Genomic DNA, 114,326 nt, shown 5'->3' on the forward strand with positions numbered 1-114,326 from the left:
CCTTTTATTTGTAATATGCAAGGATTTCTAAATGTATGTGGAGGGATTTTTATAGAAGCAAATTCATTCACAGCTCCAAGGAAGACAGAAACAGTGTGGAACAAAACATAAAAAACAGCTTATTTTGTGCCCACAAGTGGAAGAGACCACTAAATTTACAATTCTCAAGATGGTTCAAGTCCATGTCAGTACAACATAATTTGAACATTATATATATATATATATATATATATATATATATATATATCTATATATATATATATATATATAGATATAAATATAAAAATGAAATTTGGTCAAGATTTTATTTATTTATTACATTTTGTGGAAGGCAGCTGAATAAGGCTAGGAAGGTTTTGCAAAGTGTAATGCAATGTTTTTCAGTTTCTCTAACAGAAGAAAAAGAAAATTAACTTAACTTGTGATTATTGCTGCTTTTCAAGTAGCAAAAATAATAGTCATTCAAGAAGCAAAAGAAACCCTCAACTGTTCAGTTCTGTTTTTGTCATTATGTTTTTGTAAAATTAAGAATTTTAAGCATTCAATCTAAGAAAACAAAAACAAAAATAAAAAAAAGAGATAAGATCACTGGATCCTTCAGGTCAAAAAGGCTGAAACTGGAGTCACCATGACCCGAGATCCCCCCCTCCAGTCATGTGTGTCCTTTCAGGCCAATGGGACTGGTGGTGCTTTGCCCACAGAGTCAGACCCTTTCTCCTTGCAGTGGCGGTGCAGCTTCTTCAAAGTCTTCTACAAGGTATGTCTAGACACTGCAGTAGCACAGTGCTGGCGAAAGAGGTCAGTCCCCGAGCACCACGTGTTGTTTAGGAGTAGAAGGTGAGGACGCTCTGGTGGTTGCCACGCACAAGTTGGATGGGTGGCAGGTCTTTAGAAAGGGTTTCCAGCCAGGCCATGTAGAGAGCACTAGACACAGCCCCCTTTCGAGCCAGGGGCATGCTCCTAGAAACCAGACAGGGAACACAGAAATCTCTCAGTATCCTAGGAATATGTGCTGCCTTATAGATGCTTGATAGAATATCATAAGAACACGCTTTACTATAGCTACAGTAGCTGGCTAGAAATACACCATTCAGACTGATCAGCATCAGTGAGTAAAATCACGTCAGAATCAAACCTTGGGTCATGTTTTTTTAGTGCACGTTTTCCAGGGCCTTGTCTGTTGTGAGAGAGTTACATGTTTGGTGGATTCATGTCCAGGCTCTAGGTCAGTTAGTGTATTCGGAGCTGTACCTTGCCGTGCTCTACCTGTTTGGAAAGGCACCTGAATTAAGCTTGTGTTCATGAAAGAAGGCTAAATGCCACTGGATAATCTCTTAACCACGACACCAGCCTTTGCTTGAGTTTGGGAGCCATGTTTACTGGTATTAACATAGGGATTTTCAACTAGGCTAGTCAAGTTATTAAATAAATACCTTTTTTTTGTGGATACAATTTGAATCATTAAATCAAAGCCCCAGCTCAAATGACATTACATTGCAACATATTCCTCTTGGAGTTACATCTTCAAAACTAATGTTATGGAACACACAAAGCACAAAGTAATCTGCTTTACCAACAAACAATCACTGCTAGCTAATACCACTGACTGATATAAATGCATTGCTACTTACATGACAATGAGGTTCGCTGTGCTTGAATGCTCCTTCAACAATTCATTCAGTCGGATTTGGCGATAGGTCTGAAATAAAATAAAATGTACTCAAATATTAACATGAAAAAGGTGCAGAGATGAGTTCAGTCTTAGCATGGCAAAAACACAAAAACGACTATGCACAAAAGCAGCATTTTGTGAGCTACTAAGTGCTCCTGCTTCCAGTTCAACAAGGGATGAGCTGCCTAAAAAGGCCATGATATAAAGTGCGAACACTTAAAATCTCAGATGATGTGCATCAACAAGTTCATTAGCTGATGAGAATGAAATAGTGGCAGCAGCACAGGAGTTTGACTTCAAATCACTAAGAGCTGTGGCAGGCATTTAAAAATGGCCCATCTCTGTTCTATAGAGCTATTGGACATCAAAGCCTTTTTTGTTTGTAAGTTTTTATGTTTTTTTAATATTTCATTGGCCTGTTAACCGAAACAGCATCTTTCATTCTCTATGTACTCCTCTCATACTCGCATCATTTATCTTACAAACTAAAAAAGAAAAAACACACAAAAATGAAATGCAAGTCCACCTCATTTGTTTGGTAAAGTGTGTTTTGTTTTTTCACAAACATGGTGCAAATCACACCCTGGAGTACAAAGCCTCTTGTGTTATAAAATGTTACTTATAAAATGCTCTGACCTTGGTCTTGTAAATCTCCAGCTCATTATCAGTGATCTTCCAGGGTTCTTCGGCTTTCATTTTCTCAGCAGCATCTTGTTCCATGTCGTCGTCATTGAGCTTGAAGGGCTCTATCATTTCCTCGAACACCGCGATGCTGCACATAACACATGGATTTGTAAAGATTAACAGCAGCATTTCAACTCAGAAACATTGACTCATCAGTAATCCTCATGGCCTTCTGAAAATAGTTTTTGAATCTAGTGGGTGGAGCCAAAATGACAACACAATAGGCAAAAGTACCCATTCACGTGCGGTGAAAGTGCACTAGGGACAGTGGCTGCATTCCACGAAAAATATCATCACCTAGCCTATAGGAGCCATATCAGCCCCAACCTGAACAACATATACACTGTTTATAGGGGAGGGCCAATGTCTCTACATCGCCTTATTTTGATATAGTATATCTACTAATAGCATAACAATTATTATTATTATTATTATTATTATTATTATTATTATTATTATTATTATTATTATTATTATTATTATACTACTGCAAAACATACTTTTCTTTCTTTGGCTTTGTGTTGATGTCTCCAAGGACAGTGATGTCCGAGAAGTCCATCCTGAATTTGCTGAGTAAAGTAGCCATTCTGAAACACAGTAAAACATTAAAGCATAAAACAGACAAGATATTTAACATGTGCCTCTAAGAGAAAAAAACAAAAACACAGGCAGATGCTGGTGACACAGTAATTGGAACCTGACTACTGTGTGGAAGAGAAAAAAAAAAAAAAAAAAAAAACACACAAAACCAAACAAATAAACCAAACAATATTTCAATTCCCAATGTTACATCTTTATGTACGGAGATTAGAAGACTGCACACTCGGTGAGCTTGGTTTGGTTTGTGAAGGCTTTTAATATTAGACAATGATTTTTACTAGATTATATTTAGCACGTTCATTTTTAAACTAAGCAAATCACTTTAAATAAAATGAATTTTATGGTAAATAGTGAATACAACAGCTTGAAAATTACAAATGTTTTACCTTTTTTTTTTTTTTTTTTTTAAAGATTGTTTTGTTGGTTATTAAGTAGAATAGCTTCTCGGGTTGTCCTAACAGCTGGTACAGTAATATTTCTGATGCACACATGTCCAACCCACAAAGATAAAATGCCTGCTGTTGGGAGCATACTAATTACAAGAATCATAGGACAACACCAGCTGTGTAATAAAATGCAAAACATCACAGGACTATTTCAAGCCACACATCTATATGTGGGAAGTAGGCCTATAGTAATACTCACCACTGACATTAGCTATGTAGGTAGCATGATAGCCAGTGGTTTCTTGATTAAAATGTCAACTGATTTTTTATTTTTATTTAAAGTGAATATGGTTTAAAAAATAAAACAAATTTCCCTTCACTAAAGTTTTTTGAAAAAATATTAAAAAAAAATAAAAATAAAAAATGTACTAGTTGATTCCCGCATTCATTGTATTTTCTATGGAACCAACGCTTAGCAACTGAAATCGCAATATAAAATACATGCAGTTTAAAGTAATAGAGCCATTACCACTTTATTTTTATGCAGCAGAGGAGACATTTAAGTTTAGGAGAAGTCACTTCTGCTTGTTTTGTCAAAAACAGAAGCGCACACCTGACAATATCTAGACAAAGATGTCTTATTGCTGAATTTTCTACCCAACTACTTAATCTCAAGGTTGGGTGTGGAACCAGTGCTCCCCAAGGAAAAGCGAAATCTACTCACGTTCTTCTGTCATGGTCTATCCTATTGATTTTCCCACCAATAAACACTCTGATCTTGCAGTCCTTCCACTTCTTCTTGTTGGTGAGCAGATAGGGGATCAGCAGTGTCAAGCCTACAGTGCTCAGGGAAACAGCATCACATTATCTGACATGCAAATTGTATGTCTGGGATTTCTTACAATTTTTGTGCGAGGAAAGTACTTAAGGAGCTTATACAAAGAGTTCCTGACACACATACACAGGTAAGTGCCGCAAAAAAGGTATTATGCAATTCAATAAGTATTTTCTTACCGCCATCATCAAAGAGCCACCAGACATCTATAGTTCCTTTGCCCTGTTTCTTTTGGAACTGTTTGCTAGCCGCCAGCAGTTTCTGGTCAGCCAAGTTTAATGGGGTAGAAGGACTTTTTGCTCCTAAAAGAAAAAAGTGTTTCATTAAGTAAAGCCTACATGGTCCAGAACTAGAAGAAATGCAAATAAAGAAGTAAATAAAGAAATACACACACACACATTTCACTTTCAATTTATGATTCACTAGACCCAGTCTCAAATACCAGGTGAATGGACACCCAACAGCTGCAGAATAAATAAATAAAATATTCTAAAAGGTATGTGTTAAACAAAATGCAATTTTGAAATATATTTAATATTCTTATTTAACAAGTGATGTGAACAAATATGCTATTCCAAAAGAAAGAAATGCCAGTCTGCTGTGTATTTTTAAATAAACAAAACATCAATAAATACATATATAATAATATTAAAAGACAGGTGTTATTCAAAATAATCCCAGAATTCAAAACCAAGAAATCCACAATTGTAAGCTGGCAGAGAAACAGTGCAAGACAGCGAGAGAGAAAACCCAGTCTAGTTAGAAAGAGTATTGAAATGTACACAGCAATGTTTAGACAAACAAAGGTGAATTATGCAAGAAGAGTGGTGCAGCTCAACACAGACATAAAAAGTCACCAAAGAAACGATGAATGGTAAAACTAAAAGGTGAGATGCCTGCCTTTTTTCAACAGTGGCTGCGTTGGAGCCTTGCGATCCTCTTCTTCATCTGGACAATGTTTAAAAGAACAAATACAATATGTGTTAATGTTGGGTGCTTTATTAAATGGGAGACACAGTGGCTTGTAAACACTGATGGTTAACAATGGAGAGTAAATTTGTCTTTCGTTTTAAGCTATTTAATGTTTTTGGACAAAGAAATCATACAAAATTGATGTGCCAACTTTGAGTGCCTACAAAATCTAGTCATTTTCGATGGTATACTAGTAGTACCTTATAGGAAACTTGGTTGTCCACAAGTGAAAAACATACAACTTGTAATGTTGCATTTTGAATAAATGTTGTAAGCAATTGTATAAGAAAAAAAAAAAAGAAAAGAAGTTTCCTTTAGTCAACGTGTAATCTTAATTTGAATGACATGTCGGGTCATGAGAAATTTCTATCCAACAGATACTCCCCCCACAAAATCACAACAGTCGTGGTCACAGAAAATAATTCCCAATCAAATTAAAATATGCTAGATATAAACCTTGCAAAATGTTTAACTGACTTACTGAAGAGTATCACATGTAAAAGCCCTTGTGAGAGGCTCCAATAGTGTGGGAATGTGTCCCTTGTACTTATTTCAGTCATATTTACAACAGAGACTGACTCAAGGCTGCAAATGTTTAACAAGAGACAGCTGTAGTACAAAACAAAACACCAGGCGATATGAAGAGTTATGAAGGGTTAAGGTCATACAGGAAATAAGGCTTTTTTCCTTCATTATTTTGTTTCTTATCCCTTGTGAATAACTTGTGCATGTTGTGTAATTGAACCTCCACTCTGGAACATACCCATTCCAACAGACCTGAATGACTACTGGTACAGTCTTGTATATTGCTGCTGCATTTTGTAACGTGTGTAGGGGGATGCTGTGTTAATTTAGTTTGACAGTTAGTTTATTAACATTAAGTTAACCCCAAGTAAAACGGCCATTATGCATCAGTCCATCATAGTGATAACCTGAAAATCACCCACCAGCTAATTTCATAGTACATAGCAATTTAAGCTTTTTGACTGCGTCGTTTTACTTTAATTTTATTAACATTTGTTTGTCTGTTACTTTATTATTGTAGTTTATTATTATACACTTGCCTATTTTGCTTTTAGTTATTCAGTTCATTTCATGTGTTGATGCACGTGCATCATGACAAGTAATACATATGTATTTATTTATTTATTGATTCATATTGTGTCTGGTGGCTAACTCTGTCTTACAGAACACTTCGGAGGGGTGTTCTCTTAGCTGGAGAGTAGTTCTCATTTAATACACAATATTAAGCTGGTCAGGTGCAGCACTTGGCTTGGTTATCCTCTTTGTGGTCAGGTGCAGCACTTGGCTTGGTTATCCTCTTTGTGTTCGATCACCTATGGTGCTTACCATCCAAGGCTCAGATACCTGGCTTTCTAAATGGACATCATCATTTAGAAATGGCTCCCAGTTGCAAAAACCTGCCACCATGGTACACAAATAACTACTGCATAACTACCTGAGGAAACCTTCCTTTGGATAATTCCCTCCTTTCTTCTAGCTTTATATGCTAAACATATAGTACCGGTAATTAAATTAATAAACTCAGATCTGAGAATCTGTTAAAATATGAACATTATCACCAAACAACATTTTATCACCTGCATGCTCCCGTAAATTTATATACAAAGGTAAAACACCATTGGTTGGTTTCAGACCCTGCTTAATACTAACTGTGGACTACCTTGCAACATTAGGTATTCCAAGAATAGTGTTAAATCAGGGTATGTGAAACAAACCAATAGTGTGTTTGAGTAAATCCTGAAGACAAAAATCACAGTTTACTGAAGGAAATCGATAGCCATTACCGATGTGTTTTGTTCACAAAACACAGCTTCACCTTTAAGAAGGTGCACACATGGGTGACTCTTGACGCTTGACTTGGCACTTAAACATGTTACCTTAAGGGAACCGTGGTTACATGAGTATCCATTCGTTCTTGGTCACATATGGAACTGATAGCATTTACTAGTGGGTACCCTATACCAAAGAAAAAGCAAGCCCATAGATAACTTGACAGGAATTACCTTCACAACTGGGACCCAGTGCCAGCCTCCAAAACAGCCAGTTCCAAGCCAGGTTTGAGAGGGTCTGCCACAATAAGTCTATAAAATCTTGTAAAAGTATGAATGTGAAGACCAGACAACTGCCTTCCAGATCTCACTCACTGGAGCACCTTGAAATAGGGTAGAAGCAGTGGAGGCACTCTTGGTGGAATGACCAGTGACCCTTGAAGGCTGCAATATACTAGAAGTACTCTAATAGTATCCTCAATCCACTTTGAGCGCCTTAGACAAGGCTAATCTTTCCTTTTGTCCTCTTCAAGTAAAAGCACAGAGTTCTCACTGGACAGAGATTATGCAGCATAGCACTGTGACAGCAATACAATGAGTTCTGGTTGTAAATCTACCTCTCAACCTGTGAGGGTGCTAAATAGCGAAAGGAAAAGTATCTGTATGGGCTGGCCTGACAGTTCGTTTCCAAGGTCAGGAAGTCGGTCAGCCTGGATGGAAGCGAGACTCTGTTGCAGGAACGTACTGACCCAGAAGGTAAACGAGGTAGCAGCTGCAAGCTATAGACACAGCTGTAATAGTTTACCAAGGGATCATGCGGCGTAGCATAAAAGGGGCCAGAGAAACGCTAATCTTTTCCTTCGCTTGGGTTGTATAAGTAAACTTGGAAGGACTGAGAGCTGCAGTAGAAACTGACGAGGAATATTCGTGAGTGTGTGTTTGTTTTGAGTGTTAGTAATTGTCTTGTTTATTGTATCACTAGACGGCTAAAACACGTTCCGGAGCTGTCGCTTTTGGGAAGCCGGAACTGCACTGCACGAACTGTCACCAAATAACCTGTTATCACCCACCATGAGCACTACTACACGCACCCGGGACTGGTGACCGTGTTTCAGTATTGTGGGGCGGATAACGTTTATTGTTTGGGACTGTAAACCCGTTTGTTTGGCTCTGCACATTACACACTGTTGTGCATTTCCAGAGCGTTTTTCTTTTGTTGGTCACCGGACCAGGATTATAATTAAAATCCTTGTTTCCTACTGGATTACAGTTGTTTGTGATTTCTTCTGTACTGCATCACCTCTACACCTGTTCGCAATCACCGGCCAAATTGCCACAAACACCTTCATCAGACTGATGAGGGTTTTTTTTTTTTTTTTTTTTTTTTTTTTTTTTAAAGCCTCTAAAGACGACACATGCTTAGGGACAAAGCTGGGTTAGTTCTCAAAGGCCCTGCACCAAGACTCCCCTATAAAAAGAGACACTGCAGTGATGCTGACGATTCCTGTAAATCCCCTACTCTCCTGGTTGATGTCAAGGCAAGAAGAAGAGCAGACTTTACAGAAAGATACTGTAGCAAGATTATAACCACAGCCTAAAAAGGAGGCTTAGTAAGGCTATCTAACACCAGTGGGGAAGAGGGTCCTTCCTTAGGGGACACAACCTCATGGCACTCTGGAGAAACCTGATGCGCTCCCACATCAAACCCATCTACCTGAAAAGGCTGACAGGGCAGTCAGGTAAACTTCAGTAGTAACAGGGGACTTACCCTGCTCAAAAAGAACCCGGAAAAACACCAAGATTAGGGGCATATGACAAAACCCATTTGTATGGCTATCAGTTTGAAATTTGACAGGGAACGGAACGTGTAAAAAAAAAAAAAAAAAAAAAAAGAAAAAAAAGATTATTTGAGATTCTAAAACGGTCAAAAGAGGAAAATATTGACACAGTTTGACTACTGGTAATGTAATTGTTTCTTTATTTTGATCATACGCTTCTTTGGGATTTCCTGAAATTAGATCCACTCCTACATTTCACTCAATATACTCCTCACCAATGATGCAATCAGCTAACATCTGCTCCATGTCCCCTGGTTTTATTTTTGCCAAGCTATGCTGGAATAATTTAGGATGTAACTTCAAAATTTACACAAAATAACTGAAAATGTTCAGTGGAACCAAGGTTTATTCTGCTTTGATTAAAATCACCTGCCTGTACTGTATATTGGCTATTTTTAGGTTATTGCTTCCAGAACAAAAATAGTCAATTCACATCCATTACCAAAAAAGAGACTCGCTAAGATTAAAAGCAAAACAAAATTAAACGGCTTGCCGTTTTTAAGGTTTACTGTTTAATTGGGTTTACAAACTTTCTATACTCCCTCACATGAAATAATAAATGCGAAATATACAGACATACATTACTTACTATCCATGAAGGATATACAGTGTACATTGTATGCAAACTGGAACACAATGTTCTACATTATAAGATATATATATATATAAGTTATAATGATGACACCAAACAAAAACCTGAAATGCTCAGTCATGCTGTTGTACTAAAAGATGGTAATTAAATTTACAAAAAATGTAAATGGATGCTTGACATAGGTTGAACCAATGCAAATCTTTAAATTGCCTGAAAGGAACATGGTGCCAAGAAGATTGGATTTCTTTGTATCCTAGAAGGAACAAAACTGAACTGACCCTAAAAAAAGCTTTAAAATGTAAAGCTTGTAAAGAGCACTTTATACACATAATCTGTACTAAACCTAGAAGAAAAAGTGCTGGTTACCAGGGTTTTTAAAGAGGGTCCAGTGTTTCTGACTGAATGCTTACTATCCCTTAAGTTAGCAACTGTAATAATTTGTCTAAAATAGTGTAAAACCAGTGCCTCGTCAAACCACGACAACCTCTACACTGTGGTGCAGGGAAATATACTGTGCACATGATAAAACATCTAAAATACAGGACTTCTATGCAATTCTCTCAGGTTACACAAATGCCCCATGCACATGACTATTGGATTTGATTTCAGCTCTGCTGACAGGAAGGAAACCTTATTTCAAATTCTTAAACGCAGTTAAACTGAACAACACTTGTGTTCTCACATATATTTGTAGTCTAAGGTTTACATATTCCAATGGAAATTTATAATTTCTAGAAATTTCTCACAACTACAGGAATAATCTTTTGTAGCAAAAGTTTTGCTTCTGTGTTACAAGAAATAGATGTCTACAATTACATATTTCAGCAATTTATTTTTGCAAAACTCAAAAAATGCTAATTCAAAAGTATTCATACCCTGACAAGGAAAATTAAATTCATATCCAGCTGAGGCCCCTTTAGCGATAATAACCTCTTTTAAACGATTAGGATATTTGTCAATAAGCTTTTGGCATGATTCGTCAGTGATTTTCGACCATTCTTCAAAGCAAAATTGTTTCCAGTTCATTCAAATTCCGAGGACTTCTCTTGTGCACAGCCTTCTTCAACTCATACCAGAAGAGACTCAAATCGGATTTTTAGATTGGGACTTTGACTAGGCTGTTAGAACCTTGATTTTATTCTTCTTTAACCATTCTGAAGTAGATTTTGATGTGTGCTTTGGATCGTTGTTGTTCTGGAACATTCAATAGCGCTTTAAAACAAGTTTTGGCGATGATTAGCCAATATATCTTTTGGTATGCTACGGAATCCATTTTACCATGTATTGGAACTAAATTTCCTGTGACAGAAAAAACAGCCACATAGAAGGATATTCTCACCTCAATGCTTGACAGTAGGTATAGTGTTCTTTTCTTTGTAAACCTCACCAGACTTTCTCCTAATGTAACTATTAGCATGACCAAATAACTAAATTTTTGTTTCATCACTCCACAAAAACTTTGAAATGGAAACCCCAGTCTCACTTGCAGCCAATTCACTGTGAATATCTTTGGCAGTCACTCTGGGATTGTTCTGTATTACTATATTGAAATTTGAAGCACCTTGTAGACAATATTACAATAGCATCAAATGGTAAAATCCTTTTGAATTGGCATGTTAGCAAAATAAATAATTGTAGACATCTATTTCTTGTAACTTTGCTACAAAAATATTTTTCCAAAAATTACTTACAAGAAATTTCAAGAAATTATAAAATTTCCATTTTATGTAAACTTCTGACTACAACTGTACACAAAACATAAAAAAAAAGTGTTTATGGATTTTTCGTTAAACCAGTTCCGTTTGTGTTGACAGGCGCGATGCTCAGAGGCTTGTATCAAGAGGAGCTTTACCTTTCTGAATAGCAGGGCTGTTGTGCTCGCTGGTTGCTTTGGAAGATGGTTTTGAGGAATCAGCATCAGACTCTTTGCCTTGATCAAACTGCACCACAACTTCCTTTGGAGTAGCCGATTTCTCCTGAGAGGCTAGAAGTTCTTCTGCAAAACACAGGGCAAAGAAGACTGATCAACTGCTTGATTCTGTGGGGCTTCAAATTACAACTGAAAACTTTTACAGGTTTTAGCACATGGCTGAGAAAGATGGAGCCAAAAGCAGAAGCCCTTTCTGTTATGTGTTTGTTCATTACTTTAATTGCAGTTTATAGGATAGTTTTACAACTACTGTTCGTTTTAATGGCTTCCTAGTGAGCCAGAACAGTAACTTCATCACTAAAGATGTTGAACTCAAGCCGATGCTACCTGATGTTTTATGTACTGTACAAACAATGTTGTGTTCTAGTGGCAGCCTTCATAAAAGCACTGGAGGAATGTAATCACACTAAATGTTGTGATTACCCCAAAAGCTTATTTTTAAAGCAAGTTGTTTTTTTGTTTATCCTATGTATCACGTCAATATTATACAGAGAAATATAAACTTTCCCACAGGCAAGCCAGGAGGAGATATCAGCTAAGGGCACTAGGTTTACCATCTGTAGAGACCAAAATCAGCAGAGGATAACAATAGTGTCAAACAAATATGAATCATACACAGAGTTCAAGAGAGACTTCAATATTCAAAACTTCATATCTATAAAATAATCCAAAATACAGATTTTACTGATCGTTAAAGTGACAGATGGTGTACACATAAGCTTTATTCCCCTTACAGGCGCTGAAGTCTTGTGATTCACCCAGCTGAGGCCAGGCTAAGGGAAATTAATCCAGCTCTGGGACTGTACAGCAGCTGAGAAAACCGAGTGGCGGAACAACTTCCCCCATCATTCAAATCAGCCGGAAAGCATTTCACTTTGATCCACAAGGACCACGGCAATATTACATGCATAAACAAACAAACAGAGAAATTCAACTAATCTAAAAGTGTTTACAGACTCAATAGTGGGCAAGCAATGGGTGCAGTGATGCCTGCAGCATGACCCCTGTCCTTCAAAACAAACCAGGGAACAAGACTGCAACAGTTTAGTTTATATTTATAGTGGCATGACAATTATTTTGATAATCAAGTTGCAACTCTAATTTTAGTTTAAAGTGAAAAAACCCTACCACTTCAAAAAAGAGATCCAGAAGTGTAGGGAACACCCAGTATCGAATAAACCAGTTCTACCCTAGTTCTAAATCCGTGGTCAAGCAGAATCTCCATTTGAACTGTTTGACCTCAGATGATACCCTGATTAATTACTATAATGACTCATTCAACAGAAAAAAAGAGAAACTTACCTTGTCCTTGAATATGGGAAATATCAAGTCCTTCTTTCAGTCTAATGACAACCACTCCATACTGAAAGTCAAATGCATCACTGAAACACAAATAAATGAGCATGATTATCTCAGGAACTGCTCTGACAAGAACCTTTGGGAAGAACAAAAGCATCATAAACACAAAGCTCCATTAGGTACTAATGCTACATGTGCAGGACTAAAGAGTTATGGGAACTACAGTACAGTGTACAACAGTAATGTAGTCCAACATATGGTTACCAAACAAAAGAAAATTACCTTTCAACCAGTAATTAAGCACACAGTAAATAATCACAAAAGGAACAGATGCTCATGTTGGGCAGTCAGTTCTCCAAATGTCTATTTCTATAGTAATCTAAAACCCCAAAAGTAATGACTAAAGCTAAGGTTTACAATTTTAGAAAAGCAAACTATGAAGGTATGAAACAGAGACTAACAGAAGTAGATGGGAGTAAAATAGAGAAAACATCCACAAAAAAAAAGGATGGCTGTTCTTCAAAAATGTAGTATTAGAGGCACAAAACAATTACATCCCTAAAGTAGACAAATCTAAATGTAAAATTGCCAAAATGTTTAATAGATCAATTAAAAAAAAAATATTCAGCGCAAAAAAGGCACTTTACAGAGCGTTAAAAAGGGACCAAAGAAAGTACACAGAAAGAGTACACGGAACTGCAAACACAAGTCAAAAAAGAAGTTAGAAAGGCCAAGAGAGAAATAGAAATGAACATTGCTAAGGGGGCTAAAACCAATTCCAAAATGTTTTTCCAATATTACAACAGCAAGAGAACATTCAAAGAGGAGGTTAAATGTCTAAGAGATACAAATGGCAAAATCATAGATGAAGAAAAAAATAGCAAATATATTAAATGATTACATTTCACAAGTTTTTACAAAGGAAGATACGGACAACATGCCCCACATGTCATCCAGTTCCTATCCAGTTTTAAATAACTTTAGCATAACCAAGGTAGAAGTGTTAAAGGGACTAGGAGCTCTTAAAATAAACAAATCCCCTGGGCTGGATGAGATCCTCCCAATAGTACTCAAAGAAATGAAAGAAGTTATTTACAAACCGCTAACCAAGATCATGCAACAGTCTCTTGACACTGGGGTTGCATTGACAGACTGAGAAAATTGCAAACGTAATACCAATCCACAAAAAGGGAAACAAAACTGAACCAGGTAACTACAGACCAATAAGCCTGACTTCTATTATATGCAAACCTATGGAAACTATAATAAGATCCAAAATGGAAAATTACATATATGGTAACAGGGTCCTGGGAGACAGTCAACATGGTTTTAGGAAAGGGAGATCGTGTCTAACTAACCTGCTTGATTTTTTTGAGGATGCAACATCGATAATGGATAATTGCAAAGCATATGACATGGTTTATTTAGATTTCCAGAAAGCTTTTGACAAAGTGCCGCTTAAAAGATTAATTCTCAAACTGAACGCAGTAGGGATTCAAGGAAACACATGTACATGGATTAGGGAGTGTTTAACATGTAGAAAACAGAAAGTACTGATTAGAGGAGAAACCTCAGAATGGAGTGTGGTAACCAGTGGAGTACCACAGGGATCAGTATTAGGTCCTCTGCTATTCCTAATCTACATTAATGATTTAGATTCTGGTATAGTAAGCAAACTTGTTAAATTCGCAGACGACACATAAATAGGAGGAGTGGCAAACACTGTTGCAGCAGCAAAGGTCATTCAAAATGATCTAGACAAGATTAAAAACTGGGCAGACACATGGCAAATAACATTTAATAGAGAAAAGTGTAAAGGTACTGCATGCAGGAAATAAAAATATGCATTGTAAATATCATATGGGAGATACTGAAATTGGAGAAGGAATCTACGAAAAAGACTTAGGAGTTTTTGTTGACTCAGAAATGTCTTCATCTAGACAATGTGGGGAAGCTATAAAAAAAGGCCAACAAGATGCTCGGATACATTGTGAAAAGTGTTGAATTTAAATCAAGGGAAGTAATGTTAAAACTGTACAATGCATTAGTAAGACCTCATCTTGAATATTATGTTCAGTTCTGGTCACCTCTCTATAAAAAAGATATTGCTGCTCTAGAAAGAGTGCAAAGAAGAGCGACCAGAATTATTTAAAGGTTTAAAAGGCATGTGATATGCAGACAGGCTAAAAGAATCGAATCTGTTCAGTCTTGAACAAAGAAGACTATGCAGAGACCTAATTCAAGCATTCAAAATTCTAAAAGGTATTGACAATGTCAACCCAAGAGACTTTTTCAGCCTGAAAAAAGAAACAAGAACCAGGGGTCACAAATGGAGATTAGACAAAGGGGCATTAGACAAAGGGAACAGAAAATAGGAGGCACTTTTTTTCACAGAGAATAGTGAGGGTCTGGAATCAACTCCCCAGTAATGTTGTTGAAGCTGACACCCTGGGATCCTTCAAGAAGCTGCTTGATGAGATTCTGGGATCAATAAGCTACTAACAACCAAACAAGCAAGATGGGCCGAATGACCTCCTCTAGTTTGTAAACTTTCTTATGTTCTTAATTACGTACACTGCCTGCATTGATTGTATGCAAATACATCTTTGGATCTGCTCCTCAGCGAGCTGCCACAGTCTTTATGCATCAGTCGACAAACTATTGCAAGAGATTAGGGACCAGATCTACTTACTGCATCATATTAATATATGTCTCCACATCCTTCATATCTCCATCTCTCCAGTTACTCTTGAAGCCAACAACCAGCGTGTTGGGTCTCAGTCGCCCTAGCCCAGCAGCCTGCAGGAAAGGGGAGAATTGCTCGAGTCAGGATCGGAGTGTTTGGAAGAATGACTTGGTCAAGTGAAATGAAAATAGGTCATAAAATGAATAAAAAAATAAAATGTCTTTTACCAAAATATTAGATCACTATTTAAAAAAAAAAAAAAAAGGACATTACACTGTGTGACGTCTTTTTCTGAAACGGCTTTACTGGAAATGCAGGAACCTTTTGCCACGATTTGCTTCCATGTTAAATTAATAAATACTAAAACAAATACACAGCAATACAAATCTGCAGCTGAACGTTAACCGCAAGTACTTTTATAATTTAGTGATGTCAGATGTCCTACATTATGGCTTTGAGATGCAGCCTTCTGCTTGCAAATAAATGAAAAAATTGTATGTAAAGAAAAAAACAAAAAACAGAACACCAAGTAAAAATTGGGGTGTGTAAATTATATACAAACTCTACCAGTATTTACTTACTGGTCTGCTGGAAATCTGCAGTTTTAACTAGTTGTTATCTCTCTAGACCTCTAAACAGGTTTGCAATGTCCAAAAAAATGAAAAATGATCATATATGTTAATGTAAAGCACACACTAATGCAGAATGGAAAAGCATATGTTAAGGATTATGAGTTGTATTGTTTGATATTATTATTCTTAAATGGATGTAGTGGCATTTCAAGGTTCCAATTACTATTAGAGTAATAATGGCACACAGGACACCTGTAGCAAGAACTGGCATCCCTCCCGGAGGTCCTCTGCATACACTGGAGTATAGAATGCCTTGGTTTTGTTCCTAAGTAACCAGCGTTGATATCGAGCCTGATCGTTTGCCAGTTCTTTAAAGGCTTGCCTGCGAGGGCCCTAGAAAAAGGCAGCAGCTTATTAGTTACCTCTGTACAATTATACACACACTGAATATTAATAAAAAAAGGTCCATAATCTAGGTTAATGATTTAAAAAAAGAAAAAAAAGAAATACAGGCTACAATAGAGCATTGATTCTCTAGCACAAGGGCCTGATAGTTTCTTAAAACAACATGTAGTTTTACGTAAAATTCTCATCACCTTTGTGAAATGTGGTTTGAATTGCAGTAGTGCACTTTAACTGCTGTTGGCAGAACAAACTCTTTAAAACTCTTTTAAAAGAGAACACTGAGGCCAAGAAGCAATTACATCATGGAAGTTTAGCAATTTTCTTTATGAAGCTCAAAATTACAAATTCTTACCTTGAGCTGCTTTTTTTAAGCTGTGAGCAGAACTGGTTCCCCAGTGGTTATCAAATAATAATATCCAAATTAAAAACGCAAGCAAAGTTGAAATGTTTTCTTCTGCCTACAATACATTTGTGGAGAACCAGCTTGTGTGAAGATTCCTCAAGGGGAAAGGTTGGATTGAATGTGCTGTGCTGCTGTGAAGGCCATTAAAGAACAGACAGCAATTGCCTAAAATTAGCTTCAGAGCCACTGTCCCGGAGAGTTAGTGTAGAAACTTACCATGCGAACATGTCCGCAGACCATGAGGCCAACATTTTTCGTAAAGGCATCGACCAGATTGAGCAGCGCTGGACGGGAATTTGGAGGACCAATCATTACCAGGCACTGTGGTCTATAGAGAAGAGAAACACCACAGCACAAACAAACTGAGCTGGCAATATTAAACAAAGAATGTAACACCCTGAACAATCCCACAGTACCTTGCCTATACTCTTAATAGTTCCGATTTGTAGTGTTCAGGATGTTTCAGTCAGTCATGCAAGAAGCCTATTGAGTGTCTGCTGTTACAGACTAAGATTCCGAGATGGGGTGGAGACCACTGAACAGCCCTACATGTCTTCAGGAGAGGTCCCACATTCTTCGACCAACTATCAGACAATATTTTAGCAGACAATTAATGTCTTTCTGCAGACATCTTGGTTCATCATGGGACTAACTTCCACAAATATTTACTGTTGCCTCACTCAAATCCAATCAAAAATCTGTTGGATAAACTCGGAAGGCCCAAATGCTGTAGACAGTTTTAATCCCTGAAGTTAGGCGTCAATCATGGAATAGGCCCTGATTAAACAACTCCTGGGTTCTGAACCATTACAGTTATTAAAAAAAAAAAAAAAAAAATCAAATCAAAGCAAAAATGTATGAATGCTCAGGATTACTGCCCTAGTGAAGCACATAAGTAACGGATTTAATTATAAATACGTTTTAAGTAAACTACTAATCTTTAAAACAAGCTTATTGCCATGGGAACTTTTGGAGGTGTAGGAAGGGGGTCACACAGGCTGACTGACAGATATATATTTTTTCATTTTCTCTTCATATTAAAAAAAAAAAAAAAAAGTACCTTGTTAAATTAATAGAACAGTAATAATCTAAAAGTCACAGGCACAGTTTCTAAATCAAAAAGGTTGATGCTGCCAGACTGCATGAGGCATGACTGCAATTATTCATCCAGGTAATCACTAACTTTTTATAAAATAACTGCTTGGCTTATCAGACTAATTCTGTTTTGTGTCCAATATTCGACACTCAACATTCAAAAACTGTTATGTTGACCACATTTTTAGGAGAAACTACTAGGGTATGGAAAGTTCCCATAAGATTAATGCACCCACATTACCTGAAATTTTTGATATGATCCTCTACACCAGTAAGGCGAATGGAGTGCTGCAGTGCTTGGAGGTAGGTCAAAGCTTGAGTTGAAGAACCCCAGTTCACATCTGTAAAACAGAATTTAAATTAGCTCTGCAGGCTGCAGTAACAAGTTGGTGGTAACAGATGTGCATATGGATGGTATCAACACATCTGTTGACATTTCCACTTGCATAAACTTGTAAACAAGAGAAATTACATGGTCATCAAGATACACCACATCCGTCCACCATGTGATGACCAGCCAGAGCTTCTATTAAGAGTCATTTTACATGAGGTTTGAAACTGATCTCGAAGGTTCTGCAACAATTAGCTGAAACGGTGAGTTTTATTCGGCTGTAGTCTTAGCTATTTTGTAGTCTTATCTATTTGAAAATGGAGTTCAATGCTGCCTACTGTACTACAGCTTCCTTTAAAGTGTGACGCTACTATGCCATTTCAACTGGCATATTATGAAAACACCAAAGACATAGCTTGATTTAACAATAAAAATCAGGGTACAACTCCTCAAAAGACTTCCAATGATCAGAAATTGTCATGGATTGAGTGATTTTCATTAGACTTTTCATTTGAAGAGACTTTTCTATGACCGCATAAAGATTTAACAGAAAGCATTTTGTTATCAACTAAAAAAGGGGAGGGAGCAGGGAGGACCTACATCTGCTTTTATTTTTCTTACACAATAATTTGTAATTATTGCAGGTGGTGATAGATATTTTAACCCTGGCGGTGTAATAATGGAGACTTCAAAACTACAATTTCAAAGTCAGCATATTCAAGTAAGAGTATGGTCAGATGGCCATGTTATCCTGCGGGTCTGCAGTGGAGTCATTCAGATCAGTGCTGTCCTCCGGCACTCTAGGTCTGGTGGTTTCACTATAGACCCGCGGTGTGAAATGATGAATTGGCAGGAACATGTTTCGGAGGACACGTGTTTCAGCCTCCGTTTCCCAAGTCGCCGGGGGGTTGTGGCAGAGAACCGGGATAAAAATAATAAATTTGACATTTCAAATTGGGGAGAAGACCTTGGTAATAAATAAATAAATAAATAAATAAATAGTAAGATAGCCATGTTACAACTACAGTACAAGTCTGAAAAAATGTTAAAAGGCAATTGCCTCAGGTTTAGTATGCCACTGCCACTTTAATGCAGCCAATCTGGCATTCAACTGGGGCATTGTGTAAGAGGAATGGCATCTCAAATCTAATGGCTTGTAAACATGAAAATGCATCAGTATTGATGTGTCTGTGAAATAGTCTATGTTCATACATTACTATTTCTCTTGTAGGATACCCATGATGGGACTTGAATACTATCAAGTAAAGAATATGAAGGCACTATCTCATGGAATTCATAAATCCAAAAAAGTTACATGACCACAATACTGGAACCACAATAGGTAAACTGAAGGTAGATTTTGATCTCAAAACGGTTTAGATACAAGCAGTAGAAATAGCGGCAAAGGCGGTAACAAAAGCACATACAGTAATCTCATGGGGATACTTTAGATATATAATATATATATATATATATATATATATATATATATATATATATATATATATATATATATATATATATATATATATATATATATATATATATATATATATTTATTTATTTATTTTATTTTTCCAATTTAATGTGTATTAAACACGCATTTGTTTTTATTACTTCTTGACGTTTACTTTTTTAAACTTTTATTTTTGTATTAATGCACCAGGCTTTTATCAGCATCTAGTTTTCTTGTGCGCTGCATCGATTGCTTCTTGACTTCCCCTGGTGACAGAGGGGCAGTGTGTGCAAGAAAAAATAAATAAAAAAAAAAAAACACTCCAGTTTGGAGGGATGGCCTGATCTAGGTACTCTACATACCTATATATTTACATATTGGCAAATAAAAACGTTTTTGGTATATTAATGCTGACAGTGTATGCATTACCGGGACCTGAAAACTTATCAATTCAGCTCAGCCTGACAAATACGGTGTTGCCAAAAGAAACAGTCATCTATAATAATTTTCACGTGTGTGTGTGTGTGTGTGTGTGTGTGTGTGTGTGTGTGTGTGTGTGTGTGTGTATAAAAACTATAAAAGGGGCAACACTAAATCCAGAAACGGGACAAGGTTTTTTTTTATTGTGGGTTGTTTTTTGGATGATGATACTACGACCCAATAAACAGACCCAAACAAATAACTTTTGAAATAGAATTTAAAAGATTAAATTGTGCTAGCATTCCTGATATAAATCGGGAGTACGTTTCAAAAGACAAGGGGCATTATAACGAAATGCCCTGGCTCCGACAGAGTTCAAACAAATTAAAGGAAATGTCAAAAAATTAGCATTTTCTGATCTCAGGGAATGACCAGGGACATTTGGGGTCAGCAGATTTTGCAGATAAGGTCCAGGACAATGTAAGGCCTTATAGGTAATAAGAACTTTAAAATACTACTAAAAATAATACTACTTACTACTACTACTACTAATAATAATAATAATAATAATAATAATAATAATAATAATAATAATAATAATAATAATAATTAAAGCGCTCAACGCAGTTCTCTCAGAGCTTGAAAAACCTTGCAGAGTGACTGCATAATGTTTCGACAGAGCAAATTCAAATACGGGATATATTCTTAGATTCCAGAATCTGACACCTTGAACATGATAAATATACCAACAGGGCCTTGCATGAGCCATCAAGCACAGAAAGCACTGTGCTTCCCTCTATTCTGCTGATAATGGTGTGTATTTATGCATGTATGTATGACGAGTGATGCCTAATGGGATCAGGTACATTTGTTAAGCGTGCAGGGGTTGTGTTAAGGGAAAAATAAACCAAAATGCCAGAATCCAATTTAATTACACAGTGTTTATAATTCATGTACAGCACGCATGAAACTGAGACAGTTTGATGACAGTGTTGCCCATCACAAAGACTTTCTAATTTATTAAGCTGCTGTATGTGAAAACACTTGATCTAAACCTTTAGGGTTAGGTTTTCAAAGAGGGAACTAATCAGTTAAACAAAAATTAAAATGTGTTATATATATATAACAATTTAAAAATTTTAACATATTGGCATTCTGTTATAAATCCTTTTCCCTCTTTTCCCAATTTGATTGCAGATCTCGTAAGTAATGAGAATTTGATATATTTGATCCTCGGAAGACAGTAGATAAGCTTGCATTTTAGCTGCCTGTACAGTACATGATCTGTGTAAAAAATGGTCGTTTTTGTTTACTTTTATAGATCTTAAATTACAGTTTATTTTGAGAATGTAGTTTTGCACAAGTCATGACAGTTTTCCTCACAACCTCTTTACCATACTTTTCAGGAAATGCGTTACTTTGCAGTTCTAACTTAGGAAAAAAATAAATACATCGTCCGTACCAATGCAGATTACTCAATTCGTAGTCATTTAGAGGAGGGGATATTTAAATATCTGTGCCTGCTTACTAAGTAGGACCAGGACGATTCTGAATATCGTAAGGAGAGCTTCATTCATTGCCATGAAGAGAAAAATATTTAACAAGTGAAATTAATTCATGTGTTGACGCGCACATTCTGAATTACGCCGCGAATTACCTACTTGTCTGGTTACCTTTCCAACACACACACACTTATATAAAATGTAATTTCTACAAGTTTTACTACTTAGAATTTATATTTGTGTGTGTAACACCTACAAGTTAACACTAGAACCGCCCTTTACAATACATGTTTTTATTTTGAATATAACCTAAAATAATCCATTTTTTTTTAAATATAAATACAAGTCTGTTGTTATCTCTACTGGACCTGGCAGCCATTGATTGTTTTGTACAAGGCAGGAGAGATTTCATCCTGAAGCTAGCCACAGCACTTCAGCAGAAACCTGGATTCTGTGCTGTGAGTGAAACACCCGCGAGACAAATTATGTTACTTTCGCTTAGATTAAACTCCTTTTGTTTTTACAGTTTTGCAGGTGCATATACCTGTTTACACACTTGTTTCTTTTGAAATGTTTATTTTACTATAGTTTTTCAATTAGTGCTTTATGTGTGGCAAGTTAAAAAATAAACCCTTTATGTTTAATTGTTCATTTAAATACGGCGTTTCGGCTGTGCAGATGTTTGATATGATGGGCTTGAATAAAACTTTTGAGTTGTATCTATAGTTTGTCTTTCATTTTAATACCGATGGTGTTTAAAATGTACCGGAGGTCGTTCGTATCAGTGTTCTCGCCATCGCTATTGAGCGTAACATGCCGTTACTTTACCTAGAAAATGTGTTTTCAGTTTGCAGAACGGACAAAATGATAATAATCATCCTGTGATACACTGTTGATTATTCCTTTGTGAAAAATTGATTTGCTTAAAATACTTGTTTTGGCTCTCAATACTCTTCAATTGGTTGGTTGTGACAGCATCCTTTAGTTTGGTGCGTGTAATGTATGAGACACTGTGACCAGATTGAACTTCACTGAACTTTATTTGCACATTCCCCGTGCTGACAGATGAGATTCCTGAGTGCGCCCCTGATACACAGCTCTGTAACAATGTCAATTCAATTATCTATCTACCTATTTTGCTGTTTCCATAATGTAAAAAAAAAAAAAAAAAAAAAAAAAAAAAACAACCCTCTACATTAATTGCTCTCTCTGTGAGAGAAAAGTCAATTTAAATTTGCCATGATATTCTATGCACCTGGGAACCTGTGGCGGGGTGCCCCGCTCCTGTGCGTATTTTGTGTGTTATATTGCGTGTGGTGTGTTAATGTTGGTGTATATGTATTGGTGTGGGGGATATAATAGGACTATGTAGCACAAGTGATTTAAAATTATATAGCTGTATTTAGGCACAGGGATTGCACAATCACTTCACATGCAGATAAAGTGTGTAAAGGAATGTGAGCACGGTGAGTGCACAAATTAGTTCACGATTAGTGCTGGGATTCAAGTGAATTATTAATTTGTAACTGAATCCAAACAACTGTACATATAGTGAGTTTTCATGCACACAGGGTTGGGTGTTCGTGAGTGGAGAACGAAAGTGAGACAGCAGGTAAAATCTAAAATAGATACTTGTTCATTTTGTGTTTGTCCACAGTTTTGGCCCTTGTGCCCTTTTCTTCTGTGATTTGTTAAGTCTGTTTTTTTGTTTGTTTCACCGTCCGTTTATTCGTTAATAAATACTGAGCACTGCCATTGCGACTCTGCTTCACCCCATATTCACTCTGTGCGTTTCTGTTCCGAGTCTGATGTCACCACCTCAGCCATCCTTGAGACAGAACCAAATTACTATTGAAATGTAATAGTAAAAAGAGACCCCTATCTAGATCTCACACTTCTATACTCCATTTAATGAAATCAGGTTAATGGGCCAGTCTAGGATTTTACAATTGATGGCTTTTGAAATCAGGTCTTTCTAATGTGGTCCAAGTTGATTGAGATCTGTGAGAATAATCTCCTTTGCCTTTGAGTCAAGGTCCTTGAAGAATCTTTGGCCTACTAATGTGGAGTGAAATTTGGAGAGTATGTAAAGACAGGTAGACAGCCAGTTGTTTATATACCCATATTCTTATACTGGTAATTAAGCCCACTGATCATAACTAGTAGGATTTGCTTTCTTACCTGGTTTCTTATAGGTGACATAGATGTACAAGGCCAGGACAATGACATACGTAACCAAGGCTGCCCACCAGTTAATGACAAACATCACAGCACAGCACATGACAGCTCCAATAAGTGAGATCCACATGTTGTAGTATTTGAATCCAGGGCGCCAACCTATAGACAACACAAACACAATTTGAAGTCAAACAGCAGTTGTTATACATGGAACATTAAACACCAGTTTTAGCCATGAAGAAAAGTATAACCCCATAAAAAGCATTGTAGAGTTCAATCAATAATCTGACAACCCAATGCAAAATGTACAACAAAGCTCCCTTTGATAGTAAATGGTGGACATTTAGGGATACCATTATAGCAAGAATGGGGAAAAAATGGGCAATACATGCACCACCTCCATCTCTGTGTTACCCAATGTTGATAACAACTGCTGCTTAAATATTGGCAGCAGTTAGTTTAAATTCCATGAACCCCCACATTTATCACTTAAGAATAATACAGTACAGAATAAATATTTGAAGCCATAAAGTAATGTGCCCAGGTCCACAACGTATTGTTTGAAGTCAAGGTTTAGAAAGCAAAGATAATAAAAGGAAGGTCTTTGTCAAAATTAAATACCCCCCACCCACTCCTCTCCATTTTTTTTTGCAATAAAAAATTCCTGCAACAGAACTTTAGTGGTCTTTCCATTTTAACAATAGAATAGGGAGAGGTCACTTAGACAGGAATAGCCCCATTTCCACATTCAGAGATTTGTATTGTGTTATTTTTAATGCCAAAGTAAGTCACATTAAACGTATAGGCTAATTCTACGCTTAATCACAGCAAAGTGCATATTGCAATGAGATGGAGAACAGCACCTTATATTGATAATTTTAGGTAATTAAACCTATTGCAGACATCACAATCCACCAATATGTCCATGTGATGCATTGTCTTAATGTATTATTTGTTTCAAACAAAGAGAAAAAAAAATAAACATAACCAACTAAAATGCATGCAAAATGCAATTTTTTGCCAATTAATACTTAACTGAGCCCATATACTCAGACGATATTTCCAGTGAAGCTTTGTCTGTGTATCATGTTCATCTTAAAATGAGTAAATTCTGGACCTGTCCTCTTACAGACCCACCGGTTGACTAGCTGCTGTGATGAACTCATAAAGGCAGTTTCTTACCTGGCGACTTTGCCAGAGAAGCGTGGAACACAGAGAAGTTGATCAAGGCATAGGAGGCCAGGAAAAAATTGGAAATGATGGGAGCGATGGTGTTTAACTCGGCTAGAAAAACAAAACAAAAGTTACAATTCTGAACTTCATGCGAGGACGGCCTGTATACTGTACCTCAGATTATTGTGCTAAAGAATGCACTGTCTTCAGTATTTTTTATTTTTTTTTTTTCGCAATTGGATAAGCAGTTCTCCAGATATATACTCTGGAAAGTGACATATGTAGACTGAGGCCTCTAGTCATCAATATTTAAATCATCTGCAGATAGCGGTATACTAGCAGTATTATTCTGAGCAAGAAGAACGGCACACTCTGCCAAATCTGCAAACAAAAAAAAACCACACACACACATGATCTGCATAAGCAATGAAGATACTACCATAAAACTTCCAATTGCTTCATCTAAAAAATTATTGTTCTTCAAATTATAGCATTGGTCTTTTGTTTCGATTTTTTACACACTAGAAATAAAGCATCTGAAACAAGGTTCCTAAAACATTCTGTGATGGTGGTAGGGAGTTCTTCCAAGAATATGTTTTATTATTCTTATTTATTATTATTATTATTATTATTATTATTATTTTCTGGAAGGATGGTTACAGTTCGGAAAGGTTTTTTGACTGCAGCCGGTTAAAAGTCTGAAAAAAAAAAACCCAAAAAACCCAGCAACTTTGCAATGCAAGGATAGTGCGAGGAGTATGAACTAACCGATCAATATGAATCCCAGAGCAATTACAAAGGTGAGCATGTATCCACGCAGCGGTTCGTTGTTCTTGCCATATCCCTTTGCAAACACCCCAAGACTTGGGTAGATATTGTCCTTGCACAAAGCCTGGGTGAAAGAACAAAAATAAAAAATACAAAATATGCAAGCTTTTCAATATTTTCACTTTTGCGTTCACATGGCATAACTGTCGTATACAAACCTCTCCACAACGTGTACATCGAAGGCACAAGGTTGCTACTTGAAAGCAGTGATATCTACAGATTTATATTATGCTACAATTCTACTCAAACAATACTGTGCCCACTGAACGATAACTAAATGAACTTATGTTAACAGTGATAACTTTCTGGCAGGCTTTTTATTAAACAATGCCCAAATATAGACATTATTCTCTTTTACTTTTAGAAGATACCCATTGTTTTTACAGACGGTATGCTTGTTGGCTGTGTCTGACAGTCACATGACTGGAACTTTCTGTGCCAAGCAGGACTTACTCTTAAGCTCATTCACAATAACTGCTTTCAATCTAGCCTTTAATGGACACATACACGCAAAAGACAACGTTATGTTCTGCATCACTTGTCTGTTCCGGATATTCACAGGAAATAAAGTAAAGATTTTGGCACCCATATTTACAAAGTGGACAGTTCGTACCTGAAAGACTTTGGGTGCGCTCACTAGAGAAGCCAAAGCTGAAGAAAGAGTGGCTGAAAAGATGCCGGCAGAAATGAGAGGTCCAAATCCTGACACCAAGCTCATTACCTAAAAAAGAGCAAATACATTTCACCAAATTAGCACCAGACTAGCTGCTTCAAAACTGACCAAAAAAGTACTGTGTCTTGGCATGATCACTTGACCCTGTGTGTTTAAAGACACGTTTTCAAGAGCTCAAACTTGAGAATAGCAACCTCTTCCACCAATAAAAGTAAGACATGGAATAGGCCTGTCCATCTAATGTTAAAGAAGGAGCTAAAACCACAGGTGCAAGTTGGCTCTACACACTGAACACCAGCTGCATGACAACAACATTTCCTTTGGCTTCACCTTACATTTTTAAAAACTCAGCTTAGTAGACAGGACATGCACAAATAGATTCTGGTTTCACTCTGTCAGCTTTAGATGTGTCCTGGTTGGCTAGCATTCCCAAATAGCTAAAGTATTTATACCTTACAACTGTACCTTTGCATACTCATTTTAAGCAAAGTACATAAGCTGTGGGATATTGCTTAGAAATTATGTACAAATGTAACCAGACCCCTTAACCACTGAATTGCTTGCATAATATGTACACCATTTTGATGCAACGGTTTTAATGCAATTTTCTGTATTAGAACATTCAGTATAAAGCATACATTGAACAACAAAAACAAAAGAATAAAAAACAGATTCGCTCGTTTTCAATCCATTTTAAAAAGGAAAACACATTTGCATCTCATTTACATGGGTTTCTGAAATATGCAAGCAATTGCCTAACACAAATTAATTCATTTACATGTATATCAACACCACAAATCCTTCCACATTACAATAGGAACCGTCCAGTTGTCATTAGTGACACTTATACAACCTTGAAGTGCAGCTTCTATTCAGTGCAGTTCCATTAACTTTAAACATTACAATGTTATAATGCTATGCTAAATTGCTCTGCTTACACTTTTGCAAAGACCACACAACAACTTCTAAGACTGAATAGGAATAATTCACATTTCACTCTGCAGATGAGCGATTGTTTTAGTTCTCACATACAAGTTTCAGGAGCAGATTCATGTATTTGCATCAAACTTTTCTGAAACAGATTTGCTATGGGCAATATTGAATTGTATTAGTGTGCATGTCAGAGTTGTCAAGTTTGATTTAATAAACCTAGAGTAACTAAAAACATTCCAAGTCTTAAATGTAGCCACCAACTGTTTTAAGGACCCTATTATTGAAAAACTTCAAACTCATAACTAGCGCACTTACTTTGAACCCATAACCTTTTGATGAACCTCTACAAATCATTTAAACAAAAACAGAAAAAATTCAAGGAGCAATGAATCAAAATCGATTTCATCTCGCTTCTCTCCTTTTCAACAAAAGATGTTACACAAACAATGGGATTTTAAGATGTGCTAAACTGCTTCCCATATGCTTTCCTCTTCAGTAGCAGCACTGTTTGTGTTTAATTGCTCTAAGAAAAAAAATAAAAATAACCTTAGGAATTTAACACTGAAAAATGATAGATGAAACTCTGCAGGAAGCCTCAGCCCGAATGTCTTGTTTGACGGGAGAAACACCTTATTTGCAGTTTTCATTATCCAGTGTAAAATCTGCTGTTAGCAGAAGCAAAAGCTCAGAGACCAGAAGAAAGCTGCAGCTTGTATTAGTACCGTTTGAAATAATTTAAATAAATAAATAAATAAAATATACATAAATAAAAAATACTTTAGGGGTAGAAGACCAACAAGAGTTACTGCCCAGAGTGACTATGTGATACTATTTTCAAATGTAAGGGGGGGGGGGGGGGGGGCAATTAGCAATTCCTCAATAAAAGCAGCCGGTATAGCACCGATGCAAAGCAACACTGCAGAAGCCATGCGAGTCAAACTTAATAAAACTAATTGAAAAGCCTTGTCCAAAGTAAATACTTTGGACTACACTTACATACTGTAACTATGGCATATGGTATGACCCACAACCTTCTAATCTCGATGTGGCATTTGTCCCTAGTGAAATGAAACCTTTAGTAATAAAGTCCACACAATGAAGAGACTCCAGGGCATGAAATGTCTTTAGCATCAGTGACATTTTGGCCAGCATTTACAAGATCATTCAGTTCATTTAAATGTGTTTAAAATGACAGCTGACTGCAATTTACTATGAATGAACAGCAGCAGTTTACTGCAAGTAATCTTGGTATTGTGGAATACCTCACCAATCCTTCTGCAGTCTATTTTTAGCATTGTTTTTCTCACTCAGTCTTTATAAGAAAAGTCACTGCTGACACTTCACTTCTACCTCATTGAGAATGTGCATATTTGATCTGTTATCAAACTGTTAAAAACACTGCATGATGTTTAAGTTTGGTAGTAGTACAGTTTAATCAATTTAGAATACAATACAATCCTAGAGTTGAACTCCACAGCCACACAATAGGAGGCTTAAATAGGACCTACTTAGTACATACCAGTTATTTAGGTAGTTTGTCTTGGATCATCCAAGGCTATTTTAGAAATATCTGTGCAGCTATAAATAAATAAATAAATATAATAAAATAAAATCTTACATGGTGTGGTAACAGTTTCCATTTATAAACAGAAGAAAAGAGTTTATAGTCCACTGGCTAATTTCACAGACCCCGATTAGCACTTATCTTTGACTGCCTTACTTAATGTAACATTAGCTAAGATTAATGGCAACTAGTGTTCCTGAAGCCTGACATTAATGTGAACAAAATTCATTTGTAAAGAACACTTAGATATAGGGTATATTTGGACAAAGATAAATGTACACAGGAAATAAAATATTAACAAAAATATAGCAACAACTGTACAGTAGTGATGTTCAAATACTTCCTTCCTCAAGATAATTAGGTGTACTACCCACTAACTTCACAATCACTCATTCATGTGACAGATGTATACAGTAGGTATCTGACATATGTATAGGTATTTAATATACAATTCTTCATAGAGTTTGTTTAACCTAATCTTTTTAGGCTGATCTACACAATGTGTTGGTGTTTTACTGACGAGGCAGAGCACGGTGCAGTAGAGATGGCCTAGAACACGTTCTGCTGTAAAAGAAGAGCCTCACAAAACACGACAATGACGTCCACAAGAAACATATTTTGTGATTCAACTACATTGACTGCTCTACAATGGCAGCTCTTGTGTCTCCTTGTGTTTCTATTGGAGTGTTTTTTTTTCTGCTTGTTTGTTTTTATTTTTATAGAACATGCAGTCAAAATACCTGAAGTACAGACAAAAAAAGTCATATTCCTGAATTAGAGTCACAAAATAGTCAGGATATCCAATCTGTATGTTAGGCCTGAATCATCTTCAAAGCTTGCCATTAGGAGTGTCAGCATGTAAAACAGACATATGTTGCAAAGCAGGAAGGTCAACCCTTTTAAAATCTGACTGTGACGTGTCATTTAAAGACAGAAGTCACTATCTTCAGAACTGGTTATGAAAATGATAAAGTTAGATAAACTTTTTGTTTTTGTCTTGTGTTGTAATATAACAGCAGAATAGCCAACAGATGTCACAAAGAATCTCGCAGCATGAAGCGCATTTAACATAACTGTATTAAAACTGAGATGTTTATTTTACTTGAAGACCCCAGAGATGTACCCTACTTAGCTCAATCCAGACGGCTGTCATGCTGATGCGCTGGGAAGAACACACTGTGGTTGATCCCTGGAGCCAGCATCGCAGCGGTTGCGTGTGCTGATGCGCTGGGGAGGCAAAATAAGCTGATCCCTGGAGCCAGCATTACACTTCAGCCAACACCACCAGGCAAAAGGATATCAACATCATCAGATGGAAAACAACGCAAATGGATGGAGATGCAGATGGATCACATTAATTTACTGTAAAGCTACGTCTTAGTTGGTGCTTATCTTGGCGAGAGCCAAGTTCAAATCAGCATGAAGTTTTAACATCTACTGTCATGTAATGGAGATCTGGATACGTTCAGCGACTTGTGTGAATAGTGCAGCTGGCAACAAGGGAAAGACCTTGTGACAGCATGGAGAGACAGCTGACAGATGAAAAGAGACCCCAATGGGGCTGGCATGGGTTAGCTACCCTTGGTCGGCAGTATCCAGCTTGTTGTTTTCAAAGGTAAAACAGGATGCTGGAGACACTCTCCCAAGGCTTCTAAGAAATTAAAGAGAAAAATACATCTACAGTTTGCGAGAGCAGGGGTGGAAGATGACGCAATGCTGGACAACACGGTTAACGACTTAGGAACGGAAACGGATATGAGAATGGTTCAAGATCTGCAGTTAGCAAAGACATGGAACGCTAGGTTTCTGTATCCGACTGGAGCAAGAATGAAATGCTTGAGGGAGAGGGACAAGGGCCTTGCATTTATCAGTACTTCTTACTGAGTCAGTCAAATTAAATCCAGCGACAGGTAGCAAACCACAGTTCGCAGGATAGCAGTACCCCTGTCATAGACGCAAGGAGGACTTGCATAGATACAACTAGTGATGAACCTAATGATCCTTGCGAACCCAGTCAGATGAACCAGCATAACAGCGAAAAAAACCTCAACAGGCACAAGCCTGGAGATAAATGGGCCACAGTAAACATGGATCTCTGTTTTGCGTTGGAAAGGTTAAGTGGAACAGTTGAAAAGAAGCTGGATAAATTTGGAGGCATAATCTACGCATATGGAAGCAAGAGGTTGGAGTTAAAAAAAAGGAAGGAAGAAGTCCAAACTATTCCTGGAAAATCTAGATGGTATCAGGAGATTGAATTATTAGTTAGAGAAAGGAGGCAGCTGAAGAAGCAATGGAGAAGAGCAGAACAAAGTCAGAAGGAGGGACTCAATCTCTTACAAAGGGTCATAAAAGATAAGCTTGCAACATTGTGCAGAGCTGAGCGTTTACAGAAACACTACAAAAAGAAGAAGCGTGTGAGAACTAACTTATAAAAGATCCATTTAAATTTGTAAGAAATTTATTCATCAGTGAGAAAAATGGCACACTAAAATCATCTAAGTTTGAGCTGGAGAGATATTTGGAGGAAACACATACAAATTAAAGGCAGGAGACTAAATCAATTCCTTCAGACATCCCACCTATCAATCCACCAGAATACCAAAAATGGAGGACTGTGCACCTAAGTGGAAAGAAGCAAGGGTGTCATCATCTCCAGGGCCTGATGGAGTTCCGTGCAGAGTGTACAAGAGTGCGTCTGGAGTTCTATGAATCCTCTGGAAATTGATGAAAGTGGCATGGGAAAAACAGGTTGTACCAAGAGCATGGCGACAAGCAGGTGAAGTCTTTATACCAAAATAAAATGATTCTACAAGCATCAATCAGTTTTGGCCTATTTCCCTATTAAACGTAGAAGGCAAGATTTTCTGCAGCATCATTGCTCAGAGACTGTCAACTTACCTATTAAAAGAACTGCTTCATTGACACTTCAGTACAAAAAGCAGGCATTTCAGGTTTCCCAGGATGTCACGTGATCTGGCAACAAATTCAAAATCAGCCAAAAGGAGAGGAAGGAGCTCCATGTGACATTCCTAGATTTGCCTAATGCATATGGTTTAGTGCCACATGAACTTCTTTGTGCAGCATTTGATTGTTTTAGCGTACCGATGACAATAACACATTTAGTGAAAGCCTACTTTGGAGATTTGCAATTTTGTTTTTCAACTTCAGAATTCAGCACTACATGGCAGTGCCTAGAAGTTGGAATAATGGCAGGATGCACCATTTCTCCACTGGCTTTTACCATGACAATGGAAGTAATTATTAGGGTATCAAAATGGGTGATATGACAACCATTGCTACAAGAGTAGCCTGCACTAATCGGTTATTGGGCAAATTAACCAATAACACTGAATGGACACAAATGCAATTCAAGCCCACTAAATCAAGGAGCACCTCTGTAATTAAAAGGAAAAGTAAGAGATACAAGGTTCTACATTAATGGTGAGGTAATACCAACAGCGTCTGAAAAGCCAATGAAAAGTCTTGGGAGATGGTACAACAGGGATCTGGAAAGGACACAGTTCATGTGGGAGAAGTTAGACAAGCAGCGGAAAGGTTGAAGATCATAGATAGCACTTTACCGGGCAAACAAACTCTGGTGCTTTCAGTTTGGCCTACTGCCATGGCTACTGTGGCCACTGACTGTGTACGAGATTTCCTTGACAACAGCTGAGAAGCTGGAAATGGTTGGGAGTTCCACACTGCCTCAGCAGAGTGGGACTTTATGGCAAAGGAATACTGAAGCTACCAGTCTCTGCTTTAACCAAGACAAACTCCAACTGGAAATGACATTAGTAGTTCACGCGACAAATGCGTAAGGGAGGCAGCACCTGTGTTGAAAACACAACTGGAAGCTGCTAGAGACTGGAAAATACGGGCAGATGTTGGTCAATGGCTTATTTTTCCCCCTGAGATTGCCACCACTAACCTTCGACCAGACAGTGTCCTGTGGTCTGGATCAGCACGCTTTGTTCATCTGATAGAGTTAACAGTGCCATGGGAGGATGCTGTGAATGAGGCGTATGAGAGGAAGAAACTTCGGTATGCTCAACTAGCTGGTGAAGCGGAACAGAAAGGACGGCGAGTCAGGATTTACCTAGTGGAGGTGGGTTGTCAAGGACTTGTGGCACACTCTACAACCTGGTTTCTCAGAGATGTCGGGTTCAGTGGCCAAGAATTGTGTCGCACAGTGAAGAACTTATCTGAAGCAGCAGAAATCAGCAGCAACTAGCTGTGGTTGAGACGGAAAGATTCTGGCTGGGGATCTCAAGCACAACAGAAAGAAAGCAACACTGATGTACAGGTAAGTAAGCTGGGCTGAGCTGAGTGGGGGGTGGAGGGGGTGATGCTGGGAAGCCAGAATCACTGTCAAACCCTCCTGAGGTGTTGTGGGCTAGTCGACAAAACACAGAGGACAGAAGGTGCCCACTTGAAGACCAGAGATGTACCCTACTTAGCTCATTCCAGATGGATGTCATGCTGATGCGTTGGGGAGAACGCACTGTGGTTGATTCCCTGCAGGCAGCATCGCAGCCGTTGTCTGTGCTGATGAGGGAGGCAAGATAAGCTGATCCCTGGAGCCAGCATTAATTACACTTCAGCCATCAACACCAGGCAGGAGGACAGCTACATCATCAGATGGAAAGAAAAGCAAATGGATGGAGAAGCAGATGGATCACATTAGTTTACTGTAAAGCTACATCTTAGTTGGCGCTGATCTTGGCAGGAGCCGAGTTCAAATCAGCATGAAGTTTTAACATCTACTCTCATGTACGTTAATGTAAACCATGTTTCCAGTACCGAAAAAGGTTACACAAGTCTACATAGTATTTAAATATGTATCATGCACTTAAAACATTAATATGTGATTTTTTTTTTTTCCATCATTACCTGGGTCATGGCGGGTACCCGTGCCGACATCCATTTTATTGATTTGAGAGAGAGATATATATATATATATATATATATATATATATATATATATATATATATATATATATATATATATATATACACACACACACACACACACATACACACACACACACACTACCTGTAGAAAGTCCACACCCCCTTGAACTTTTTTCACATTTTGTTGTGTCAGTGCCTCAGAGTTTCATGAATTTAAATGAGGATTTTTTTCGACTTATCTACACACCATACTCCACACTGTTTAGGGGAAAAAAGTTTTTATTGAGAAAAAAATATATATATTAAAAATACAAAACTGAAAGATTATAATTGGATAAGTCTCCACCCCCCTGAGTTAAATCTTGGTGGAAGCACCGTTGGCAGCAATTCCAGCTGTGAGTCTGTTGGGACAGGGCTCTATCAACTTTGCAGACATAGATTTTGCAACATCTGACCACTCTTTACAAAACTGTTCAAGCTCTGTCAAGTTCCTTGGGGATCATTGATGGACAGCAATCTTCAAGTCATGCCACAAATTTTCTACTGGATTTAGGTCGGGGCTCTGACTGGGCCACTCAAGGACAGTTATCTTTTTGTTTCTTAGCCACTCCAGTGTAGCTCTGGCTGTGTGCTTTGGGTCGTTGTCATGCTGAAAGGTGAACTTCCGTCCCACTTTCAGCTTTCTTGCAGAGGGCAGCAGGTTTTCCTCAAGGACTTCTCTGTACTTTGCTCCATTCATTTTCCCTTCTATCCTGACAAGTGCCCCAGTCCCTCCTAATGAGAAACATCCCCATAACATGATGCTGCCACCACCATGCTTCACAAAGGGACAGTATTCTTTGGGTGATGTGCGGTGTTATGTTTGGTGCAAACCTAACATTTGAATTTAGGACAAAAAGTTCCATTTTAGTTTTGTCAGACCACAAAACTTTTTGCCACTTAACTGCAGAAACTCCTGTGTGTTTTTTTGCATACTTCAAACAGGATTCAGAGTGGGTTTTCTTGAGTAATGGCTTCCTTCATGCCACCCTACCATATAGGCTAGATTTGTGGAGTGGTTGCGATATTGTTGTCACATGCACACTTTGACCAGTCTTGGCCATAAAAGTCTGTAGCTCTTGCAAAGTTGCCATTGGCCTCTTGGTAGCCTCTCGGATCAGTCTCCTTCTTGCTCGGTCATCCAGTTTGGAGGGGCGGATTGATCTAGGCAGGGTCTTGGTGGTGCCATATACCTTCCACTTCTTAATAATTGTCTTGACCATGCTCCAAGGGATATTCAAGGCCTTTGATATTTTTCATACCCATCTCCTGACCTTTCAACATTTTTGTCCCGGAGTTCTTTTGAAAGTGCCTTGGTGCTCATGGTTGAGTCCAACCAAGCTAGTTCAGTATGAACTATGACTTTCTATAGGCACTGTGTGTGTGTGTATATGTATATATATATATTATATAGATATATATATATATATATATATATATATATATATATATATATATATATATATATATATATATATATATATATACACACACACACACACACACACACACACACCACAGCAAAAATATGTGGTTATAAGACTTCTTTTAAAACACATTCCTAAGGACACAAGATTACATATAAAATAAATAAATAAATAAAAGAATATACTGGCTAAATTGTTCTGCCAGTCATTCTCCATACTTATTGAGCTTTTAAAAGACAAGGATTTTTGTATGAGACTACTTGTCAACATCCATGAAAATCTGCAGTCCTGCCCTTGTGTCTTTTAAACATGGTATCAATGTCAGAAACGGGCACAGCAGCAGCATGAGCAGTTCATGAATGCTTCCTTTCATGGCGTGGACCTTACCTAATCTTGTGACTCAAAAACAAACACTCTTTATGTAAAAACCTCCTGCTAATTACCCTGCAATATGTGTCACCAAAGAACCGTACTTTCAAGCTCTATTCCCATTTTCTTTGGCTTTACATGTGCGCAAAGAAGAATGTCAGCTTTGACAAGTTACAAAGATGCCCACTGTTACTGTGCAAAGACAATTCAAAATCGCTTTTCATTGTTTTTTTTTTTTTTTGTTTTTTTTTCTGGACGTAACAAAATGTTTTATGTGGGATTCAAATTAGTTCCATTTCCGCATCAAATGACCTAATGAAAGAACAAACTGTTTCCACATCCACATTATTATTATTTATTATTGTTATTGTTATTTTATTATTATTTATTATTATTATTATTATTATTATCAAATGTTGTGATCTCTTTTTCATAAACATAAAAATAAAACACACACCACACAATACAAATAAATAGAAATAAATTGTTACTATGAAAACACTGGGCTGCATTCAAGAAAGCATCTATACGTTAGACAATCTTATACATTATTTACTGGAAATACAGTCCTGTTACGTGTTCACAGAACACCTGGACAAGCTGACAGACTGATGCACTTACCTGAGATTCTATAGTGCATTAAGAAAAAGCTGTAAATATTTAGGATGACATATTATAGGTGAGGAGAGATGAAAAAACACACATAATATCAGATGCTATTCTAATACTGAACCAATATCTCACCTATCTAGAATATGGATAGCTAAAGCAAATCAAAGCACCAGGATGATTCACCCACTTCAAAAGGAATCTAGTTTTTATTGTTTCATGGTGACATTGTACATTTATTAGCAAGCAATTGTGGAAATAACAGTTTAAAATACTGGCAATGGATTCAAGCAAAACATCATGACCCAGAGCAAAGGAGTTCAATTGAAATCATTTGGAATGCTCAATAACATGCATGCATTCTGTTTTACTGGCTGCATCATTAGCACCTGCCGTATCTACAGTCCACCAGTTAAATAAATCTCTTTTACTCCCCTTTTGACTGAACAGGAGGCTTGAACGTGACTGACAGCACAAAGGTGCAAATGCATGGTTCTCGTTCTCTATTTATGAATCCTTAATAATAATAATAATAATAATAATAATAATAATAATAATAATAATAATAATAATAAGGACTACACCTCATGCATTACTATTTTCTCAGTTGCCTCTCCTTAACTTAACCTTGAGCAAGTCAAGATGACATTGAGTGCACTTAGCTGAAAAGTTGTACCAGTAACTGGCACCAGCTATGAGGAAGCTCTGATATCCCAACCCCTGCCTACTGATAAGATTAGGAAAACTCAAGGACACATGTCTGTTTTCAATATAGCCGGAGAAGATGTGGACTAGTCACCTCTTTAGGTGTCTGGGTCTGGCAGTCATTTGTAAAAGTAAGTTAATACTGTGGTTAAACAGGGAATATAGTTCATATTTACATATCCCCACATTTCCTTTCAAGCTACCCGACTACAGTGTTATAATGAAGGAGCACTCTATTAGAATGCTGTACTTGCTGTTATCACCAAAAGTTTAGTGTTATATTTGACCACGAGTGAATAGAACAAGTTGAGATTAATGCTACCTGAAAGCAGCTTTATGTTTAGAAACTGCCTTTGTAAAACCTTCAAAACAATTCTGCCATAGAAACTGCTGTAGGGATGCTGTAGGTGGGAACATGGCTCTTTGAGATTTTGTCATGCATTGACTTAAAAAGGACTGGGGGGGGGGGACCTAAATGAAAACACTAGTGCACTGGAAATCAGATGCTTTGCAATAATCTGGTCTCATAAATGTAAGTAATACAAGCTAATTAGGCTACTGCTATAAACAGTGTTTGTACAATATTAATAAGAAGTTGTTTCACTGAATTTAACAGATCTCAGAAACACTCTTCTATGCACATGTGCCAAAGTGCACAGTCACTGGCTGTGCCCCTCTCCTGCAAGCCTAAACAGAGAAAACAAACAAGTTGTCAAGATGTATGAAATCTAAAGTTGAACACACTTCATTGAAGAAGGACTTGGTGTTGTAATTAGATGGATTAAACCATAAAAGGTTCAAAAGGTAATGCTCATCATAATCCCTACGATTATTCAGGACCTGTACATTGCAAGACCTAGAACCCCACCAAACTTTGTCTTCAACCCCATCCTACCTGGAAGTCGTTCTGGAGGCCGTATGCGCATTTTGTCATGTTTGTGCAGGAAGAGAAATCATAACCGGATTTACAAGCTGCTTGAGTGCAATTTGTAAGAGTTCCAACAATGGTATTATTAACATTCCCTGTGGCATCACGCACAATACAAGAACCTGGGAATCAAGCACAGATAATTGGAGATGTATCAGCTTTTAGCAGTACATGTAAAGCAGCAACAATGCAAAGTTGTGGAAGATTTAGAATTAATGGTGATCTTTTTGCAGCAACCAGTTCACTGAACTGGTAGCAGCCTAGATTTATAAAGGGGTGGAAGGAGACTTAAGGAAAATGTGGATTAATTTTCTAACGTCAGTGGAGACCACAGGGGTCCTGTGAATGGACTGTGGTGACCGAGATACGCTGACTCATAACTCCTCCTTCCTTGTTTTTGCAGGTTTTAACAGGATAAAGCATAATGAGTGAACTAAGCATGGCAAATCCCTTGCTAAGCACTCCTGACACCAACTTTAAGTGATAGGATCTAGGATCGATAGTAAAATCGCCATATTGTTGCAGGGGGCACAGCTTTAAGAGTACAGGCTCGGACCAGGAACAGAGGGCACAGCAAGCGATCACACTTAGTGTGATACAAGAAGTCTTTCTTTCCTAAAAGAAGCTGGAATGGTCATACTGGCAAGACTACAGTAGCAGTTTGTGAAACTAAATCTAATTAAAAAATGAAAATCTGTTAGATGCATTTTCTCTGTATACCACTCATGTCAAAGGTTCTTACGGGGCTCAATAGAAGAATAGAATGTCCAGGTGAAAAGAAATTCTATTTTCAATCTCTCAGTTACCTGTAGATATATTGTACAATGAAACAGCAACATACCTGTAGAAAAAGCAATTCCAAGGTAAACGATAGTAGTTATCAAGATGGCTAAGAGAGTTCCTCTTGGGATGGCTAACTGCGGATCCTGAAAAAATATTGAACACTACTTCAGAATACATGGTGTATAGTGTAATCAAACAGTTTTTGGGCAATTTTTTTTAATTAAAAAAAAAAAAAAAATCAGCTTAAAAATGGAGTAGTCCATATTACTGTAAAGCTTTAAAACATTTTGGCTACATGTCTGTCTATATGAATTTTGCTTACATATATACACACACACACACACACACACACACATATTATATATATATATATATATATATATATATATATATATATATATATATATATATATATATATATATATATATATATTATATATTTTTTTTTTTTAATGTGAAACTCAAAGTGCATAATACAGTACATGTAGCATATCTCAATCTACTCTGAAATATGTACAAAATCATGTTTATGGCGAAAGCTGTTTTTATAGGTAGGAGATGCTGTTTTAAGCATTTGTCATGGAACAAGGTAGAATTGTTTGGACAGTGTTAAAAGTCCTCCCGCAGAATTCCATGAAAATGAACATTACCTACCGCAAGATCCCCAGAGATGTTCGCACCAGCAAGAATCCCTGTTGCAGCTGGGAAGAAAATGGCAAAGACAGAGAAGAAAGTCTCTCCGTCTCGAAAATCAGGACCCATGTTCTCCATCATTATGTCACCTAAACACCAAAAAGGACACTGACTGAATTGTTAACCCTATCACCCACAGCATCCCTCATAATAGACTACTGATAGAATTAAAAGGAAAGTTTACACCATTTATTTTTCTAAAGTTGCTACAAAACTAAACTAATAAGTCAGTATATGTTATTATTTGTTTAATTTAGTAGACATCTTTATCCAAGGTGACTTAGAGACTAAGGTTTATGAACTATGCATCAGCTGCAGCGTCACTTACAACAACGTCTCACCCGAAAGACAGAGCACATGGAGGTTAAGTGACTTGCTCAGGTTCACACAATGAGTGAGCAGGGATTTGAATCAGGGACCTCCTTGTTACAAGCTCTGTTCTTTAATCACTGGACCACACAGCCTCCCAAACAACATCAACTCCCCATAAAAGCTTACAGGAGAACTGAAGGCCAGTGTCCCCTCCAATCCCACTGCCAAGCCAATTGACTCTTCTGCTTTGAAAGCCAGAATGCACAGGCGGCTAATTTATTATATTTTGGAGTATAACTTGGTGAAAAGCAGCATGTTTATGGTAGCTTTTATATTCAACATCTGTGGTGAAAGATGTACTGTATAGTGTAAAGTGGATATGTTTGCAAGTAGATCTTACATACCTTTGTATCCAAAGAATCCTTTGGCTTCCTTAGACTCCATGGGGATAAATGATCCAACAACATAATTAAAAATGGCTGCTATCAGGATAACCAGCAGAACAAGTTGGGCCTTAAAAAAAAAAAAAAGAAAAAGAAAACTGAGCTTAAAATCAACTATACAGAAGCAATCTCTTTAAAAAAATAAAAATAAAAAAAGATACAACTCACGTTTGATTTTGTACAATAATTCCATTTAAAAAATGAATAGTTGAATGCGTGTTGTTTTTTTTGGTTTGTTGTTACATTTCAAGAATGAGTAGCCCTTAAAACCCTAACCTGTTTTGTCACCCATTCTTGGCTAAACTCTACTGCACCTACCTTCAGCGAGGTTCCTTGCAAGTTTTGTAATACGTACAGTATTTCTGTTGCAATCAGGGTAGTGTTCATTTAAGTCAAAGCTGAACATTAACAGTTGGTTTCACAGACCCTACTTAGCACTAATCTTCAATTTCCTTACCTACAATGCAGTAACATTCATAACTGAATACAAAGAACAAGCTGGACTGTGATTTGTATGACTGTTACCTTAATTTGGTCCTCTACAGCATATTTTCAAATAAAAACCAACTGCAAATTTAGAAGTGTAAACATTTCAGCTAATTGACACTGACAGGCTAAACAGGATAAGTATGTAAAATATTGGCTAAAACACACATGCTAATGGTAATTGGACAGGGCTAATGTTAACCTATGACCTACCTAATAGGCTCTACCATTATACAGTATCACTCTAACCCCTAGTATACTCTATCTATCTGCCACATATCAAGGTACTGTTAGTTTTAAGGTTAGGAGCAGAGTACACTGGGATAGGACAGATTCTTACCTTAGACTCCCATTCCATTCCAGCTACAGAGATTCCAAGCAGCACAATGACAGTGATAGTGCCAACGATTCGGATGTCATTGGTTTGATCAATCATGAGTAAATCGCTTTCCTATGGAAGAAAATAGGTAGATAAAACAAAGGTTACATTTTCTGTTTCTTTTCACCCCTTACTTCACTACTGTCATATTAGCAGCCCCTATTTGATGACAAATTCATTTTACAAAAACATTATAAATTAGATGAAACAGAGACAGCACATTCGAAAAGTTCACTGACATCTTCTCTCCAAAATAAAGACTTTTATTCTTAATCCAAGACTAAGGCATTGGCTTTGTACAGTAAGATGTCAACCACTGCAACCTCAAACTATGAACTAAAAATCTCCAGAGTTCTTGCCAGACCAGGTAAAGTAAAGCTGGTAGGTGTTTTTACATCCCCTCACCCTCATTCCAGCACCCTATCACAGTTTTTCCACATGCTTAACTGTCTTACCTTCAGCATCTCCACAACAGTTTCTGCAAAGCCCACAACATACATGGCCACTGCTACTGCATTCGCAAAGGCAAATATGAGGCCGATTGACCCTCCAAACTCAGGTCCCAGACTTCTGGATATCAGGTAATACGCCCCTCCTGTGCAAGCGAAACAGTATGACAGTTTAACAGACAGCACACTCCAAATGTTTATTTACAATTGTTTTATCTGTGTCATGCAAGACTGATGAGAAGTTAAGCAGAAGCAAACCAGGTCTATTTCAAAGTTGAGGAGTCCAGACTTCGTGAAAACTGATGGTTTGATAACAGAAACAATATAAACCTGAACAAGCTTACCAATGATGTACTCCCTTCAAAAAAAATGTGTGCAAGACGGTTATTGGAATAACTCAAAAAGTAACATTTTTATGAACTTGATTATCACCGTGTGTCACTTGGATACTGGATTTATTTATTTATTTATTTTTGTTGCCTGAGGCAAGAAATACATCCACAGTGAATAGACTGCTTTACAAAAAAATAAATAAATAAAATCATCCAGGAACAGTATTTTAACATAAAAATGAATACAACTGTGGGAAAATATTTAAAAATATTGTAGCATACATTTTAAAACTGGTCAGCAAGGTAAGATTTATCTATTTTTATTTTAGGCAGCAGATTCACACAGGTTGTATAAAATATTCCTTTCGTTTTTTTTTTTTTTTATGTCTGTATGGCCAGACACGAAGAGATCTGTATGCTTTTTGTTTTTGGTTTACAGAACAAATACATAATCTACTTCTTTCAGCACAAACGTATTTGGTTGCGGGGGGTGCGGGGTGGAATCTGCAAATAGCTTAAATTCCTAAAAGTATTAGTTTTTTCTGGGATTAAAACGTGCACCACCAGATGATTTCTAGAATTATTTACATTTTCAACACATTTGATAAGGATACGTGGTTTCTTTTGAAGCATGCTGGATTTCCCTGCATAAAAGACTGATACGAAAGTGAGGTTCCACCTTAGGATCTGGTCAGCTGGGTACATACTTGTAGGTGTAAGAAAACTGATCAGTAGCTATTGGAAGTAGGAACAACAACAATAACATCACTACAGTCTAATAAACCAACTCAAGGAAACCTATCTATTATCACTAATCATAACCCAACTTTCCTTAGGTTTTAATCCCTAAATGTCTCTGACATTTACTGCCTAACTATCTTTGGGACATGCCATCAATCATGCACATAACAATTTTTCTGTTCTCTACAGGGGCTTTAAAATCCTGCTCATCTGTACACAGGTAGACAGAACATTTGAGTTAACATCAAGTAGGACAGAGGGTCTGGAACCAACTCCCCAGTAATGTTGTTGAAGTTGACACCCTGGGATCTTTCAAGAAGCTGCTTGATGAGATTCTGGGATAAATAAGCTACTAACAACCAAACGAGCAAGATGGGCAGAATGGCCTCCTCTCGTTTGTAAACTTTATTTTGTTATGTTCTTGAGCATTTATAAAAGATAGCTGCTCTTCGGCTTCAGGATCCTTTTTAAACAAAAACTGGGAGGAATTCCAAAAGTTAATTAAAATAGAATTCTGGGAAATAAATTAAATAAATATGAGCAGGAATTAATCAATTCAATAAAGGTGCTGATTTTTACAGCACATGATGAAATTCGAGTCCTGGGAGAGCTCATAATGGGCTGGCAGATCCAGACCTGTGCAAGGTTTCTATGACAAAATAACTTCAGGCATACCACAGCTGATCTTGTTCTAAAGGCTTCCTCTGTTTATATTAAATGTATGCTGACAGATGAAAGTACAGCCTATCCAGGTTTCATTTAGCCCAGCATGTCTCGTGATCATCTATAAAAAGAGTATTTCGACACTAATTACCAGTTCAAAAGTTCAGTTAAAGGAAAATGGTGAAAAACTGAAATCAACTATAAAAGCAATTGGTTCTCACACTCTGCATCGCCAACAGCATATTAGACAAATTAGGCTTACAAAAATATTTTATGTGATACATTGTCATTTGTGCAAGAGAAATACCAGAAGACAAAGTAGTAAAGCATGACAACATGTTCTGTCTTACATCTAGCACATCTTGCCTTTTTCACTATTTCACAACCCCAAAGTTGCCTGAAAAACTTTAGACCCAAGAGGGTTACGTGTGGTTAGGGGCAATTCAGAAACTCACATTTAACCACATTAGCCGAGTAAAAGTACAGTGAAACCACCATCAGGCACTCTTTGGCTTATGCAGGCTGAGGATACCTCTACATAAAATGCCATGAGCATAAGACATTTGCGATGTCTCTTATGTGACAATGACCAGCTTATTTTCTTCTGTTTATGAGGCTGAAATTGTATACCGCTCTGGGGGTGAAAGCAGTACCACTCAGGGCCTTCTCCATGGTTACTGGAGGCCTCCACCACCTAAAAGCTGCAGGTTATCAGTGTTAGACTGAATATATTCACATGCACTGACAATCACGGACAATAAGACAGCTTGAAAAATCACAAATATCTGGCAACAGGAGTCCTTTTGCACAGTTTAGAACCTCGCTTAAATATGACACTTGATTAAGCACCATCTCATCTTTTGTATTGACAGTTATACTCTACCCTGTGTAATCATGTACCGCCAAGTTCTTTCACAATGTTACTCAAATTAAATGTGGGACATTAAAATGACAGATGTCAGCTAGTTGTTGGGTTTTCTTTTTGATATTTCCAGGCCGTTAGCTATTTCTCATTAATAATCATTGTCTCCTCCCTCTAACTTAGTTTCAATCGTTGTGTCAAGAGATAGAGCTGGGGGCTCCCAAGTGGCATATCCAGTAAAGGCGCATCACAGGGAGTGCAGGATATGCAGGATATATTATACCCTGGGGATCACAAGTTCGAATCCAGGCTATGTCACAGCCGACCGTGACCGGGAGTTCCTAGGGGGCAGAGCACAATTGGCCTAGCATTGTCAGAGTAGGGAGGGCTTAGGTCAGCAGGGGAATCTATGCCTCACCATGCATCAGTGACCCCTGTGGCCAATAGGGCGCCTGTGGTTCTGCAGTGGAGCCACCAGATCTGTGTTGTCATCCGGCACGATAGGTCTGGTGGCATCATTGTGGATCCACAGTGTGAAAAAGGACGGATTGGCAGGAGCACGTTTCGGAGGACACGTGCTCCAGCCGCCATTCCCAGAGTCAGCAGGGAGAGACATTCTCATAAACTTATTAAAAACCAGACACTTAAACCATGGTTGTCCTAAATAAATGAAAAATGTTATTAGCATGTGTTTAAAACTGCTCCAAAGAATGGCAGAAATAAAAATAAAAAAAAACTCTAATAGAAAAATTGATTACAAAAAAAAGATTACCATGAATTACATTATTGTTGCTACTGTTGGTAATTACAAAATTAAAACAGCTCTACTTATTATTTACTAGCTGCATTTGTAATAGCCTATTTTTTCACTGATGTTTCTAAACCATATTCAATATATTTGAATTACTTTTTCCTTGGGCCTTCTGACCTCTGAATAATTTTGTTCACAGTGTTCCCGGGACTAAAGGACGAAGACAATGAATACATGCTTGTAGTCGATCTGGGACATAGCATGTGAACCGCAAACACCCAACACGGAGGGGTTGGGAAAGTACTGTATTGCAGGTGCCCCAGCTTTCATTGTTATGTGGATTTATAGTACTTTACTGTGTCAGATTTAAACCAGATTCACCCAGCAATGCACAGTACATGTTTCCAGTACTACTGGATGTGCTTAGGAAATAATTTGGATTTAATTGACTTAAATTTAATACATGCAGCCGGAGTTGTTCTGCAACTGTGAACAGCTATTTCATCTATAGGGATACCTTCCTGCTTAGGCTATTGTGTATCACCTCAATTCCCCTCATGAAAAGGACTGAAAAAATGCTATAAATAAATCTCATAACAAAACGTATTCAGTAGTTCAGCTGAAACGGCCACAGCTAGCAGGTGAAATTGAGGAAAAAATCATTTCAGATCATCCCAAAGTGTGCACCCTTATTCCTGCCATATTTTTATACTGCTAGATTTAGGAACACACTATATCTCATTCTTACGTGGAGTGTGAATTGTGACAATCAAATTACCAAATCTAAATAAAAGGTCCCTATCTTTGACCCTAATTGATTAACCAGTCAATCAAGTTTGAAACCACTGAAAACATCTACAAAAAAAAGTGACCTGGGCTAAAAATGACCCAACTGGAGAATGGACGTTTAAACACGATCCAGCTAAATCAGGATATCTCAATTTAAACTACCCAAGGGACTGGACCTCCAGCAGCACACCATATCCCCAAACAATACCTGAAGTTGGTGGAAGAAAAACCATCTTGTCCCCAATTGACACTTCAGCATTTGACTGGCTCCCCAGACACTGATAAGTAATGAGCGACTTACTCTATGTTACACTATACAACGCAACACATTATCAAGAGCTGTACTATTATTACTATTAGATGGAGTTTATCATTAAATAAGTCAGCTGGGTGAATCCATAGATCAACAGTACTAAGCAGGATACTATCAGTACTATGGATTTCATAGCAAATCTCTCCAGCCTTAATATATGTTGAAAAGACCTAGGCACTGCTGTGTACAGTTTGAAAAAAGACTCAGCAGAGCAGAAAGGGCACAGCGGTGCATACTTTATAGTTGCATTCAACTTGAATCACCTGAAACTTGCAAATGCTTCTGAAAGGCTGCACAACGGTACCCTGTGAATTCTCTACATCACTGCCTAGCCCTACACTTCCAGTCAGCACCTCCTGCATTTCGGAATCCAAGGTAGGGTTTCATTGTCAAACCCAGAAACAGCCATTGTTCTCCATGATTTTTCTCCAATATCGATATACTGTGGAAAGCCATTACGGAGATCAATATTATGTTCCACGATTAGAAAGCATTTTTGTCACACCATGAAAGGACAGAGTTACATTTCCATCAAATAAAAAAGGTATCGGGTTCAAAAACATTTCAACATTAATTATGAATAAATCCAAAAAAGGTCTAAGGTTTTCTTGAACCTTGTGCATGGTAGATCATTTAAAAATACTCATTAAAGAAAGGAAAGCTGCAAAGCAGAAACACTGGGCTTGGGTTTAATTCCAGACTGGTATAATAGGCTTTTGTTTGTTACTGAAATTTGAGTAGAGCACGTAGTATTTCCTTTGCCAAACTGGATAAACGGTATTCTGTGTTCTAATTTTGTAGTAAAGGTGACAGGCGGTTCAGTGGCAATCAGAGCCCATCCAGGTTCTCAATATCAGAAGACACATCCTGGATAATTTACAGTACCACAAAGTTAGAGATGTTATTTTCAAATGAGAGACACAATTGAAGTGCCTTCCTTTGGAAGACTAAAGCCCTTTTCACACTGCCATGCTCTACCCGGGTCAGAACCTACTTATCAGGACCCGGGGTCATACGGGCCGGCTATGTGATTTCACACTGCTTTTGATAAAGCAGTGTTGACCTGGGTGACAGACACAAGTGCACAATGCGTAGATCAATGCCCTGGAGGCAGCTTGTTACTGACGCTTCTATCCAAGCTTCTCTGCATTGAACCATCAACCTAAATGTTGATTAGAGCAAATGTACTTCACCCCTGCTGCAATCTGGCTCATGGTGAGTCTCAAGCAACAAAAAATATTGCTGAACAGAATGAACAAAAATGTTCCTTCCAGAAGTGAAACCTTCACACAGACTTGGCTGTTTGCTATTTCACTGGCCGTTATGCATTTTGTCTCGCTCAACCCGGGTCAAAGCGTGTTATACCATATCCTGAGGTAGGTAGCTGTGAACCAGGTTAACCTGGGTACAACCCAGGTAAGTGGTTTCACACTATGTGGGATTGAGACCCAGGTAGCCAGAACCCGTGTCCAGACCTGGGTAGGCGTGCCAGTGTGAAAGGGGCTGAAAACTGTGTAGAATTGGTGATACTGGAGCAAGAACAAAGAAACGTACATAAGGTCCAGTGCAACATAACATTAACATTGTGTTTATTTTGCCATTAGGGATATAAGAAATGTTAACCAAATACAAAGACTGACTATGTTTGTATTTGCCTCTCAAGGACATCTTATTTCAAATTCATTTTTCCAAAGTAACAATGAAACCCTTTGTTGGCATGGTCGATCTTTTAAAAGCAAATCCATTTGAGAAATGTTGTTTGAATAGTGGGAGTATGCCATCGACTAAAAAAATGTTTAATTTCTTTAATAGGTCATCACAACCTCATTGATAAGTCATGGCTAACTACCTAAATTCTACTTTCTCAGTTGGGCCATTGCATTTCATATTCTAAAAAGATTCTGTTGAATATTATACATGAACCATACCAAAACACAAAACAGAATTAATAAAATAATTGTGAGGAATAATAATAAATGACTGACAGAATTACCTCCTCGCACAAACCCATTGGTCGCTATGGCTGAAGTGGACATTCCAGTGATGGTTGTCACAACTGTTGCCATCAAGATAATAGCAAAGGAAAGAGCTGTTGGAGGAAGACACAGACAGACAGACAGAGGGAGCTACGGTTAAAGCAGGTTATTTCTGATTCTTGTGCTTTAATGCCTGTGAGGAAACAAAAACCTTACTGAGGATTCAGATTTAGGAGATTCAATGTGCTTATACAAGACCAGATTTACAAAGGTTGTAAATAGTTTAAACAAGTCAATCACTTGTTTGTTGTTTTTTCTTCAGACTATATCAACCCTATAAGGGAAATTTGAGAATTTACTCTCATGCTACTATTGCCCAGTTTCAAAACTGCGTTTGTATGTACTTTTACTCAAACTCAAAGGCAGTGGTCCCTTTCACAATACTTGTGGGTCATCCCAGTGACGAGGTGGGTTATTTGAAAATAAATATTACTGTATATAGAATCATATGGTATGCACTTTACTGGGGCATTACATGTATGTACAATACTTTTTTTTTTTTAATGGCATGTTCAGAAATTAGTTCAAACCAAGTAAGGAGGACTGAGTCTATGCTTTAACATTTCCTTGGTAAAAAGGTGCTTGAACGTCGACAGTATTTATACCAACAGTTAACAAGAACTTTAGAACTTTTACCTACCAATGCCGGCTTGCCCGACAATCCAGGTCATGCGAATAAAGAGCATGACGCCCCATATGTTCAACATGCATCGTACCTGGGGAAAAGGAAGGAAGGAAGAAAAATCAAGGTTTAGTTTAAAATAAACAAAGAAAAAGTGAGTAGTGTGCCATAAACCTTCTAGCTTTAGCAAATACATTCATGTCAATGCATTGCATTTATTCTAGCCACGGCATTTTTTGTAACAAAACAAAAAAAACAGAGTGTTGCTTATTTCTGTTCACAAGAGTTTCCCAAAAGCAGATGTTCCAACACTGAGGTTATTTCTAGAGCAATAGGATGGCAACCTTTACCATAGCCGGGTACACGCATACACCCATTCATGAGACCGCAACAACTAACCTTTGAAGCAGCATAATTAAAAAGAGGATAAGAATTTGCTGTTACTTAATTTATTTTAAAATAATTTATCCAGGATAAGCCTACATCAATTTATTTTACAGAGGCGCTTTGGAGACAGCAACACGTGCCAAAAACCTGTTATTAAAATCCACTGCCACAATAAACCCAGGAGGTCAGACATTGGACACGGGAACATCTAAAAATCGTCAATTATGATTGGCTGATTTGGGGTGGGGTAAAACATTAAAAGTCAGTTAAAGCCTTCATCCATGTAACCATAAGAGTGTTTAACTTTTAAAATCATGCATTTAATATATTCATGTTGGCATTCGTATTTAACACAGCAGTGATTATGCAGTATAAGTTCAAATTCGAGTAAATGCTTTTTTAAAAATCGGGTAGAATTATTTAAAGAAAAAAAATCGGGTGAAATAGGGTGGATTTATATATTATATTCGGGTAGAAATCAGGTTTTAATTTAGAAAGAAATAAACAAACAAACAATCGACTGTTACATCTAAATGCTCTTGGCTTAAACACACAGACTCATAAAACAAATAACTGAAGACAAGTGTGAAAAAAAAAGCTAAAACCTTAAAGCTATACTGCTGTAAAAAAATAAAATAATATATATATATATATATATATATATATATATATATATATATATATATATATATATATATACACACATACACACACACATACATACATATATATATATATATATATATATATATATATATATATATATATATATATATATATATATACACATACACAAACACACATACATAATATATATATATACACACACACACACACACACACACACACACACACACACACATACACAATCTCCAGACCCGCTTTCAGATGGTACTTTTTGAGTAACAGCTTCTTCCTTGCCACCCTCCCATACAGGCCAGTGTTATGCAGAGCTCTTGATATGGTTGACTTGTGCACCATTACTCCACTCCCAGCCACTGAACTCTGTAGCTCCTTCAAAGTCATTGTTGGCCTCTCTGTGGCTTCTCTCACAAGTCACCTTCTTGTTTGAGCACTGAGTTTTGAGGGACGGCCTTTTCTTGGCAGTGCCTGGGTGGTGTGATGCAGCTTCCACTTCCTGATTATTGATCCAACTGTGCTCACTGGGATATCCAAACACTTGGATATTATTTTGTACCCTTTCCCTAATCTATACATTTGTATTACTTTATCTCTAACTTCTGTAGAATGCTCTTTGGTCTTCATTTTCCTTCAGATTTTAAGCCTTACCAATGATCCTTCAACAGTGGGGTTTTTATCCAGAAAATGTGACAGCAACTTTAATGGAGCAACTTACCATTGGCCCCAGGTAGAGGCCAATGGTAAGGTAATTGTGTCCTCGTTTGGGCAATTTCTTTCATCGGCGTAAACTGGGAGCTTCCACAGCACAGGGGTTGAATACTTATGCAAGCAAGATATTTCAGTTTTTTATTTTTCTTAAAAATATTTCCCAACATAAAACCAATGTCACCTTACAATAATTGATTCTGAGTTTCAGTGTTTAAAAATAAAATATCAAACAGGACGAAATTTCAATGTACCATTTGTAATTCAGCAATATGAGAGAATTGGTCAGGGGTCTGAATACTTTTGCAAGCCACTGTGTGTGTGTGATATATATATATATATATATATATATATATATATATATATATATATATATATATATATATATATATATATATATATATATATAAAAACACTAAGAAGCCACATTTTTCTAATAGGTAAATCAGCTATGGTCATACGCACCAGTTCTGCTCTGTTGCATTTGAATCACAGACAACTACGCATGTGTTTATTCATGTACAGTATGTGCCTATTCAGGGAGTTTTCGGATTTAACCCGAATGCAGAAATCAAGTTAAAATCGGATAAAACCCCAAAATTAGACGCCCTAAGTATAATGCAAATGTATTTAACATAAAAACAATAAAAGGTTTTTGTAATCTGGCCAGTGCAGTTGCTTTAAAATAGGGCCTGTAGTCTTACACATACATGTACGTAAATGTTGCAGTGTTATTATTATTTTTTTATTTCTTGTACTTATTAAATGTATTTATTTATTTTGAGAGCTCTCTGTGGCGAGTTTTGCAATTGGTAATTGGACATGTTTACGTTTAAATATTAAGCACTATGGGTGTCATGTATCAAGATCAACCGACGTATCACTAAATTTGTGAGGGTAAAGTAGCGCTCTGCCACGGTACAAATTTTACCCTAACCCGAATGTATTAACTCGCCCAAAATTCATGAGGCACGATGTAAGCAGACACTCTTAAATGGGTAAATGTGCTGCCCATTTGGTGTAGTCATTTCTGCTTCTCCACATGAGCTTCCTCATATTGTTCGTCTGATGTAGCTCATTTGGAGGGGAGGCGCCATTTATCAGACTAGTCTGAAAATCTGTGCTACAGGAGGCCCATTTGGAGAGGGAGGCTCAGAACACTGGCACTGCCTGCGTACGAGCGGTGCCAGGTTCTACGTCAGCCCTGATTTCCTCCAACAAATCCAAAATAACGCCACTGCTTAGCAGGTATCAAGCAGTAATTTCATCCTCAGGGAGTTAAAGGGTAGTGTGGACCCTAAATACTCTCCCTCTGTTCCTGGGTTGTTCAGGAAGGTTAGGAGCCTGCACTAGTTGTCATAAAAACTAAGTTATGACTGTTGCCATACCTCTTTCCTATCAGCCACTTTGTGACATTCTTTTGCACCCAAACAAGACCAACACAGCTGTTCTGCCAATTCATAAATCGAATTAATACCACAGACTTACAAATAAGCCCCACTTATAATTTGCCCATGCATATAATTAAAGCTTGACATGCCTTAAAATGTATAGCTACTGAGCGGCAGAGCACATTGCACAGCGGAGCGCATTTTGGCGATGTAACAATGCCTTAACTTGCCAAAAGTGTCATGACACATATGGTGCAATTTTAAGGCCAGTATAAACTCGCCGCTAACACCTTAATGCCATCACAAACACTTGATACATGACCCCCTATATGTTTATTCTTCCAATTTTAAGTTTTGTTTAAACTACTGTAAATGGCCTATATTTTTACTTCAAGAGTGTATGATTTAGTTACATTTGGAAAGATGATCACACAGATAACAGCAGATTTCCATGAAGTCTTTAAATGTCACTAGAATCATCTGTTAGAAAGAGAAAAACGGCATGGCAATGCTCCCAATAGAATAAAGTATCCTATATTCATTTTTTATCTACACAATGGCTATTAGTTGGCCTTAACTAAAACATTTCAGAAGCTCCATAATTGCTCAAGGAGAGAGGATTTAAAAGCTCCAGATGCTACCGCTAGATTAAAAAAAAAAAAAATACTGCAAGCTGGCACCTCTGGAGTGAACTGTAGATGGTCAAGAATATTTCTACGCTGGCTACCATACTGTAGCTCTACTTTATAAAAAAAATTAAAATAAAAATACATTACAAATTAAGATTACTGATTTTGCTGCATGTTAATACTACACAGATGGCTTGGCAAAGTTTCATAGGCTGAAAATAAAACGGCCTCATTCTTCAAAACCCAATCAACCCACTGAGCCCAGCCTGACAGATCAAATTAAATTTGTATTAAAACTTAAGTTTAAAAACATACTCTCACATGATAATAAATGGGTTATGTTAGTATGGTCAGAAAGCAATGCTAGAGCAGTACCTGGAAGTACAGTGACAGGATTGATTGACCTGATTTGCAAAAAGCAGTAACCATTTGAAATGGGGGCTTAAGTACACTAACTTCAAATTACATTTGTTTTTACTGCCCTCAGCCTATTATGAAGTTTGCAATAATCATAAAATAAATCATAAATACAGTAATGGATTATTGTTATTTCTACTTTCTGTGGTCACCAGATAGATGGAACTGGCTATAAAAAGACCCCTTTTGCTGTTCTAAGCTGGATTACACACTGTATGTATATGTAGAATAGAATGTCCACATGTCTCAAATATGGCAAGCTACTGTAGTATAGAAGTCTACAAAATGAATGTGCAGTCTAGTGAAAGTCTTCTGCTAAAGCCTGAGAATCATTTAAACAGGCATGGCATGAACTTGGTTCAACAAAACAGTATATAGAGTATTCACAAGTTAATGGAGGTCAGTATGTATCAGTTACAGAAAGAAAGTATCAATAAAGTCCCTCTAAAAAGTACAGTACAAGGTGAATGCAATGATTGGAAACCTTTATCGATTTTTAGGGAAACTGTAACATGGCAGTAACTTGTGCCTTGCAGGCAGACAATGGCTGCTTATAGACCAGTAAGCAGGCATTATTAAGAGTTAATTTGTGTCTGCTTTTTTAGTAGCATATCAATTATTTTTCAACAAAGCATGTGCCATATTCCACCTAAATGATAATAAAACAAACTACTGGGTTATGTACTGTAATGAGTAGACTTAGCTACTGTTCTGCTCTTGAAAACTGGTTAATATAGGCCTCAAGAGACTTCTCTGGCATGTTAATTTTTATAAATACTCTCAGTTGAAATGGAGATTAAATTAACATTTTGGGGAAATGGAAAAAAGGAAGTTAGACATGACATGACATCTTGTTAACCACAATTGATTTTGCACTTGTGCAAAGCCTCATCGTTTCTGTCAGTATACTGTAGCGCTACAGCTATGACCAAAGGTTTTGCATCAACTAGAATTTTAGGATGGAGATATCTTTTTCTTTTTCTTTTTAATATATGAACATCGTTTAGTTGTTTTATTCAAAATCATGTAATCAAAAGTCTACCAGAAGCCATAATAGTAGTACAGTATTTCATGTTAGACTTTGAAATGCTAACTGTCGTCAGTTTATCGTAACGTATATGGTATGCAATTCGCTATGTTCAGGTAACATTATTCAGCAGGTTTCAATTGATTTTATGAAGCTAAATGCATTAATTCTATAGAGTTATGCAAAACTTTTCACCATAGCTGTAAATCCCTCGTGACACAGCTGTGGGTTCCAAAGATATCCCCTCACTGGTTGTGCTCTATATTCATCTGCATTACTCAGGACACTCCTAAACGGTAGTACAATGCCTCTTTATTTTACTTAGAACAAATGTGTGCCACTGGGTAAATATATATTAAAAAAAAAAAGTGCCAGTTCTTAAAAGATCAAACATTTGATTAAATATTGTGCCTGTGCATCTCAAACAAGAGTTGAATGTTTTCAAAACAAGAGTCTTTAAAATACGTGCGAAAAGCTGGAGTGCAGTAAACTCCACAATGTTTACTTACCAGTACACCTTTAATCCAGCCAAACTTCACAACACCTTTGCCCTCATTCGCTTCCTTGGCTGCTGCCTCTTGTGCAGGAGTGGTTTCTTCTCCATTTGCATAGCCATCCTCAAAGGGCTCCTATAAAAGAAACCGACAGGACACTCAGCAAGGATACCTGCCTTGTTGCATCAGTCTGCAAGCCCCAAGTTCTTCATCAAAATGGCCTGAGCATCATGGAAATAAAACTGGTCATCCATTTCCTATCCCCAACGTACCCCAGAGTCTTGCTGTACATTGCTGGAACACTCAACACCAGATCTGGATTGAACTGCATGACTGAATCAATGCAGTACAGTCAGAAGTGGGGATTCTGTTCAAAGGATTTTTGTTACTGTAGATCTGTGACGTGCTCTGGAGGCACATATTTTTAAACTCCCACCAGCTTTAAGGTAAAGGAACATGGCCACAAAACTCCTAGCGTGTCTAGAAGCTGCAATAAATTCTTGCAATAGAATATAATCTCCTGTAGTGAAGTTTAACCAGATTTACTGCACATCTCCTCTGTGCAATTAGAAAATACTGTAACACACTTGAAAATAGGATTCATGTCATAGCTTCATCAAGTCCCAATTATTATACGTATACACCATGTTTGATGACCTTCTGTTCTGCACAGCAATTTCCAGGTATAGGAAATGGTGAAGTACACACAGGGTCATCAAAATAGCCCATCTACAGTGTAAACCCTTCAACAGAACTGGAGAAAAAGAATTGTGTGGTGTTTTTTTTTGTTTGTTTTGTGTTTTTTAAATCAATTAAACGTACTGCTATGTGTATGTTTCATACCTGAAGTGCTACAGTATATGTCACAGTTTTTGTTTGAATACAAAGGGTTTATATTACAGTGCACACATTCTCAGTCAACATCTATTGTGTGGCAGCCGCGTGTCTTTTCATACTCTCCCTCGTCTTTTGGATCTCAATTATAAGATACAATGAAATCAATCAAAATGAAAATGCTCAACAGCAGTATAGCACTGAATAAATAACCCCACCAATTTTCTTGAATTGTTTCCTATTAAATAATTGTCACACATACTATATAAATATTCACTGCTATCCATCAGTGAATGAGCCAGTCATGGTCAAGCACAGCTTTGAAACAAAGCATAGACTACACTTTCCTCCCTGCTAAACCTTGCTACGGTAGATGCAGTACTGTACTAAATATTGTATAGTGTGGCTTAAAATGCTAAAGAGCTTCATGGTACAGAGTTCCAATGTTTATAATGCTAAAGAGCTTCATGGTACAGAGTTCCAATGTTTATAATCAAAAGGACAGTGGTGTATCACTCTCCTCAGCACAATTCAAATGCAGAGACATGCTGTATGCAAGCAAGGCTTATACTGACAGCCTTATGAGATCCCATCAGTGGAGCAGCTTGGAAGAAGATGTATTGATTCAGTGTCTCTAAACAAGCAGTTTCACATTTCTAATACATCTGGGGTGATGCCTCTTCATACTACTGTACAGGTAATGTATATCCCATCTGTTAGTAAGGGAACTAGAGGCATATTATGTTGTGTTTTGCTCTACTTTAAAAAGGAGCTGCACTGCCTTATTAAAAAACATAACACTGGGAGGGGGGGGGGTAGATTTAAATCTCATTCAGACTATTATAGGGTGATGCAGTTACTGTACATGTTTAACCAGCAACAATGAACTGCCTGTCTGCACTTTATTGTTTGGTATACTGTACTGCACAGAAGCTCGGCAGTCATCTGAAAAATATGACCCTTTATTACCTAGACCTAATTCAAACGAGTACCTCCTAAACACCAAATTAATTTTTGAATATTTGACGTTTGTCTTTAAATAATTTGTGGCCAGATATTACAATCTGGAACCTTTTCTAGGTCCTCTGCAGCGCTGGGTTTTGTCTGATACACGTTACAACCAATCCATCTCGGGTTATTTTACTTGTATCTGCATCTTGGTTGATGAGGTCAAACAGCTACCAGCACTTAACAGTTAGTGGCTTCTTCACTTTTTCATTCTGCAAATCTTTCAGAGATGGCTCCAGTTCAGATCACATCTCTACAAAGACGACAAATATTTCCTGTTAGTAATCTTGACTCCATAAGGAAGCCAAAACAATGACCCATGTGAACAGCCAACACATCAAATCAATCAAAAGAATCTTCTACAAAAGAAAAGGGCTCAACAAAACACTTCCGTGTTCTTCCAAAAAAAACCAAAAAATCCACATTCTGATGCTCATCTGCTTTGTTATAAAAAAAATTGTTGTGTTTTGTGTGTACTTATGGAATAGGCCCACAGTACACAACCTTCCAAATGATTACATTATAATTAGGGCTTCTAATTTGCAGGTTTTATTTTTTATCATATGATGTCCCTTTATTTTGAGCCGATTTGCTTTCTTAAATCAAACACTAATTACCAAAAGAAGTTGTTTCTTTTCTCAAATCTTGATGGAGTTAACAAATGACGTGCATTGATCTCACCCGATTTCAGCTTATTAATTTCCGCTGTGTTAGTTTCTAATAGTGCGTCGCTAATTTAAACAATCTGGTATTCAATTAAGGCTTAACAACTATTAATTAAGGTTTAAAAAGGGATGGAGAGAGATGGAAAATAAAAACCAAAAAACTAGAAGCCCTAATTATAATTCAATACAAACAATGTTTCAGAATCGTTCTGCTACAACCCTGCCAGTCCCTAGAATACTCGGATAAACCTGCAAGATAAAAAATAAAATAAACAGTAAAATACTGCAAATTAAAACCTTCTCTATGTACAGTACATTGTCAATAAACTGGAAAGAACAAAAACTGTATTCATTTTTTTTTTTTTTTTTTTTAAGATGTCCATAGTTAAGACTATGTCCTGTTCAAGGTCAAAAGACACATTAGACGTTGTGGTAAAGCTGAAGTCAGGTACAGCAATAGGCTTTAAAACAGACGTGCCATTGATTAGGATGGACACCCAGGCATGTGACATGGGCTGAGATTTCACATGCTGCCTTAAACCTCTGCCAACACCAACCTCCATACCCTCAAAAGGGCACCTGAATAATTCAACAAGATACCATCTCCGGGGTCTATCAACACCAGGGACACAGTCATTTAGCAGGGACAGGATTTATAAAACTCCCATTATTGTCAGCAGGTCTCTTGTCTGTTGACAATGGGCTGTGCTTGCAAAGGGTCAGCCTGGGCGGAGCGAATATGTTACTGAAGAGGTATTGTTAAAGCTATGAGCACAGTGCCGACACGTGGGCTGCAGCCTAAATAATGCACAGCAATCTTAACAATGGGACAGTTAAAACAACAACTGCTGTGGGAGGGAGTGACATTCCCTCTATGGCCAGCAGCAGGGAAAGACGATGCAGGGCTTTTTTGTATTTCAGATTTGTGATAGGGTATTGTGTTTTAGTGAAAGGCTTTTAAGATAAACAGCATACTGAACTGGGCACTAAAGGCCTGTTTGTCTATGACTTGTAACAGATACAGCATGGGTGCCACCGCGATGGACCTTCCTGGCTCAGCTATGGCAGTCATTTGAATTAAAATGATTATTGGAGATTCTTGAACAATGGAGATTCAGTAGAGTAGCTCTTACTGCAGATCCCATATTTGGTGAACTTTTACTTAACTGATGTCTATATTAACAACTCTAGTTGAATGAACAGTTCAGATCAGGCGAATCATAGTGCAGTCAGCACTCTTAATATGAGTGGGCGAGTTAAGCTGACATTATATTACTGACAGTACAGCGGGGATAAGAAACTCTTCCAGTCCATTCCATTGTTGACTCTTCCAGACCAGGCCCTTGTTTCATGGTTCTAACCACCCTGGTTCTAAAACTATACTGTATGACATTTCAGGGCCAGTACTGACTAAGTTGCTTCAGATAACAATTTGATTTCATTTAAAATTGCCACACACATTCATTAGCCTGGTTTTCTTAGCAATAGTAGTTACCTCCCATTAGCAATATTCCAATGTGAAAATGTGACGGCACCATCTAATTATTTGATAAGTGTTCATGACAATCAACACAGAGGCTATTTTGGTTACCCATCACTAACTTTTAAAGTTCACAACAAATACCTGCGGTGTGCAGGGTAAAGCCATGTCCAAGAATTTCTTTCCAAAACATTAACAATGAGGCCGACTAGAAATATAGCACTAGGCTGCAGGGGTCTCTGAAGCAGAAAGGGGACGTCGTTCCTGATCACATCGAATCTGAGTACTTTGGACAGACATGAAGGAAAAACCTAGACAGAAGATCAGCAGCATGACAGAAAAAAAGAATATTCAGATAAACATGTTCTGTACATATCAATGGGGCAGTTACAATATCTGTCCTCCAGATAGGACCAAGTACTGAGGAAAAATTAAACAAAAAATACATACCCCTTTAACAGTAAAACACAGTGAACAGATTTGTTTGGCCGCTTTCAGAAAGAATCACTATGGCAGTAATAGCACATATACATTGATATTTTTTGAATACTACCCACTGTGTTATCAGATTACTGGTTTGGGTGTGTGGGTACATTCTATGCAATGGCCTAATTTTAGGTATAGTATTTAGGTTGGGAAGGTCTGCGGTAAAGTACAGTTCCAGAGAAACTGATATACAGTAGCAATGTTCACTGCCTTCCCTACAGCACGTAAACTGAGAATACTAAACTGCAAAGTCCAGTAAAAATACTTAACCACAGGCGATTAGAAGCTGATAAAATAAATTCATTGAAAACTAATGCCAAGTTGGTCGAATCAACTCAGAATGATGCAGGCCCCACAGCTCTTCTTGCACAAAAGTGCTGAAAGCAAATCCTCTCTGCTGGAGTGCACTAACAGGATGTACACCTGACTTAGCTGCGTCAGGGCTTAAAAACAGAAATAAACCAGACTGAAAATGTACGCCTAGTTCACCACCAGCACGTGCGTGTGTCCGAGTTACACCTGGGCTTAACTCCTATGCCTAATAAATATTTAGTCTCAGGTGTAACTTGTTTAAATAACTGGAGTAACGTGTATAAAATAGAAATAAAAAGTATAAAGTATATATGTTTAGTTCATAGATTCCTGTATTAGTGAGCACTGAGGCGTGAAAGTGTGCTGAGGGATCGAAGGTTTCATTTTCACCGACGTGAGTTTACGGAACTAACTGATGAACTCTCAGCCGATTTACAATACGGGTCTGAGAGGAATAGCTCACATCCCTCAGCAATACAAACGCTTATTGCCCTGAGATTTTATGCTAACGGTGCATTTCAAAGTACAGTTGGAGACATGGTGAATGTACACGGAACGCCTGTCGCGCAATTGCCAAGTTTCGCTGGCACTACAGCAACTACTGCACAGGCATCTGTCGTATCCACATGAAAGAAATTGTCAATACAAAGCAGACATGTATGGCGAAATCAGGAATCCCTGGTACAAAAGGCTGTATCGATGGCACCCACTTCAGAATTCAAGCCCCTGTCCAGGATGAATATTTGTACATAAATCAGAAGGGTTATCACCCCCTAATGCCTAACTTATCTGTGATGCAGACATGACCATTTTTAACTGTGTATGGAGATGGCTGGGCTCAGCACACAATGCTCGCATCCTTAAAGAAAGCACAGTTTACCAGGACATTGAGTCAAGGAAATTAGATGGTATCCTTCTCAGGGAGTACCCTATAGTTCTGAGTTGCAAGGATAAAGAGACTCTGATTCACAAGTGAAGGCCCCCCGCCAGTTGCAGGGTATTTGCAACAGCTGCTGTCATTTTTAGCCCTCGCTAAAAGATCCTTCCATTTTTTTCTCACTTCCTCAACACTTCTATACTCATCACAGTATTCATTAACGAGTCGGCTATTTCTTTCCCCTTTTCAAATATAAACAAGTAGCCATTGCTGCTCTAGAAAGAGTGCAAAGAAGAGCGACCAGAATTATTCCAGGCTTAAAAGGCATGTCATATGCAGACAGGCTAAAAGAATTGAATCTGTTCAGTCTTGAACAAAGAAGACTACGTGGGGACCTAATTCAAGCATTCAAAATTCTAAAAGGTATTGACAGTGTCGACCCAAGGGACTTTTTCAGCCTGAAAAAAGAAACAAGGACCATGGGTCACAAATGGAGATTAGACAAAGGGGCATTCAGAACAGAAAATAGGAGACACTTTTTTACACAGAGAATTGTGAGGGTCTGGAATCAACTCCCCAGTAATGTTGTTGAAGCTGACACCCTGGGATCCTTCAAGAAGCTGCTTGATGAGATTCTGGGATCAATAAGCTACTAACAACCAAACGAGCAAGATGGGCCGAATGGCCTCCTCTCGTTTGTAAACTTTATGTTCTTATGTTCTTATGTCACCAGTAAATTATGCAAATTAGTATCATGGAAGGTTTGAACCTTCAAAGGTCAAAATGTACCCTTTGTTGCAGCCCTAGTGCTTAGCAACTAGGTTGAAATATGCAGTGATATTTTTCGAGGAAATTTATGAGACAGTAATTTAATAAAATAAAACTACACATACTGTAATAATGTATTCTTTATTTAAAACACAAACTAGCAGATTTATTAAATATACATATGGTATTCACATGAATGCGCACTACATACGCCAGACTCGCGCATTAACATAACGCATAGTTACGTCTGACCTAATTGTGTATTGGCGCACCAGACACTTTTTTTTTCTGTAAGTCGTATTAACACTTGACTGTGTATATGACGTTTTAAGAGTTGGACTTCCGTCCCGTTGTTGCATTCCCACGAACAGCTGCCCGCGAAGCCAGGCCATCTTGCCCGCTGCAGCTGTTAAATTACACATTTCTGGCGGGTCGTATCGTGGGAAAACAAAAATAAAAAAAGCTTTAAAACACGTTTTTTCAACAAAAGTGCCACAGTAGTCTGTTGACAGCGCTGCTCGCTTATGCCGTGCTTGTACTACGCGACATTTTTTTTTTTTTTTTTTCCTGAATGGCTTGTGCGATACGATCCACCAATTGAATATCTGCATTGGCTCTGCGGTAGCCCAATCATAAGTTAGCTGGGTGGGACATAAACTGTGTCCGTTTCAAGTGCAGGTACTAACTAAGTTTAACCAATAGAAGAGTCAAATATCTGCCAATCATTAACAAGCAGAGGCCGTTCACGGTTTCGCATGAAAATTGAAGGCGAGTGAGTAGCCAAATGGAAAGTGAAAGGTCTGACAGCTGTCCAATCATTCGTGAGCAGAGGCGGGGTGTTAATATGCCGGGTAGGCACTGAATTTCGCCGACTGTTACTGAGAAAATGAATACATTTCAGTATGTAGAATTTAATTTTCTATCTCTGTATTTTTTAATTTCACCAGACAATGGAAACGCCGTAGTCGGTATAGTTACGAATCAATTTTCTCTGAATAATTGTACTGCAGATGAGCGATCTTTAAAACAGAGTGGTGCTGACAAATTTGTCAAATTGAAACAAAGCGAGACGCTAGCTACACTTTTTTTTAGTTTATTCATTAAATGTGTAAACGTGCTATTTAAAAAAAAAAAATTGCATTGCGTATTTTATGTAAATTATTTAAAGAATAAATGTTTTTTTTTTTCCCCGCACAATTACTACCTGAGACTTGGGCCTTATCAGAGTGCCTTATCGCGAGATATATATATATATATATATATATATATAATAGATATATATATATATATATAATATATATAACATCGCGAGAAGTCAGCGTGCCCCGCAAACAGCCAAGTTCATCAATTTATGCCGGGCCAAAATTTACGTTGAGGACCGCTGATCTATACGGTACTTCAGTTTAAGATAATATTAATAATTTACTATAATATTTATTATTTTATTTATTTATTTTTTTTTTTTTTTTTTTAATGCTGCACGAAAAGTGAAATATTTACACAGATGTGTCATTCACTTCCAGCATTTTAAGCATGATGGAGACCCTGCAATACAAACAAAAACCTTTAAAATGAAAACAAGGGAGTAACCGAGTCAATTTGAGAATTACACCAAACAAATGGGCAAGGAACAGGAACCGTCAAATAGCAGAGCTCCGAAAACAGACAGCCCACGTAACAGACAGTGAGGCAGAGCAACTAGACTCATTAATACATGTCTTTACATGTCATTTGGGCCAGGGTGAGCAAATCAATCATTTCAAATATGACATGTTGACTTCTAAACTGCAGCTCAACTGAGCTTCAAAGACCCCATTCCAACAAACCCCGCCCCCGGGAAAGAAAGAACTAATGAAATGAAAGTGCCTTCGGTCATAACTTATAGTTTATTTCAGATTGCGGAAGGACACAACATTGTCAAAATTTAAACATCATACCAATCTAAATCTAATATGTGAAGCGGCTAAGCTAACTTGTAAAATAAATTTGATTTTGGGGCATGGTGCATTACTATATAGAGAGCGCAGGAGAGAGAGGAAGAGAGATCTAGTTATATATATTTTTTAGCAGTTGGCTGCGTTTACTTTAAACCTTTAACCTTGGGGGAAATCATCAGCTAAATAGGTTAAAACTCAGCTGTAACTAGACCCACTGTTATCTGCATTATTAAAATAGACCCTGGTATTGTTAAATTGGTTTCTGTGGTGTGGAGGGATTGCTCTTGTAGATATTCTTCATTCCTTTGTAATTGGTCCATGCTCATCGCTATAAAGAAGTTGTAACCTGTGGTACTGTAAACAGTTGCCTGCTTCTGTGTACATTTGATGCAGCTTTGATGCATTTTTCTCAAATGCATTTTCTAGGAGTCCCAGCGCTCCCAGGGGTAACATCAAGCAGTGCTAAATTTAGCATCCATAGTCTTCTACAGACTGCAGCAGTGCTCAAGTCTATTTCAGCAGTCTGCATCACTGCTTGAATTAGACCCCATTCAGCTGACAAGTTCACATGAAATAACACTGCACTTAGACTAATGACACATCCCTTCAGTACAAAATACAAGTACAGTATAGCAGACTCATTTTAAAGCATTTCTCATACATCAGATACTGATACTGCACAACAGAGGTTACTGTAACAGCACATTATCTGGTTATTGCAAAATGCACTATACTATAAAGTTGCAGATACAAAGCAATATTGTTTGTGCAACTTCAGCCCCTACTGGAATGAGAAGATTTACAGCACATTAAACTGAGGTGTAAAATATATGATATTTCATAGAAGATGGGTGTGGATTGTTAATTTCCACCAGTTGAGGCGTAAGCTTAATGAAAACTTGAAATGTGTCACAACAGCCAACACCTACAGTAGAACAACACATCGGCTTGTGATTGAAGTATGGATAAATTATGTCTGCCTGCAATAAAGACGAACTGTATTTATTAGCTGCACTGCAAAGATGATGCAGTTTTCTTCTGAGCATTCTGAATGGCTTTCCTTGATTTATCTGGGTACCTGGGGAATGCAGTAGTAACCTGGCACTGACTTGATCTGCTGTGCGGTCTTCATATAAAATCAGTGCTTTACTACTTATCTACACAGCAACATTCCAGATTAAATTCCCCTAAATTCTTCAAGTGTTTGAATCTGGATGCATCCACAGACTGATTGCCAAATTACTTCCATGATGTTGACTCTATAAATCTTAGCCTACTAAAATAGCATGTACTGTGGCTGTACAACCATGTGTAAAATATTAAATGGAAAACTATAAAAGGGGTGGTACATTGCAGTTTATCATTTGAATGCAGAACATGACAGGTCCTTATACGGAGCTCAACAGGGTACTGCAGTAATGCTGTACACATTGTATTGATACAGATCTGTTTCAGTAGCACAACACAGCTAAACGTTTTCTTTTATTCTAGCCAATAAAATTGGATTCATTTTTTTTTTTTTTAATATATAAACAGAATAGTCTGGCCATGCATGAAGAACAACTCTTATTGTTGTCAATAGCTGTTGCAATTACTGTACCTCCAAAACGTAAAGCCAAAGACTGTGCATAGTACTGTACCTTATAGAAAAAGCAGCATAATGGGACTAGTACACAAACAGGAGTCATGAGCGAGGTAGGTCACTGCAAGGTCAAAGCAGAACATGGGGGAATATGTTCTCCCTGACAGACATGATGGCCAATGGGTGTGTGCCTGTCTGATCCCAAAAGGCTAATTGTATCAGGCCTGTATTCTACACAACAGCAGCACCCTCGTGGATTAATTAATAAGTAAACCTTCGCCTTGCATAAAAATCTAATCGTATTACAGAATTATATATATATATATTTTTTTCTTTTGGGGGGGGTTGATGGCTTTGATATAGTATACTGCAATATCTGCTACTGTACAGTAGGTGTACGTTCTGGCAAAATTAAATCGATTTTAGCGTTGCTAACCTAGTTTGCGATTTACCCTATTTACAGTGGCTCTCAAAAGTATTCACCCCCCTTGGACTTTTCCACATTTTATTGTGTTACAACATGGAATCAGTATTGATTTAATTAGGAGTTTTCGCCACTGATCAACACAAAAAAAGTCCATATTGTCAAAGAGAAAAATAAAATCTACAAATTGTTCTAAATTAATTACAAATATAAAACTGAAAATAATTGATAGCATAAGTATTCACCTCCTTTGCTACGACAAACCTAAATAAGCTCTGGTACAACCAATTGTCTTTAGAAGTCACATAATTAGTTGAATGGAGTTCACCTGTGTGCAATTAAGGTGTTTCACATGATTTCAGGTTAAATACACCTGTCTCTGGGAGGTCCCACAGTTGGTTAGTAAATTTCCTAAAAAAAAAAAAAAAAAAACTAGATCATGAAGACGAAGGAACATTCAAAGCAAATCCAGAATAAGGTTCTTCAAAAGCACCAAATCAGGGGTAGGATATAAGAACATTTCCAAGGCATTGAATATCCCCCATAGCACAGTAATTAAGAACTGGAGAGAATATGGCACAACTGTGAAATCTGTCTAGAATAGGTTGTTCTCAAAAACTGACTATCCGGATGAGAAGGGCACTAGTCAGGGAGGCCACCAAGAGGCCTATGGCAACTCTAAAGGAGTTACAGTCTTCCACGGCTGAGCTGGGAGACACTGTGCATAAGGCAACAATAGCCCAGGTGCTTCACAAAACTGGCCTTTATGGGAGAGTGGCAAAAAGAAAGCCATTGTTGAAAAAAACTCACATCAAATCTCGGCTAGAGTTTGCCAGAAGGCAAGTGGAAGAAGATTCTATGGTCTGATGAGACCAAAAAAAATAGAGCTTTTTGGCCTCAACGCTAAGAGCTATGTTTGGCACAAGCCTAACACCACACATCATCCTGAGAACACCATCCCTACCGTGAAGCATGGTGGTGGCAGCATCATGCTATGGGGATGCTTCTCTGTGTCAGGGCCTGGAAAGCTTGTGAAGATAGAGGGCAAAATGGATGCAGCAAAGTTCAGAGAAATCCTGGAGGAAAACCTGCTGAAGTCTGCAAGAGACCTGGGACTTGGGAGAAGATTCCTCTTCCAGCAGGACAGTGACCCCAAACATACAGCCAAAACTACACTGGAGTGGCTTAAAAACAAAAAGGTCAATGTCTTAGAGTGGCCCAGGGTCAAAGCCCGGACCTCAATCCAATTGAGAATATGTGGAAAGAGTTGAAAATTGCTGTTCACCAAAGGTCCCCATCCAACTTGACGGAGCTTGAGCAATTTTGCAAAAAAGAATGGGCAAAAATTGCAGTGTCCAGATGTGCAAAGCTGGTAGAGACTAATCCAAATCAGTCAAGCTACAGGGCTAGATCCGCCCCTAATAAACCGCCAATTGATAGATCGTGTTCACCAGGGTTAGAAGCTCACGCTTGCGGCAAATTAAATCTGATGAGGACTAGTTGATCTCTGTGTCTCAGTATTCCTCTGGGCAAGTACTTAAATCAGCTAACGAGGTCAAAACAATAGGCCATGTTTTACTAAACATTTTAAAACTAATAAACAAACCATAATGAACATTATATTCATAATAAAGTTGAGTTCTCATCAATAAACAGTACCATGTTTAAAGCTTGGGACTTGCTGTCTCTAGCTTGGTGTTGTTTACATTATCGTCAGCATACTTTAAGTGATTGGAAGCTGAAATTACTTTAAAAACACACTTTTTCTATACCAATAAAAGTACTGGTTAGCGATAATCTGTTTATTTGAAAACCAGGTTTTTAAAATCATTGATAATAGGTGCACAGGCGGTGACTGAGAGTGCTCCAGGGCTCAAGCAACAATGGGGGAAAATAAGGTCCCACATAGTGAAAATAAATCGCCTGTTCTGCTTCACAAGCGGAACTCTTATTGCAGCATTTAAAAATACAAAATCCTTAGATACAAAGACTCCCAGCTTTCCTGAAAAGATCTGCGTTTCCCTCATTTTTTCTTTTGTATTTGTTATGCTCTCATTATTATCTATAGTAGATTCAGCATCCGTCAGTTCTGACAGATTCTATTGTACTTGCTGAAGAGTTTCTCCAACTGTTAATTAAAAAAACAAAAAAAAATCTAATAGAATTAAACAGCCCCTATATGGTTGGGACAGTCCCGACAGTACATTCATTATTGTAGACAGTAATTCATAGCCAGTCAGCATTTTTGTAAATAGCAACACATGTAATGTACAATAAAATAAACATTTTATTTGTGTCACCGGTGTCAATTCCAGAAGGAGCTTCATGGTCGGCAAGGTGACACAGCTGAGAGAATTTATTCCTGTCATTCTGTCTGGTACTGTCAGTGTCAGCTTCTCAGCACACAGTACAGTAGTCGCTCAGTACTGAGATGCAAACAGGAGATTAATCGATCTGTAAGAGTGTTTACAAAGGTGCTTTGTTAAAAAAATAAAAATAAAATCTAAATTACAGTGTTTATTTTTTAGCAAAATAAAATCTAAGTCTACCTTTTTTGGGATCCCAACTGTTGATGTTGATGATTCCAACTTAGACACTTCACATAAGGCCTAATAAGTTTACATCAGGACTAGCAAGTTTCAAAAGGTACTAGTCCTTTTGACTAGTAGCTCAATATTGTTAGTTTCCAACCTTGGTGTTCACAGTTAAATAAAACCAGAATCCCACAAGTTATAATCTACGTTTTGTGTGTGTTTTGTGCGACAGGGAGGGGGCAAGTAGATTTTTAAGAAGGACGAGTAGATTTCAAGTTTTTTAAAAAATGGCACACCCCTGGGTTATGGAGATTTTGGCAAGACTGAAAAAACTACATTGAATCCAGACAGATACAGCAGTCATACGTGTGTGGTTATACAGTACTTTGTAGCTTATGGTTTCTCATGACCTGTTGATGCAGGGTCACTATTAGTGCTCCAGTGTTTCTCAGGACCATGTCACCTCTTCTGTGAAAAACGAACCAAGCCGATTCACACACACTTCTTCACACACACCAGAACTGAACCCAAAAGGTAAAGAATTAAAATGCTGATTTATCCACAAAGTACCAGTGTACATTTAAGATGCTGTACTATACTGCAGGGTGGATGCTGGAGCCAATTTTAAAACTTTTTTGTTCAGTCTAGAATTAGTTCATTAAGTCAGAGTCACCAAACAGCCCCAACTATTCAGACTAAAGTGTTTTGTTTACTATAAAACAAGGATCCTTGGGACAGTGTCTAAAAGGCTGAAGAGTTCTCGGTAAGAAATGTGTTTCCCAGATTACTCTGGGGGAATGACCAAACACAATCTCTACAAAACAACCTCTCCAAAATATTCCAGGCTGCACTGTTGTCAATCATCAGATTCCAGAAAAAAAGCCTTAGTAAAAGTCCCTCCTAAGATCAAGTCATGCCAGCCAAAATCAAGAAAAATGAATATGCCAGGCAGATGCTAAAACCATTACAAAACCTACATTTACTGTACTGGAAATCTACATAATTGTACAATATGTATTAAGTTATGGATGAATACAAAACATGCTATAAAACACCAGGCCTTTAATAGTGCATTAACCATCATTGCCAAGTAGAAGGTGACACATTAACCTTTTCCTCCTGTATCACTCTAAAGCAGGGGTCTCCAACCCTGGTCCCGGGCAGCCCCAAATCCTCAGGTTTTATAGGTGTCTATGTCATCAGTAACTAAATATCTGGAACATATGTTAATCTTGATTAATTAAGCCAATAATTGGTGCAATTAAGTAACTGAGAGCTTGGCTGAAATGAAAACCAGAAGACCCAGTAGCTCTCCAGGACCCAGGTTGGAGACCCCTGCTCCAAAGCATTATTTTGAGCAGCTGTTGCTGGATGTCAAATTCTAATAGTAAAGGTTCACAAACCTTTCCAGCTACAGTGTCTTTTCAATAAAACAACCAAAACAAACACTACTCTGGCTTTATCCCAGGTGCAATACTTATAGTAGCACACAAGCAGGCAGACATACAGACATACACACACACACACACACACACATCTCACTGCTAACCTGGCTTCTCATTCATGATCACCCTGTCAATGGGAGACGAGTAAACATGTTTATAGTCTTTCACACTCAGAGCAAATAGCAATTGCTTAACAAGAAATGCTGTGGAAACACTGGTACAATCCAGCACTGGAACATTATATAGAAAGACAGGGGACTGACAGTGTGTTTGTTTACTAGAAACACGTGGCAGACCGTTGTTTGGACACTGCTTACAATCAGTGTGCAGCATATTTAATAATCCATTGTTATCTTTGAGGCACATGATGTTTTTGAGAATGCTTACTGGTCTGGTGTGGGAACACAGAAAGGTGGCAAGCTGGATAATAACAAGGCAATAGTTTTAGCATGCCACAAGCTGAAAAATAATAATAATAATAATAATAATAATAATAATAATAATAATAATAATAATAATAATAATAATAATAATAATGTGCCCCAAAAAGCCTTAGCCTCAAGCTGGTTCTGACCATATATATATAAAAAAGAAATTTGGAAATCCTGGCCTGTGATTGGTTAAAACCTCATTATCTGAGCTGTTGATAAACAAGGATTGATAATTGATTAGCAGTTTGCTATGCATGTGGACTGGCAGAGCTATACTGGTGTTCTTTTCTGAAAAGAGACTAATATTGCATATAGCAGACTGTTTGGTTCAAATTGCATGTACTGCTAACAATTGATAGAGACCTTGCGTCTACAAGCTTTTTACCCAGCATTGACTGTAAGCTATCAAGATAACAATGCTGTGGACCAGAAGGGGCCAGGCTCTAAGACTTTTGGAATGCAAAGCATAAAGGGGCTAAAAGGCTCCCAGGGACTGGCGTTGGACCCAAAGGTTCTCAGGGAGAATAAGAGATAACGCCACTGGACTCAAAGGGTCTCAAGCAAAACGGAGAGATAGGAACAAGGAAGATGACAAAAACTAGATGTATGGACCTTTTGGGGCGCCAGGGGTTTGAAGAATGCGCCGAGTTCAGTGGTTGTCACACAAGACTACACACACATACACACTAAATTAAATATATGGTAACATAATAATGTGTTGTACCTTTGCAATTGGTTAAATGTCAGAGAAAGAGGAGGTGGACCATCTGTACAGAAGGGTATTTAATGTCATGCAAAAATTGTAAGAACGAGTATTCTGTTTGTCCTGTACCTGGCACCAGACTCCCTGCATATTTCAATAACCCTAACAACTGATTGAAGAAAAGGACTCTGTGCATTTTCTTGAATCTACTTACTCACCATCCATTTTTTAAGTTACTTCATGAGCAAAAATAGATTTAACCATTCGCCTGACAATGGTGATTAAAACGTCACTGTTTTCTGACTTGACAATGTAAACAAATATGACGGCTGGGATAAACCAGATTATGCAGCAGTTGGCAAACCAGAGAGAGACGGATAAAAACTTTGCTAACTGTATGGTATGAACTTCAAAAATATTTGCTGTCATTTATTGATTTACTTTTGCTGTATCAGCTATTATATATATATTAGTGTTCAGTTCTGGTCACCTCGCTACAAAAAGGATATTACGCGGCAACCTAATTCAAGCATTCGAAATTCTAAAAGGTATTGACAATGTCGACCCAACGGGACTTTTTCGACCTGAAAAAACAAACAAGAACCAGGAGTCACAAATGGAGATTAGACAGAGGGGCATTCAGAACAGAAAATAGGAGGCACTTTTTTACACAGAGGATCATGAGGGTCTGGAATCAACTCCCCAGTAATGTTGTTGAAGCCGACACCCTGAGATCCTTCAAGAAGCTGCTTGATGAGATTCTGGGATCAATAAGCTACTAACAACCAAACGAGCAAGATGGGCCGAATGGCCTCCTCTCATTTGTAAACTTTCTTATGTTCTTATATACTATATATATATATATATATATATATATATATATATATATATATATATATATATATATATATATATATATATATATATATATATATATATATATATAGAGAGAGAGAGAGAGAGAGAGAGAGAGAGAGAGAGAGAGAGAGAGAGAGAGAGAGAGAGAGAGAGAGAGAGAGAGAGAGAGAGAGAGAGCTCTGAAAAAAATTGAGACCACTGCAAAACTATCAGTTTCTCTGGTTTTACTATTTATAGGTATGTGTTTGGGTAAAATGAACATTTTTGTTTTATTCTATAAACTGACACCCTGGGATCCTTCAAGAAGCTGCTTGATGAGATTCTGGGATCAATAAGCTACTAATAACCAAACGAGCAAGATGGGCCGAATGGCCTCCTCTCGTTTGTAAACTTTCTTATGTTCTTATGTTCTTACTGACAACATTTCTCCCAAATTCCAAATAAAAATATTGTCATTTAGAGCATTTATTTGCAGAAAATTACAACTGGTCAAAATAACAAAAAAGATGCAGTGTTGTCAGACCTCGAATAATGCAAAGAAAATAAGTTCATATTCATTTTTAAACAACACAATACTAATGTTTTAACTTAGGAAGAGTTCAGAAATCAATATTTGGTGGAATACCCCTGATTTTCAAGCACAGCTTTCATGTGTCTTTCACATTGATGTTGGGTGACTTTATGCCACTCCAGGCGCGAAAATTCAAGCAGCTTGGCTTTGTTTGATGGCTTGTGACCATCCATCTTCCTCTTGATCACATTCCAGAGGTTTTCAATGGGGTTCAGGTCTGGAGATTGGGCTGGCCATGACAGGGTCTTGATCTGGTGGTTCTCCATCCACACCTTGATTGACCTGGCTGTGTCGCATGGAGCATTGTCCTGCTGGAAAAACCAATCCTCAGAGTTGGGGAACATTGTCAGAGCAGAACGAAGCAAGTTTTCTTCCAGAACACCCTTGTACTTTGCTTGATTCATGCGTCCTTCACAAAGAAAAATCTGCCCGATTCCAGCCTTGCTGAAGCACCCCCAGATGAGTCCAATTTTCAGCTTTGCCCAACACCTGGTCGTTTAATGGTTAGACGGAGACCTGGAGAGGCCTACAAGCCACAGTGTCTCGCACCCACCATGAAATGTGGTGGAGGACCGGCGATGATCTGGGGGTGCTTCAGCAAAGCTGGAATCGGGCAGCTTTGGCAAACTTATTTTCTGTGCCTTATTCGAGGTCTGACAACACTGCATCTTTTTTGTTATTTTGACCAGTTGTCATTTTCTGCAAATAAATGCTCTAAATGACAATATCTTTATTTGGAATTTGGGAGAAATGTTGTCACTAGTTTATAGAATAAAACAAAAATGTTCATTTTACCAAACACATACCTATAAATAGTAAAACCAGAGAAACTGATAATTTTGCAGTGGTCTCTTAATTTTTTCCAGAGCTCTGTATGTATATATATATATATATATCATTCATGCACAGCCCAAATTCATAAATCGTTCATATAGGTGCTGACCCAAAACTGCATAGAATATAAAAAAGTAGTCTCTGTTTAGTCATCGGCCATGTTGAGTAAAATACAAACCAAAGTCCACTTGTTTGTTGTTTGCAGAGACTGGGTGGGTTGCACACTCAGGGTGGCTCAGTTGTATCCTCAATTCATTTTAGACTTGATGTTCAGGAGAGTAAAAATCAAGCGGCAATGTTTTACATTTAAAAAAACTATTCTTTATTATTAAACACGAAGCACAATGCGTTTCAACAATACTTCAGTGTCTTCACCAGATTTAAAAAACAGCAATGGGTGAATCCAATATATAGGTCAATAGATGGAGCCAATAAAATAGAATGATAAGTAATTAACTCATTAGTAAAGTTCCTCAATTCAAGGTAATTGGTCCTGACTGAAATAAATATGATCATGTAAATATCATTATTCAGTCATTAAAAGCACAACTATGGTAGCATAAGAGGCCATAAATTCGTAACACGTCATCAAGACATTTTCGAAAGGAAGTAAAAAGATCATTGAGATCAAATTCAGTCAGTGAGAAATAACAGTTCAAGTGCACTCACAACACAGACTATTACAATAATGTTGCATTTATCATACATACTTAAAAATAACATTTTATTAGGTCATGCATAAGGATGTTCTAATTTACACAAGAGTTGAGTTCAAATGTCTCATTTAAACCATAAGGTTCCATGGATTTCAATGTATCGATCTCTTTTTAATAATTCATTAACAATATTGCCACCACTCTCTGAAGGGCATACTTTTTCAATTCTGATAAATCTAAGGCTATAAACAGAACAATGATTACATTCTATATAATGTCTTGCAATCGCTGCCTTATGTTCTGCTAGTCATACTATTAGTTGTCTTTTAGTTTGTCCAACATAGACTATGCCACATAGACATTTAAGTAAGTAAACTACATGTGTAGTATTGCAATTGATGAAACTGCCAATATTAAATTTATGTCCAGACAGTGGGTGGTTAATTTTTTTGTGTCGTGTATTAGAACAGTGGATACATTTTCCACATCGAAAATGACCATGTGGCACACTGATTTTAGTTAACCAACTTCTATGTATAAACTCCCAAAAGTAATGGAAGACACCAAACTATCTTTAATGTTTCTTCCTTGTTTAAAACTAAATCTGGGATACATACTTGTTAGTGATGAAGTTGTGGATCACATTCTAATACCTTCCAATGCTTCATGCTTCCATATTTACACAATCATATTTATTTAAGCATATGTCAGGACAAATTACTTGAATTGAGGTACTTTACTAATTGGTTAATTACTTATTATTATTGTATTCACCCGATTTCATTTTTTAAATCTGGTGAAGACACTGAAGTAGTGTCGCAATGCATTGTGCCTCGTGTTTAATAATAAAGAATAGTTTTTTAAAATGTAAAACATTGCCGCTTGCTTTTTACTCTCTTGAACATCAAGTCTAAAATGAACTGAAGACACAACTGAGCCACCCTGAGTGTGCGACCCACCCAGTGTCTGCAAACAACAAACAAGTGGACTTTGGTTTGTATTTTACTCAACATGGCCGATGATTAAACAGATACTACTTTTTTTTATATATAATATATATATATATATATATATATATATATATATATATATATATATATATATATATATACTGTGTTACGTGCCAATATAATATATATTTATATATATAACTGTGGTTGGTAAACCATTTGGAAACAATGCACGGTTAAATAAATAAATAAAACCATCAAATAATGAGCTAAATTGGAACAAAGGTGTTCATCTAACTTTGCAGGCATCCATCAACATGTTCACATATAAACTGAAAGTCACATTTAGTATTGTCTACGATTAATGTATCAAGAGTACATGCTGAAATAATTCTCTAAACTAAAGGGAAAAAAATGTATGAATAAATAAAGTAGCTTAGTCTTTCTGAAGTGCAGTGCAATTTACTACTTTTCACCTTCCTTGGTATCCATGAGTACAAACTGTATCCTGGTGCATTTTAACAGCACCACTTTGCAGAAAGTAACAAACAACAAGCATTCCCCCCTACTCCTTAGTCAGTGTGTTGCACGGTGTCTATTTCTGCTCACCTATCACACAGGAGGTGGACCAAGCAAGAGAAATTCCAGCTGCCTCTTTGGTCATTACTGTCTTACCCTTCCTCCCCTTCACGTGATCGACTTAAACATGTGCACCTAAAAGATGACTTCCTTTCGTAGAAAAAAATATATATAATTTCACTTGCATGTCCTCAACTGTGTGTGTGTTACAGTATTGAGTGAAAAAAACACATTTCATAAATGCATCAGTGGCATTTAAAAATGTACACAAACATGCAGAGATGGAAAGAATTAATTTCATGAATGTTAAGAAGCCAGAGCTAGCCTGAGCAAAACAAACCACCCTTGTCACAAAACCCAAGTGTGTACACAGAGTTCAGGAGAAGTCTCTTCCTGAAGCAGAAGCTTGTGATGTATGAGGAGACTATGAAACACACTGTACCATGCTGCTCAGTGCAGCTCATTAGCTCTAAACCACATTCATCTTGCAGTCAAAACTTTACTTGCTGTATGCTGTAGGAGTCTCTAAAGCCAGCCCTGTAGATGCACAGTACAGTTCTCAGAATCAAATTCTTGGTAAGACTTGGGAGTTACAACCGTCTAATCTGTATCAAGCAAGCAAGTTAGAACCATATACTGCCATAAAACAAGAAAGAAATGTTCACGTTAGCCAAGGGGATCTTCTCACAATACAGAGCCTTTCATCTAGTTTAGTTTTAGCACATGCTCTTTACTGTAGCATCCACTATTTGACTAGGATAATATAGCCACCTCAGCGTTAAATCCCCATTTTATTAAAAGGAGTGTACTTGCAAGTAAAGAGGTTAACAATGCAATTTCCCCTGTGTCATCACGGCATAACATTCAGTGAAACCAAAACGAAAGAGGAAGCAACCCTTGCTGTAAAAGCTGTCCAAAATATTACATGCTGCAGGCGTTCAATAACAAAAATCACATGGCCTACTGCTACAATAAAATCTTAAACTGTCAGTCAGCTTTACTCATTTTTTAATTTTACATACAGAAGCTAGAACAAAACCAATCCACCCCACCCACTCACAAAGGGGTACGCATTGTAAAAAGGATCACAATACCCCTTGACTTTAGCATATTTATGACTAGTTGCTGCATCCTGTGCTCTCTCAACACCTTACTGGGGTTGAAACAGGAAACTAGTGTTTGTTTGTTTTTTCTCTAAAGAAGGTATATGTAACGTGTAATGATTCAGACATAGCAAATAAGTAAGAAAATATTACCGCTAGATGAAAAAAGAGATTTGAATATAGTACACACAGGATGCAGAATTAAATATGCTGTGTTTTGTAACTCCCTGACCACAGGTCCCAATGCAGACACAAGCCTAAAAAGTATTCTAGTGCATTTTCTCTCTTGCAAAGCTAAAGCAGTAAAGACAGTTACACATACTGTAGCACAGAAATAAATAAGTAGTCACTACAGAGGCACCAACAAATGTGTTAATTCACTTATTTACCGATTACTCACATAATTCTATACCGATGTTTAAAACATTATGGGGTTTTGTTTGTGAATCTGTACAAATGTTGCTTGCCGTGTCAAATTTTACTTCCCAGAAAACGTCTAAACATTTCTGTTACTGTGTCAGCTCATTTATTTGCACTATTGTAGCACTTAGAGCAGGAAAGATCACACACATTCTAGCCTACATGTTGTAATGTACTCTCCGAATCAGCCACACGTCTGTCAGATTCCAGCTCAGATACAGGTGGGGGGCACACACCTACAGTAGGAAGAGATTTAAGTGTCAATCCCAGATTCATTGCTGGGTGTAAAATGGAATACTGTAGGGGAAATAAATAAATAATACTACTGTTGTTGCAGATGTGTTCTAATTTACATGCACAATTGTCTCGATGCTGAATTTGCATATCATCTCCATTCTCTATTGTAATTAATAACAAAACTACAGAATAAATCTAGGATTTAAAAAAAAAAAAAAATTATTATTTTTAGAAAGAGAAAAAACAATACACATTCATATACTGTACACCCCAAATACAAACAAAAACAGCTGTCATTATTAAAATGACAAACAAATCTGGTGAAAACAGACATGCAACTTCATAATTCTTTATACCACAGCACACAGCAGCAACTTCATAATCATGTCGTGAATGATGAATATGCACAACAAAAGACCAACCCAATCCACTGAATTAACATGTACAGTGCCATGAAAAAGTATTTACCCCCTGTTTGATTTTCTGTATTTTTTGCACATTTTTCACATTGAATTTGTTCAGATCTTTGTGGGTTGTAGTAGTATATAGGAGGCAGAGAAAAAAATGACACCGAAGTTTTGTGCTTCTTTCATTTGATTGGTGTGCAAGGTAATCAAACATGCAACTTCAGGAGAGTGAAAATTATTGATCACCTAGTTAACTCAACCCAATTAAAGGGATAATTAGGGTCAGCTGTTTGAATACTTTGGTTAACAATTAGGCCTGACTTCGGCCAGCCCTGCCCAATATAAATCTGACCAACTTTGACCCTTACCATCAGAGTGAACTTGTCAGCATACAGGTTCTAGAGCAGCGCTTCTCAAACTCTGTGGCTGCTGGTTTTCATTCCAACTGAGCTATCAATTACTTAACTATACCCTTAATTGAACTGATAATTTGCTTAAATTAGATCTTTTTACTTGTTTTCAGCTCTTAAACAGTCGCTTAACTCTTAACAAAAAAAATTTCCCCCCCCCCCCCCTTCCCCCCAGCCGCTTATAGTTCAAGTTACTTATTAAATGTTATAGGTAACTTGAAATATGCAACTGTTCAAGAGCTGAAAACGAGTAAAAAGGTCTAATTAAGCAAATTATTAGTTCAATTAAAGGTATAGTTAAGTAATTGACAGCTCGGTTGGAATGAAAACCAGCAGCCATAGGGGGTCCCCAGGACACAGTTTGAGAAGCCCTGTTCTAGAGGCACATCATGTCATGATCAAAAGAAATTCCTGAAGACCTGTGGAAAAAAAGTTGTTGATGCCTATCAGATTGGAAAGGGTTACAAAGCCATTCCTAAGGCTCTGGGGCATCACCAAACCACAGTCAGAGCCATTTTGTCCAAATGGAGAAAGTTTGGCACAGTAGTGAATCTTCCCAGGAGTGTCTGTCCTGCCAAAATCTCTCCAAGAACAAGGCGTAAAATCATCCAGGAAGTCACAAAGGACCCTAGAACAACATTCAGGGATCTGCAGATCTCTCTTGCCTCGGCTAAGGTCAGTGTTCATGACTCCACCATCAGAAAGACACTGGGCAAAAATGGGATTCATAGCAGAGTGGCAAGGCGGAAACCACTGCTCACTAAGAAGAACTTGAATGCTCATCTCAAGTTTGCCAAAAAGCACCTGGATGATCCTCAAGAGTTCTGGAACAATGTTCTATGTACAGACGAGTCAAAAGTGGAACTTTTTGGCCAACGTGGGCCCCATTATGTCTGGTGAAAACCAAACACTGCATTCCACAGTAAGAACCTCATACCAACAGTCAAGCATGGTGGTGGTAGTGTCATGATTTGGGGATGCTTTGCTGCATCAGGACCTGGACAACTTGAAGGAACGATGAATTCTGCTCTGTATCGGATAATTCTACAGGAGAATGTTAGGCCATCCGTCCGTGAGCTGAGAATGCATTATTAATGCTTCTTGATGTCAACTGGTATAATTATTTGTAATGTGGGGGTGAAGAGATCTGTACAGTAAAGCTATCACCTGAACGGCTATAGCCATACAGATGGGCGCTGAGCGACAGCTCTCTGTGTTGCTATCGAGGAGGAGACCGTCCGCTCCATGGAGAGAACTACTACAAGAAACCCTTCCACTCCAAGACAGTGCACGTGAAGGCATTGCCCAGCCGAGGCCATTTGAAAAGTCCATATAAAAGAGGCCACGGTCGCCGTGAGGATGCCGGGACTCCGGGAGCCCAGAAGTAGGTCAGTTTAGGGGATGTTGATCCCAAACAGTATAGAGAAGGTTTGTGTAGTGTAGTAGGTTCCTGGAGTGGGACGTTCCTTTTAGTAGGATTAGTGCTCGCCTTGTGTGGCAAACTTTTATTTTTAGCTTTGTTTTGTTTTCTTTATGAAATCTGGGGACATTAGGGCTACCATTACTGGTACCCTAGTGGCAGCACCTGTGTTGTAATTAAATCTGGGTGCCTCTACAGCGTGTCAACACCCAGTGCTCTGTATCTGCCTTGGTATTATTCACTGATGACCCATGTATGTATCACCACCCTGTTAGACCTACATTAAAAAATCTGTTTCATAGAAATAAGTAAACAGACCTCCTATGAAAAGTGCATTGTGAAGTGAACTACAGTACCTGAAAAATAAGCCAGTAAAAAGCCCCTTTAATAAGCCTTGCACAGCAGGCTGAACGCAGCCAATAATGCGAGAGGGCAAAACGGGGTTTCTCAGAAGCATCTTGTTACTTCACTGCAACTGTTATCAGTGAAACATGAACCACTGCATACAAATTGTTCTCACAATCGTAATACAATCTCAGTACCAGAAAGATTAAAATTAAGAATGTGTCACCAAATGATAGCCAAGAGCAATCCTAAATGTCTACAGATATACGATAAGTCTGATGCCAAATCAAGGAAGCTATCATGTTCATGTAGATTGAGACAGAAAAAAAATTGTTGTTTATACTGTATATAAGGTACTGCAATTCAAAGATTTGTTTTCCCACACTGGTAAGAGCAATACACAACATGAACAAGCAATGAGAAATTGAGTTCTTTTGACTGTATCAGCGCTTACAGGAACGCCTCTAGATACAAGTTCACAGGTATAAAACAGCTACAGTATACCGTTAACCTGAATGTTCTCCATCATCTCAGAATATTTAATGGCGAGCAGTAAACGAGGTATACCTTGACTTTCATTAGCGCCCTGACCTTCGGCTCAGGACACATAACTCCAGTCGCGATCAACTACCACGTGGTACAGCCTTCAGACAGGCACCTTCACTATTACAAAAATAAACACTTTAAGCACTAGATTTACCTTGAACTCATAATGATTTGTCAGGTACTCTTCCACTGAGAAGTTTTAGGAAAATAGTCCCAAAACTGTTCATAAAGGATCTAAATTAAAAACTAATAACGTTACTCGTCAGAGTTGCTTATAGTTTATTTGAACAGTGCCAGATTCCAGAATGGAGCAATATTACTGAACTGTCCAGGTCTCTTTGTTGTAGAAGGATGCTGAGCTCCAGTCAGCCAGGTTTATTGATCCAAGAGTGGCAGCTTCACTCCCCCTCCCCAGCAAATAAACAGAGCTCCTTGCGAAAGGAGAACTCAAAAGTCCACTCTGTACCTTCAAACAACAAGCTCGTTTCAGAAAATGACATGAAGTTAATCAGCTGGGATCCGAGTTCAAATCAGGTGGCAAGCGAAAGGAGTGTGGTTGTTCAACCAGGTCCTCTGTGGATATCACCACTATTATAGAGATGCTATCTGTCAGTGTATTCATGGGATAGGCCCAAAACTCAATACCAAAGGTAGTATGGAATTAGATTAAGCAGTCAGTGCTTGGGGAAGCTTGCATGGAGACCACCTATGCAGTGCCTATACACATACAAGACATGCAGTGTATGCATTTAAAGCTGCTTACGATACCATTTAAAAGTGATTTCAAATTAAAACAAGGTACAGTATTATTCCTTGCCTAATAATCTATCAGCATACAAACTGTCCCATAATAGGTTAATGACTGAAAACCAGACTGCAACCCTTCTCACAGACAGAGAGGCCCACCTGACTGGTCAGTATTGATTTCCATTAACATCACTGTGAAACCCCAGAGCCCATCAGTGTCTCCGCAGAAGACACTATACTCTTCCAAAACAAACTGCAACTGTAACAGCAACTACAATACATTAGTCTGAAAGTCTAAACAAATCCATAGAAAATGTAGCTAGTTTACTATTTTGTTACACATTAATACAGAGAGAGTACAATTCACACATTATTATTATTATTTTTTTAATAAAACAAAACAAGTGTATCAACCACTTTGAGGGCGCACACTGAATGGTCGTTCCAAGAAATAAATTAATTAATTAAAAAAAGGAAGGCTTTGACAACCTGAACTGACCCTAGTTGCAGAGTTTTCAGCGTATTTAGTCACTCAGTGTAAAGCTACAGACAAAAGTTTTGCATCACTTAGAATTTTAGGATTGAGATTTAATTAAAAAAAAAAAAAAAGTATATGGAAAACTACAAAGCGGTATGTAATTCAATACATTAACATAACTTCATTCAGCAGGTTTCATTCGACTATGAAGCAAAATGTGTTAATTCTATTTGGTGATGCAAAAACTTTTGGCCATACCTGTAAACTGTCCGGCACACAACGGTAAACTGCAGCTGTTTGATTAGCGAAAGAGAGGGACACTTTATTAAATATGCATTGCAGGCTTCACTATCACACTGACCACCATCCTCCAGGCACTTTCTACTTGTGCTTCCAGTGAAATACTAGTACAGTACTGTCAGAACCAGACTGGACTTTAAAAACAAACCATTGTGCCTCCTCTAAACAATGCCTTATTAATATTCAAAGGGGATTAATGAGGGGCTCAGTTAGTCAAAGCTGCATCTGAAATCAGGACTATGTTCATGTGATTTATATGACCAGGGCATATTAGTGGGGGGTAAATCAATGCAATTTAGTACCAAATACTGCATTCTACTTTTTTCTTAAAACATGGTAAATGAAATTAATGCAGGTAAATAAAGAAAGAAAAAAATTCACAAACAAACAAAATCTACTTATCTTAGTTTTGAAAAAACCTCCACTTATCTGGTTTTGATGCTCTAAAACGTTCAAAAGAAGGCCTTTATCTATGTCTTACATTTATTTCACTAACCTTGAAAGTCATTCTGCAAAGTCTTTCAAACAACATTGTGTTTTACCATGCATGGTTAAAAAAAAAAAAAAAAAAAAAAGACTGAAATATTGACTTAATATGTCATGTATTTATCTTTTTTCTAAAACATATCTGCACAGAACATAACAATGACTTTTTAATAAGGTAAAATTATGTAAATCCTTAAATACTCATCTTCATGCAAAACTCATATCAATACCTTCTGCTACATCCTCCCAGAGAGCAACATTTAACAGATTGTTACAGGAAAGTAGAAAATGGGTTGGGGATTTCCTTTTACCCGATTGGTCAATATTGGATCTCTAGTCGCTAGTAAAGAACAGTGAATGTTATCCTTTAAAAAAAATAATTTACCTTTTTCTGAGGGTCCATCTGGCACACATTCTAGTTGAAGCGCTATACAGAACACTGGTGTTGCTACATACAGGTATCAGGTTAACGACAGCTTTAGACACATTTTTATTAATAGCTATTCAGTAGGCAGTGATTATACTGCATCAAAAAACAAACACGTTGTGTACATATTCCTCAAGCAGTAGACCTATCTGCTGACAAAGACTGACTGACATGGGTTGCCACGGTTTTCAAAATGTATCAATGACTAAACTTGGTATTTAGAAGTGTGCTACAGTAATTGCAAGCTGTCTCAGAATACACTACAGTAGGTGAAGTAGCTTAACACCTGTTCATGTACATATTCCTTTCAACTAATTTCTCCTGGTACGACGCCCAGTTTTGATATTTGGTTACTCGCCAATTATCGCTCCAACTTTATTATCTTAAGCAATATTGTTACAATGTATTTCTTAACCCAGCTCTCTTAACAGAGATATGCGGTCTGTCTGAACTTGTCTAGCACAAAACAGGCTGACTCAAGTTCCATGAACAGGTGTACTGCATGTGTGGTACCTTGACTGTGCACATAAATATTTAGGGCTTCCGTTTCCCATTTTTTATTCATTTCATTTTTTGGTGCTTATTTTTACGTAACTCTTTTTTCAAGGCATTCGGTTTTTATATACTGTATTCACCTTTTTGTTCTGTCACAATACGTACAGTAACACTACAATTGTACATTATTTTGTTGTCTTCTACAATTAAATCCTTATGGTCACGGACACATTTTTCTGGGATTTTTTTTGTGCGTTTATTGGTTAAAACCATAAATCAGAAGCCCTATTGCATGCCCTCCCATCTTCAGAAACTAGACTATACCCTACCTGTTAATAACTGCTTAGTCCCCAAGAGGTTAGGTTTCTGTTGGGGCAAAACAGTTCCATAGACAGGTGAATTTGCCAAGCCTTGTTTTACTTCTATTGTCTATAGACAACTTCAGAAACTAGAATAAACCTCTTGTAAACAACAGCTGCATGTAGCTACAGTACTCGACATAAAACAGTAAGGAACTACCCCTGCAAGTGGGTTTAACAAGTCACCAACTGCTGTTCTTGTAGTACAGTAGGTCCCCCACTATATCTTGTCATTTGAAAGGGCTGAAACTCTATATGGGTTTGAATGTAGAAAATGATCTGTTTAGTCCAAAAATGTCTCATTTAAGCATATAACTTTTTTCTCTCTTTTTAAATTTCAAAATGTCTTTAGACTTTTTTTTTTAACTTTGCTCCATAAGTAAGTTTTTTTGGTTGCAATTTGACAACTGTTTAAGTAACTGTCATCAACAGCGGTCTCAGAATCTCAGACCATAGCCTGTGGTGCACAGTGCAACAAGTAATCCCTAAAAACAAATAGTTAAGTTGTTCTGGAGAAGTAACTGACCTTCAGTCATTTCACAATGAATTCCACAGGTTGGCACTTAGCAGTTAATTACTCCACATATGTTTGCAAGATTCAACAGCCTCTACTTAGGTACCAATGTTTTGACCAAATGAACAGTCTCTTCACTAGTGACTGGACATGCAGAATAAAAATGATCACAACACCATGGCACATTCCCAAGTAGATTGAAGCTTGAGACTGGGTAAAACACGGTGTGATTTAAAAGTCCACCCTTCGCACCAAGTATCTAACAAGTAGCTCATATGATTCAGAATAGGGACAAATTTGTGTTAGAAAACCAAAACATGACGGTGAAGATGCTAAATATGCAACCTCTTTCACTTACTGTATACAACTGTTTCACTATGAGAATGAACTGAACTGTAATTCATGTTTTTAAAAAAAAAAAAAATTATATCTAGCCAGTACCTATCACAGGCTGCAATTCTAGAGGTGTCAGCATCCTGACAGTGATAACTATTTCAAGGGTAAGCTATTGCACAGCAGATAGCTTTTGAATATTAGATTATTTAGTAAGAATATTCTGTGCACACATGCAGGCGCTGTCTAGAGTTTAACACTGGGCATCTTTTTTTCAAACAGTGGACCAGAAAGAAGGATGCAATTGCTCTGAACAATTAATTGGGATAGTGGATAAAAGCTTGACCTGTCCATCAACTGATATGTCTAAGCTACAACAGCCCACCTACAGTACCAGAGGATATTTCCAACACTGTACCTTTACTGGATGCCATGTTCAAGTGTGTACATGTTTAATTATGGGGCTTGAATAACAGATCTCACATCTTTCTGAATGTTACACAGACACTTGCATGAAGAATCGGATACAAATACACAATACATATGCAATAGAGCTTAACATCCAGTGAATACAGGCACTGGCTTATTAATGTAAAATATGAAGGAGGTCAGACTCTGGACTGAGATGATATAAAGCAGGACTGTACTTCCACTGACAGCAGTGTAAGCCGCAGCAGACTTGCTGAGCAAATGAGAATAATTATACTCCCTAACAGTAGGTATCGTACAAACCGGGATACATTTTCAGTTGTACAGAATCTCAATTTAGGTTGTCTCCCATCCTTTAAATTGCTGTATCAGAATGTATAGTTTAAGGCAGAATAACTAATTAATCCAAATTTCAGGTTTTCTGGCATTATACTATAATAATAATAATAATAATAATAATAATAATAATAATAATAATAATATACAGCAAATACCAAAAAGTACTAATAGGCTACGATGAATGCAAAAGTTAACACTTTTAGATAGATTACAATTTCGGATTTTATAATGTAGTTTTTGTTTGGTGGTTCAGCATCCTACCTCGAAGTCAGTCACCACCAGGAGTTACATGTCATTATTCGGTATATTCCTTCGGTATAATGCATGTATGCATGGCATGCGCGGTGTGTATTTTTACAAAAAAAGACAAGTTTACCTTATCCAGCTCATCGTGCAACTCTGCCAGGCTGGGTCTCAGCAGTTTCTCCCCGAGCGGCGCGGCCGTCTGCCTGTAAAAGTCTATCCTAGGTACCGCGTCGATAGTGTTGTGACCAAAAGTCCTCAGGTAGTAGGTATTGGTATGGGTGTCATAGTAATAATGATGGTGGCCCCCAGTGGAGGAGTGTAGGCTCCCTTCGCTCATAACCGTATCCCCATTCTGGAGACCATCGGCAGCGTTGAGTTCTGGTGGGCTCTCGGCGCCAGATGGGTCCACAAAGTTGACAACCCTGAATCTGCCTTTGGCTTCCTCGCCTCCGGGTGGATGCTGTGAAGAAGCTTGCTTGCCGCTGTCTGAAGCAGACTTGTCCCCGGTTGCATCTGGTGATGCTGTCGTCGGTTTGGTACTCTGAGAGGGATCGCCACCAGACTCGGCTCCAGCTGCCTCCGCCACCAGATCGACCTGAAAGCGGCTCTGGCTGGGGGCTTTGCCGATGGGCTTGAGAGCCAAATCCCCGGCTAGATCCTGGGATGTGTTTAATGATGGCGCGGACATGGCACCACTAGTTAATAATTCTTAACAATATTTTGATACGACAGCGCTATGAACAATAATTTATCTCCCGTATAATCTTCAATGAGTTTAAATAATTAAAAGTACAATGAATCTGCCACACTTCTTCCGGGCTCAGCGACCTCGCTTGCTGGCTGCCCGTTACAGATACGTCGATATTTTTGTACTTAGAATATTAGCAGAAAACTAGACTTCCAAATGTCAGTTAAGAATGAACAACGTGTATTTGTTGAAGAAAAAAAAATACATTAAATTCTTGGAGAAGCTTACACGGCAAAGTAAAATGTTTTCTCCGTTTCACCCAATCCCCCAGTGTGAAGGTTACAAAGCGTGCTTCCCAGCCTCAGTTTTTCGTCTTGCTGAGATGCTGACACACTACTCACAGCAGCAACTCCTACACAAGCAATGGTTTCACGCTGCTATATAGAGACAGCGGCCGGCTTCACCGGGGTTGGGTTTCAAGCATAATGTAAAACTCGCGAGAAAAGGAAGCCCTACTGTCAACAATGCATATACACAGCACGGGGGAAGGGTAAAGCAGGAGGTGGGCGTGGGGAAAAGTGATAAGAACGAATGGGTGGATTCCGAGAAAGAGGACTGACAAAAAAAGGCATGTGAAGAGAATGAGCCCTATATCTGCTGTATGTCACATAGTATAAACTTGGAAATGTACACTTGATGTTAGATATTATATTAGCATGTTGAAAAAGTACTGTACGTTTGCAGAGACCTTTAGCTTATTCTCATGTGGATTGCTTTGTTATACCTGCATGTATTATTGTAATGTAGATAAATAAATCAAACTTGTAAAATATGCTGTAAACAAAGACAACCTATTTGTTTTTAGTTACTGACAGTTTTGAAAAACTAAAAAAAAACTACAAAATCGGCGTCTAGATCGACTTTATTAACTTAGATTTTAAAATATGAATTGACTTAGCATTAATTACAGAACCTGGAAGTTCCAAAGTGAAGTAGCTCGAGAACTATATGCCCTTGGCATTATAAAGATATTCTTATAGGCAGATCTTAGAGAGGGGTGGTAAGGGATAACTCATTCACACAAATAGGCAGGACAAAATCCATGGACACCCTGTGAGGAGCAACATTTAAAAAATGCATATGTCGCTGCACTGGAAGTGACCTTAAAACTGGGGAAATATGACACATAGACTTGGTATGAGTAAGTATTCTGGTTGCAGTATTGTTTTGCATAGTTTTAAAGAGGAGACGATTTTCTATTGAGGGATACCAAGATATTTAATGAGAAAGTAAGCTGATGAAAATATCCGGCAACAAGTTCCCCATCCCCAGTACTGCTTTCCTAAAAAAAAAGGCGAACATGTCAGGTGCCATTCTACTAGTGAGATGTCTTGCTCATTAAAATATTTTGCATAGTTTTAAAGAGGAGACGATTAGCTATTCAGAGATACCAGGGTATTTAGTAAGTAAGGGGCCTCAGTGATGAACAATGGGCAATATAATCTCCTCCCCTAGTCTTACTATACATAATTTGTACCAGTACTGTATATATTTATACTGTACCAGACAGCACTCCATGGAGCCAGGTGTCTGGTTTTCCCTGGATGATCCCCTGGGCATCACTTCAACCCTATTCTATTGCTCAAAGCATTACAATATAATATAGTCACAGACTTGTGCCTGGTGTAATGTGTGGACCAGTTGAAAAGGACCCACTGTTAAATTAATATTAGGCATTAACACAGTCATTTTTGTGATATATTTTTATTTCATTCCCCTATTTATATAGCAAGGTCCCTAGGAAGAGACATCCCTACAATTGCTTTTAAAGTAAAGTTGTGCATCTTATTCCCCACAACCAATTTAAAGATGAGTCAAATTGATCAATCTCTTACAAAGCATGTCCAGCTGCCAGAAAATCAATTTTCACTGTATCACGATTTCTCAAGAGCCAAGAAACAAAACAACACAGGTGACAGAACTCAGAACCCCTGAGAGGAATAGCAGTCATCATATATAGGTAGGTGTACCCATATCATGGCATGGGTATAATTGCATGGGTTAGAGTCCAGTCAATCAGAGTTTCCAGTTTGTTCAAGCGATATTATAAATTCTAACAGCTTGTAACAAGGTGGTAGGAAAGCCTTGCTCATAAAAAGGGGGCAGGGCAAAGCCCTGCTGTAAAATGTTTTGTATTATGATTTTAAAAAATTTGTTTATTTTTAGAACAGGGTCTCTCCCTCTGCCCTTGTGTTATTTTGTGTGTGTTTGTTTATTATTTATTGTATTGTATTTGTTTTGTTATTGTTTTGTTATTGTTTTGTATTTATTTTGAAACCTGTTCTAGCAGAGGCAAGGGAGTAACAGGAATGATTAAAAACCTCATGCAGAAGGTGGCCATCTCCTGAATTAATTAAGTGATTAATTTGTTGCTAAATCGGGAGATGATCACCTGCATAAAATCGTGCTGCTCTCTCCCCTCAGGGTGGGTGTTCAGAGGAGTAGCAAGTAGGGAGCAGGTCAGGGAGTCATTTACAACTAAAAAACATATAGGAACAGTGAAGGCGATTGCCCAGCCTGACCTATTTGTGTTCGTGATTATTTTTGTTTAACCTTTCATTTTTGTGCTCTGAGCATTGTTTTTCTTTAAATATTTTATTTATTTTTGTTAATGAAAGTAAACGGCGCACCACGCGTCTCTTTTTCCACTGCAGTACTTGCCTGTCTGTTGGTATTCCGGCACCTGGCCTGACGTTACCACGCAGCGTCATCCTGTCACACGTGGTGTAAGAAGCAAGATAAACCACAGCCTCCGACTCAGGTCAGAGAGAAGGTGCTACAGTATTTTATTTTTTTTTTGTTTTTATTATTTCGTGTGGAGTGAGGAAAGGATGGGAGGAAAGAGGAAGAGCTGCAAAAAGCAGCAGAGGCAACAGCCGCAGCCTAAGAGGTTGTGGTCCAAGGTGCTAACCCAGTTTGGATCCCTGGACTGGACAGCCAAACAGGAGCAATGGAGGGCTGAAGGGGCCCCCACATGCGTTGCCTGTGGCAAGTTTGGGCTTGACAGGGAGGACTGCCCCTACGGTGACTCCCAATATAAGGAGGCCTGGAACCAGGGCCTGGTTGGGGATGCGGCAGATATACCAGACCCAGCCAACGCCCAAGAGGGAGGAGCCTAAACAGCCACAGCCCAAATGTCCTGTGTCTGAGTGGGAGGAGCCCAAACGTCCTGTGCCTGAGTGGGAGGAGCCCAAACGTCCACAGCCCAAGAGGGGGGAGTCGGTGGGCCATAGCCCAAGAGGAGGAAGGCTGAACGTTCACAGCCCACTTCCACCAGCAGAGGGAGAATACCTGCTGGTTCTGCCTCGCACCGTCCAAGGATGCATGCCACGCTCTTATCGCCGAGGGAAAAAACAAATTGGATTGTACTGTAATATTTTATATGATAATTTTAACATTGAACTGGGTGGACAGGCGTTCTCATGGCCAGAATAAATTGATCTACAGGTGTAAATACACTATGTAACACAATTTTTGTTCCTGGGTAGTAAGTGTTATTTCCTAAGTGCTTATGCCTCAAAAGTATAGAAAATAGCTATTATTCCCCACAGACTTTGCTTTTGTGACCAGGACAGTGATATTTTGAAATTTACCTATTTCCAATGAGGAAACGGTCTTTTTGTTCACATAAAGTCAGAAAAAAACAACATACAAAACCAAAATAACATGTATTTATACTAAAGTAATACAAAAATGCCTACAAAAGATTTAGAAGTCAGTAGTTTTTCAAGATTTACGATTATACTGTAAATCACTTTCACGAATCAGCCCCCAAATGTAGTCTCCCATCATGTTCTCGTTATACTGTCCTTGGTAGTGGCGTTCAAAGTTCAGTATATCCTGGTGGAAACGCTCGCCTTGCTCCTCTGAGTATGCACCCATGTTCTCCTTGAATTTATCAAGATGAGCATCAAGGATATGGACTTTGAGGGACATCCTACAGCCCATTGTGCCGTAGTTCTTCACCAGAGTCTCAACTAGCTCCACATAGTTTTCAGCCTTGTGATTGTCCAGGAAGCCCCGAACCACTGCGACAAAGCTGTTCCAAGCCGCTTTCTCCTTACTAGTGAGCTTCTTGGGGAATTCATTGCACTCCAGGATCTTCTTTATCTGTGATCCGACGAAGACACCGGCTTTGACCTTTCCCTCAGACAGCTTAGGGAAGAAGTCTTGAAGGTGCTTGAAGGCTGCCAACTCCTTATCTAGAGCTCTGACAAATTGTTTCATAAGGCCCAATTTGATGTGCAGTGGTGGCATCAGCACCTTCCGGGGGTCCACCAGTGGCTCCCACTTGACGTTGTTCCTCCCCACAGAGAACTCGGTCCGCTGTGGCCAGTCCCACCTGTGGTAGTGAGCCTTGGTGTCCCTGCTGTCCCAAAGGCAACGATAGCAGGGAAACTTGGTAAAACCGCCTTGGAGACCCGTCAGGAATGCCACCATTGCAGCCACTTGATGCCATCTCAGAAAAATGCAGATATGTATCCACTTAGGCAGCTGGAACTGAATTGGTGGGCTTAAGGCCCCCTGTATTTATACTACTATTTATATTACTCAAAAGTTCTAGAAAGTTCCAGAAGTTACTTCAAGTTTACTCAGCACTGACTCTATCTGGAATGTTCTGGAAAATAGGTAAATTTCAAAATATCACTGTCCTGATCACAAAAGCAAAGTTTGTGGGGAATAATAGCCATTTTCTATACTTTTGAGGCATAAGCAATTAGGAAATAACACTTACTACCCAGGAACCAAAAAAAAAAAAAAAATTGTTACACAGTGATATTATTTAGAATTGAATTCTTTGTAAGATAGTTGCAATAATTATTAAATTTTACCACGGGATGCCAGAGATGGTTGTGCTGTTACCATATTCTTACTTTATTGAGACCTTTACAAGATGCCCAATTAGAAATGTAAACAGAAGTCTGCATTTACATTATGCAATCTGTAACACATGCAAACATAACATTTTAAATACACCAACACATTATGACAACACATTTGACAAACTTGCACTGTTAGTTTAACCTGTTTTTCAAAGGGGTAATCTGCTACTCCTGTATTGACAGTGTAACCATCAACAATTTCTTAATCAGCTCTTCCTGCTTCAGCTTTGTCTCTATCACCATTGCTGGCAGGATAAGTACACACAGTAAATAGGGGCTTTTAATGCTCCATGTAATAGCCATGCAACAACATCAACATCACACATATTCAATGCATCAAAATATTATACTGTGAACTGCTTTGTTTTGGGGACAGGGAGATGACTTCTTTTTTTTTTTTAAGTTTGTACTTTATTTATTTATTGGAAACTTATTTTATGTATCTTTGTCTATATGCGTATGTTCTGTTCTTAATTCAATCTTTCAAAACTGCAGACCACTAAGAGGTCTAGGGGGGGAAAAAAGGTCCAGGATATGTGTTGCTTCCACTTGGAGTCTGACAGACAAATTTAACTTGTCCAAAATACTGGTTATATGGGGTTTGCCAAGAGGCTCACCTACTTTGTAATGTGATACTTTGTAACAACTGTAAGTCGCCCTGGATAAGGGTGTCTGCTAAGAAATTAAATGATAATAAATAATTAAAAGCATGACCATGTGGTGTGCAAGGTGAGTCATACAGTCAGGTGAGCGCAGGTTTGTGCCCTGGCTGTGCAAAATTAAGGGTCTTTGCTGGTGCACCTGCGTGATAGAGAGGCCAAATTGCCAGGGATTGTTTCTCCTCATCGTGCTATAGCGGACCGTACTGGCCAGGAACCTGGTGAGCTCAGATGGACACCTTCAAGGCTGGCCTTTGTCCTCCACTCCCTTAAGTTCTTGGGTGTAAAAAAGAGGAAATTGGCCTGGTTGTGAGATTGGGAGACACAAACTGCACCTTTGATTCTCCTGTGTGGGGAACTGCTGTAGTGAGGGAACATAACTGGACATTAAAAATTGGGGAGAAAATCAGAGATAAAATAATTCAACACTCCTTTTTTTTTTTTAATTAAAAAGCATTGCTTATGTTTTGCAAAATCTTACATTCTGTAAGCTCACAAATGCATGCATACACAAAAACTTTAGTATAGTACCTTAGCTAACCTCCAAGCTTATGCTAGCAAAACGTAGCCCATATAAAGAAGGAAAAAGTTGACACACTTTCACCACCAATAAACTACACATGTACAATTACATTTACTATCAATGTTTGCTAACTTGTTTTGTGTTTTTACTTTAATAGTGGCATCACAAATAAAGATCTTTGTTCTGCCAGTTTTATGCAACAAAAGAAAAACGAACTTGACTGAGAAGTGTTTAATCTGGTCATTCTCAATGAATGGAATAAACCTGATAAAAAATACTTTTTTTTCTCTCTCTACATGGTATTTGTCTGTCTTGCTTAAATTTACCAGCCTTACACTTATACTTGAATTCTCAAATATGCTGTACATTTAACCAACATGCCACTCTATTGCTATCTAATAATCAGATATTTAGATTTGGTCATGTAACAGCTTATTGATTAAATAATCTCAGGATTCTGATGACTTCAGAGACCACTCAAGATTTGCTCTTATGGTCTATGGGCATCTTTAGAATCAATTGATGGAAACCAAGCCATTTTTGTATGTGGTTAGCCATGTAATGAATATAGATTAGTGAGGAAAAGATTAAGTAGAACAAGGCAGGCTGCAGTGTAAATTTAAAAGTAATGCTGGCAAAAGAAGATTAAAGCTATTTCTGCAGGGGCTCTGCTCTACTGGATAACTATTTGGTCAGCTTCATTCAACACTTCCTACACATCCTGTGTTATGGATTATGAAATAACATTCAACATAAGGGTGGTGACATAACCATTGGAAACTAATAGTCATTGTTTTAGTTATTGTAGGAAGAAGAAACATTTTCCAATGGGACATTCCTAAGGTCGTGAACTTGGTGGAAGAGGGTGGGGGGCAGTTTGTTTTTGCAAAGTAGAACCAATGGTACAAGAATGTACCAGATTTCCATTATATCAAAATTGACCCTTAATGTCCTTTATCTAATCAGAGAACTTCCTTTTCTGTTGTCTGACAAACAAACAAACAAACAAATGTTTTTGTCGTTGTCATTTCTACCTTTGGAATTAGCTACAATCATCTACTGAAGGTACAGTAGCAGACATAAGACCAGAGACATACAATAATTCAGTATTAGGCTTTATGACCAGTACGACAAAGTGGGGTGCTTTTAGTCACAGTTGTCATCTTCTAGTGTAAACAAAGGAGACTCACAACAACAGGAATCTGGTATATCTGCTTGTATATATTTTTTTCTTTGTTATTTTATAAATGACAAACGTACAACACTGGTTTTCAAATAAAACAACACAAAAATGTAATCTCCATACTGGAGAACTAAACTAAATACTTCAGGACGAAAGTAAACTATAATATGGGACAGCTAAGCCATTTACCAATCAAAACGCTAGCTCCTTAATAAAGAGTAGAGTCGATACCTTGGAGTTTGCTGCAACACACTGAGCCTTGTCAAAGAACCTGTACTGTTGCTTCAACCCTGCTTAAATATCTGCCTTAACTGATTGCAGGTGTTTCTCATTAACACCTGTTTGGACACATATGGAATCCTGGGAAATGTAGTTCAGGGTTCTATGACAACTGAACTTCACTTTCCTTTACAACACACAGCTGTTCTGTACAAACCGTGGTCGAATATATACTCAACTCAATATTTTTCCCCGCACTTTGTTACACCAGTCATAATACCGTATTGTGACATTGTGAAGTCATTTCTAATGAAAACAACATGGGAATTTTATACAAAATAACCTGAAAAGTTTTTTAGTAATATTCAGAAATACAATAAATGTATTGCACAATCACATTTAGTACTGAAATGTAGATCGTTTCCTCAGGAAAATAACACTGCAATCTACAATACAGTATGAATAAACATGTAGTCATTGTCTCAGAATGCAACCTGTCTATGAGCCTTATTTGCTCATTCAATATGTAAACCCAAACAGAGCAGCCCATGGCCCATGCATATTGAATGTCAGCTTACATTTCTTAATCAACGGTTTCAAGTTCTATTAATGCAAGGGTGTATGCTGGTAAAATGCTTTCACCGTCACTTTGAAGTGATTTCCCTTAAAAGTTGGGTTGTTTTTGTTTGGGTTGTTTTTACATTAAATGTCAATACTGAAAATATATACATGTTTCATTTTAAATGTGATCAGTAACAAAAACATAATTTCTATGAGAATTCTGTTAATTTACGTTTGGATTCCTTAGCTAAAATAGAGCTTTACAATGTTATCTATAACCTTCTACTGCTGTAGGCAGCAACAGAAGCATTCCTACGGTGTTTGAAAGTGATCAAGTGGCACATTTTTAAGGGGGTGTGGGGACTAAATCTCAAAATAATCTCACATGAAACCCATTAAGTGGATGCTATAGGACAGGTTATAAACAGGAAACAACATTTGCAAATGTTTTATAAATATTTTAAATATTTTTATGGGATTACATTAATATCAAAATTACTGGGTGGGGTTTTGAACCATAAAATTGCACTCATGAAAGTTTAGTTCATTCCAGTTGCAATCATGATTTAGGTTTCCAACAAAAACAATAAAAACACACCTAAAGGAGCGCTACACATCTGTTGGCTTAAAGGTAAAGCAGGCCTGCTGTTTCTGGCTTATGCCAGACTCTTACTCAGGCATCTAGAAGTACTTCTGAATTAACTTTCTGCAATATGTGGTGCTTCAACAAACTAACAGTCTATATATATATATAGACACACACACACACACACATATATAAACGACTCCTTTCTGGACTTTACACATATAAGTTGCTGCCAGCACCTTGTGGAGCATTTGTGAATGGTTTTGTGCTGCCGCCTGCTATTCCTATCCTCCAGGGCCCTCTTGGAAAGAAGATGTTGCATTTCAGTAAGTCTTTTGTGTTTAATATTTGAAATAAATACAAATTAAACTTTGCATAAGAGCAAAAGCATTCTAAGTCTTATTGGTGTTATATCTTTTTATTTGTTTTGATCATTTTAGTTGCTTGGAAACTGATAGTATAAAAAATATAGTCCTAAACTTTAACTGTTTTTATAATCATATTTGTTGGTGATTTTTATTTTATGTTTATGACCATTGAAACATTTTATTATAGGTTGAACTTTTGACTTCAGTTGACATGATGACTTTTGAGTGCCAAGGTGTGACTTGGCTAGTAATTGCTAATTATCTAATGTGTGTGTGTGAAACTGTTGCCCATCCTATATGTTAGACTACTGACTGCAAAAACAGTATTGTATTACAAGCAACCATACAAATGGCTTGATTGTACACCTGAATATATACATACATACATATATATATATATATATATATATATATATATATATATATATATATATATATATATAGATATAATATATATATTTTATATATAAGGTCCAGGTTAGACTCTTGAGATGGAACATGTTATTTGCAACAGTAAACCCCTTTACTGCGTGCTTTGTACACCTGCTGTATTCACTAACTAGTGGCAGACAACCTAGCGCGAGGAAAAAGTACTGTGTTCGAGTCATTTAAATAGAATGAATAATGTTAATATGTGGAAATGTATGCAAATTACGTCACAAAATACTGCGAGGGAGGCATTTGATTATCCCAGAGAGACAGATGCTCTCCATGATATAAAAGTGGGCTTTTACAAAGTGTCTGGCTTTCCAAATGTATTGGGGGCTATTGATTGCATCCACGTAGCACTGTCCCCACCCCAGGATATAGAACATATCTTTCATAATAGGAAGCGTTACCACTTCATTAACTACTATCCTGGAGCAGCAGACGACTCGCACATCCTCACAGTCCGGGATATATGAAGATTATAGGACATGTGTATATAGAGCTGGTTGGCTTCTTGTCATATGTAACAATTTCAGCTATGTTAATATATTTATATAGTCACCATGTATATGTGATATTTAAGTAGGCTATGCTTAAAATAGCTTTAAAATATACAAAAGAAAATTATAGAAACTGTAAAGGTCCAATAAATGAATGTACACAAAGTGAGAGTTGAGGTGCAGTCATAATGCACGCAATCAACGACATCAGTTTTTTAACATTAAAATAGTGAACTTTTAACTGACTGAGCGAGTGCTTCGCAAAATTGACCCTTAATGTCCTTTATCTAATCAGAGAACTTCCTTTTCTGTTGTCTGACAAACAAACAAACAAACAAATGTTTTTGTCGTTGTCATTTCTACCTTTGGAATTAGCTACAATCATCTACTGAAGGTACAGTAGCAGACATAAGACCAGAGACATACAATAATTCAGTATTAGGCTTTATGACCAGTACGACAAAGTGGGGTGCTTTTAGTCACAGTTGTCATCTTCTAGTGTAAACAAAGGAGACTCACAACAACAGGAATCTGGTATATCTGCTTGTATATATTTTTTTCTTTGTTATTTTATAAATGACAAACGTACAACACTGGTTTTCAAATAAAACAACACAAAAATGTAATCTCCATACTGGAGAACTAAACTAAATACTTCAGGACGAAAGTAAACTATAATATGGGACAGCTAAGCCATTTACCAATCAAAACGCTAGCTCCTTAATAAAGAGTAGAGTCGATACCTTGGAGTTTGCTGCAACACACTGAGCCTTGTCAAAGAACCTGTACTGTTGCTTCAACCCTGCTTAAATATCTGCCTTAACTGATTGCAGGTGTTTCTAATTAACACCTGTTTGGACACATATGGAATCCTGGGAAATGTAGTTCAGGGTTCTATGACAACTGAACTTCACTTTCCTTTACAACACACAGCTGTTCTGTACAAACCGTGGTCGAATATATACTCAACTCAATATTTTTCCCCGCACTTTGTTACACCAGTCATAATACCGTATTGTGACATTGTGAAGTCATTTCTAATGAAAACAACATGGGAATTTTATACAAAATAACCTGAAAAGTTTTTTAGTAATATTCAGAAATACAATAAATGTATTGCACAATCACATTTAGTACTGAAATGTAGATCGTTTCCTCAGGAAAATAACACTGCAATCTACAATACAGTATGAATAAACATGTAGTCATTGTCTCAGAATGCAACCTGTCTATGAGCCTTATTTGCTCATTCAATATGTAAACCCAAACAGAGCAGCCCATGGCCCATGCATATTGAATGTCAGCTTACATTTCTTAATCAACGGTTTCAAGTTCTATTAATGCAAGGGTGTATGCTGGTAAAATGCTTTCACCGTCACTTTGAAGTGATTTCCCTTAAAAGTTGGGTTGTTTTTGTTTGGGTTGTTTTTACATTAAATGTCAATACTGAAAATATATACATGTTTCATTTTAAATGTGATCAGTAACAAAAACATAATTTCTATGAGAATTCTGTTAATTTACGTTTGGATTCCTTAGCTAAAATAGAGCTTTACAATGTTATCTATAACCTTCTACTGCTGTAGGCAGCAACAGAAGCATTCCTACGGTGTTTGAAAGTGATCAAGTGGCACATTTTTAAGGGGGTGTGGGGACTAAATCTCAAAATAATCTCACATGAAACCCATTAAGTGGATGCTATAGGACAGGTTATAAACAGGAAACAACATTTGCAAATGTTTTATAAATATTTTAAATATTTTTATGGGATAACATACAGACATATATATATATATATATATATATATATATATATATATATATATATATATATATATATATATATAAATTACTGGGTGGGGTTTTGAACCATAAAATTGCACTCATGAAAGTTTAGTTCATTCCAGTTGCAATCATGATTTAGGTTTCCAACAAAAACAATAAAAACACACCTAAAGGAGCGCTACACATCTGTTGGCTTAAAGGTAAAGCAGGCCTGCTGTTTCTGGCTTATGCCAGACTCTTACTCAGGCATCTAGAAGTACTTCTGAATTAACTTTCTGCAATATGTGGTGCTTCAACAAACTAACAGTCTATATATATATATAGACACACACACACACACACATATATAAACGACTCCTTTCTGGACTTTACACATATAAGTTGCTGCCAGCACCTTGTGGAGCATTTGTGAATGGTTTTGTGCTGCCGCCTGCTATTCCTATCCTCCAGGGCCCTCTTGGAAAGAAGATGTTGCATTTCAGTAAGTCTTTTGTGTTTAATATTTGAAATAAATACAAATTAAACTTTGCATAAGAGCAAAAGCATTCTAAGTCTTATTGGTGTTATATCTTTTTATTTGTTTTGATCATTTTAGTTGCTTGGAAACTGATAGTATAAAAAATATAGTCCTAAACTTTAACTGTTTTTATAATCATATTTGTTGGTGATTTTTATTTTATGTTTATGACCATTGAAACATTTTATTATAGGTTGAACTTTTGACTTCAGTTGACATGATGACTTTTGAGTGCCAAGGTGTGACTTGGCTAGTAATTGCTAATTATCTAATGTGTGTGTGTGAAACTGTTGCCATCCTGATACAATCTATGTTGACGTTTTTGTGCAACAATGTTATTGGTATGTTTACCAACAACCATACAAATGGCTTGATTGTACTAATATAACATACATACACACATATATATATATAGATATATAGTGTAATGTGTGTATAGATATATATATATATATATATAATATATATTATATATATATATATATATTATAGATAGGGATAATATAGTCAATATATAATATAGGATATAAAGATATCAATCTGATATCCGAGCTAAGGATACCATAGCCAGGTCCAACTGATTACTCTACTTGTATTCGGTCCAGGTTAGACTCTTGAGATGGAACATGTTATTTGCAACAGTAAACCCCTTTACTGCGTGCTTTGTACACCTCCTGTATTCACTAACTAGTGGCAGACAACCTAGCGCGAGGAAAAAGTACTGTGTTCGAGTCATTTAAATAGAATGAATAATGTTAATGGGTAGTAATGTATGCAAATTACGTCACAAAATACTGCGAGGGAGGCATTTGATTATCCCAGAGAGACAGATGCTCTCCATGATATAAAAGTGGGCTTTTACAAAGTGTCTGGCTTTCCAAATGTATTGGGGGCTATTGATTGCATCCACGTAGCACTGTCCCCACCCCAGGATATAGAACATATCTTTCATAATAGGAAGCGTTACCACTTCATTAACTACTATCCTGGAGCAGCAGACGACTCGCACATCCTCACAGTCCGGGATATATGAAGATTATAGGACATGTGTATATAGAGCTGGTTGGCTTCTTGTCATATGTAACAATTTCAGCTATGTTAATATATTTATATAGTCACCATGTATATGTGATATTTAAGTAGGCTATGCTTAAAATAGCTTTAAAATATACAAAAGAAAATTATAGAAACTGTAAAGGTCCAATAAATGAATGTACACAAAGTGAGAGTTGAGGTGCAGTCATAATGCACGCAATCAACGACATCAGTTTTTTAACATTAAAATAGTGAACTTTTAACTGACTGAGCGAGTGCTTCGCTAACTTTGGTAATATTACAAAATAAGTCAGATAGAGATCAAGTTGAACAAACAAATATGTATTTGATTTGCAGTTGAACATATGTTCCATTAACAATTACTTTCTCCACTTTGACTGTCGAACAGGATGCTATGAGTCTTTGGGGCAAGCAAGACATCCCCTACCCCTCCTCTTATTTTGTCCTTAATCTTTCACCAGATGGTCCTCTTCATTGAAGTTAATGTTCTCACCGATCCAGCACTAAAAAGTCTTTCACAATTCCTCACCACTTCTGCTAATACATTTAGCTAGTGGTCTGTAAACATTAGATTCCTGTATCTGTCCTCCTGGGTCGATCATTGTGACAAACTCAGAACTGTACTTACCTTTTCTTTCAAGCGCCCTTATATATTCTAGTAATGTGTGGGTAAACCTCTTGCCTAATTCTGCGTGATGTGACTTGCAAATGAATCATTTAGCTTGCTTTACTTGTGCATATAATTAGCTTAATGAATAGAGCGACCGCTGCTTCATTTTTCCGCACAGCCTGGCTTCCCCCTGCCACGCGGTAATTCTGGTAATTTACCGCCATTTAGTAAATGAGGCCCTAAGGTAAGGTCTGGGGTTGAGGGTGAGGGTGAGGGTGTAGCACTTTATTTCAAACAAAATTCTCACAAAGTAAAAGTATATGCAGAGTACAACCACAACTAAACAGTGTGTGCTATACAAGCACTTTTTTCCACTGTGCTGATGTTTCTTTTGTCAAAAGGTGAGGGGGCATGCCCCCCCCCCCCCCCCCCCCCCCGACATTCCTGAGTCAGACGTAGGGTGGCTAGTGAAGAACTCTTTTACAAATATATTTGTTGCGCTGTAAGGCATAACCTGAATTGACAGGCAGTCAGATAAGAGATGCATTTACTAGGCTGCTTCAATAAAAATGTGCAGGAGGTCATCAGCATGCTTCAGTTCCCACAGTTACTTGTTAAGGTATCTCAGGCTGCTGTGAGCCTCATGATTAATTTATGATCAGTGCTTATCACATGTATCACCACTTTGTAAGTCTCTTCTCTGACAGGCCCAGAAACTAGAGCTTAATTACTAGACATGTGTTTATCACCAGGCAGTTAGGTCTACCTGAATGGTGCCCACTATTAGTTTTCCTATAAACTATTTGGCTGTCCGATATTGAATTTTTTTTTTACTGGTATTACATTCTACAGTATATCACTAAATGTGATTGCAGTACTTTACTTTGGAGGGTTGTGCAGTTTAAATAAATATACAGCTAAGGCCAAAGGTTTTGCGTCACCTAGAATTTTAGGATTGAGACCTCTTTTAAAAAAGGGTGCCTTTTTAACATATCTTAAATCAGCTGCAGTTTATATCAGTAGCTCCACAGCATTATGCTTTACTTTTACTGAAAACAAAACACTGGCTCCCATGCACTGTTAGAGTCATCAAACTGTACAACACTTGTGGAATTACTCTTACAGCCCCTGTGCAGTATAGTCACTAGCTGTATCTATTGTATGGTATGTAGTATTCACATGAGAGACCTCCACCCCCCACCCACTAGACCTAGAAACTTCATAATGTATTCTATGCAGACATCCTGCAGTTATTACACAGTAATATTAATTATTAATCAACTGTTACATATATTAAACAGCATCTATTTTGCTTATACAAGTGCATCAAAGCCTTATGTTTATCAGTACTGTAGATTTACATTTATCTTGGTTAGATACCCAGGCTAAAGCTTGGAATTTTGGCAGGGGATGTGAATCGATAACGACATATTTGTCCTTTCTTCCACCTCTTGCCTCCTGCATCAGTAAGAGCCCATGAGACCACACTAGAGCGCTTGTTATAAATAATCATTTGTAATCTAACAGCGTTAGTTGTCATATATTGTTCTATAACCAGTATGTGCCGGTCTGCATTAACCCTCAGGAAGAATAATTCTGAAACTTCCTGTGAAAAGATACAAAGATCAAAAGTGAGCTTAGTATGTGTAAGATGTTAAAATTAGAATTAAACCTCTATCCCAGTCTTTCCAAATAAACTCTGTGTTCTCTTTTACTTTCTAAGTAGGTTTCTCAAATTACCAGAGATCATTAAAAAAAAAAAAAAAAAAAAAAACAGTTAGAATGTATTTGCATTGTATTTGCATGGTTCCTGCTGTCTGTCTGTCCTGGGGCTACACCGAACCATAACTACATTTAACATATATTTGATTAAATTTGTCAATGTGTGTGAGAAGCTATGGCAAAAGTGTGTTTAAATTGCAGTTACAATCTTCTATCCAAGTACACTTTATAGTAATTTGTTTCACTTGAATGCACATTAAATTATCTTAAAATGTCATTTTTTAAATTATTTTTATCATGTTCCATAACTTAAAAAACACAATTTAATTGGCTGTACCTTAATTGTGTCATACTATTTAATTTATTATTTCCCATTAAGCATGTTGAACACTGATTTCTTTTTCATTTATCAGAAAATTTCAATTTTTTTATTGCGGAAAACTAGGAACCTAATTCTAGAAAAGTCTAGAAAATGCCTCATTGTAGGTGAACATTCTTAGAGAGTATAAAATGGTTAGGCATAGGATGATTGCTGTCATTACCAAAAGTCAATATGGGGCAAAGTAAAGAGCTATCTACTATCTAAAGAACTTAGGCAAAAAAAAGATTTTTTTTGAAGGCGATGCCTTAGGTCAACTAGCGGAGCTGTGGGGACTGGGACTGTTCTGGTGACAGTTCGAGTCTGGGGAGCTCGCCAGCGGCTCGACCTACCCCATGCAGAGGCATGGGGAGGGAGCAATGCAGCCACCTGACGGGACGCCTCGCGTTCCCGGTGGGATCTTTGCAGTACCACAGCTGGCCCAAAAGTATGATCTGGGGATATGGGAGCGTCAAGCAGCGTGGCCTTATCTGCATCAGGGACTCTGGCCTGTGTCAGCCATAGCTGTCTACGAGCCACAACCAAGCCAGCCACTCTCTTGCCGAGGGCTTGCCCTTGGAGATCGGAGATCTGCAGCAGCGTGCTGGACAGGAGGTGCAGCTCCGTGGCCACAGGCTCAGGGAGTGGGGCCTCGCGCAGTGCACCATCCAAATACACGGTCAGCACACTCGCTATATTAGTCAAGCGAGTTGCCTGTGCTTCTGCTGCATATGTTCACTTTAAATGCGTCTCCATCATCCTGCATTGAGGGTTCGGGCATGCCGGGTCTCTAGCAAGACCACCCACTGGCAGGGCCTTAACCAGGGCCGCGATGGTTGAGTCTACCAGGGGAAAACCCTCCAGGCTGATCTTATCTGCGCCTTCCAAGGAAACGAGCGGTGCGGCCTGTTTTAGCACACTTGGCGCCTTGAGTATAAAGACAGCGATTTTTTGGCAGATTTTTTATTTTTTTGGGGGGTATTTTTTTCTGTTTTCCTATTATCCAGTAAATTTAATAGTCTACTTACTACTTTTGGGATGTTTTTGCTGGTGATTGGTCACACAGTTTTATAGTTGCTGTACATCTGTAGCTGTAAGCAAGATGGCTACCGATACTTTAAATTCTGTGAGGCAGCGCAATGATTTCGAATATGTGACAAGGCTCCAACTGTCCATATCCATTCAATATATGGATAGCTGGAAACTTGCTTGACCAATCACATTGCTTGATATATATATATATATATATATATATATATATATATACACACACACAGTGCACTCCATTTATAACAATCAAATCCAGTCACTGTTTGCTGTTTGATTATAAACTAGCCATCACTTATCACTCTTTAGAAACCCTTTGTTATCAGCACCACCAGAGTCTTAGATACACCTTTATAGTTGGGGTACAATGTACACAGTTAAGTATCCTTCTTTTACATAATGTTTGCACATTGTTGGGGCTGAGATTAAGACATTACTTATTAAATACAAGCGTTGCCATCATTTTTTCGCTACTGTTTTATAGATCTGGCGGGCAACAATACAGTGAACTTCACTTTTATTTGTTCATGCATAAAGAAAGTGACCCTTACAATGTTATTTAATAAACTAATTTTACAATAAACTTAATAAACTTATTTTACAAGGAATAAATCCTTAAATCATAGGAGTAAACGTTGCTCAACAAGGACAAATTACAGTAACGCAACTTAAAAATAAAGCGCAGATCTCTCCTTCACCTGCTTTATTTTTCTTCATTCAAAAGCATTATGAATGACAATAAAAAAGGCTGAGGTTGCATTAGCTGAGAATTAGCAGCAAATATATGGTATTGTAATGACAATGTATGGAATGTTACCCAAGGACAACAATAACAGCACTATCACCATCAATGTATATAATGGAAAGTCATTAATTACACATAATCTGGAAAATATTGTATAAAAGTGCTTGCACATAATTATATATTATATATTCACAGTGAATAATACCGTGCAATTAAAGGAAACACGGTATAAAACATTACCACATTTCATACTTATTTTACACAGTCATTACATACCATTCTGGTAAACATACAAAATAAATTCTTAAAGCCTAACACAAAAACCTGGATCACGTTATTTAGCATGTGCTCATGTCAAGTAAAGTACTGCTGTGTTTGACACCACCTAAAACTCCTATTTACTCCTACTAGCATTGATATTGTCAATTGATACAATCAGGTTTTGTGCCTAATTTTGGAGACAGAGATTCTTTTAGTGTGGGGGTGTGGAGTCCCCACAAAACATTTGACCATGTGACACCACAAATAAAGTGCTGTTAGGGCTGTTCTTTCTATGACACCAGCGTATTTAATGGGCAATATTGTGTGATGCATAGTGTTTACGCTGTTCACTAATGTTAATTGGTTTCTTTTAGTTTTATATCACATCAATGAAATGTATTTAAAAAAGGTTTAAGTTCAGCAAGGTTCATAGCTGCAAACTAGGCTGCTGAAAACCATTTCTAATAGCCTAAGTTCAGTATGCCACAAGGGCTTTTTACGTCATCAATGTGAGACTAAATTTGAGCTTCCCTGCTGACAACCGGCTTGCGTTTACAGCAGCAATGAACTCATTCAGCGCATCACAATGCAATTATAAGTAGGCAAGCTGGTGTTCAAGGTGAGAGCAATAGGCTCTGTCCCCTTTAGTCTGACATTGATGATGCAAAAAGCCCTTGTGGGATTGTGAACCAAGGCTATTTTAAATGGCATTCAGCATCTAGGCTTGCGGCTATGAACCATGCTGAGTATAACCTTTTTAAAATAAGATTTGATTTTGAGATGAAAAACAGACACAAGAAAATAACTGGATACTAAATAAGATGAGTGACACAAGGTTAAAATAATAATGCATGTTTAAACCCCTTCATTCTACCTTAAAATCTAAAAAAAAAAAAAAAAAAAAAAAACACATATGGCCTTTCAACCCGGGAAATTGGAGATATTTTGCAAATACTTTACTAATACATGAATGCAGACACTTATGACACTGGTTGAGATGGGGCCTGTGTATATATTCACCTCCTCGCCCATAGTTAACATTTCACTTAATCGGCAACATTTATTAATTACCTATTTTATTTGCTGTGTGCTGACTGATATATTACCATGTACTCTGTCATGTCTATGTGCATTCTCACACCGCTGGTGGTGCACTTGCAAGAATATCACCATCTACTAAAGTGCTAGAGAGTGAATGGCACAAGGACCTGTAAATACTATTAATATCTCTCTTATATTAAGAGTGGGATGATGACTGTTTGATTTAACACTGGTTATAGAAAAAGTCTGCTTACCTTGTTTGATTCTACTAATCCCCACACAGCCGTTAGTTTGGCCAGGTACTTTTCACATGTCTACATTACTTTAGCTTTTGGATGCGGCTCTCAAAATGATTGGACAACTTTTAAGCACCTCACTAAAATTACCTTTTTTTGGGGGGGTGGGTGGGGGGTGAAATTCATAGCTGCATGGAGACACTGTGCTCACACCTTAGTTAATCATATTCAGTTGTGCTGTGTTTCTAACCAAAGCCTTTTAATAAAGCCTGTATTCCGAGATATGATTACTAAAAGCCTTAAGAGGTATACATGTTTAACCCCCGTTCCTGTTTGTATTGAAGAAAGGTGCTGTTTATGTACTGTATATAGCATTGTAAAATAACTTGCCTGAAATATTAAAAGATCCTGAGGGTTAAAGACATCATTTGAGACTTTTGTTTTGTTTGGACTGCACCTGCACTACATCACCCTTCACATTCTGACAGGGGTTGATTACACTTTTGGTTTAATTTGTATCGCCACCTATTATATAAACAAAAATCAGTTTCTTACAACTGCTGAACAGGGAATAATTCCCAAGCAGACAACATGGGTGCTTCCATACCTAAATTGACGTCTCTTCTGCTTTATTTACCCTCAAATAAATGCATGTAAATATGTCACCAAGTTAACATGTATTTTACGTTTCTTACTGCACTGACCACAATGAACTTCTTTCAAATGAACCATATTTACACCCAGGGCTTAGTCCTGTCAATACTGAAGATCAATCCAATGTCTTTTACTTGCTCTGTAAGTCCCACCACCTTCCATACTGCAACCTTCCATACTTCCACAGACCAAAAGTTGACCAAGTAACTTCAACATCACCGAAACCTTTTTTTAACCTTTTCTAGAAAAATGTCCATGGCCACATCTGTATTGTTTTTAAACTCTAGAATGTTAAAGTAACATACTTGGTTTAAGAGCACCCAAGTGCATTTGAACATCAGAGGTGGTGCTGTCTGTAGGGGCCTGGGTTTCACCTGCCTCTATTTAACACTGGTTATTTTTTTTTTTTCAGAATTAATCTGAAACTGTTTAAGCACAAGGTCTAAATTCTGTTTGACCTTTTCCACTCCCATATAATTCATTGCCTATTCCTTTAATCAATATGCATTTAGATCCATTAGCGAGTCTCCTTTCTGGTCATTAGTATCCTTTAAATGTCAGGATCCTCACTTTTTCTTAAATGCATTACAAACATGACTGAGCAGTTTTGAATTATATCACTTACGTGTACACACACCACTTGAGAAATATACATGTACTACATATAGCTACGTTATTGTGAGTTATAGTTAATGTTCTTGGTTGTTAAAATAGTTAAGTAGATGTTTGTGTTAAATTAGCTGTAGTAGTTTTATGAAGTACTGAACAGAAGTTAACTTACATGCAATAATACACTATTGTCAGCCACATTTAACTAGATGAGTGGAAGATAAAGGATATCATGGATCCATATTGCTGTGTTACCTGTTTGACAATGTGGGCAATAATCCTTACACTATCAGTGCACTTCAGCGAAGTGTAGACCACAGGGGTCTTTTGTTTGAGATTTGGGTTGGGCAAAGCACACTTTGTAAAAGCATTTCTGCGGGAATGTGGTTCATTTTTAACGCTTGAATTAATGAGTAATATCAGAATAAATGACATCCCAATGACAAAGGTGTTTACGAGGTCCTACATCGCTACTGTTGAGGGTGGACCACATCTATCAATACAGTACCTGAGGAGAGTTTCTTATGATAAACCCAAAGCTGTCATTATAGCAGTGAAGGGCTGACATGCCAGACAGACCACAGCAAAGCTCTTGTTCAACTTAAAACACTCTGCTGCAATACAAAAACTCAAACCTGCTTCATAACCTGCTAATTGTCAATAGCTGCTCAATGCATTACTTCAGCTTTATTGCCAGCTACTGTATGGCGAGGCTTGTACAGTACTGTCACTGTTTCAGAGAGAGAGAGAATATTAAAAGGCAGGATGTGTATAATAGTGCTGCACAATTCCTTCAAGGTGATCTCATGGAAAAAACAAAATAAGACAGAAGCTTGCGTTGTTATATGAATCCCCATCAGATCTTAGAAATAAGCAATTCTGTCATTTTTATTTTTAATAATCTATATACTATAACTTTTGATTGGATTGAAAAGGTAAATTGAGTATATATTTCAACTAGTTTAAGAGAGCTACTGTAACACACACACATATTATATATATATATATATATATATATATATATATATATATATATATATATATATATATATATATAGTGACAAAGTTGGTCCTTCTTTATGGACTTTGTTCACAAGTATGAGCGGGGACAACACAGTAGCCACAACGAGTGTAAGTTTTATTTTAAACAGGATGTTACCTGCGTGTTTATTTTCTAGGGAAGTCCAATAATCTGAGTCGTAAAGTTAAACCAGAGTTCACAAAGAATCAGGTAGTAATCCAAAATAGAGTCAAAACAGCCAACAGGTTTATCCAAACAGTCCAGGGTCATACACAATAATGCAATCCAGAAATCAAAAGAAATACAACCAAACCTTTCGAACCACAGCACCAAACTCCTTCTACTCCCCTCTCATTGTGGTGCTGTCAGTTTGCTCCTTTTATAGGGCTGGTCATTACCCTTTGATCACCTGCAGGTGTGCTGACATACCTTAATTACCTGGTAAGGATCCTGGGTAGTGTAGTTTGTGGTGGGCGACCATTTTGTGAAGTGTAGTCCTATTGGGACCTCCATTTTGTGTAAGGACAAAGTCCTGACAAAATCTCTGCCCTCACATATCTCCCATTCAGGACCATGCCTTGAGGTTTATCACATATCCACCCCCCCAGCATCGACCCCACAGGTCGAGCGATAGCAGCAAAAAAAGAATGGACACGGGATAATTCATCTGGATTTCCCATGTCTTTCCCTGCCCTATGTTTGATTGTAAAAGTGTAAGGCTGCAAACTCAAAAACCACCTCATCACCCTGGCATTTTTGTCCTTGGACCTGTGCATCCAGGTAAGGGGAGCATGGTCACTGATTAGGGTAAACTGACGGCCTAACAAGTAATAACGTAAGCTCTCCAAAGCCCATTTGACCACTAGGCATTCCTTTTCAACAATTGCGTAGTTCTTTTCGCGGGGTTCCAGCTTCCAGCTTAAGAAGAGAACTGGATCACTACACAGGGCTTCCTTGAGGCTATTGAAGGCCTGTTCTGCCTTGTCATCCCACTTAACCATATTGGGTCCCTTGGCCCTAGTCATTTCAGTAAGTGGAGTTGCTATTGTGGCAAAATTTGGTATGAACCTGCGGTAATACCCTGTAATACCCAGGAATGCCCTCACCTGCTTCTTGTTGACAGGTTTGGGCCAACCCTTTATAGCTTCCACTTTTGTTATCAGGGGTCTGACTATTCCCCTCCCTACCTTATACCCCAGGTATTTGGCTTCTTCTAGACCTTTACTGCTTTTGGTTGGGTTAACTGTCAGGCCGGCCTTTTTGATGGTGTCAAGTACAGCCTGGACTCGAAGCAAGTGTGACTCCCAGTCCGGACTGTGAATTACCACGTCGTCCAGGTAAGCTGCCGCATATGCCTGATGAGACCGCAGTATCCGGTCCATAGGTCGTTGAAAGGTGGCCAGTAGGCCAAATGGTAATACAGTATATTGGAACAGTCCATCAGGGGTCGCAAAAGCTGTTCTTTCTTTAGCTCTAGTAGTTAGGGGAACTTGCCAATATCCTTTTGTAAGGTCAAGGGTGGTGATGTAACGGGCTTTCCCTATCTGATCTAATAGTTCATCTACTCTTGGCGTAGGGTATGCATCAAACTTTGAGATCTCGTTTAATTTCCTGAAATCGTTACAGAACCGCCACGAGCTATCCGGTTTGGGAACCAAAACTACAGGGCTTGCCCACTCACTGGTGGACTCCTCAATAACCCCTAATTCTAACATTTTTTTCACTTCTGCCCTTATTGCTTCCCTACGAGCTTCTGGGACCCGATACGGTCTCATATTCACTTTCCTCCCTGGTGTCGTGATAATGTCATGCGCAACCACCTGTGTCCTACCTGGTATCCCTGAAAACACCCTCTTATTTTTTCCCACAAAACCTTTCACCTCGTGTGCCTGTTCTGGGGAAAGTGTAGGTGCTATGTTGATTTCAGGTGTTCCTTCTGGTGGGATGGGATACGTTTCGATTGCCATCAAAACATCTCTGTCTCTCCAAGCTTTTAATAAGTTGACATGATATATCTGTTCAAGCCGCCTTCGGCCTGGCCGTCGGACTTTGCCAGTTTTCTTTTTTCTACCCCCAAGTCTCGTACTGTCTTTACAGCGCTCCACTGTTGTTCTTCCCCCAAGTTCCTATGAACAGACTTACCCTGTGTGTGAGGGAGAACAACACAGTAGACACAACGAGTGTAAGTTTTATTTTAAACAGGATGTTACCTGCGTGTTTATTTTCCAGGGAAGTCCAATAATCAGAGTCGTAAAGTTAAACCAGAGTTCACAAAGAATCAGGTAGTCATCCAAAATAGGGTCAGAACAGCCAACAGGGTTATCCAAACAGTCCAGGGTCATACACAATAATGCAATCCAGAAATCAAAAGAAATACAACCAAACCTTTCGAACCACAACACCAAACTCCTTCTACTCCCCTCTCATTGTGGTGCTGTCAGTTTGCTCCTTTTATAGGGCTGGTCATTACCCCTTGATCACCTGCAGGTGTGCTGCCATACCTTAATTACCTGGTAAGGATCCTGGGTAGTGTAGTTTGTGGTGGGCGACCATTTTTTGAAGTGTAGTCCTATTGGGACCGCCATTTTGTGTAAGTACAAAGTCCTAACAAAATCTCTGCCCTCACATATCTCCCAGGTTTATCACACTATATATATATATATATATATATATATATATATATATATATATATATATATATATATATATAAAATATGTGTGTGTGTGTGTTACAGTAGCTCTCTTAAACTAGTTGAAATATATACTCAATTTACCTTTTCAATCCAATCAAAAGTTATAGTGTATAGATTATTAAAAATAAAAATGACAGAATTGCTTATTTGTAATATATATATATGGGCGTGTGGGTCACGCAGAGAAGGCAGACAAGAGTTTTCCAATCAAAACCTAAGGTTTATTAATTTAAACAGAAAAGACAATCCCACTATTCAGGTGTACTTTTACACCAGCGCACTCTGTCTCTGAATCCCCGGTTGGAACTCCACGCAAGTCCAGCGGTCCAGACCCGAGCCCTGCAGGTAGGGCTCCGTGGATTAATCCTGGATCCGAATAGGTAGATCCTCACAGCCCTTGTAGCAAACAGGGATTTGCAGACAAACAAACTGACAGTTTTTCACAAGAGGTATGCTTAATTCTCAGGCTCCTGTTTCCAACATAAATGAACCCAGCTTATGTTGGAAAGAGAGACCCGACTAGCTGTGCAGGCTCTCTTTTACCAGTTCCTCATCAGCCAGAAATTTGGCTGATACTGGCTACAAGGTGTGGGCCAATTAAGTATAATTATATTGTACTATGTTTGAACAATAGTTGCCTCCCTAACCACACCTGCAGCCTGTTCACCCATTAACTCCTTGACATCATGGCAGGCATGTACGCTGCCCACAGGTCCTTCCGACCTTTATTGGCAACACCTGTGGGCACGCCCCCTTCCTGCCATGAACGCCTCCTGGTGGTGAACTTGGGAGCTGACTCACATTCCCTCCACCTTTGTGGCTGCATATCCCTAGAAAAGAGAACAGAGTAATCATGCAGCCTTGATAGCACATCAGCATTTACATGTTCCTTACCAGCCCGGTGTTTTATCTCAAAGTTTTATGGTCAAGAACCAGTGTGTAAGACATGAATTGCTATCCTTCTGGCTATATAACCACCTAAGAGGAGAATGGTCCGTGATGGGTGTGAAGCAGTGGCCCCACAAGTAATACCTGAGACTTTCCATGGCCTATCTTATAGCCAAGCACTCTTTTTCAATAGTTGCGTAATTATGCTCACGGGGAAGGAGCTTCCTACTTATGTACATAATCGTATGTTCCTCACACTCGACCTCATGTGCTAAAACTGTGCCCAACCCGACATCTGACTCATCAGTCTGTAAGATAAATGTTTTAGAAAAATCAGCATTACGCAAAATAGGTTGCGTGGACAAAACCTTGCTTGAGGTCCTCAAAGGCTGTTTCACACTGGTCTGACCATGAAATGGGTTGATTCCTTCTCCCTTTTGTGAGTTCTATGAGGAGTGGAGACAAGTAACAATACCCTATCTCCCGTCTGAAACTTTCAGACCTGAGCTCCTTGATTATACTGGCACTGTTGCGCTCCTTGTACCTCTCTGAGATTGCTGGACACCAGGTCCACCATTCCCGCAGTTGGTTAATGGTGACCCTCTGCAACATCTGTTTTAACGTTCGATTAAAACGTTCCACTAATCCATCGGTATGTGAATGGTAAATGGAAGTGCGCAGGGTTTTACCCTTCAGGAGCGTGCAGAGCTTTTGGAATACAAGGGACATAAAATGGTGCCCTGGTCTGTCAAGACATATTTGGGTAATCCCACCCTACAAAAAATATACAGTAATGACTGGGCTGTAACTTTTGGCAGAGGTGTTCCTCAAGGCCACCACCTCGGCGTAGCGGGTGGCATAATCTACTACCACTAACACATGTTCAAAGTCTGACTTAGTTTTTCTCAGGGGCCCTACTAAATCGATCCCCACCCTCTCGAAATGGACCTCTATAATGGACAGGAAAAACAGTGGGGCTCTAGGGGCTTCTTGCTGGTCACCCGCTGACACTCGAGGCATGACTCATAAAAATCAACCACATTGCACCACACCCTTAACCAATAAAACCTATTCAGAATCCTAGCCCTCATTTCATCAGTCCCCAAATGTCCCCCAAGCAAATGTACATGTGCTAGGTCTAACACAGCTTTCCGCTTGGAGTGTGGTATTAATAACTGACAGATGTGTCACCCAGGAATGGGCCCTCATATTACTCTATACAGCAAGCCTTTGTTTAATAAAAAAAAATGTGGAGTACGCCTTTCTTCTGCATTTCACCAGTACTCCTCATCCGCCACCACTGCCTGTTCAAAAGCTGTTTTTAAATTTCCGTCCTCAACTTGGGCTTGTTTAAAGTTCTCTCTGTCTAATTCAATGGCATGTTTAACAAAATCTTCAGGTTGGCTTAACTCTGGCAAGCTGGAGGGCAGTTGAGGATTACTGGCTTGTGTGGGTGAGTTATCTATGTGTTTCTGCTTAGCTAAAAACTTCTTCCCCTCTCGTCTCTTCTGAGATCTAGCGTTCCTTTCACCAGCAGATGGCGCTATCACCTCATTATGAAAGGGAAAGAGTTCTGACTCAGGTTCTGGGGTCTACAACAAGGATGAAGGTAGAGGTTCCTCCTCCCATTCACCTCTGGACTTGGATTGGAGGTGGACGGTGGAAGCCCCTCCCCCTGCCCCCAGAGGCCTGCCCCTACTTTAACCAACAAAAACTTTGGGCAGTTTTTTCTATGATCATCGCAAAGGGCAGGGCAGGAACTACGCCCACTTTTACCAAAAATTTCTGGCCCACTACCTCCACCTCGATCAATACTGTGGGATATGGCTTAATGTACCCATGAATGCATCGTTGTGGAAGGGTGGTGGGTAATTCACTGTCACAGGAGACAGACAGGTGGACTTGGCAACACCACACAGGTGCCCAGTTTTATTTTGGAGTGCTCTTTTTCTTTTAGCCCACAGAGGGTGCTGTTGGTCCATGGTCTGCTTACCAACGATGGTAAACAGAACCACGGGAATACCAAGCGATGGTACACAATACATGCGGACTTGCAGGTGCTTTGAAACAATAATTCAAAATAGAAGGCACAAAGAAACAGGGAAAATAAAACAGTAACAAAACTACAAAGGTGCTGCACTTGACAGCTATATCCCAGTCGCCGCTACCTGTGCAACCTGGATCACCGACCTACGCTGTCGGCTAACTAGCCTGCTCAGTTATGTTTTTCCGGGGTCTGCCCAAGGGTTCCCTGCCCTCACTGTCTCGCTGTGAAACGTTTCGTTTTGTTTCCTTTTCTCTCCCGACTGGTTCTCTGTCCTGGACCAGCGCTTCCGCACTCTCGGCGCATCTAAAAGGGCAGTCCTGAGGAAACAGCAGAGCGTTAACTTATAGGGCTAACAACCTCCCCAAGACTCACCTCTCAGCCATTCAGAGAGGGGGAAAGTCCACACATCCACTTTCCCACCTCCCTGTGTCACTGCCATGACTCACAGGCGGTTGTTGGACGACTGCCGCCCTCTTCCTGCAGCACTGTGAACACGCCAGCAGAGTCAGCACAGATCTCCCCCTGCTACAATCATATTTACACATCCTTATTATCCTGCGTGTATTTCTCCAATGGTACTAAATCCCTTTTAACCAAGGTTTCGGAACTCCCAGAATCTATCACAGCAACCAGATCTTGACCCTCCACCCTTACCCTAACAATAAAGGGATCGGTACTCATAAGCTGGTTTGGAAACATGGTATGCGCTGGCTGTGACTGACATCCATTCTCTCTGGTGACTGCCTCCGGTATTGTCTGGCGATATGCCTAATAGTGCCGCATCGGAAGCACTGGATACCTTCCTGTTGATTAGTTACGGTGGCAGGTGTATCTTGCTTCCCAAGATGGTTCCATCGTGGTCCTCTGTGGCGGTCACCTATTTCAGGTCCAAGCGGACAGGTTGCTTGAGTTGAGGGGTCCCTCTCTTCTCCTGGACGAATGGGTCCGTGCACCCCAGAGCCTGTGTTGTATAGCTTTCCAACACCGATATGGTGTTATCTAGGGTGCTGGGATCAGTTTCCACTACTTGCTCTCTTGCTGCAACAGGTAGGCTCCAAATGAATTTGTCCATTACCAGCAACTCAACCACCCATTCCAGTGAATTGAGCTTGGGGTGAAGCCACTTCTTCGTCAGGTGTAGCAAGTCGAATAGCTGGGAACGACAGGGTATCATACTGCCACTCGTAGAACCGCTGAGCTCAGACTACAGTGGTTACCCCCAGTCTAGCTAGGATCTCCATTTTTAATTTCGGATAGTCACAAGCTGCTTCCCAGTCAGATCACAATAGGCTTTCTGCGCCTTCCCGCAAAGCAATGGTGCTACAATACCTGCCCATTCTGCCGCTGGCCAGCTCTCTCGCTCGGCGACCCGCTCAAAGGCCCTTAGGTAGCCTTCTATGTCGTCATTGGGGGTCATCTCGGACAACACCTGGCTGGGTCCATTTTTCTGACAAGTCCTCAGGGTCTTCAGTACCAGCTCCTCAAATTTTAGCTATTGGTGCTGCATGGCCGTCAGCAAATGCTGTACTGTAGCATTGAGATCACCAGCAGTTCCAGCAGAGGCTCCAGTGGCTCCTTCTGGCCAGGTATTGTCTTCCCGATCATTAGGATTCACTGGAAACATCATGACTGTTCTGTGCAGGCTCCACATCTGGTACCACTTATGGGCGTGTGGGTTACATAGAGAAGGCAGACGGTTTATTGATTTAAAACAGAAAAGACAATCGCATTATTCAGGCATATTCAAACTGGTAATGAACAATTCAAACAGGATTTAAAACAAAACAAACAAACAAAAAAAAAAAACATAGCAACAATGTAAACCAACTGGACCAATAACCATGACAGCTGGTGGAAGAGTGCTTTTGCCCGGCGATGCCTGGCCAATAATTGTCCCGACCGTCCATGCGGGAGTTTCCGTTTCCGTCCCATTGTTCTTTTAAACCGGCGCACTCGGCGTCTCTGAATCCCCGGTTGGAACTCCACGCCGGGTGTTTGATTGCAAGTCCCGTGGTCCAGACCACAGCCCTGTAGGTAGGTCTCTGCAGATTAATCCTGGATCCAAATAGGCAGATCCTCACAGTCCCTGTCGCAAACAGGGATTTGCAGACACAAACAAACTCACAGCTTTTCACAAGAGGTATGCTTAATTCTCAGACTCTTGTTTCCGGCGGAAATTAACCCAGCTTAGGTCGGAAAGAGACACCCGATTAGCTGTGCAGGAACTCTTTTACAAGCCCTTCATCAG

At 38.2% G+C, this 114,326-nt stretch overlaps 1 protein-coding gene across 2 annotated transcripts; it reads right to left on the reverse strand.

The window, feature by feature from the left end:
- Nucleotides 1–272: 272 nt before the first annotated feature.
- On the reverse strand, nt 273–85,238 carry LOC121302315 (solute carrier family 12 member 2-like). 2 transcript variants are annotated; one of them, XM_041232190.1, is made up of 27 exons: nt 84,260–85,237; nt 54,170–54,289; nt 48,481–48,556; nt 47,798–47,893; nt 41,360–41,499; nt 40,866–40,976; nt 40,001–40,109; nt 39,246–39,373; nt 38,650–38,734; nt 37,776–37,930; nt 26,264–26,371; nt 25,591–25,714; nt 24,832–24,933; nt 23,653–23,808; nt 18,004–18,103; nt 16,884–16,995; nt 16,112–16,252; nt 15,294–15,400; nt 12,605–12,684; nt 11,225–11,368; nt 5,078–5,125; nt 4,357–4,479; nt 4,067–4,178; nt 2,857–2,943; nt 2,309–2,444; nt 1,632–1,699; nt 273–960 (listed from the first exon to the last, which is right to left on the reverse strand). In XM_041232190.1, the coding sequence occupies exons 1-27, from the start codon at nt 84,815–84,817 to the stop codon at nt 825–827; spliced, it is 3,462 nt and encodes a 1,153-aa protein (XP_041088124.1). In that variant the 5' UTR covers nt 84,818–85,237; the 3' UTR covers nt 273–824. The 2 variants fall into 2 exon arrangements, with proteins under 2 accessions (XP_041088124.1, XP_041088133.1); XM_041232199.1 differs by lacking the exon at nt 5,078–5,125 and having other exon boundaries at nt 84,260–85,238.
- Between the last annotated feature and the right edge of the window lie 29,088 nt (nt 85,239–114,326).

The sequence above is a fragment of the Polyodon spathula genome, chromosome 2, assembly GCF_017654505.1.
Source record: "Polyodon spathula isolate WHYD16114869_AA chromosome 2, ASM1765450v1, whole genome shotgun sequence".
NCBI classification, from domain to species: domain Eukaryota; kingdom Metazoa; phylum Chordata; class Actinopteri; order Acipenseriformes; family Polyodontidae; genus Polyodon; species Polyodon spathula.

What these genes read in the sequence shown, in the direction of transcription:
- LOC121302315 (XM_041232190.1), bottom strand. Translation starts at nt 84,817, where the DNA reads ATGTCCGCGCCATCATTAAACACATCCCAGGATCTAGCCGGGGATTTG. An exon ending in TGGAATTGCTTTTTCTACAG is followed by an intron (nt 37,931 to 38,649) that starts GTATGTTGCTGT and finishes CTTGATTCCCAG; the next exon opens with GTTCTTGTATTGTGCGTGAT. An exon ending in GCGCACCCAAAGTCTTTCAG is followed by an intron (nt 25,715 to 26,263) that starts GTACGAACTGTC and finishes TCTTTCACCCAG; the next exon opens with GCTTTGTGCAAGGACAATAT.